Genomic DNA, 140,635 nt, shown 5'->3' with positions numbered 1-140,635 from the left:
AGGAAAGTTCTTCCAAGATCATTAGGGATGTTTTATTTTTTTAGAACTTAAGAGAAATTCTTCCCATATCATCAGGTAATTTCTTCCCAGAATTTAATGGAAGTTATACCCATACCTATAGGAAAGTTCTTTCTAGAACTTCAGAAACGTTTTTCTCAGAACTCCAGTAAAATGTTCCCAGAACTTGAGGGATTTTTTTCTCAAAATTTCATGAAACTTCTTCCCAGAACTTTAGGGAAGTTCTTCCCTGAACTTAAGGGATGTTCTTCCCAGTACTTTAGGGAAGTGCTTCCTAGAACCTCAGAAAATCCCTTCCTACAAGTTCAGGGAACTACTTCCCACAAATCCACGCAAGGGGAAGTTCTTTCCAGAATTTTAGAAAAAATTTTTTTTAATACTCCAGGGAAATTCTTATCAGAACTTTAGGGATGTCCTTCCCAAAGGAAATCCTTCCCAAAACTTCAGGAAAGTTTTTCCCATAACTTCAAAGAAGTTCTTCCCAAAACATTATGGATGTTCTACCCAAAACTTCTGAAAAGTCCTTCTCAGAACTACAGAAAAGTTCTTCCAAGAACTCCAGCGAAGTTTTATCCAGAACTTTAGAGCTGTTCTTCCCAAAACTTGAGGGAAGTTCTATCCAGAACATGAGAGAAGTTCTTCCCAGAACTTCAAAAAACTTCTTCTCAGAATTTCAAAAATGCCCTTCCCAGAGCAACGAGAACTTCAGTAAAGTTCGTCAATAAACATCGGGGATATTTTTCCATGAACTTTAGGAACATTCTTGTCACTTTAAGAAAAAGTCTTCCCATATCTTTAGCGAAGTTCTTCCCAGAACTTTAGGGAAGTTCTATCCAGACATAAAGGGATGTTCTTTCTAGAACTCCAAAAAACTTCTTTTCAGAACTTCAAAAATGCTCTTCCCAGATCTCCAGGGAAGTTCTTTACAGAACTTTAGTGAAGTTCGTCAATAAACATCGGGGAAGTTTTCCATGAACTTTAGGGACATTCTTGCCAAAACTATAGGAAAGTTCTTCCAGGAGCATTAGGGAAGTTTTTAAGAAAAAGTCTTCCCATATCTTAAGAGAAATTCTTCCCAGAGCTTTAGGGAAGTTTTATCCAGACCAATAGGGATGTTCCTTCTAGAACTTCAGAAAAGTTTTTTTCAGAACATCAGAAATGCTTTTCCCAGAGCTCAAAAGAAGGTCTTTCCAGACGTTCAGTAAAGTTCGTCAATAAACATCGGGGAAGTTTTTCCATGAACTTTAGAGACGTTCTTGCCAAAACTATAAGAAAGTTCTTCCAAGAGCATTAGGGGAGTTTTTTTTTCCAAAACTTAAGACAAAGTCTTCCCATATCTTCAGGAAAGTTCTTCCCATAACTTTAGGGAAGTTCTACCCAGACCTATAGGGAACTCCAGAACTTGAGGGATTTTCTTCTTCTTCTTCGCATTTCAAGCTCATTGCATATCCCATATTAGCATATTGCGTGCCCCAACTTAGTGTTCTAGATGCACTTCCACAGTTATTAATTGAGAGCTTTCGATGCTTGTACCATTTTTGCATTGGTATAATTGTGTGGCAAGTCCAACCTAGACCGGACCGGGAATCGAACCCAACCACCTCCAGCATGGTCTTGCTTTGTAGCTGCGCCTTTACCGACTGAGCTAAGGGAGGTCCCTTGAGGGATGTTTTTCTCAAAATTCCATGAAACTTCTTCCCAGAACTTTAGGGAAGTTCTTCCTAGAACCTCAGAAAATCCCTTCCTACAAGTTCAGGGAACTACTTCTCACGATTCCAGGCAAGTTCTCTCCAGAACTTGAGAAGAAGTTCTTCTCAGAACTTAAAGTAAATTCTTCAGGAAGTATTTCCCAGAACTTTAGGAAACTTTTCCCACGACTTCAGGGATGTTCATCCCTGAACTTTAGGGAAGTTCTTCCCAGAACTTAGGGGAAGATCTTCCCAGAACTTTAGGGAAGTTCTTCCCAGTGCTTTAGGGAAGTTCTTCCTAGAACCTCAGAAAATCCCTTCCTACAAGTTCAGGGAACTACTTCCCACAATTCCAGACAAGTTCTTCTCTGAACTTGAGAAGAAGTTCTTCCCAGAACTTAAAGTAAATTCTGCAGATAACTTTAAGCAAGTACTACCCAGAACTTAAGGAAACTTTTTCCACGACTTCAGGGATGTTCTTCCCAGAACTTTAGGGAAGTTCTTCCCAGAACTTTAGGAAAGTTCTTTCCAGAACTTAGGGGAAGTTCCTCCCAGAACTTTAGAAAAGTCCATCTCTGAGCTTGAGGGAATTTCTTCTCAAAAATTTAGGAACGTTTTGCTCAGAACTTCAGAAACCCAAGAAGCAGAAATCTGTGGCAGGATCTTGCAGCAATTTGATTGTGACTAAAATAAGTCACATTCAAGTTACCTCAAACGTTTTGACACAGTTCTTCGCAGAACTTCAGGAAAGTTCATCACAAAATGTCAGAAAAATTCTTCAATTTTAAAGACTGTTCTTCCCAGAGCTTGAGGGAAGTTCTTTCTAGAGCTTGAGGGAAGTTCATCTCAGAACTCCAGGGAACTTCTTCCCAATACTTCAGGGATAAGCTTTTCTGAAGTTCTGGCAAGCTCATCCACAAACTCTAGAAAAAGTTCTGCCATAAACTTCCGAACAGTTCTTCCTATAACTCCAGGGAAGTTCTTTCCAGAACGTTAGGAAGGTTACAAAAATTTAGGAAAAAATATTAAGTTTCTAAAATCCCATGATTTTAAAGAAATTTCCCAATCTTCATTGGAGCAACAAGGACTTAAAAAGTGTTTCCAAAATTACAACAGAGTTTCCACAATAACTGAAAACTTCGATGGAGTTCCAGAACTTCTTAAAACTTGAATAAATTCTTCAACATTTACAGAACTTAAGCAAAAGTTCAGCGAACTTCAAATTTTGTTTTATCAAACTTTTGCAAAGTTTTGAAACATGCAGATATTTTTTAAAGATTTCTTGGAAAATTCTGCAAGCTTCAGGAAAGTTCAGCAAATTTTTGGCAAGTTCGGCAAACATTCTGTGGCACATAAAATGCAAAAATAACCTTAAGAAAGGTTGCCGAAATAGTTCTGAAAACGCCAAAATGAATCGCCGAAATGTTGTAAGGCCTAAAATCGAAAAATGGTCTAGAATCATCAAAATTGGTCTAGAATCATCAAACGACCTAAAAACCGCCATAACTGGCTTAAAATGTCATTTTAAAATTTAAAATGACCTGTATATGCAACAAAGCACAGCGGCGTCCCGAATGGGAATTTAGCAGGAAAGAAGTTCTAGAATTTTGTACGTTTGAACGAATGTACGGTCGAAATGATTGGGAAATACACTTTTACATTCAACTTAAAATGTGACCATTGATACAGCTATTGAAAAAATGGGCATGAGCACCATTGCAGTAAAGGGTAGGTTCCGATAGCTTAAGGCAGTTCCATAGATTTCCGGAAAATTTCTAGAACTTCTGTGAAGATAATATAACCTTCAAGCAGTGCTGCAAAATCTCGACAGTACACGGTGATATTGACAATTCTGCTTTGGTCACTCATTTTAGCTAAGAGTCATAGTCAAGGCAAACCTTGTCAATTGTCAATGACAATGGTGTCAGTGACGAACATGTGCAGATTTGTTTATTAGCTAAATTTGTAACGAAATTAAATAACTTGAGCAAAACAATTACATGGATCCATTTTAGTGAACAAGTATCTACGTCCTGAGCTACTTGGATAACAATAATGTGACACAGAATGTACTAAATTACACTTTTTGTTACCAGGTGAATCTTTGTCATTGACGAAAAAATGAATGAGATTTTGACGAAGGTTTTTTTGAGGATCAAGTCTGTCAGTGACTATGTGACGAACAATTTTGTCAATATCGCGCGAAAGTCTGTCAATGACAATGACAAATCTCAGCACTGCCTTCAAGGCAGCTCTATTGAGTTTAGGAAAATTGCCGGAACTCAACAGAGATTACCAAAACATCAGGGAAGTATTAAGATCTTTACGAAAAATACGTGAACTTCAGGGTAATTCTGAGAAATTCAGCACAGTTCAATGAACATCAGAAAAAATGCGAGAACTTCAGCGAAACTCAAAGAACTTCCGGTAAGTTTCGAGAATCTTAGGACCAACAAAGTCACTTTCAATCGAAAATCGTCAAGCGACAACGAAGCTGTCAAGTGAAAGTCATTCTGTCTTCTCGTCGAGCAGATACCGTTCAACATCAACCGAATCACTTTCGATCAGTTTTCATGCTGTTTTGATACTATATTTTGATGCCTGATGACGACAAGTCGAATGAGCCCCGAATTGAAATGAAGGTGAAAAAAACGAAGGAAGCAGTTTTTGTGTCATTCATGACGTCAATTGAAACAAATCTTTGTTTCACATGAAAGGAGCTGATGAACTTGATGAACGAAACAAGCGATAGCCAAGTTATGTTTGAGAGCAAGAAACACAATGACCTGCTCGAAAATGATTTTGCTCGAAATGAAGCGACAGGACACAGTAATTCCAGAAAAATAGCGGGAACCTTCAAGAGGTTCGGACATTTTCGGGGAAATACCGAGATATTTGAAACAATTCCATCAATTTAAGGGTAATTTCAGGAGGAGAATAGTGAGAGCTTCCGGGAAGTTTCATGAACTTCAGGTAAGATTAGAGAGCTTCACGGCAGTCTTAATTACTTCACGAAAATGTAAGAAACTTTAAAAAAGTTTCGAAAAATTAAAGGAAGTTCCCAGAATTTCCGAGAAGCTTCTTGAATAGACGGCGAGAACATAAGGAAAGTTCTCAGAACTTCTGGAAAAAATGGGACTCTTCTAGGACGCATCAAGAACTTCAAGGCGGTTTCATTTAGCTTCAGGAAAATTTAAGAAACAATTAAAAAGTTCTGAGAAGTTTGGGGGCATTCGGAGAGCTTTTAGGATGTCAAGAAAACTTCGGGATGTCCGAAGAACTTGAGGGAAATTGTAAAAACTTTGAAGAAGCTAGGTTTGGAGAGGTTCCAATAACTTCAGGGATATTTCGAAAATTTTATTAAAGTCCAGACTTTTGGGAAAGTTGAAAGATCTGTAATGGACTTGCTGCGAAAACTTTAGGACAGTTCCAAGAATTTCAATGAATTTTCAGCGAACTCCAGAAATCGACAAAGAAGTTTAGATATATTGTAGGAACTTCATAGAAGTCTTGAGAACGTCACGGAAGATTATAGATTTTACGGAAATGTTCATTCATTTCAGAGCTTCATAGAAGCAGGAACAGCAGAGAAGATCAGAGAACCTCAGGGCAGTTCAATTAAGTTCAATGAAATTACAGGACTTCTGAATGTTCAGAGAAACTCACAGGAAAGCCCCGAAAGCTTTAGCAAAGTTGGGAGAGTTTCAGGAAAATTGCGGAATCTTCAGGGAAGATCCACGAACATCGGGAAAATGCGAGAACATTTATTAAGGAAGTTCCGAAAACTTCCGATAAATTGCAGGTATTGCAGCGATGATCAGAGAACTTCTATGTAGTCAAATAAAAAAGATCACTAGCTTCAACTTTCAAGAAGTTCCAGGATCTTCAGGGAAGTTCAAAGAACTTTTTTAGAAGTTTAACGATTGTTATGTACTCAATCTCTCTTGGGGTAGATCATTGCCCTTACCACAACAGCACAGACGAAAACCTACCTTGTGATCGAGCCACCGACAGCTATGCACTTCACAGCCACCAGCGTATGGATCGAAGAGTCACCGTTGGCTGTACACGCTACAGCCACCAGCGACGGAATGCCTCTCTCAAACGAAGGACCACGACACAACTCGATCAAGCCACCGACAGCTGTGCACCTCACAGCCACCAGTAGTGGGATGATGAGCCACTGACAGCTGTGCACACCACAGCTACCAGCGAACGGACGATGCACCGTTGGCTGCGCACACCACAGCGGACAGCGTAGGAACGATGGGTCGCTGATAACTCTTCAGCCACCAGTCGTTGAGCTGCCAATAGCTGTAACCACTACAGCCACCAGCGCAGTAGACCTCTCTCTCTCTCGAAGGACCACGGCAAAACTGCCGAACACAATGCTCCGATGAGCAGGGAAACAGGAAAGTTCAACTCTTTTAAAAGTGGTGGTTAAGTTAAGTTCACTAGGTGGAACTTATGGAAGATGAATCGATCACCACATGCAACCAGTGGATGAACGAACAGCAACTGGACGAAGCACGAATGCTCGGGAAATCTCCGTTCTCGGACGAAAAGAATGAGACACTGTTCTCAATTCTACCTTTATTTATTCGCTGCTTCCTCTTCAATGGTTAAATGCAGGATACTGAATGAAACATGAAATACAATGATGTTTACTTTTATACTCTTTCATCGGCTGCGTCAGCCAATCAGGATGCGCCATTCGATGACGTCGTTCGTTTTCCTATTGGAAGCGTTCATCGCGTACAACGATTTACTTAAGCTGCAGGTTTCTTTAGCTTGAGGAAAATTCCGTGTACATACTTCGACTTCAGAGCACTGTCATTAACATTAATATAGGGAAAATTATCGAAACATTAATGACGTTCCGAAAACTTCTTGACAATTTAGGGAATTTCGGGGAAGCTCCCTAAAACTGCATTAGTTTTAACTTTCGGAAGCTATGGGAACCTTTACCCTGTAAAGATGACCCTAAATCATGGTCCATCTTGGAAACCGCACTATGCAAATATTCTGTATTGCTGTATCTCAAGATTCTAATTATTTAGTCGGAGTATATCCTGGGCAAAGTTGATCTGGAGTTTAAGGATTGCTGGAAAACATCGATTCGGGATTCGCCCACTAGGCGGTGCCAGTTAGCATGTAAATATTATGAACTGCTGTATCTCAAGATCCTGATTATTTAGACGGGTTATGTCTTCGGAAAACTTGTTCAGGAAGTCAAGGGCTGCTGGTTGATGGACAGATCAGTTCGGAATTCTCCCACTAGGCAGCGCTAGTGAATATACAAATGTTCAGAACTGCTGTATCTCAGGATCCTGATTATTTAGACGGATAATGTCTTGAGAAAACTTGTTCAGGAAGTCACGGGCTGCTAGGTGGTGGACAGATGAATTCGGAATTCTCTTGCTAGGCGGCACTAGTGAGCATGCAAATATTGGAACTGCTGTATCTTTGGATCCAGATTATTTAGACGGGTGATGTCTTCTGCAAAGTTGATCAGGAGGTTAAGGTCTGCTGGGTGGTGGATAAATTAATTCGAAATTCTCCCGCTAGACGGTACTAGTGAGCATGCAAATATTCTGAACTGCTGTATCTCAGAATCCTGATTATTTAGACAGATTATGTGTTGAGAAAACTTGTTCAGGAAGTCAAGGGCTGCTGGTTGGTGGATAGATCTGTTCGAAATTCTCCCACTAGGCAGCGCTAGTGAATATACAAATATTCAGGGCTGCTGTATCTCAGGATCCTGATTATTTCGACGGGTGGTGTGTTCGGTAAAGTTGATCAGTAGGTCAAGAGTTGCTGGATGGTTGACAGATCAATTCGGAATTCTCTCGCTAGGTGGCACTAGTGAGCATGCAAATATTGGAACTACTGTATCTCAGGATAAAGATTATTTAGACGGGTGATATCTTGAGCAAAGTTGATCCGGATATCAAGGGCTGCTAGGTGGTGGACAGATCAATTCGGAAGCCTCCCGCTAAGCGGCGCTAGTGAGCATGCAAATATTCTGTACTGCTGTATCTCAAGATCCTGATTTTTTAGACGGATGATGTCTTCAGAAAAGTTTTTCAGGAAGTAAAGGGCTGTTGGGTAATGGACTGATCAATTCGGAATTCTCCCGCTAGGCGTTGCTAGTGAATATGCAAATATTCTGAACTGCTGTATCTCAGGATCCTGATTATTTAAACGGATGATGTCTTCAGCAAAGTTGATCAGGAGGTCAAGGGCTGCTGGGTGGTGAACAGATCAATTTGGAGTTCTCCCACTAGGCGGTGGTAGTGAGCATGCAAATATTGCAACTATTGTATCTCACGATCTTGATTATTTAGACGGGTAATGTATTTAGCAAAATTGATCAGGAGATCAAGGGGTACTGGGTGAATGACATATCAGTTCAAAATTCTCGCACTAGGCGGTGTTAGTGAGCATGCAAATATTATGTACTGCTGTATCTCAAGATCCTGATTATTTAGACCGGTGATGTCTTCATAAAAGTTGATCAGGATATCAAGGGCTGCAGAGTGGTGGACAGATCAATTCAGAATTCTCCCTCTAGGCGGCGCTAGTGAGCATGCAAATATTCTGTAGAGCTCTATATCAGGATCCTGATTATTTAGACGGATGAAGTCTTCAGAAAAGTTGTTCAGGAAGTAAAGGGCTGTTGGGTAGTGGACAGATAAATTCTGAATTCTCCCGCTAGGCGGCACTAGTGAGCATACAAATATTGCAACTACTGTATCTCAGGATCCAGATTATTTAGATGGGTGATGTCTCCATAAAAGTTGTTCAGGAAGTCAAGGGCTGCTGGGTGGTGGACAGATCAATTCGGAATTCTCCCACTAGACAGCGCTAGTGAGCATGAAAATATTCTGAACTGCTGTATCTCAAAATCCTGATTATTTAGACTGATGATGTCTTCTGCAAAGTTGATCAGGATATCAAAGGCTGCTGGGTGGTGGACAGATAAATTCGGAACCCTCCCGCTAAGCGGCGCTAGTGAGCATGCAAATATTCTGTACTGCTGTATCTCAAGATCCTGATTATTTAGATGGATGATGTCTTCAGAAAAGTTGTTCAGGAAGTAAAGGGCGGCTAGGTGGTGAAAAGATCGATTCGGAATTCTCCCGCTAGGCGGCACTAGTGAGCATGCAAATATTGGAACTACTGTATCTCAGGATTCAGATTATTTAGACGGATGATGTCTTCAGCAATGTTGATCAGGATATCAAGGGCTGCTGGGTGGTGCATAGATCAATTCAGGATTCACCCACTATGCGGCGCTAGTGAGCATGCAAATATTCTGTACTGCTGTATCTCAAGATCATGATTATTTAGACGGGTGATGTGTTCGGTAAAGTTGATCAGTAAGTCAAGGGCTGCTGGATGTGGGAAAGATCAGTTTGGAATTCACCCACTAGGCGCCGCTAGTGAGCATGCAAATATTCTGTACTGCTGTATCTCAATTTCCTGATTATTTAGAAGGGGGATGTCTTCGGCAATGTTGATAGAACTGACACAACTTATGATAATGATGATGACCTCTTAATCCTAAAAAAGGTTTGAGCTGTTCGATTTACCTTTAAGCTAATTAAGTATGACATCTTAACCAGATTATCAAACAAAAACTATCCTACCGTGGCGTATATTATTTCATACGAGCAGTGTGGATCGGGTTGGGTAGTATTCCAGTTTCAGATATTGTATTTTTCGCATTTTTGTAGATCGACATTTGCTAGAAATGGCTCGTTGCATTTTTCGCAAGAAATTGAACTTTTGTGTGTAGATACATTTTTATATACGTGAATATGAATGTTCCGAGTCCAAACCTTTGATTTGATGTTCCACGGATATCTTTACGGTACATACCTGGAAAGGAAAAACGAGAGATAGGAAATTATTCATACTGTGTATTTTTTTTTATTTTTGAAGTGAAAAATGAAAGAGAAATTCTTAAGAAGTGCCATTTTCAGGGCTGGTAGCGTTCAATGCTGTCAAAAATAGTGATTTTAGTGACCATGTTGAAGAAATAAGTGACCAAATAGTGACTTATAGTTGTAAAAAGTGACTAAAAAGTGACCTAAGGATAGAAAATTAGTCGTTCTGATGGCAGACAAAATATGTAAATGTTTGATGTTTTAGACTTATTCAATTAGATTCTCATAAACACCTAAATATGTAAGATAGGAACCTTTAAAGCTAAAGATTCAATAGAAAGTTTATGACTAAACCTACTAATTACTACCTGAAAAAAACCTGGGCAATCACAGGGAAATTTATTTTTTGTGAAAATACCTGAAATGGAAGTCTCAGAGAATCTTATCATTATTCAGGAAATTTTTATAATTTTCTTTCTAAAAATGCATTAAAAAACATTTAATATTCCTAGTAATTTTCATTCACATTGAACTTTATAGATCCAGAATGGATTAATCTTCAGTAACAAATACATTTTAAAAATTCAAAGACTTCAAATGATTTTTTTGTTGGTTCTAGAATATGCATATTTCCCACAATTTTTATAAATTCTGAACTGAAAAGTTAAAATACGTCAAGAAATTTTCAAAAATCTGTAGTCAAATTCCTTGCACAGTTTAAAGACTCATAGAGTTGTATTATTATTTTTGAGTTTTTTTTTTCTTTATCATAGAGATTTTTAGCCATTATTTCTAAGGACCTCATTCCTCGGGAGTTCTGGGGAAAACAATCTATGAGAAAAAACATCAACTGCAATCTGCTTTCATGGTAGTTCTGAGGAATTTTAGACTTCATGTGAAGCCTAAGCCTAAGATAGTATACTCCAAACGAATGTTCATGAGAAATCTGCGTTGAATATGGAATGGACTATTCTGAGGTCTTCGGAACTACTTGAAAGTTCCCAACATATTCATAAAGTTAATTAAATTGCCTTGAAATTCTTTTGTAGTTTGAGAAACTAGCCTGATGCTCGCAATACTTCTCATCATTTTTTAAACTTCTCAAAACTTTTTTGGACTTCCTAAAGGTTCCACAATTTTCCAAACGATCATGAATCTTCACTTTTTTTTTTAATTATGTAATTTCCCTGCTCTGAAGATATCTGTTCTTTCTCGATTTTTTTTTTGTTTAGAGCTTTATTAGAGAGATCAATGTCTTTCTCGAAGTTTTAGAAACTTAAGATTTGCAGCTCTAATGAAGCTTGTTGTACTACAATGAATTTAATTGAACTGTTCTAAAAATGTTTAAGCTTGCACGAACTTCTGAACTTATGTGAAAACCTCAATAACTGCTCTGATTATTGCAAATTTCGGTGCTTGCTAAAAGTTCTCTTTTTTTTTTAATAAATGGAACTTCGTTGATGTTCTCTAATCAACTTAGTTAAACATTCGAATTTTTTAAGATCTTGAAATTTCCATGATATAACACCCTTGAAATACTCTCACATTTTCCGGATGTTCATATAATTTTTATTGCGTTTCAGAAATTTTCTCTGAGCATACCGAAGTTTCTGGAAAGTTTGGAATTTTTTTAAACTGCCTTTTAATTCTCTGATCTGTCTTGATGTTCTCGGAGCTTCCCTAAAACTCTCAACTCTAATGAAGATCTCGGTTCTGCTTGGAATTCTCGTAAACACCTTTAAACTTCCCTGTAATTCTCTGGATTTCTGTGAAGTTCCTGAAATATTTCTGAAGTTTTCATAAATTTTCTGAAGGTCTCTGTACTAAATCTTTCGGAACATGTTATGGGTTCTTGATTTTATTTCATCATGGAACTATCCTGAATTTGTCTAAACTCATGCTTACAGATTTTTAAAGCAATTCAATAGTCTGGGTTAATGTTTCGGGTACTTCCCCTTAAGATCTCTAGAGTTCCCCAAAGATCTCTAGATCTAACTTTTTCAGATCAATAGAACTTCATTAAAGATTCCATATTTTTGTTAGTACGAAACGTCAAGACGTTAAAAATGTTGTGATCTTAGACTTACTGGACATTTAATGGATTTGTTAGTAAAGCTGTTTCTTTAAAACTGATTGTCGTGTCTTAAAAACGTTTGCGTTAAAAACATATTTTTAAAGGATGTCATATATAGCATTCTTATTATAAACCTGGAAATTATCCGCCAAAGTTATGGAAAAACCTGGAAAACTCAGGGAACTTTATTTAGCCAAATGAGTGGACACCCTGTAGAAAGAGAAGAACGATTAAACGTAAAAAAAACAAGGTCGTCAACTTCGAATTGTTCAAAAAATAGAACAAAATGTAGGCTTATTCAGAAGAATGATCAATCTTGGTAATGACTTATTACACGAAAAAGTGACTTTAGTGACTTGACCTTAAAAAATGAGACTTTTGAGTGACTGGCTTGAAAAAAGTGACCAAGTCACTAAAAAGTGACTCGCTACCAGCCCTGCATTTTGAATGGAATAAATCATCTGTATTTTTTCTGTTGCATTTAAAAATTTTGGGGCGTTGGAAAATCATTTATAAAATTTCAAAAACTTCAGAATAATTCAAAGCTTTGAAAATAGCGTCACAGTTACGTTATATTTTCTCCGCTAAATCAATTCATTATCAGCAAAGAAACCGAACAAACTCGCCAAAATTCCAACATGGCTTCCGCAATCCACATTTCCATCGCTTTGCAATGCACATAATAGCCACACAAAACTCAGTGGGGATGATGATGGTTACAGTTGAATCGAAAGAAATTCATTAAACAAAAATTCGCTTCAAACCCGGTCGCTTTTACTTGCGCGATAGTGATAATCAGTAGGTATAGTTGTTTTTCATGATTATTCAGTCAGTAGTTTAATGACAACTGCGGCCAGCAGCAGCAGCAATGTTGCCGCACTTTAGAGCATAGGACTGGACGGGACGACACAATCAGTCACTAGTTAGTCAGTCAGTCAGTCAGTGTGTGTAGAGTTTAGTTAGTCCAAGTCCGAGCCGAGTCGCGAGAGAGCTTCAAACAGTCAAACACCTTTCGGTCGGTTCCGTACTGCTTTTTTGTTTGCCTCATTTGAGCGTTCTTCTTCTTGCATTTTCATCGGGGCGATTCTGCTGGGCAGATAGACCTCGATATGCACATCTCATCATGCTCTCGGCTCAGAGCAGTGATGCCAACATTATAGTTTGTTTTTTGGATGCGTCCAAAAATTGCAAATCAAAAATCGGACAAGGACATTTTGAGAAATCCAGGGTTTTAATATATGTTTGGAATTTTTACTAGAAGTTACTAAAAAAAATCTGAAACCTTGACAGTTCAGAAATTTGCATTCTTGTAAGACAATCAAACTTACACAATGATCCAATTTTGCTAGTTATTTTTGGCAAACTGCTGGCAACCCTGGCACTTCAGAGTCAGTTCAAGGGGGCGCGCAATGAAAATTGCAGCAGCAAATTTTTGTTTCCATTTCTCCTTTCTTCGCTCATCTTCGTCGTCCGTCCGCTTTGACCGAACTCGCTGTACCTACACCTACCTACCTACTTTCCAGTTCCAGTACATTTTCCTTCGCCTTGGTGAGCTTTGCTACTCTTTGCTCACTCACTCTGTGTATGTTGTTCAAGTCGGTCTTTTTTCGCTTCTTCCTTTCATTCTTTTTTTGCTTGCAGTATTATTTTTGTTGTGCGCCTGTTTTCGCCTTACGTCAACATATTTTCTCATTTTTATTTATTACATATGCGCGCGGAGGAGCTTTAATAACACTGCTCATTTCTTCCGTCATCCTCGCCACACCACATCGCTTTCTTCCCATTGCCTTCCGTGGTTGCTTCGGTCGCTGCTGCTGCTGTGACGATTATAAAAGCAGGAATAAACCTGGGTACTGCGGACTCATTGATTGTATTTTGCAAACCAATGGACAATTGTGTTTCGAAAAATTGCTGTTCATTTCTATTTCTGAATGTTTGACTCCCAGTTGACAAGCACATGGAGTGCGTCCGCAGTACCCAGGAATCAACGAAAGATAACAGGCTGCCGGCGCGCGCGGTTGGCAAATGGGGCGGGAAGAGTGGTGAAGAAATGGAGATGGTAAAGGATTTTATGGGTTACCCTGTCTCTCTTGAACGATTTTTTTTTGTTTGCGATGGCACTGACAACGATAGCAGCATACCAACTGGTACATACCTACTGCGAATTCTCCGAATGCTAGTTTAGCTGCTTTCGCTGGACGGTGTTGAAATGAGGGAAGCGAAATTGGCGGATCGTACCGGGGTTGGACTAGCTGAAAGCATGGGAGTTGTATTTTCATAATGCGAAAAATAGGGCATGGTGATTGAATCTTATCGTTCGAAGAATACAATTTTGCTATAGGCATTTGACAATTGTAGAAGTGTTCAAAAACACTAAGCGAAGATTAAAATTAACTCGAGTTTCTCGAACTTTAACTTACTCACGTATTCAGGATTAGCCTGGATTTTCTAAATATTTATATTCACTTGCGAGAACTTATTTTGATACCTCTCACGCCAAAGTCACGAGTTCAATTGTAATCCCCGGACAAGTCACGAATGACCTAAGAGTAAAACAAAATTTCAGTATAGAAAATCGATTCCTATCCATATCCATTTAAAAAAGCTAGCATTTTTGGTAGAATGCACTTTTCTGTTATTGAAGTTTTAAACAATCTCATTTTTACTAAAAAATTTGATGTTTTATTCAGTGTATTGTGACGTAGGATTACGTCTTTCGGCAACAGATTGGGGGTGCAACCAAAAAACCAAAATCGACCGCGTTACGAAAAGTGGTCAGGTTTTGACCACTTATAACTCTGTCAATTGCGGATGGATTTTAATTCCAGGGCTGTTACTAGATTTTCAAAATTTGATCCGCGAAATCCGCGACTTCTCAAAAGAAATCCGCAACTTCAAATGGTATTTCAAGTTTATAGCATATCGTATATTAGCAATAACCAGGTTCTCCAAATCGTCCTCGAGATCAAATGATTTGTTCTACTAGATCAACCAAGACAGGGTTAATGTCTATAGTATAGATTTTCCATTCCTTTTTCCAGCTATGACGAGGGGAAACACCCCTCACCGTCCCTCGTCAACGGATGAGTTTGTTAAAGGGAATGCTCGATCTGAAACGTACTTTCCTCAAAATTGTCCTTTTGCTCGCTTTCTACTTTCAATATACAATTTTCGCACTGCCGTACTATAACGGAACTATCACTTCTATTCTTTCGTCTCCTGATATATCTTATAAAATGATCACTTTAAGTCTGATATTGACGTTAAGCATCTCCAACTATGTACAAAACTCGGTTCGACGCAATGACAAGCGTGGCATCCAAAGTTGGCTATGATCAAAGTAGGCTGGGAATTTACCCGTTCTACAGCATTGGCTGTACTACTTAAACGTTTGGTGAAAGCAGTTTCACCAATGTATACGCATCCAACTGTCGAAGTTGCAGTCCCGTCATCATCAGCAGCAATTTGTATCTCCAATGTCCTGAAGAAACAATAGAAAAGAGCCTAACAACATTTTTAAGCATACCGGAGGAAAGTTTAGTATCCCTTGATATTTCTAAGGCGTTCAACAGGACGTGGACGCCTGGCGTCATCAGGCAGCTCATCGGCTGGGGCCTGAAAGGCCACATCACGCACTTTGTACGGAATTTCCTCCTTGATCGTACCTTCCAGGTGACTGTCGGGAACACTCGATCGGATCCGTTCCCCGAGGAAACTGGAGTTCCCCAGGGATCCGTCATAGCGGTTACGCTATTCCTGGTGGCAATGAACGGGGTGTTCAGCCGACTGCCCAAGAACGTGCACGTAATCGTCTATGCTGATGACATACTCATCGTCGTAACGGGACAAACGACTAAACGGACCAGGAATATTGCCCAAGCAGCTGTCTCCGCCGTCTGCAGGTGGGCGCTTTCTGTTGGTTTCCAGCTCTCCGCTCCAAAGAGTGTACGGTGCCATATCTGCCACTCGTTCCATCTGATTCGGGGACCACCGATCACCATCCAGGACCATCCAATTCCGCTTAAGAAAACAGTACGTGTTCTGGGAGTAGTGCTGGATCGGACTCTAAGTTTCGACCAGCACTTCAGATCGGTGAAAAAAAACTGCCGTAGCCGCATCAACATCGTCAGGACTATCTCCCGCCCGCACCGCTCCAGTAACCGCGAGATCCGCCTTCGTGTCGCCCGGGCTGTTATCGACAGTCGACTATTCTACGGCATTGAAATTACCTGCTTAGCCACCGAGAAGCTGAACCGCATCCTCACTCCGGTATACAATACCTACGTACGCATCGTATCCGGCCTTCTACCTTCCACGCCTGCAGACGCTGCTTGTGCGGAAATCGGAGTCCTCCCTTTCCGCTATCGATCTGCTGCAGCTACTGCTACGAAAGCCGCTGCCCTCGCTGCTAAGACATCCGGGAATGATAGGGTCTTTCTCCTCAATGAGGGGAACAGAGCCCTCCGCACTGCAGCCAACCTTGACCTCCCCCCCGTGGCCAGGGTCCACTAGCATGGAGAGAAAAGTTGGCGATCAAACGTCGTCAAAATAGATAAGCGGATTAAGAGGGGATTCCAAGCCGGAGATAACTCTGTAGCGTTGAGGCGTTCAGTTGCAGAACTTCTTGGGTCGGTCTATCCGGGGCACGTTCATCGCTTTACAGACGGATCGCGATCACGGGCTGGAGTGGGACTCGGAGTGGCAGGACCAAACTCCGCAACAAGTCAAAGTCTACCGGAGGAGTGTTCCGTTTTTTCCGCAGAAGCCGCTGCTATTCTTGATGCAGCCATCACTCCTGCAGATCAACCTATCCTTGTGCTAACGGACTCACACAGCGTCATCCAGGCGCTGGAAGCCGAAGCCCCGAGCCACCCCTGGATACAAGCCATTACACGATATGCCCCGCCCTCAACCGTTTTTACGTGGATTCCCGAGCGCTGCGGTGTTCCTGGAAATGAGGCTGCGGACAGGCTGGCGGGATCCGGTCCATCTGGTCCCCACTTCACCAGGAACGTACCACTCCTAGACGTCAAGCGTTGGATCGCGAATATTATCATGGAAGCCTGGCAGAAGGAATGGTTTCAGTCGCGGACCACTTTCCTGAGAAAGATCAAAGAAACCGTACGACCCTGGCTAGACAGCCACAAGTACAAGGACCAACGGATCATTTCAAGACTCCGGACCGGCCATGCGAGGATTTCCCACAATTTTGGTGGGACACTCTTCCACAAGGTTTGTCCAATCTGCAGCATCCCTGCCTCGGTGGAACATGTGCTGTGTGTCTGCCCAGAGTTTCAGAGGCTACGCGAACAACACCGACTCCCAGAGAACATCAGGGAGCTACTAGGCGACGACCCCTCGACGCTGGCTGCGCTTATTGCTTTCTTGAAGGACGCCCACCTGTACAACCAAATCTAGCACTCTCGTCGTTGGCTGCGCTGTCCGTGTTCTTCCACGTTCCTATTTTCCTGCCGTCGGGGTATCTCTGCCGAACTGGGGCACTGTCTCGTACGGTGGAGCTCTACCTTGTTCGCGCATCCATTCCTCACCACAGTCCCGATGTAACTCCCATTTTACATTAAGTTTTTTTTTTTAAATGTTGTTTCAGAGCCAGTTTTACGTTACGTTAATGTTAGACAGAAACGTTTCCTTATAGGCGGGCCCTAAGCCTGACCTACTATCGAATGTGATGAACTAGCCTACGGCTAAAAGTCACAAAAAAAAGAAAAAAAGGAAAGTTTAGCAAGATTTTGGAGAGTACTGAAAACTGTAGGAAAATTCTGCAAATTTCATGAAAAATGTGGGAATTTCAGAGAAGCCTATGAACTTCAAGGAAGTCTGCAAACTTTACGGAAGTCTATGAACTTCTGGAAATTCTACTGAATTCAGGAATGTCTGGGAACTTCAAACATATTCTGTAAACTTCATTGACATTAGCGTTGAAATCCGACAAACACTGGTAACTTCAGTAAATACTTCTTATCCCAGAAAAATTCTATGAACTTCAAAAAATCTCTAAAAATATCAGGGAAGGCTGGTAACCCCAAAAAAACTGTTAATTTCATAGAAAACTGTGCACTTCCAGAACGTTCTACAAGCATGCGAAAAAAAATTGCGAATTTCAGGAAGTTCTGAAAACAACATAAAGGTTTAGTGAACTTCATGGATATTTTGTGAACTTTAGGAAAATTCTGCGAAGTCGGATTTTTTTTCCTTTATTTACAAGGCTTTCAGTCATTGGCTGGTTCACCTTGGGAACTCCAGAAGGGAGTTCCAAAAGGATCGTAAGAGCTGCTACAGTGTTTGTATAACCATTAACACTATTAACATAAAACACAAATCAGTATAAACATAAATAACATCTTAAAATAAGAACTGGCGCGGTACATCTGCGTTAATTCAGTTGGATTTCCAATTGGATTGCGGTAAGTTGTCATCAGGGTTCAGGGTTGAAACGTATCGTGGTGTATGCCGGTAGTTGGAGCTAGTCATTGAGGGTTGCGTGGGTCGAGTAATTTAAATCACATTGAAGAGTCCGGTTTCCTTCAGGTAGATGAACAGCGTAGCAGTCCGAACGGGATCATCGGAGAGGACATCCCGGATGCTGCCGGAAATGTCGTAGCTTCTCATGGTTCCATCGAATTTCGGGCATATGCAGATGAAGTGCTCTACGGTCTGTGGGATGTGGCAGTGGTCGCATATCCTCCGGAAGGGTCCGTCCGATAAAACGACCTGCTCACGGTGGAGGGGTGGATCCTCCCATCTGCTGGTGTCCCCTTTTATCTTCCGTATAAACAGTATACTTCCGGCGAGCCAGTCCCGGCTCCAGGATTGGTCTACGGTCTTGGTGACCCACTTCTTCAGATCCTGCCCGGGGACCTTCCGGGTATATTTGGTCATACGACGGCCTGATCCGGCGAGATGATCAGCTTCCTCATTCCCTTTTACACAGCAATGTCCAGGCAACCAAATGAATACCGTGTTGGGTGGCGCGTTCTCTTGGATGGCCTGTATCCAGGGGTGCCTGCTGGTTGCGGATTCAAGTACAGTGACTACACTAGCAGAGTCTGTGAAAAGTGCGATTGGCCGTGTTTCCGGGGTAGTAACTGCGATAAAAGCTGCGGCTGCCTCGGCGGAAAAAATAGAGCACTCATCCGGGAGCCTGTGACACTCCTTTAGGTGGTCACCGGAGATGCCGATGCCCACCCTTTTCTGGGCTACGGAGCCGTTCGAGTAACGGATGGCGTATCCAGCGTACTTCCTTCTCTGCAAATCCAATACCGCCTGATTTACCGCAGAGGGATTGGAACCAGCCTTGAACTGCCGGTTTGATGGTGTGGTCGGTCTTAATTGGCGGTTTTTTCCAGTCTCTGGCTCCTACCCCCAATGTGTCTTGCACACAGGGGGGAGAGCTCGGTGGGAGATTTCCCTGAGGAACTTGTTGGCCTCCTTTAGGAGGGAACCTTTCTCGTCTGTACCTGACGTTATCTCATTCAGCCCGATGGCGCGTTTGCATATAGTCCCGGTAATCAGGCGGTCGAAGGGGAGAAATCCGAAGTGCTTGCTGGTAGACTGGTGTAAGCCTTTCCACCAGGCGCGGTTTGGCAAGGTACGTAGCCTCGATGCCGTAGGTCAGCCGCGAGTTTACTATAGCCTTCGCAACATTGAAGCGTGAGGTCCGGTTGGCGTTAGGATGTCGGCCTGCTAGTGTCCTCAAGATGTTTAGGCGCTGTTTGCAGGCACTCTTTACCTCGTTCAGGTGCGTGTTGAATGTAAGAGAGCGGTCGAAATGCACACCAAGTATCCGAAGGGTTTTTCTGAACGGAATTACCTCGTCCTGGATGCTGATCTTCGTGCTGAGAATCCGGTGATTCGACGGACAAATATCTAATATCTGGAATCCCGCGTTTGATGCCAAATTCGAGATGTTGGCCGTGGCTTGAATAATTTTTCTTCGAAGCGCTTTGACAGTCTCCTTAATTGCCATAAGGACGATGTAGTCTGCATACACGAAAATGAAGAATCCGACCGGCTACCTGCGAAGTTGGATAAATTTTAACGAATTTATGAAAATTTTACCTATTTTTCCCGATTAAAACCGAAAATTAAAAACAATTATTAAACTACTTGATCACCTTTTTGCATGAAGACACACGGCATGACAATGAACAATGTGAAAAGCGAATTTGTTATAACCAACAGCGAGAGAACCGAACAAGATACACAAAAACAAACTATAGCAAGTTTGAGTGCAATGAGTGGATTACCGATGAGAAGCAATCGGTTAATTACGTTTACACCAGAACGGGAGCCGCTTCCAGTGGTTTCATTGTATGGCAGATTCGCCAACGGGGGTCAGAGCGCTTCCATTGCAGCAATGGCCGCAAAACACACACTCATCACGAAACGGTTGCTTTCCAAAGTCGACGACGCATCGACTGAAAGCACTGCTGACGAAGAACAATGAGGAGGACCACACAATGGTTGCTGCCGAGTAATCAGACGATCGCGTGACACACATTGAGAGTGGTCTGCTTCTGTCGACAGCCGAGTGAACACTGGTGTAGTGATATTCACTTCTCGGTTCACATTTAAGTTCGAAATGTAGGCTGTCGAGGGCTGTCGATTGCTATACCGGTCGATGCTGGTCACTAGTCTTTCAGCTACAACGCAAATCGAGTATACTACGAACAGGAATGCAAGAACAATTTGGATGGATTGGATTATGCAGTTGTGGCTGTTGGATACGGAAAAGTCAAAGGAAAAGATCACTGGCTAATCAAGAACTCCTGGTCCAACTACTGGGGCAACGATGGATATGTCAAATCATGTCGAAAATCGCATGTAATTTTATGTTGTGGCAACGGCTCGGGAGTGGCAGGATCTGGACTTGTAAGGACCCTTTTTTTCAGCGGCAAATCACCAGCACTCGATCAATTGATCATCTACGAAACCAAACTCACTTGAACAATACCGAACTACTTTTCACGGCACAATCACACGTAATTTGTGTTGCTTCCACTCAACCTAATAAACTTACAATTTTTAAGCCGAATTTCACTGGTTGAGGTACTACGATCGAATTCTCCCGGAACTCCAACCCGATGGCAAAACCGAACGTCTTAGCTTGGGATCCACCTTCTTGACATAATCCATTCCGACGTCGAAAACCTCCAGGAGCTTCTTGCCCGGAATCATCACCTTCAGCAGTTCCTCTTCCAGATGGAGATCGTTTCCGTCGGATGGACCAGCAACGTTCGGACGAAGTGCAGATAGTTCTTGACGCTGAATGCACTGAACTGCAAGCTGTAATTGCCACCCGACTGGATAATCGACGGGTAGCACATGCCCAACTAGTTGGTATCCACACCGGAGCCGTACCTTTTGTCCGTCAGAGCCTGCTCGACACCCTCCGACAGTGTGGCATGTTTTCGATACGTCACCAAACAGGCCTTCTTGATGGTGACAACCTCGGAGTCCTTCTTGGAGCACATGATGTACCCGATTGGGACGCTGATGTCCATCCTGTCGAAGCTCTTGTCCTTGACGAACGCTCGCCACGATTCACAGAACTCTCCCGGAAAGTTGTCCTTGGAGAAGACGCCCAACGTTTTGCCATCCTTGGATCCCTTGATCGCTTCCAGCAGCTTGTCAAAATTGGCCTTGTCTTTGTCATTTTTATCCCGAACTAACAGCTTCACCGATGGAATGCCCTCCTCACCGTCCTTCTCGATCTGCTTCAAGAAGTCGATCTTCTTATTGCTGATCAGGAAAAATCGTATCGGCCAGCTCGTATCGCAACCAGGTCTGGAGCGAGGTGGATTTGCTGTAGATGGTTTCTTCGTCTACGCCGCCCGCCGTCAGAATGCAATCCACCTTCTGCAGCTAATCATCAAAGGAAATCTCTGGTTCCTTCCAGTTGGCGTAGAGGCGTTTTATTCGTCGGTAGAAGGAATCCTTATCGAGCACCATATTCGACATTTTCGGGGCCGTTCAATTATCGCATCTAACGGTTTTCGATGCGGGGACACTTCCGGTTGCTGTCCGTTTTTTTTTCTTTGTTGTGTCCTAGTGAACGGCTGAGACCTCTCACGGTCCATCTCGTCAGCATTCCTCCTTGCTTGCTCTATGAACGGCACTGCCGGCACAATCGGCACAGCTGCGGCACTCTTGCGGCACACTGAGAAAAATGTTGACCCAAGATTGGTGTGCAGAGTTACCTACCCTTGGCATTCCCTAACACAGATTTCAAAATCGAATTCCATCTGGTCGCGCCGAACGGTGCTTCTTCAATCACCGTGTGGTGGTGGTCGTGTTCGGTCGGTCGTCATCATCAGCAGCAGCAGCAGCAGCAGTGCTTTCGGCGTGTGGCGTTGAACATTTTTCTCCAGTACACAACGAAAAGCTGCCCGCAAGCAGCGAGCGTCCATTCACCGAAGAAGGATGAAGAAGCCGCACCGCTACTGATCGGATTCAGTTGCTCGTCGTGAGCCGCTGTGGGCCATCTATGCCAAGCGCGTCTCCCTCGTTCCAAACAACGTACAGCTCGCCAGCCTCATCTGTGTTGAACACCCTAATAGCTCAGCATTTTACTCAACCATCACGACAAAACGATTATAATTTCTAAGAACCGCATTGCAAGGGAGTTCTGGGAGAGAAAAATCTTTGCTTATCAAGTGCAATCTGCTTTCAAGGTAGTTCTGAGGAATTTTAGATTTATTGTGAATTCTGCGATAGTTTTGAGTAGAATTTCAAGAAAACCGTGAATTAAATTCAAAGTAGAATTTAATGAAACCTCATAGGAATTTCTGAGGAGCAGAACTCCTGTGAACTTCAGATGAAAATGAGGATGATTTCATAAAGTTTGTGGGAGAAAACGAAGTCCTTGGAAATTATTGGAGAATACTTAGGGGGTGAGGGGGATAACTCCAGGAGATCGTCAAAGCAATTCGGAAAAGAATTTCAGGAGAGTTTGCCAAGCAAATTATAATTGAAAATTCAAAGAATTAGCTAGGAGAAATGCAACTGAATTTCAGGAGACTTTCAAGGGAAATCAAAAGGAAATCTGAAATGAATTCAATGAAAATTCTGAGATTTTTTCCAAAAGATTTCTTACTGAATAGAATTTTAAGGTAATTCCGAGAAAAATTCAAAGCGAACTTAATTCTGAGCATAGTTCCAACGAACTTTTGGGGAATATTTCAATGCAATTGCGAGAAATATTCTAAGTATATACTGGTGATATTTGTTTTTAGATAATTCAGAGAAGCTTTCCGAGTGGATTTCTAGAATAACTTCATAAGATTCGGGAGAATGCAAAGCGAATGCTGAGGGAACTTCAAGTGATCTTTTAAGAAGAAATCTCCATTGAAAATAGAATGAGCAATTTTGAGCCCAAGCCACATTGCAAGTTTTATAAAGCATTCTACAAGTCTAAATCGTGGTCTACAGAAGGTGCGTTAAAGAGCTCGGCACGGTCGGTGTTGATGTTGGTTCGTTCGCAACTATTTTTGCAAAAAAAAAATAAGTGTTTTCGACCGAAAGTGTATCAAAAGTGCTTCTGAACGTGTTTCGCAGTTGGGTGTGGTGAAATTCGTGCATTCCCGTTTGATTTTCAGTGGAAATTCCGTAGAAGACGACGGGTTTGCTTATGCGAGAGTGACGATTATTGGATCCGTTTCTTTGCACGGGTGTGTTTTTTTTTAAACCAGCGGTATGTAAGTGTGCTTGTGATTTTCATTGCCTACCGGGAGGCCGGTTCACCGTGTTCGGATGTCACGCTTTCGGCGTGTAGTTCTATCGAGAGTTTCGTCACCGTGTGCGAGTTTGAACACGGCCACGGGTTGGTAAATTAGCTGGCGAAAGTACTGACAATGTGTCCGCCGCGAGTTTTGGTGGTGATTCGGTGGCCGACGTTGCCGTGAATCAGCGAGTTTACGGCTTGCAAAAGTGCTCGTCTGCTGGTCTCTCGCCAGCGTCGGAGATTGTGAGCAAGCTGAAGGATGTCTCGCTGGATACGCCCAAGACTGGACGGGCGGTAGCTGGTGGCCGTGAACGGTTCCTGGGGAAAGCACTAGACGCGAACCTCCTCCCAGATGACCATGGCAATGCAAGAAAATTTGTTTTCGTTGAAGCAAGTATTACAACAAAGGTAATTTCTATTAGATATTTTTGCAAACAGTGGCAGATAGCAGACATGAAGCTCAAGTGGAGGTGCTGGGCTAAAGTGTTATATCCTAGACAAATGGTAAGTTACAAATTCGCTGTTGTCGTCGTCGTAGTCGCCGTAGGCTGTACCGTTAGTATATTTAAAAATAACCATCAACCGCTGAAACTATATGAATTATCACGTATTTCTGTTGTTTATTACATACCAAGTGAGGTTTGAGAACGGAATTTCATTTGAATAGCTTGTTTAACCAGGGCTTAAACAATCGTCACGTCGGTCGTAGCTTGTTATGATTGCCTGAACAAAGCGTAAAGAGCAAATCGAAACATTGAACGTCGCGTGATAGTGGAACTTAATGAAGGCCTAAGTACTCTTTCGTAGCTTTTAGTTTTCGGATTTGAAAGATCGTCGGTTGCAGTGGCTTGCTTACTGAGCAGAAAAACGCGGTCCCAGGTCGTTTCATATTAAAAATGTATGGTAAGATCGGTTGTTTATTATATTTTGTAAAACTTTTCGCAATCGTCGGTGCCGGGTTTGAACAGTTATATCAACTTGAGTAACGGTATAATGTGATATGAGATCCTCGGTGGCCTTAGAGCAACCGTTTTTGCAAACTAAGCAGAACAACATGAGTCTAATCTCAAGCCCATCCACATTCAAGATTCGTCAATCGCTTTATTGGTTAACATGACTACATGGTAATAACAGCAACTCGATGATTAAGAAGGAGCTCGCCTGCCTAGTGGCAAACGTTTTTGCTTACTGAGCAGAAAACCGTGGGTTCAATCCCAAGCTCCTTCGCGTTATTGGATCGTTAGGACATCAATTCAGCTTAGCGTTTACCAAAACGAACCCTGCTGCAAACCAAACCCTATTACCCAATATCCTAGTGATTCCTCGTGGAAGTGCAGAGGTGTTCTCGGCTTCCATCAAAGCGAGTGTCACGCCAACACATTCCTACTCATTCCTTTCTTGACCTGCGTTCAGGCGCGGCTGGCGCTGGTATTGCCTAATTCGAGATCAACAGTTTTTACACATTGAGGATGATTGCTAGTCCCAAGCATCGTATATTGGTTATCTGTGTAATTACAACTGGTCTGGCAATAGCAGAGTAGCAACCGTGGGCGGTCAATCATGCTAAATCATGGTGTACAGAACCCTCATAAATCCAAAATTGTTACTTGGGAGGTCTTCTGAACTACTTGAAAGTTTTCAAAATATTTCTGAAGTTAATTGAACTACCTTGAAGTTCTTTTATAGTTTGAGAAACTAGCCTGATGCTCACAATACTTCTTATCAAATTTTTAAACTTTTCCGTACTTCCTAAAGTTTCCCCAATTTTCCTAATGATCATGGATCTTCTCTAAAGTTTTAACAATTCGCTGAAGTTCTCGAAATTTCTCTAAAGTTTTTACAGTTCTCATGAAGCTTTTTGAACTGTTCTAAGTTTAAATGAACTATCCTAAAAATGCTTCTGTGAACTTCTGAACTTACGTGAAGACCTCAATTACTTTCTTAGTATTTTTGAACTTCTCTGAAAATCGGGGAACTTCTTAAAATTTCCCGTAATTTTTTTTAAAACTCCCCCTGAAATTCCCCCTATCTTCGGAGCTTACTAAACTTCATTGAAATGCTCCCGCATTTTGCTAATGCTCATGATAGTTCCTGAAGCTCTCGGATCTTCCCTTAAGTTCCATCGACTTCTATGAAGATCTCGAAATGTTTCTGTAGATCTCTGCACTCCTGTGAAGTTTTCAAAGTTTTTCTTAAATTTCTGGAACATTCTGGAAACATCCGAAATTTTCATGGAACTGCCCTTAAATTATCGACATCAATTCATAACTTCTTCAATAGTCTAGATTTTCCTGATGTTATTAAAACTGCCCAAAAGATTTCTGAATTTCCTTTAACTTCTCTAGACTGCCCTGAATCTCGCATTATGTTCATAAGTACCCGCAATTTTACTGAAGTTAATTGAATTGCCTTGAAGTATCCACAATTTTCACTATGTTTCATAAACTCTATAAACGCTCACGGAATATTGCCTTAAATTACTAATTTTCCCTGAGTTTATCTGGACGACCCTGATTTCCTAAAGTTTTCAAAAATTTGTTTAATGTTCCGGAAAATTTTATGATATGTTTTCATAATTTCCTGACGCTTCAAGTTATCCAATAGTCCTCGAAGTACTCGGAACTTCGTCGAATATCATGAAAAATATCTCAATTTTCTAGAAGTTCACTTGAATTGCCAAGATTTGGGAGGAGGAGATATTACCGGAGGAGTGGATGGAAGGTGTCGTATGCCCAATCTACAAAAAGGGCGACCAGTTGGATTGCTGCAACTACCGCGCGATCACACTGCTGAGCGCCGCCTACAAGGTACACTCCCAAATTCTATGCCGCCGCCTGTCACCATTTGCAAGAGAGTTCGTGGGGCAATACCAGGGCGGGATTCTTGGGTGCCCGCGCTGCCACGGACCAAACTTTTTTCAAATCCGCATACGACACAATCGATCGAGATCAGCTATGGCAGATTATGCACCAGTACGGATTTCCGGATGACGCGATTGGTCAAGGCGACGAGTATCGGGGACACTCTCGAGCCTTGGATGGATTTTCGTGTCTGCTATTCAACATCGCGTTAGAAGGTGTGATCAGAAGAGCAGGGATAGACACGAGTGGCACGATCTTCAGGAAGTCCATCCAGCTTCTTGGCTTCGCCGATGACATCGACTTCATGGTACGGAACTTTGAGACGTAAACGTACATCAGACTGAAGGCTGAAGCTAGGCGGATTGGACTTGCCATCAACGCATCAAAGGCAAAATACATGAAAGGAAGAGGTTCTAGGGAAGACAATGTTAGCCTCACACCCTGAGTTCAGATTGACGGTGACGAAATCGAGGTGATCGATGAGTTCGTGTATTTGGGCTCACTGGTGACCGCCGAAAATGATACCCACAGAAAAATTCAAAGACGCATTATGGCAAGTAATCGTGCCTACTCTGGACTCCGGAGGACGCTCCGGTCGAATAAAATTCGCCGCCGCACGAAGTTGACTGTTTACAAGACGTTGATTAGACCGGTGGATTAGATGGATGACGGAACGTGGAGGAGGCGAATGAACCACGAATTACACCAGCTGCTGGGACAACCATCCATCGTCCACATTGCACAAATTGGGCGACTACGGTGGGCTGGGTACGTCGTAAGAATGCCGCACGACAACCCAGTGAAAATGGTTCTAGAAAGCGACACAACAGGAACAAGAAGAAGGTGAATCGACCAAGTAGAAGGCGACCTGCGGACCCTTCGCAGACCACGAGGCTGACGAAGTGTGACCATGGTTCGAGTAGAGTGTATACGACTTCTTCGGACAGCAGAGGACAACAAGGCCTTAGCCTGATTGGTAAGGTAAGTATATAATTTTACTGCGTTCCAGAAATTGTCCCGTAGCTTTGCTGAAGTTTCCGCAAATTCTCTGAGTTTCTCGAAACAGCTCTAAGGTTTCTGTAATTCCCTTGACATTATTTGAACTGCCCTTTGATTCGCTGATCTGTCTTGATGTTCTCGGAGCTTCCCCGAAGCTCTCAATTCTATTGAAGATCTCGGTTCTGCTTTGAAATAAATAGAATTCTCGTAAAACATCTTTAACCTTCCTTGAAATTCTCTGGACTTCTGTGGAGTTACTGAAATATTTCTGAAGTTTCCATCAATTCTCCGAAGGTCTCTGTTCGGAACATCTCAAGGGTTCTCGATTTTTTTCTGAACACCATGGAACTATCCTGGATTTTTCTAAACTCACGATTGTAGATTTTTAAACTTCTCCAAAAGTCTGGACTAAAGTTACGAGAACTGCCGTTAAGATCTCTGAAATTCTTCAAAGATCTCTAGATCTAGCTATTCTGAGGGGTACTTAGAACTTATTAGAAGTTTCCACAATTTTCCTCAAGTTCTTTCTCTGAAATTCGAGGAACTGCTTAAAAGTGTCTGCAGTTTATCGGAAGCTAATAGAACCGGTATGGAGGTTCTTAAAGCTTTCAGTAAGTTCCCCCTATTTTCAGGATGTAAACTTCCCTTATGTTACCGCAGTTTGATTATGAAGCTTCACTGAAATTCTCAGCATTTCCTTTCATTCCTCAGAATGTCATTGAAGTTCCTACAATTTTCGTGAAGTTAATGGGACTTCACTGAAGATCATAACTACCCTGAATTTTTCTAAACTCACGCTTATAAATCTTTAAACTGATTCTGATTTTATGATTTTGTCGTTTTGTGATTTTTGGATTCAGATTTTCTAATTTTTAGATTTTGTGGTTTTCTAATTTTCTAATTTTAGGATTTTGGTTTTCTGGTTCTCTGACTTTCTGATTTGCTGATTTTCAAATTTTCTGATTTTGTAGTTTTTCGAATTTTCCGAATTTATGATTTTCTCGTTTTCTGATTTTCTTATCTGGTTTTCTAATTTTTCTGATTTTCTGCATTTGTGGTTTTATGATTTCCTGATTTTCTGATTTTCTGATTTTCTAAATTTCGGATTTTTTAATTTTCTGATTTCGTTAATTTGTGCTTGTTTGATTTTCTGATTTTCTGGCTCTCACATTTTCTTATTTTTCTGATTATCTGGTTTTCTAACTTTTCTGATTTCCTTATGTTCTCATTAGAAAATAATATTAGAAAATTAGAAACCCAAAAAAATCAGAAATTGATAAATTCAGAAAATCAGAAAATCAGAAAACAATAATTCTGATTTTATGGTTTTGTCATTTTGTGATTTTTCGGATTCAGATTTTCAAATTTTTAGATTTTGTGATTTTCAAATTTTTATTTTATAATTAAAGCGTCAGAAAATCAGAAATTCAGATAACAATAACTCTTTATCATATTGTTGTTTTTTTTTATTGAAATGGTATAGCTTTCAAATTTTCTAATTATTCTGATTTTCTATTTTTTTTTTGAAATCTTGGTTTTAAATTTACTAATTTTAGGATTTTGGTTTCTGGTTTTCTGGCTTTCAGATTTGCTTATTTTCTAGTTTTCTGATTTTGTTGTTGTATGATTTTCCGATTTTATGATTTTCCGATTTTATGATTTTCTCGTTTTCTGATTTTCTGCTTATCTGGTTTTCTAATTTTTCTGATTTTCTGCATTTGTGGTTTTCTGATTTCCTGCTTTTCAGATTTTCTAAATTTCTGATTCTTTTAATTTTCTGATTTCGTTAATTTGTGATTGTTTGATTTTCTGACTCTCACATTTTCTGATTTTCTGATTATCTGGTTTTCTAACTTTTCTGATTTCCTGATGTTCTCATTAGAAAATAAGAAAATTAGAAAATGAGAAAACCGAAAAAATCAGAAAACGAGAGAGTTAGAAAATCAGAAAATCACAAAAAAGGGAAACTCTGATTTTATGATCTTGTCGTTTTGTAATTTTTTGGATTCAGATTTCAAATTTTTAGGATTTTTCGGTTTTCTTATTTTTTGGTTTTCTGATTTTCAGACTCTCTCAATTTCTTATTTTATGATTTTATGATTATCTGGTTTTCTAATTTTTCTGATTCTCTGGATTCCAGAAAATCAGAAAATTAGAGAGTCAGAAAATCAGAAAATCAGATAACAATAACTCTGAATTTATGATTTTATGATATCACTGAAATTCTTAGCATTTCCTTTCATTCCTCAGAACTTCTCTTAAGTTCCTACAATTGGCGTGAAATTAATGGGACTTCACTGGAGATCTCTAATCTTGAAATAAATCATTAATTTTTTTTCTTCATTCTGGCACTTTGAAAATTTTTTGTATCTTGAATTTATACACGGAATACGAAACTTTGGGACATTGAATATTCTCAGAACCTCTTGAAGGTTCCGGATTGTTTTTTCAGCGCATCATAACGACCCTGAATTTTTCTAAACTCACGCTTATAAATCTTTAAACTGTTCCAAAAAGCCTGGACTAAAGTTACGGAAACTGCCCGTAATCTCCTGAAATGTTCCAAAGATCTCTAGATCTAGCTTTCCTGAAGTACTTAAAACTTCTTAAAAGTTTCCTCAATTTTCCTCAAGTTCTCTTTCTGTCTTGACACCGGTGAAGTTCTCTGAAATTCTACGAACGTCTTAAAATTTTCTGCATTTTGTCGGAATCTAATAAGAACCACTTCCAGTAAGTTTCCCACATTTTCATAATCTTATCTTCCCTTATGTTCCCGCAGTTTGTTTTATCACAGACTAAACATTCTTCACTGAAAACTTCAAGTCATTTGGTATAATAGTTAAAAAGTAACAGCAGTTTATGTTTGTGCCATTTTCCACGAATACACCCTTTAGACACCCTGTAGATAGAGGAAGGCGATTAAACGTCAAAAAGCTCTATAGAAGCACAGCACCTTCGAATTGTTCGAAGTTTAGAACCAAATGGACTGTCAGATCCTAAGTACACACTGCAAGAGGAATGATCAATATTGGAATAAATGCAGCTTTCAAGAAAATAGTGAGCTTGTCTGTCCCGTACGGGATCCCATTGTAGCTCACCACTTCCACGATAAATCATGCCATTGCAGAAGACGTTGGTACAGGCACAGGCATCCAGAATCTGGATTTTGTTCAGATGCAGAAGAAGAACTTCAGCCGCCGGCTTGCGGGAATTCTGCATGAAAACAAAATAGGACTCGGAGGAAAGTCTTCTTAAAGAAGTTTTAAGATCGGCCAGGGAAAGTCCAGAAGGGGACTTTCGGGTCAAGTCTAGAGGACTTCCTCGGCGGGTATTCTGGGTCCAGCCCAGACCATGACTCCCAAGAAATGTTTAGATGAAGCGATCTTCCGGGATAAGTCCCCCGTGGAGTTCACAGGAATTCCAGAGGTGTACCTAGAGGTCTTCCTCTTGGATAAGCTTCCATCCCAACCGTGAACTCCCCACTCATCAAAGGCAAATCTGAGGATACAGTGAGTGTGTGTGTTTGTGTGTCTGTAGAGTGTAAAATCATCGTCATAAGCATAGCAGTAAACGTAAGCGGAAAATGAAGAAGAAAATCAAGAACTAGGTAGTGGAAACAGAAGAAGAAACCGAAAGCTTTTTGGGGTTGGTGGAGGGGGCATCTGGGGCATGGTGGGACGCAGCAAACGCGCACTATTTTGCAAAGTATGTACCTATTTCGATGCTGTTGCTGCATTTCATACGCCAACGAGCACCCGATCCGAGGCCCCGGAGAGGGCGGGCAGAGTGCGGAGCGGTACATACCAGTGAAAACTAGTTTTTTTTTTGCGTTCGTTGGTTGTGTTTGTTGTTGGATTCGTTTTATTAGAGTTTACTCTCTGTGTGCGAAAAACTCGACATGCTTCACTTTCCGCACCACGGCTACAGCCGGGAGTAGTTTGAAAACTTTTGGATAAACCTGTTACCGGAGGTTTTCCAAAATGGAGGAAGTTCTGTGTCGAAAACTGTAGGAAAGCTAACTTCTTACATAAACTGCCCTATTCCGGGCCATGCAGCGCCGGTAAGAGATTCTATTTTCGTTCTGGGAAATGTCAAATTGTGCAATTAATGGTGATTGGTTTTCGGTAGGAAAATCGAACGTAATAAAATTAGATTCGTTACATGGACGTGGAAGCACTGAGAGTTATGACCCAAATCGAAGCAGCAGAAGCGACTGCTGCACAAAGCAAGACGAACGTTCGTTGGTTGGTAGGTTGGTTGGTTGGATGGTGATAAGCGTATTCGCGGAACCCAGCTAGCTGCTTTTGGTCACAAAGTTCACTGATGGAGGAGACTGTTTTAGCTCAACTTCCCACTGAACCACTACTACCATTACAAACATGAACAGCGAAGAACATCACGCGGGGCACGTTCACTTTGGGTGGCTCATCATCTATTTATTTTCCTACGAACAACTCTCGTTCGGCCCATGCCCAGAGTAGATTGTAGGCAACGCAATGGTTAGGAAGGCGGCAATGGAAGGCAGCATTGCGAACAGTCGGTGGACGGAAAATTGAGGTTAGGTTTGTCGCACGATTGGAAGGGAAATGGGAGGCGGGGCGCGGGGGTCCTCCCTGGAATGTCGAAGGTAGCATCAGCATCAGCACCATCATCGAAATCATCATTGCAGCATCTAGCTCTGGTCCCTAGCAACAAACCGATTCGTCGATTTGCACCGTTGTTTTGCAGGTTGGAAATGATTTTCGGTTCGATGGAGGTAGATATGTTCGTAATATATTGAAGACAAAATGGAGGGCTGTGATCGAAATTGATTTTCTATGTGTCGCAAGTAGGAGTTGCGTTTCAGCTGTTGGTCAGCTGAACCGGAACATCCGAAGCCCCACACCAAAATGGGCACCTGAAGTGACTAAAGTTCAATTGAATTAAAGCTATTCGACGACAATAAGTTGTGGAAGGAACAGTGGTTGAAAATTGATGATCTAGTTTAGGGTCCGGATCATCCGGAACTTGTCCAAAATTGGGGACATCAGAATTAAAAAGAAAACTGAAAATCTTTATCATGACGTGCCACATCTGGATGATGTGATATTGTGTTCCAGAACATCCGGAACCAGTTTTGACATGGTAGAACATTTTGGTACTACTTGGTTGTAGTTTTGCTTCAATTGGTAGATGAAATTCAATTCCAAAACGTCCGAAACCTGCTCTAAACTAACCATAGGCGGACAAATGCTGCAAATATTCCTGAAAATGCTCCATAGCGTCAAGTTTTGCACCATTCGACCTATTGCCCAATCGATCTATTGTCTCGCTTTGGATCATACGGCCATCCGTTCATTCTACCTTCTAATTATTCGACCCTTTGTTCATTTGACCACTTGTCACCATTCGACGTTTAGTAATTCTTCTTTTTGTTCCTCTTTGGGCCATTCGACCTTTTGTCCATTAAACCTTTTGTTACCCTTCTCATCATTCGACCGTTTGTCTATTCGACCTTTCGTCCCCCTTCTCATTATTCGACCTTTTTTTACATTTTGTCCTTTCGACCTTTTGTCCTTTCGACCATTTATCCCACAACCGACACCGATTGATCTCTGTAAAAACTGATGTGGCCATTCCGGAACATCTGGACCATGGCCTCTTTGGAGACAATTTTGTTGTAATCCTCAAAATATGCCGGACGACACATCAAACTTCATAAATTTGAAAGATCAAGCCTGATCGCTGTACAAACTGATGTGGCTACCCCGGAGCATCTAAAACAGGTTTTCTTTGTGATTTTTTGGACTCACTTTTACGGATTTCCGGATTTTATGATTTAATTATTTTTTTTAATTTTCTGATTTTCTGAATCCTTGGTTTTCTAGTTTTATAATTTTAGGATTTTTTTCTGTTTTTTTAATTTTCGAATTTGGTATGGTCCATCAATTATGTCACACTTTTAGAGGGAGGGTTTTTTTTTTGGAAACTGTGACGAGCCATACAAAAATAATTTAAGTTCCATACAAAAAATGTGACATATAAGGGATGGGGGGGGACCTTCCGTTTTCGGCATTTGTGGTTTTCAGATTTCCAGATTTTCAGATTTTCTAAATTTCCGATTTTCTGATTTGCGGATTTTCTAATTTTCTGATTTCGTTAATTTGTGATTTTTTGATTTTCTGATTTTCTGATTTTCTCTTTATAAAATAAAAAAATTATAAAATGAGAAGCCCAAAAAAAAACAAAAAACGAGGGAATCAGAAAATCAGAAAACAATAATTTTGATTTTATGATTTTGTCGTTTTGTAATTTTTGGATTCAGATTTTCTGATTTTTAGATTATGTCGTTTTCTAATTTTCAAACTTTAGGATTTTGGTTTTCTGATTCTCTGACTTTCTGATTTGCTGATTTTCAAATTTTCTGATTTTGTAGTTTTGTGATTTTTTGATATTCGGATTTTCCGATTTTATGATTTTTTTGTTTTCTGATTTTCTGCTTATCTGGTTTTCTGATTTTTCTGATTTTCTGCATTTGTGGTTTTCTGATTTCCTAATTTTCAGATTTTCTAAATTTCTGATTTTTTAATTTTCTGATTTCGTTAATTTGGGATTGTTTGATTTTCTGATTTTCTGACTCTCACATTTTCTGATTTTCTGATTATCTGGTTTTCTAACTTTTCTGATTTCCTGATGTTCTCATTAGAAAATAAGAAAACTAGGAAATGAGAAACCCAAAAAATCAGAAAACGAGAGAGTCAGAAAATCATAAAATCAGAAAACAGTAATTCTGATTTTATGATTTTGTCGTTTCGTGATTTTTTGGATTAAGATTTTCTAATTTTTAGACATAGTGGTTTTCTAATTTTTTGGTTTTCTGATTTTCAGACTCTCTCAATTTTTTAAATTTATGATTTTATGATTATCTGGTTTCTAATTTTTCAGATTCTCTGAATTCTAGTAAATCAGATAACAATAACTCTGAATTTATGATTTTATGATATTGTTGTTTTGTTACGTTTTGGATTGAGATGGTCTGACTTTCAATTTTTCTAATTATTCTGATTTTCTATTCTTTTAAAATCCTGGTTTTCAATTTTCAAGTTTTAGAATTTTGGTTTTCTGGTTTGCTGAATTTAAAATTTTCTGATTTTGTGATTTTTTGATTTTCTGATTTTCCTATTTAATGATTTTCGCATTTTCTGATTTTCTGCTTATCTTGTTTTCTAATCTTTCGTATTTTCTGACTGTTTCATATCGAAATAAGAAAATTATAAAACCAGGAAATCAGAAAACTAGAGAGTCAGAAAATAAGAAAAAACAGAAAACAATAACTCTGATTTTATGATTTTGTTGTTTTGTGATTTTTTTTATTAGGATGTTCTGACTTTTAGATTTTCATTTTGCTAAATTTCTGATTACCTGAGGAGATGATGAGAGGGGATAAAAGGTGTTAAAAATCAAAAAAAAGGTCGAATGATGAGAAGGGGAACTAAAGGTTTGATGAGAAAAAAAAAAACAGCGAATGACTCAAAGAGGGAAAAAGGTTTGATTTTCTGATTTTCTTATTTTATGATTTCGTTAATTTGTGATTGTTTGATTTTCTGATTTTCTGACTCTCACATTTTCTGATTTTCTGATTATTTCGTTTTCTAACTTTTCTGATTTCCTGAATATTATAAAATGAAAAAACCAGAATATCAGATAATGCGAGAGTCAGAAAATCAGAAAATCAGAAACTAATAATTCTGATTTTATGATTTTTTGGATACAGATTTTCTAATTTTTTGATTTAGTGGTTTTATAATTTTCAGATTTTTGGAATTCGGAATTCATGGTTTTCAGGTCTTCTAACTTTCTGATTTTCTTGTTTTGTAATTTTTTTTGTTTTCTGATTCTCAGACTCTCTCAATTTCTTATTTTCTGATTATCTGGTTTTATATTTTTTTCTGATGCTCTGAATTCCAGATTTCAGAAGGCTCTGAATTCAAAAAAAAATTTAGAATCAGAAAATCAGATAACAATAACTTTGATTTTAACATAGTTGAAGATGCTAAGTTTCAAATAACATACTAAAAGTGGTCATTTTAAACGATAGATGAGGAGATGAAGGTATAGAGTTGATAGTGCCGTTAGATGACGGCAGTGTGAAAATTGTATATAGAGAGTAGAAAGCGAGCAAGGCCAACTTTTTTGAGAAAGGTACGAGTCGGGTTGATCATCGCTCTTTACAAAACTCCCCAGTAGGAGAGGAAACAATAATTCTGATTTTATGATTTCTTGATTTGGTTGTTTTGTTATTCTTTTTTGGGTAAGGATGTTCTGACTTTTAGATTTTCTAATTTTGCTAATTTTGTGATTTCCTATTTTTTGAAATCCTGGATTATTTTTTTTTTTAATTTTAGGATTTTGGTTTTCTGGTTTTCTTATTTTCTGATTTTGTTGTTTTGTGATTTTTTAGTTTTTGTTTTTTTTTATTTACTGATTTTCGAGTTTTCTGATTATCTGATTTTCAAATTTTTCTGATTTTCCGAACTCCAGATTTTCTGATGGTCTCATATCAAAATAAAAAATAAGAAATTCAGAAAACTATAAAATTAGAAAATGAGAGAGTCAGGAAATCAGAAAATCACAAAACAATAACTCTGATTTATGATTTTGTGTTTATTGATTTTTTTAGATTAGGATGTTCTGACTTTAAGATTTTGTTATTTTGCTAATTTTATGATTTCGTATTTTTTTTAATCATTGTTTTCTTTTTTAGGATTTTGGTTTTCTGATTTTCTAATTCTCTGATTTAGATGTTAAGTGATTTTTTTGATTTTCTTATTTTCCGATTTTCTGATTCTCTCTTTTTCTGATTTTCTGATTATCTGGTAGTCTAACTTTTCTGATTTTCTGACTTTTGGATACCCTCATATAAAAATTTGATATGATAAATAAGAAAAAACTAGAAAACCAGAAAACGAAAGTAAAAAATCAGAAAATCAGAAAACAATCATTCTTAAGTTATGATTTTCTGATTTTGTAGTTTGTGATTTTTTTGGATTTAGATGTGCGTCAGATTTGCTAATTTTGCAATTTTTCTTACGTCCCGATTTTATGAAATCCTGGTTTAAAATTTTCTGATTTTCGAAATGCTGGTTTTCTTATTTTTAATTTTGATTTTCTAGTTTTTTGTTATTTTTTGAATTTCATATTTTCAGATTTTCTAAATCTCCAATTATCTGATTTTGTGATCAAATAAAAAAATCAGAAAATTAGAAAGAATAGAAAACTAGTAAATTAGAAAACAATTATTTATGTATGATTTTGATGTTCTGTGATTTTTTTGAAGTCAGATTCTCTGGTATTCTAATTTTTCAAAAATTCCTATTTGTCAAGTAATTCTGAATTCCTCTAGTGTTAATTTCATAATTATCAGATTTTGGTTTTTATGATTGTCTAATCTGCTGATTAAGGAATTTTTCTTAATTTCTGATTTTTTTTCATTTTGTTATTTCTTTAGTTTCCTGATTTCTGACTCTCAAATTTTCTGATTTTTTGATTTTATGATTATCTTGGTTTCTAGTTTTTCCTGATTTTCTGATTTTTGCAAATCAAAATGGTTTTCAGATTTGCTGTTTTTATAATTTCCTGTTGTTTATGATTTTTTTTTTTGATTTTCTGATTATGTGGTTATCTATTTTTCAACTGATTTTTTTTTTTGATTTCCAGATTATCGGATTTTCTCATATAAAAAATTAGAAAATAAGAAAAATAGATAATGTGACAACGAGAAAATCACATAATTAGGAAATAAGAAAACCATTAAATCAGTACACAATATTTCTGATTTTCTGATTTTATTTTGTGATTTTTTTGGATTCAGATTTTCTGATTTTTATATTTTCTAGTTTTATATTTTTCTAATAAGAAAACTAGAAAATCTGATAATGATACAGTCAGAAATTCAGAAAATCAGAAAACAATAATTCTGATTTTATGATTTTGTTTTCTTTTTGTGGTACTTACTGGATTCAGATTTTCCAATTATTAGATTATTAGATTTTCTCGTCTCTAATTTCCAGATTTTCTGATTTTCTGAATTCGTGGTTATCTAATTTTTTTTTAGAATTTTGATTTTCTGGTTTTTTGTTTTCTGATTTTCTGATTTTCTTGATGCTTTGGTTATTTGGTTAACTGATTGGCTGATTTTCTGATTTCTTATTCATTTTTTTTTTGATTTTGTTGTTTTGAGAATAAATTTCTGATTTTCTCTAATTAGAAAATGAGAGATTCTTTTGACTACCTGGTTGTCGAATTTTTCTGATTTTAAGATTTTCTTATATCAAAATAAAAAAATCAGAAAATTAGCAAAAATAGATAACCAGAAAATCAGAAAACAATAATTCAGATTTTATTATTTTGTTGTTATGTGATTTTCTGATTTTCCGGCTTTTGATTTTTTATAATTTTTCAATTTTTCAATTCTATGATTTTCTGAATTCCTGATTTTCTGGTTTTTTTATTTTCTTATTTTATAATTTGCTGATTTTCTGATTTTCTGGTTTTTGGATGACTGATTTTAAAAATTACAGTTTTTTTTAATTTTATGATTTTCTTATTTTTAAATTTTCGGATGTTGTTGTTTTAAGCTTTTCTGAATTTCTGACTTTCTCATTTTATGATTTTTGGATAATCATGTTTTCTAACTTCTCTAATTTTCTAGTTTCCCTAATTTTCTGTTTTTCTTGTATCAAAATTATAAAATAAGAAAATTAGTTAATTATAAAACCAGAAAATCATAAAACAATAATCCTGATTTTATAATTTTGTTGTTCTGCAATTTTTTGGAGTAAGATTTTCTGGTTTACTTCTTTTGAATTCATGGTTTCCTGTTTAGTTAATCTTCTGAGTTTTCTGATTTTCTGAATCTTAGGATTTCTTATTTTCTTACTATCGGATTTTGGTTTTCTGGTTTTCTAATTTTCTGATTTTATGATTTTCTTGTTTTCTTATTTTCTGATTTTTGGACTACTGATTTTCTAAATTTCTAAATTTCCAAATTTCCTATTTTCTGATTTTATTATTTTAAAATGGATGATTTTGTATTTTTTTGATTTTCTGGTTTTTTTGGTTTTCAGTTTCGCAGATTTTCTAAATTTCCAATTTTCTGGTTTTGCTATTTTTATAATTTCCTGTCGTTTTGTGATTTTTTTGGTTTTCTGATTTTCTGGTTATCATTTTTTTTTATTTGCCTGATTTCCAGGTTTTCTGATTTGTTCATATCAAAATTTGAAAATAAGAAAATTAGAAAATTAGAAAACCAGAAAATCAGAACAAACAATTCTTAATTTATGATTTGGTTTTGTTATTTTTTGGAGTCAGATTTTCTGAATTCTAGATTTTCTGATGGTCTCATATATAAAAAAGATTTTCAGAAAACCATAAAATTAGAAAATGTGAGTCAGAAAATCAGAAAATCAGGAACAATAATTCTAATTTAATGATTTTGTTTTTTTTTCTGATTTTCAGACTTTTAGATATTCAAATTTTCAGATTTTCAGATTTTTAGATTTTCAGATTGATTTTCGGATTTTATGGTTTTGTGAATGAATTTCTGATTTTCTAATTATCTCATTTTCTGATTTTTTGATAATCAGGTTTTCGAATTTTCCTGATTTTCTTACTTCCTGATAATATGATTTTCTTATATCAAAATTAGAAAATAAAAAATTAGAAGATTAGAAAACCAGAAAATCAGAAAATTAGCAAAGTAGATAACCAGAAAATCAGAAAACAATAATTCTGATTTGATGATTTTATATTTTTGTTGTTTTATGGCTTCCTATTTTTTTCTAATTTCACGATTTTTCAATTTTATGACTTTCTGAATTCCTGGTTTTCTGGTTTTCTTATTATCTACTTTTCTAATTTTCTGATTTTATGATTTTCTGCTTTCCTGGTTTTTGGTTTACTGATTTTTAAAATTTGCATTTATTTTAACTTTATGATTTTCCTATTTTCAAATTTTCGGATTTTGTTGTTTAAAGATTTTCTGAATTTCTAACTCTCTCATTTTCTGATTTTTTGATAATCATGTTTTCTAACTTTTCTGATTTTCTGATTTCCTTATTTTCTGTTTTTCTTGTATCGAAATTATAAAACAAGAAAATTCCGAAATTATAAAACAAGAAATATTTGTAAAACCAGAAAATCAGAAAATAATAAAACCACAAAATCATAAAACAATAATGCTGAATGATTTTATAATTTGATAATTTTGTTGTTATGCAATTTTCTGGAGTAAGATTTTCTGGTTTTCCGATCTTCTGAATTCATGGTTTGCTATTTATTTAATCTTCTGATTGTTGATTTCTAGTTTTCTCGTTTCTATGTTCAGGTTTTCTAATTTTTATGATTTTCTGAATCTGAGGATTTCTAATTTTTTTACTATCGAATTTTGGTTTTCTGGTTTTCTGATTTTCTGTGTTTCTGATTTTCTGGTTTTCTTATGTCTGGTTTTTTGGATTACTGATTTTCTAAATTTCCAATTTTCCGTTGTTCCGATTTTCTGATCTTCCTATTTTAAAATGGTCAGATTTTGTTTTTTTTATATTTTCTAATTTTTTGACACTCTTATTTTCTGATTTTCTAAGTATCTGGTTTTATAACTCCTCTGATGTTCTGATTTTTCGATTTCAAAATTATATAATAAGAAAATTGTGATATTTTGGTTTTCTGATTTTCTGAATACCTAGTTTTCTAATTTTTCTGATTTTCTGAGTTCCAGAAAATTAGAAAATTGGGAAACCCGTATTTTTTTTTATTAAGTTTTTTTGATGGTTTGTTTTCAGACTTTCTAATATTTCTGATTTTCAGTTTTTCTGAATCCTAGGCTTTCTATTTTTTTTTTACTATCGGATTTTGTTTTTCTGGTTTGCTGATCATCTGATTTTCTTAGTTTCTGATTATCTGGTTTTCTATTTTTTTCTGGTTTTATGAGTTCCAGATTTTCTCACATCAAAATTAGACAATAAGAAAATTAAGAAAATTAGAAGAATAGAAAATCAGAAAACAAATTAGAGTACAGGACGAAATTAAGAGAACAATATAGAAAACTATGTTGCTAGGTTTTGAAGCATTTGGCGCTTCAAAAGCATGTATAAAATATTTGGCTTTTTAAGGCCAGTTTTATCATTTGGTTTTCTGAGACCATTTTTGCCAATTTTGGCGTTTTGAAAGATATTTTGAGAATTTTTAGACTGCTTTGGCGTTTAATGCTATGTGAAGGTCTTGGCTATTTCTGCGTTTTGTTGTAAGATAAGCCATTTCTTGTGTGTTTCTAATGCCATTTTGGCGACTTAGGAATATTTTATGCTATTTTGGAAGGTTTTCAGGCCATTTTGGCGTTTTTGGGCATCCTAATCCTTGATGACTATTTCGACGTTTTTCATGCCATCATAAGCCACGAATGACACAAAAGTGTTAGAGTGACTATAATTTAAAAAAGCCATGTTGCCATTATATTAAAAAAAATCATTATTTATGGGCCATTATTTGCGGAAAAAGGGCACCTCGCAAATTGGGTAACTCACCGAAATATCTGAGAACGGTATGTTTAAATTTTCTGTTTTGAATTGACCGTTTCAGGTTTACTGTTTGGGACTCCCTTAGCTCAGTCGGTAAAGGAGCAGCTACAAAGTAAGACCATGCTGGAGGTGGTTGGGCTCGATTCCCGGTCCGGTCTAGGAATTTTTCGGGTTGGAAATTTTTTCGACTTCCCTGAGCATAAAGTATGATTGTACTTGCCACACAATTATACTAATGCAAAAATGGTACAGGCATCTCTCAATTATTAATATTGGAAATGCATCGAGAACACTAAGTTGACAGCACACAATTAGCTAATATGCGATAAGCAAGAAGCTTGAAATGTGAAGAAGAATAAAAATGTTTACTGTGGTTTCAGATTTACTTTCCTGTCCGTAGCGACGGGCAAGCTCCTTCTAGGAACTTCTTCTAGGGACTTCTTCTAGCAACTTCTTCTAGGTACTTTTTCTAGGAACTTCTTCTAGGAACTTCTTCTAGGAACTTCTTCTAGGAACTTCTTCTAGGAACTTCTTTTAGGAACTTCTTCTAGGAACTTCTTCTAGGAACTTCTCTAAGAACTTCTTCTAGGAACTTCTTCTAGGAGCTTCTTCTAGCTGCTTCCTCTAGCAGCTTCTTCGAGGGACTTCTTCAAAGAACTTCTTCTAGGAACTTTTTCTAGGAACTTCTTCTAGGAACTTCTTCTAGTAATTTCTTATAAGAGCTTCTTCTAGGAACTTTTTCTAGAAGCTTCTTCTAGGAACTTCTTCTAGGAAATTCTTCTAGGAGCTTCTTCTAGGAGCTTCTTTTAGGAACTACATCTAGGAACTTCTTCTAGGAACTTCTTCTAGGAACTTCTTCTAGTAACTTCTTATAAGAGCTTCTTCTAGGTGGTTCTTCTAGGAACTTTTTCTAGGAACTTTTTCTAGGAACTTTTTCTAGGAACTTTTTCTGGGACCTTCTTCTAGGAACTTCTTCTAGAAACTTCTTCTAGAAACTTCTTCTAGGAACTTCTTCTATGTGCTTCTTCTAAGAGCTTCTTCCAGGAACTTCTTCTGGGAGTTTCTTCTAGGAGCTTCTTTTAGGAACTACTTCTAGAAACTTCTTCTAGGAACTTCATCTAGGAACTTCTTCTAAGAACTTCTTCTAAGAATTTCTTCTAGTAACTCTTATAAGAGCTTCTTCTAGGTGCTTCTTCTAGGAACTTCTTCTAGGAACTACTTCTAGGAACCTCTTCTAGGAACTTAGTATAAGAGCTTCTTCTATGTACTTCTTGTAGGAACTTCTTCTAGGAACTTCTTCTTGTAACTTCTTCTAGTAACTTCTTCTAGGAACTTCTTCTAGGAACTTCGTCTAGGAACTTCGTCTAGGAACTTCTTCTAGGAACTTCGTCTAGGAACTTCTTCTAGGAACTACTTCTAGGAACTACTTCTAGGAACTTCTTATAAGAGCTTCTTCTAGGTGCTTCTTCTAGGAACTTCTTCTAGGAACTTCTTCTAGGAACTTCTTCTAGGAACTTCTTCTAAGAACTTCTTCTAATAACTCTTAAAGAGCTTCTTCTAGGTGCTTCTTCTAAGAACTTCTTCTAGAAACTTCTTCTAGGAACTTCTTCTAGGAACTTCGTGTAGGAACTTCGTCTAGGAACTTCTTCTAGGAACTACTTCTAGGAACTACTTCTAGGAACTACTTCTAGGAACTACTTCTAGGAACTTCTTCTAGGAACTACTTCTAGGAACTTCTTCTAGGCACTTCTTCTAGTAACTTCTTATAAGAGCTTTTTCTAGGTGCTTCTTAAATGAGCTTCTTCTAGGAGCTTCTTCTAGGAGCTTCTTCTAGAAACTTCTTCTAGGAACTTCTTCTAGGAACTACTTCTAGGAACTTCTTCTAGGAACTTCTTATAAGAGCTTCTTCTAGGTGCTTCTTCTAGAAACTTCTTTTAGGAACTTCTTCTAGGAACTTCTTCTAAGAACTTCTTCTAATAACTCTTATAAGAGCTTCTTCTAGGTGCTTCTTCTAAGAACTTCTTCTAGGAACTTCGTCTAGGAACTTCTTCTAGGAGCTTCTTCTAGGAACTACTTCTAGGAACTTCTTCTAGGAACTTCTTCTAGGAACTACTTCTAGGAACTACTTCTAGGAACTACTTCTAGGAACTTCTTCTAGGAACTACTTCTAGGAACTTCTTCTAGGCACTTCTTCTAGTAACTTCTTATAAGAGCTTTTTCTAGGTGCTTCTTAAATGAGCTTCTTCTAGGAGCTTCTTCTAGGAGCTTCTTCTAGAAACTTCTTCTAGGAACTTCTTCTAGGAACTACTTCTAGGAACTACTTCTAGGAACTTCTTATAAGAGCTTCTTCTAGGTGCTTCTTCTAAGAACTTCTTCTAGGAGCTTCTTCTAGGAACTACTTCTAGGAACTTCTTCTAGGAACTTCTTCTAGGAACTTCTTCTAGTAACTTCTTATAAGAGCTTTTTCTAGGTGCTTCTTAAAGGAGCTTCTTCTAGGAGCTTCTTCTAGGAGCTTCTTCTAGGAATTACTTCTAGGAACTTCTTCTAGGAACTTCTTCTAGGAACTTCTTCTAGGAACTTCTTCTAGGAACTTCTTATAAGAGCTTCTTCTAGGTGCTTCTTCTAGGAGCTTCTTCTAGGAACTACTTCTAAGAACTTCTTCTAGTAACTTCTTATAAGGGCTTCTTCTAGGAAGTTTTTCCAGGAACTTTTTCTATGAACATATTCTTGGAACTTCTTCTACAAACTTCTTCTAGGAACTTCTTCTAAGTTCTTCTTCTAAGAGCTTCTTATAAAAGCTTCTTTTAACCTTTAGAAGCTTCGTTGATTTGGCTTCCTTTAAAAGTGTTTTTTAGAAGCTTCCTGTAAAAAAAACACGGTAAGGTCATTTTAAACCGCGTAAATGGAGAAAGTCAAGTTTGCGCTATGCTTGCAATCATAGCTCAGTTATTTATTGACTGGTTTCCCTAAAGTCTGCAGTTTCCAACGCGTATCATTATCAAGTTTAAGGAATTTCTCAAAGAGAATGGCAACCAATGAAAGTTGTTCCACGAAATCCTGGTTCGAGTCTCTCTTCTTCTCAGTCGTTTAATACTTTATGACAATTCCCATTTGCGAAAGCTTCACGGAGCCGTTGGTTGGCTTACAGAAATTTTTATTCGGCCCTCATAAAACGATTGCAGAAAAAACATTCATCTGCATTCATCTCATCTAATTCGATCCACTTTCCAAATCACATCCACGGCAATATCTCATGGGGATGTGGCGATACCAGCCCAGATATCCGCCGTAAGCCTCACGATAGAGCAAGAAACTCGACGACGACGACGAGGAGAAATTACAAATTAATTACTCTTCTTCCGACGCTACTATCGCCTGCCGCAATCGTTCATTGGGGCACCCCTCGTGGCCACCATCGCATTCGGTGGGTCTTGCTCTGCATACACTTATTTTAATCGATCTATCACCAACACAAGTCCGTCCAGCACCGACCGTCGACAAAAGTGCACCAAACACGCGATGGTGGCGCTCCTTCAAGTAGCAGGGATGAAAATTAGCAGCAGCAATGATGCTTTTGGTATTTTCAAACATGGCATCGTCGATACAGTGTGTGGTATGGATGGGCCGAATCCGAATCCGAATGCCATTTATTTCGATCATTAACACGTATATAAACGGCGACAAGTTGCCGCTCGTACATACACGCACATGAACAAGTGCAATAAAATGTCACTTTTGGACGATTGTGTATGGTAATAAATGTGTGGTAAAATCCATAACCTGAAATAGGATGACATTCCAAATGCGAATTAAGACGATTTCAGGGGACTATTTTGGTTCAGCGATTTCCTATTCAATGTAATTTTGTATATTGGATGCTATTTAAAATAAATGGTTGAGAATAAAATTTTAGAAATTCATTGAAATTTAAATTTCTTTGATCATTTTCGTTCCATTCAAAGTGTCAAATTGCTCAACAAAATGATCAAACAAGAAACAAAAAATCCAACACCTGCTGCGATCGTTGCATACAAATCAACGGACCCCACGTAGCTCCCATCCAAGTGAACCGGTACGAAGGAAGAGAGAACAAGAAAAAAACAAAGAAAAAAAAGCGAGAGCGAAAGAGCTGCGGAAGCAAACCACAACAAACCATTTAACAAGCACTCCATTCTGCGGTCATAATCGATGGGGCGACCCCTCGTCCGTCTGCCCGTCCATCACAACCAAAGTAACCAACCAACCGCACCAAAACGAAACACGAAAGATAGTGGCACAAAACCGTGCGGCGACCGCGATCATCATCAACCAGTGATGCCAGACGTACTGATTTTTCCGGAATTATTAAATTTTTAGAAACAAATCGATACAGATTACAGATTTTCGGGAAGAAAATCTACCGATTTATACAGATTAAGTATAAAATAAATAAAATATGAGTAGAACTCAAAATGCAGACGAAAAATGTGGCATCACTGGGCCCGCAACGATTGAAAGAATGGAGGAGGACGAAGCAAACCAGGAGGAAGAAGATCACCCACCCGAAGAATGAGAAATCCATACTGGATCGGAACGGATCGCGGCGACGGCGGCGGCGGCGTTCGAGCGAAGCCAGCACACATCAACGAGCCGAGTGGGGGAGGGGGTGTTGAATAATTTAATGACCTTGAATATAAATGAGCCGATGCTAATCCCGGTGCAAGTATGTGTGAAATCGGTCGGTTTACAACGGCGTTCGCGTACACAAACTAGCGCGCCTGTCGCACTCCCACGAAGAAGAAGAAGAAGAAGAAGAAACCGAACGAAGACGAAAAGAGCACTGAACTTTAAACGAATAGCGGCGCAGCGTGTCGCGATGTACGGAGAAGCCAAAAGAGTGGATGATGAGCTGCGCTCCGTGAGAGCGTCGAGCAGCGAGCGGGCACGATTATTCATTCTTCACTGCGCTTTGCTCAGCTCGCTAAGTGGTTTCTTTTATCTTAATTCGCTTTTGTACTTTACACGCTCGATCGTCGGAGCGATCGTGTAGATCGGGTTGTTTTCGGTTGTTTTTCCTTTCTCTTCGCTTCCTATACAACTTTTTTTTTTTTAGGTAAACATGATTGAAAAATTAATACGGAAAGGTGTAAAATTTACACCAATTAGCAGTGGCACGTTATAAAATGGGAATTTCGGAATAAATTAGCACTGTTTTGCAAATTTTTGTTAAAATTAAAAAAAAAACTAGTTAGGTAATGGCATAATGTTCTAGGCAACGCAAAACCAGCAGAACCGCAATCAACGGGGCATGACAAATGGACGCACGGGAGGAGAATGCTTGCTCTTTTTTTATGAGTTTTACTTTTTTATGACCCGGAATGGTTTTCTGGTGTGGGTTTTTTCTGTGTGTGCTCCATCTTTCTATTGTCTTTCGGAGACCCAGTCAGTGGGTTTATGACGCGAGTAATTTTGCATGATCGTAAATCAATCGGTAAAGTGTTGGTGCGGTGGTGTGCTAGTCGTTCGGCATTGTGGGATGATTTGTGGTTTTACGAAAGATTTTTAATTTTTTGGGGTGAAGAATCATAAAACATTTTGGTATAAATTCTCACGGCAATAAATGATGCCTTCAAGATCAAGTAGGGTAAATGTACGGAACATCACTCGGCCGAGTCATTTCGGAGACATAGACCTAAGAAAGATGTGTTTTGCGGAATTTGATATTGAATGACCGCCCGTATTTGCTACTGCTGTTTGACGGATCAGCACAGAGAACCAGCAGATGGCTTTTTGGGATTGTAGCAGTCATCTGAAATACAGAGGTCGTTAACTTAACCCGAAGACAACAAATTAAGAAGACTGACAACGTTTCCAGAATCCAAACGACAAATACAATGGCGCTGTGCTTGAGTGAAGGTGGAAGCAACGCATAGAGAAATGAGCAAATGCTCAAACCCTTCTTCTGAGGATGTAATGCTTGCTATCAAATTCGTTCGAAGCATTTATCTTTGAGCGGCAGGCAGACATGACTGTTCCTATCTCATAGCGGTCGTATGAGAAAATGGAAGAGTTGCCAGCCTTCTTGATTTGTTGTCTTCGCTAAAACAGAGGTTTTGATTTTTGTGAAAATTTTAACCAACCCGTGGCCCGAAAAAAAAAAATTCAATGCACATTTTGACAGATGAAATGAGAGCTTAATCATGTTTTTCATTTTATGAATTTGCTTGGTTTTCTAATTTTGTTATTTTCTGAATCTCTGCTTTTTTTTGTTTTCTGATTTGCTGTTTTTTAAATTTTCTGATTTCTGATGTTGTAGTTTTGTGATTTTTTGATTTTTTGATCTGCTAATTTCCTGATTATCTGGTTGTCTATTTTCTTTTATGATGTTCTGATTTTTAGATTGTCTGATTTTCTGACATCCAAGTAAGAAAAAAAGAAAATTGAAAATTTAGAAAACCCGAAAATTAGAAATTCAGGAATTTAGAAAACCATAAAATCATAACACAAAAATTCCCATCTTCTAATTTTGTTGTTCTGTTATTTTTTTAAATTCTGATTTTCAGATTTTTAGATAATTATCTAATTTTCATATTTTCAGATTTGCTAAATTTTCAATGTTCTTATTTTCTGATTTGCTGATTTTATATTTTTCTGATCTTGTTATTTTGGGGTTGTTTGGTTTTCTGATTTTCGGTCTATTTTTTTTTATTTTATGATGATCTGGTTTTCTAACTTGTCAGATTTCCTAGATCACAAAATAAAAAAAAAATAGAAAACAAGAAAACCAGAAAATCGGAAAATGAGAGAGTCAGAAAATCAGAATACAATAATTATGATTTTATGATTTTATAATTGTGTTTTGTGATTTTTTTGGATTAGGATTTTCCGATTTTTATATTTTTTTGATTTTCAAAGCTTTAAATTTTATGATTTTCTGAATATTATTCAGATATATTCTGATTTTCTGTTTGTTTGGTTTACTGATCTTCTGATTTTCTGATTTTCTTATGTTCTTATTTTCAGATCTTCTGATTCTGATTTTTCTGATTTTGTTATTTTGTCCTTTTCTGATTTTCTGACTCTCGCAATTTCTGATTTTCCAATCATTTGGTTATCTAGCTTTTCTGATGTTCTGATTTCCAGATGTTTTTCTCATATCAAAATTAGAAAATAAGAAAATTAGAATATAATAAAACCACACCATAACAAAATTAAAAAAAAAATATAGCAAACAAGAAAATCAGCAAATATAATTATAATTTTGTGACTTTGTTGTTTTGTTACTTTTTTTGGACCCAAATTTTCTGATTTCCTGGTTTTCTAATTTTCTAATCTTCGCATTTTGGTTGTCTGGTTTTATGATTTTTTGGTTTTCTGATTTTTTGGTTTTCTGATTTTTCAATTCTCAGGTTTTTAGGTCTACTGATTTTCTGATTGTAAGATTTTCTAAATTTCATATTTTTTGATTATCCAATCTGCTGATTTTTAAATTCTCTATTTTCGTTGTTTTTAAAGACTTTTTGGTTTTCTAATTTTCTGACTATCCCATTTTATGATTTTCTGATTTTCTGATTATCTGAATTCCTGGTTTTCAAATTTTCTTACTTTCAGATTTTGGTTTTCTGGTTTCATGATTGTTTGGTTCTCTTATTACCGATTCTCAGGTTTTTGGTCCTCAGATTTTTGATTTAAAGATTTTTTTAAATTTCATATTTATTGATTACTAGCTGAGTGTGCCCGGTCTTGCTCGGGATTCAATATTAGCTTGAGTTTATGCGCCGATTTAAAAAAAAAACATGCTATAATGTACGTAGCCCCCCCCCCCTATTATCTAAGGGGCTACCCCCTATGATTATCTCCTTATACCCCCACACTCGCCCCCACATGCCTAATTTGGTTCCATTTGCTTGATTAGTTCTCGAGTTATGCAGAAATTTCTGTTTCATTTGTATGGGAGCCCCCCCCTTACAGAAGGGGGAGGGGTCTCGAACCATCATAAGAACCTTCCACGGCCCCAAAAACCCCTGTATACAAATTTTCACGCCAATCGGTTTAGTAGTTTCCGAGTCTATAAGGGTCAGACAGACAGACAGACAGACAGAAATTCATTTTTATATATATAGATCCGATCTGCTGTGTTTCAAATTTTCTGATTTCATTGTTTACGGATTTTTTGGTTTTAAGATTTTCTGACTATCTCTTTTTATGTTATGGTTTCCTGATTTCATCAATTTCGGATTTTCTTAATTTCGGATTTTGGTTTTCTGGTTTTATAATTTTTTGGTTCTCTGATTTTCCAATTGTTAGGTTTCGTGGTTTTCTAATTTCAGAATTTTCTAAATTTCCTATTTTCCGGTTTGATTCTCTGATTCTGTTGTTTTTTGATTTTCCGATCTGCTGATTTTCAAATTTTCTGGTTTTGTTGTTTTATGAATTTTTGCCTTTCTGATTTTTTTACTATCCCAAATGATAAAATCAGAAAACTAAAATCCGAAATAAAAAAAAATCGAAATCCAGGAATACCGAAAATCAGGAAATCATAAAATCATAAAATGGGATAGTCAGAAAATCAGAAAACCAAAAAATCACAAAACAATAAAATCAGATAATTTTAAAATCAGCAGATCGGAAAATCAAAATATATGAAATTTAGAAAATCTTAAAATAAGAAAATCAGAAAATCAGAAAACCAAAAAACTTTAGAATTAGAAAATCAGAGAACCAGAAAATAATAAATCCAGAAAACCAAAATTCAAAGATTAGAAAATGAGAAAACCAGAAATTTTGAAAATCATAAGAATTTCTGGTTTTCTCATTTTCTAATCTTTGAATTTTGGTTTTCTGGATTTATAATTTTCTGGTTATCTGATTTTCTAATTCTAAAGTTTTTTGGTTTTCTGATTTTCTGATTTTCTAAATTTCATATTGTTTGATTTTCCGATCAGCTGATTTTTAAATTATCTGATTTCGTTGTTTACGGATTTTTTGGTTTTCTGATTTTCTGACTATCCCATTTTATGATTTTGGGATTTTCTGATTTTCTGAATTCCTGGTTTTCGAATTTTCTTAATTTCGGATTTTGGTTTTCTGGTTTTATGATTTTTTGAATATATGATTATCCAATTCTCAGGTGGTTTGGTCCTCTGATTTCGGATTTTAAGATTATCTAAATTTCTCATTTTCTGATTTTCCGACCTGCTGATTTTCAAATTCTCTGATTTTGTTGTTTTCAGATTTTTTGACTATCCCATTTTATGATTTTCTGATTTTCTGAATTTCTGGTTTTCTAATTTTCTAATATTTGAATTTTGGTTTTCTGGATTTATAATTTTATGGTTCTTTGATTTTATAATTCTCAGGATTTTTGGTCCTCTGATTTCTGATTTAAAGATTTTTTTAAATTTCATATTTATTGATTTTCCAATCTGCTGATTTTCAAATTCTCTGATTTCGTTGTTTACGGATTTTTTGGTTTTATGATTTTCTGACTGTCCCATTTTATGATTTTATGATTTACTGATTTTCTGAATTCCTGATTTTCGAATTTTCTTAATTTCGGATTTGGTTTTGGTTTTATAATTTTTTGGTTCTCTGATTATTGATTTTAAGCTGATTTTTAAATTCTCTGATTTCGTTGTTCACGGATTTTTTAGTTTTCTGATTTTCAGACTATCCCATTTAAAGATTTTATGATTTCCTGGTTTTCGAATTTTCTTAATTTCGGTTTTTGGTTTTCTGGTTTTATGATTTTTTGATTCTCTTAAATTCTCAGGTTTTTTGGTCCTCTGATTTCGAGTTTTCAGATTATCCAAATTTGACAATTTTTGATTTTCCGATCTGCTGATTTTAAATTTCCCTGATTTTGTTGTTTTCTGATTTTTTGACTATCCCATTTACGATTTTCTGATTTCCTGATTTCCTGATTTTCTGAATTTAGGGTTATCTAATTTTCTAATCTTTGCATTTTGATTTTTTTGTTTTATAATTTTCTGGTTCTCCAATTTTCCAATTCTAAGGTTTTTTTTTTTGGTTTTCTGATTTTCTGATTTTAAGATTTTCTAAATTTCATATATTTTTTTTTATTTTCCGATCTGCTGATTTTTAAATTCTCTGATTTTGTTGTATTCTGATTTTCTGATCTGCTGATTTTCAAATTCTCTGATTCTGTTGTTTTATGATTTTTTGACTTTCTGATTTTCTGGTTTTCTGGTTTTCTAATTTTCTAATCTTTGCATATTGGTTTTCTGGATTTATAAATTTCTGGTTCTCTGATTTTCTAATTCTAAGAATTTTTGGTTTTCTGATTTTCTGATTTTAAGATTTTCTAAATTTCATACTTTTTGATCTTTTGATCTGCTAATTTTTAAATTCTCTGATTTCGTTGTTTATGGATTTTTTAGTTTTCTGATTTTCTGACTATCCCATTTTATGATTTTCTGAATTCCTGGTTTTCGAATTTTCTTAATTTCGGATTTTGGTTTTCTGGTTTTATGATTTTTTGATTCTCTTAAATTCTCAGGTTTTTTGGTCTTCTGATTTCAAATTTTAAAATTATCCAAATTTCACATTTTCTGATTTTCCGATCTGCTGATTTTAAATTTCCCTGATTTTGTTGTTTTCTGATTTTTTGACTATCTCATTTACGATTTTCTGATTTCCTGATTTCCTGATTTTCTGAATTTAGGGTTATCTAATTTTCTAATCATTGTATTTTGATTTTCTTGTTCTTGTTTCTGGTTCTCGAATTTTCCAATTCTATTTTTTTTTGGTTTTCTGATTTTCTGATTTTAAGATTTTCTAAATTTTATATATATTTTTTTTTATTTTCCCGTTCTGCTGATTTTTAAATTCTCTGATTTTGTTATTTTCTGATTTTCTGATCTGCTGATTTTCAAATTCTCTGATTTTGTTGTTTTCTGAATTTTTGACTTTCTGGTTTTTTGACTATATTTAATGATTTTCTGGCTTTATAATTTTCTAATCTTTGCATATTGGTTTTCTGGATTTATAAATTTTTGGTTCTCTGATTTTCTAATTCTAAGATTTTTTTTTGGTTTTCTGATTTTCTGATTTCAAGATTTACTAAATTTTATTTGTTTTTTAATTTTCCGATCTGCCGATTTTTAAATTCTCTGATTTTGTTGTTTACGGATGTTTTGGTTTTCTGATTTTCTGACTATCCCATTTTATGAATGCATGATTTCCTGATTTTCTGAATTCCTGGTTTTAGAATTTTCTTAATTTCGGATTTTGGTTTTCTGGTTTTATGATTTTTTGGTTCTCTGATTTTCCAATTGTCAGGTTTCGTGGTTTTATGATTTTCTGAATTTTCCGATTAGAATTTTCAATATTTCCTATTTTCCGATTTTCCGATCTGCTGATTTTTAAATTCTCTTTTTTTGGTGTTTTCTGATTTAATGACTTTCTCATTTTATGATTTTATGATTTTATGAATTCCAGATTTTCTGATTTTGTCATAAATTATAAAATCAGAAAAGTGAGAAAATCAAAAAAAAAACAATAATTCAGATTTTGTAATTCTATAATATTGGTCTTTTGTGAAATTGATTTGAATTGAATTGTTCTGATTTTTAAATTTTCTGGTTTTCTAAATTTTATAATTTTTTGATTTCCTGGGGACACATTGCGAATCTCGAGACGAAAGACTTTTTGTACGAACGCTTGCATGAAAAAGTTTTTCGTTTCGAGATGCGCAGTGACCCCTGATTTTCTGAATTCCCGGTTTTCCAATTTTGCGATATTATCTGATTTTCTGATTGTCTAAATTTTCGATTTTCTGATTTGCTGATTTTCAAATTTTCAAATTTTTCGATTTCCTGATTTTGTTGTTTTCTGATTTTCTGACTTTCTGACTCTCTCACTTTCTGATTGCCTGATTTGCTGATTGCCTGGTTTTCTAATTTATCAAATTTTCTGATTTCCTTATTTTCTAAATCGTTGAATTCCTGGTTTTTGTAATTTTGCAATATTATGATTTTGATTCTCAGGTTTTTTGGTATTCTAATTTTGATTTTTCCTGAATTTCTGGTTGTGTGGTTTTCTGATTTTAAATTTTTTATATTTTCCCAATTTCCGTTTTTTTGATTGCCTGATTTAAAGATTTGTTGAGTTTCTAATTTTCTATTTCAGATTCTCTTATTTTCAGATGTTCTTATTATGATCTAATTTTTCTGATTTTCTGGTAGAAAATTTGGAAAACAACAAATTAAAAAAATGACAGCCCCAGAAAATAAAAAAAATAAATACAGAAAACAATAATTCTACTTTCATGATATTGTTGTTTTAATATGATTAAGATATTCTGATTTTTAGATTTTATGGATTTCTTATTTTTATAGTTTTCAGATTTCATCAATTTCTAAATTCTTGGTTTTATGATTTTCTGGTCTTTTAATTGTGATATTTTCTGATTTTCTGTAATTTATAGTTTTTAGTTTTTGAGATTGATTTATTTTCTGAATTTACGATTTTCTGATTATCTGACGCTGTAATTTTCTGAATGTTTGACCATCTGGTTTGCTAATTGTTCTGATTTTCCGATTTCCTAATTTTCTAATTTTATCATATTAAAATTAAAAAAAAAACTAAGTTAGATAATTAGAAAACCAGAAAATTAAAAAAATGATAGAGTTAGAAAATCCGAAAACCAGAAAACAATAATTCTGATTTTATGATTTTACGACCTTTTTGTCTGTGTTCAGATTTTTTTACTTTTAATTATCTGATTCTCTATTTTTTCTGATTTTCTAATAATATGATTTTCTGGTTGTGTAATTTTCAGATTTTCTAAATTTTAGATTTTCTGATTATCTGATTTGCTAATTTTCTAATATTCTGATGTTGATGTTTTGTTATTTTTTGGTTTTCCTATTTTTTTATTTTCTGATTTTTTGAATTTTCTGAATTTTCTAATTTCTTTGTTCTGATTTGCTGATCTACAAATTTTAAATTTTTTTGATTTTGTTGTTTTGTGAATTGTTTGTTTTCTGATATTCTGCTGTTCTGATTTTTGACTCTCTTTTTTATGAATATCTGATTTTCTGATTGTCTGATTTTCTGATTGCCTGGTTCTCAATTTTTTTTTTCAAATTTGACTTCCTGATTTTCTTATTTGTTTAAATGCCTGGTTTTCTAATTTTGTCATATGCCGATTTTGATTTTCTGGTTTTCTAGTTTTCTAATTTTAATTTTTCCTTGAATTTCTGGTTGTGTGGTTTTCTGATTTTAAGATTTTAAGATTTTCCAAATTTCCGTTTTCTAATTGTCTGATTTTACGATTTGTTGTTTTTTTTTATTTTCTGAATTTATGACTCTCGTATTTTCGCATTTTCTGATTATCATCTAATTTTTCTGATTTTCTGGATTCCAAATTTTCTGATTTTCTTATAACAAAATTAGAAAATAAGAAAAGTAGAAAATTTGGAAAACGGCAAAGAGACTCCCCCCTAATAACCCCGATCGAGGGGAGGACCTCCGACACTACCGACACAAAAAGAACGAGTGCAGGGACGTCAACCGAGAGGCCAAGGCATCCAGCTGGACCGAGTTACTCAACAGTATCAACTCCAGCCAACCGGCCTCTGAATTGTGGAGGAAAGTCAACGCCCTCAGTGGTAAGAGGAGATATCAGGGGATAGCCCTAGAGATCGCCAATTCAACAACAATCGAGCCTGGCACGGTTGCCGACCAGCTTGGCACATATTGCCAATTGGGATTCTGCCATCAACCAACCTTTCAACCTCAAAGAACTCGCTTTGCCCTCTCCAGAGCTAAAGGGAGCTCCGCCGGCTCAGATGAAGTCGGTTATCCCCTTACCCACAACTTACCCACGGTCGGAAGGATCAAGTTGCTTAAACTCGTGAATAAGGAGTAGCTGAACGACTCCCTTCCCTCACGAGCTGCAGCTCTAAAATTATGCAGAGAATGGTAAACCGTCGCTTCGCTAATTTCTTCACTAGACCACCGACAACACGCCTTTCGACCAGGCCAGGCTTTCCAGGGAAGCTAAGAAAAACACCTACGGAGAATGGTTTATGGAGAAAGTTCCAGAGTAAGACGAACGGTATTTCGGGGGATACATTTGGTAGAAGTTTAATTGAAATTCCTGGAGAAGACGGAAGAAACTTCTTGGAGACGCTGACAGAATCTTTCTCAGGTAGATAGGAAGAAACTTCTGGAGAAAGTCGAAAGTCAGAGGGTCTACGGATCAGCAGAAAAAAGCTTCAAGGAGAAGTTGGGGAAAAATTCCGGAAGAAAGAGATTTCTTGGGGATGTTAGAACAACATTCCCTGAACTTCCTTACATGTTCTAATGATCCTGAGTAATTTTCCTAATTTTTATAAAACATCCCTGAAGACCCAACAATGCCCCTGAAGTTTCCTGAACATTTCTGAACAGCACTTTGGAATATCACATAATTCCTCGGAACTCCTTGAAAGTTCATGTGATTTTCCTAATGGGGCCGTTTGGAAGTTCTCGGCGCTTCCTTGATTATAATGAAACTACCAGAAAACTTTGAAGGTATCCGGACTTTCATGAAGATTTCGGAACTTCTTGCGTGCTCAGCAACAGGAACATCAGCATCTTCCATCTTCCAAAACTTTCGAGAACCTCTCGGTACTTTGCTCATTTTTTTTGGAAACTATCCGAGTTTCTCGGAACTGCTTTAAAGTTTCAGCAATTTACTTTAAATTAATTGATCTGTTCTAATATTCTCAGAGCTTCCTTAAGTTCTTTGAACTCCCCCGGAAAAATGGAACAGTCCTGAAAACCATTAAATTTCCCTGACGTGGTTCATTGGAGCTCTCTAGGTTTTCCTGAAATTCTCTGGTTCTCAAATTATAACAGAATTTCATTAAACTTCTTTAATTCATCGGAACTTAGCCTGAAAGATCTTTAAACTTACCCAAAAGTCTTGACTATTCTGAAGATTCAGAACTAGGCAGCAGGCATTCTACTCCCAAGAAAAATGCTACGCTCGGCTCATTTCAAACTCGCGAGGTTCCATCAAGCCTGATTTTCGGCATCTAAACGTCATTCCTGTGCCGGAAATATCCATATATAATAATATCCACTTCCTGGAGAACTTTTCCGAAGACAGCATCTTCCTAGATTACCAGGATTTCAAGATATATCATATACAGGAAGCTCACATGAGCACTGACTCCGCGTAGTGAAAGAATTCTGAACTAATCAGCTCACCATCGGGATGGCTTTGATCAGCTATAAAACTTTGTCGAAGACATTAGCTTGCTAGGTACTCAGGATATGAAGATATAGCCTGTACAGAAACTTCACATACACACTAGTGCCGCATAGTGAGTGAACTTTGAACTGATTTGTCCACTTTCAGGAAGGACTTGGTCACCAGCGATTTAACAACGCTCCAAGCTTTTCAGGTGAGTGTGACTATTGTCAGCAGCCTCATTTTCTTCGGCAACCTTTCCATTTGAACTGCGTGCTAACCAGCTCTTCTATTATGGGCAACTCGAAATTAGTCGCATTTTGTAGTGTGTATATTTAATTTTAAGAAAAATCTGCCAAAACAGGATTGTTCAGTCGTAAAAATGTAATCAGATTGAAGGTGAAAGACTAAGGAATCGTTTGAATGCATTAGCGCCTGAATGCAAGCTATTAAGGTGTTTTGGCGATAATTTTGGTTCAAGCTAATTTAGAAGGCCATTACGTCAAATTCGGCTTTTAAGCTATTATAGAGCTTTGAAAGCCATTTAAGCGTTTTCAAGACCATTTTGAAAATTCTTGAAGCTAGGATTAGATACATTATCCCTCGCTAACAATACTTTCCCTCAAAAACTAAGCCTTTATTCGATCAGAAAACTCCAGCAAAGCCCACTGCATTCCTTCACGGAGTGTGCAGGAGGTCGTTGGCAACCAACCTGGACCAACAGAGAGAGAGAGAGAGAGAGGGCCAGCGAGCGAGCGAGAAATACCTCCGCACCAGCAGCAGCAGGATGGGACCATCAGGGGACAATGTTGTTTGCTTTGCCATGTGATTCTTAGCCCACTGGACATCAAAAACAATAACAGCATCAACAACAATAGCAACGATGGCTGGTAGCGGAAGCACCGATGATGACGCATATACATATAACTGACCGGGACAACGGTGTTTTCTTTGTTTGGCTTTTGATAAAGCGAAACCCGGAGAGCAAGCAGTTGGGGGGGCGGACGGAGGACACAGCAGGAGTCAGCGGTCTCTTCATCGATTGGATTGGAGCAGCCAGCGCCTACATACACTCTGGAAACGACGGTAATATCTTTCCAGCTATAACCAACCAACCAACCAGCCAACCAACCAACCAACCAACGGAAGGACGGAAAGGTGGATAAATTATCGGAATTTGTTTGGATATTATATAATCATTATCGTCGCATGTATCATTCCGATGAGCTCGGGCCTGAGTCGGTAGTCGAACAGGGAAGGAAGGTGAAACATTAGTGCTATTGCTCATCCGGTCCTCCGGGTTGGATTTGTACAGTTGTCTAATAATTCGAAATCCGGCCTGTGGATAACTAATGCATAACCCGAGCAGCGGCGGTCGGTTTTGAGATTCGAATTTGATTAGTCGTCTGTCACTTGTCACACATTAACACGAAACCGATTGGAATGTCGCATTCCGGTGAAGAAAATCACTCCACCTGTTCGCCAAATTAAGTTGAATAACCGAATTACCGAATTCAAATTGAATAATTTTGACAAGTTCAGGCCCCAAAATGGCGTCCACCGGGTGATAGAAAATGCACCCCAGAAGTGCCATTTCTCGCGAACAAAGCTCACAGTGGAAGTAGTTTTTTTTTCACTATATTCCCCGCCCAATCCCCGTGCCTTTTTTCCTCGCTCCGGGGAGAGAGGGCATGGATCGATGAAAAGCGATGCAACATGCACTTTTCTTCCGTCGTCGACGTCGTCGTCGTCATCGAAATGCTTTCACCAAACCAAACATGTACCACCAAACGGCACAATGCGCTTCCCGGTTATATGTTTCTATATGGATGGCGACGACAACGACGACGACGACGACGACGACGACGAGAGATGGTGGGCATAGAACTTCACTGGAGCTTGCACATGCACTCTATGTACAGGCAGCAGGAAAATTTGTGCTCGTTGGAATGATGGGGAGCTGCTGCATCCTGTTCTGCGCCATCATCCGAACCGGGTAAAGGCCTTGACGCGCGGATATGGCCACCACCGTGGCGCGCGCGTTCGGAAGGCATTCTTGTTATTTTATACAAATATAACGATTGCATTCCCGTCCAGCAACAACGGCTGCTGCCTGGTGGTCTGCGACGGGCTGGGTGATTTTCCCAGCGAACTGTGGCAGTGGGGATATGCCGTTCAGGGTTGACGAGCTTTGTGCGGTGCACAATTTGGATTACGAAAAGGATTCATGCTGGTGGGCATTGGAATCCCACTTAGGGATTCAGTAGAATCCCACCTCGGCAATCAGTAGAATTTACCTCGGAAATCATTAGAATCTCACCTCGGGATTCAGCATAATCCCACTCGGGAATCAGCATAATCCCACTCGGGATTCAGAATAATCCCACTCGGGATTCTGCAAAATTCCACTCGAGTTCAGTAGAATTCCACTCGAGATTCAGAAGAATCCCACTGGAGGTTCAGCGGAATCCCACTCGAGATTCAGCAGAATCCCACTCGAGATTCAGCAGAATCTCACTCGAGTTTCAGCAGAATCTCACTCGAGATTCAACAGAATCCCATTTGAGATTCAGAAGGATCCCACTCGAGATGCAGAAGAATCCTACTCGAGATTCAGCAGAATCTCACTCGATATTCAGCAGAATCCCACTCGAGATTCAGCAGAATCCCACTCGGGATTCAGTAGAATTCCACCTCGAGATTCAGCAGAATTCCACCTCAGGATTCAGCATAATCCCACTCGAGATTCATCAGAATCCCACTCGAGATTCAGCATAATCCCACTCGGGATTCAGCATAATCCCACTCGGGATTCTGCATAATCTCACTCGGGATTCAGCATAATCCCACTCGGAATTCAGCAGAATTCCACTCGAAATTCAGAAGAATCCCACTGGAGGTTCAGCGGAATCCCACTCGAGATTCAGCAGAATCCCACTAGAGGTTCAGAAGGATCCCACTCGGGATTCAGCAGAATCCCACCACCACATTCAGCAGAACCCCACTCGAGATTCAGCATAATCCCGCTCGGGATTCAGCAAAATCCCACTCGGGATTCTGCAAAATCCCACTCGAGATTCAGCAGAATCCCACTCGAGATTCAGAAGAATCCCACTCGAGATTCAGCAGAATCCCAATGGTGGTTCACAAGGATCTCACTTGGGATTCAGCAGTATTCCACTCGAGATTCAGCAGAATCCCACTCGAGATTTAGCAGAATCCCACTCGGGATTCAGCATAATCCCAATCGGGATTCAGCATAATCCCATTCGGGATTCAGCATAATACCACTCAGGATTCAGCATAATCCCACTCGGGATTCAGCAAAACCCCACTCGGGATTCTGCAAAATCCCACTCGAGATTCAGCAGAATCCCACTCGAGATTCAGAAGAATCCCACTCGAGATTCAGCAGAATCCCAATGGTGGTTCACAAGGATCTCACTTGGGATTCAGCAGTATTCCACTCGAGATTCAGCAGAATCCCACTCGAGATTTAGCAGAATCCCACTCGGGATTCAGCGGAATCCCACTCGAGATTCAGCAGAATCCCACTCGAGATTCAACAGAATCCCACTCGGGATTCAGCAGAATTCCACCTCGGGATTCAGCATAATCCCATCTGAGAATCAGAAGAATCCCACTCGAGATTCAGCAGAATCCCACTTGAGATTCAGCAGAATCCCACTCGAGATTCAGCAGAATCCCACTCGAGATTCAGTAGAATCCCACTCAAGATTCAGCAGAATCCCACTCGATATTAAGCAGAATCCCTCTTGAAATTCAGTAGAATCCCAATCGGGATTCAGCAGAATCCCACTCGAGATTCAGCAGAATCCCACTCGAGATTCAGTAGAATCCCACTCGAAATTCAGCAGAATCCCACTCGATATTCAGCAGAATCCCTCTTGAAATTCAGTAGAATCCCAATAGGGATTCAGCAGAATCCCACTTGGCATTCAGCAGGATCCCACTCGGGATTCAGCAGAATCCCACTCGGGATTCAGCAGAATCCCACTCGAGATTCAGTAGAATCCCGATCGGGTTTCAGCATAATCCCACTCGAGATTCAGCAGAATCCCACTCGAGATTCAGCAGAATCCAACTCGAGATACAGTAGAATCCCACTGGGGACTCAGCACAATTCCACTCAGAATTCAGCATAATCCTATTCGAGAATCAGCAGAATCTCAATCGAGAATCAACAGAATCTCAATCGAGAAACAGCAGAATTCCATCTCGGGATTCAGCATAATCCCACTCGGATTTCAGCCTGATCCCACTCAGGATTCAGCATAACCCCACTCGGGATTCAGTAGAATTCCACCTCGGGATTCAGCAGAATTCCACCTCAGGATTCAGCATAATCCCACTCGAGATTCATCAGAATCCCACTCGAGATTCAGCATAATCCCACTCGAGATTCAGCAGAATCCCACTAGAGGTTCAGAAGGATCCCACTCGGGATTCAGCAGAATCCCACCACCACATTTAGCAGAACCCCGCTCGAGATTCAGCATAATCCCGCTCGAGATTCAGCAAAATCCCACTCGGGATTCAGCATAATCCCAATCGGGATTCAGCATAATCGCATTCGGGATTCAGCATAATACCACTCAGGATTCAGCATAATCCCACTCGGGATTCAGCATAACCCCACTCGGGATTCTGCGAAATCCCACTCGAGATTCAGCAGAATCCCACTCGAGATTCAGAAGAATCCCACTCGAGATTCAGAAGAATCCCACTCGAGATTCAGCAGAATCCCAATGGAGGTTCACAAGGATCTCACTTGGGATTCAGCAGTATCCCACTCGAGATTCAGCAGAATCCCTCTCGAGATTCAGCAGAATCCCACTCGGGATTCAGCGGAATCCCACTCGAGATTTAGCAGAATCCCACTCGGGATTTAGCAGAATCCCACTCGGGATTCAGCGGAATCCCACTCGAGATTCAGCAGAATCCCACTCGAGATTCAACAGAATCCCACTCGGGATTCAGCAGAATTCCACCTCGGGATTCAGCAGAATCCCACTAGGGATTAAGCAGAATCCCACTCGACATGCAGTAGAATTCCACTCGGGATTCAGGAGAATTCCACTCGGGATTCAGCAGAATCCCATTAGGGATTAAGCAGAATCCTACTCGAGATTCAGCACAATTCCACTCGGGATTTAGCATAATCCCACTCGAGAATCAGAATAATTCCACTCGAGATTCAGCAGAATCCCAATCGGTATTCAGGAAAATCCCACTCGGAATTCAGCAGAATCCCACTAGAGATTCAGTAGAATCCCACTCGGGATTCAGTAGAATCCCACTCGGGATTCAGCAAAATCCCACAAGGGATTCAGTAGAATCTTACTCGAGATTCAGCGGAATCTCCCTCGAGATTCAGCAGAATCCCACTCGAGATACAGCAGAATACCACTCGGGATTCAGTAGAATTCCACTCGGGATTCAGCAAAATCCCACAAGGGATTCAGCAGAATCCCACTCGAGATTCAGCAGAATCCCACTCGAGATACAGCAGAATACCACTCGGGATTCAGCAGAATCCCACTCGGGATTCAGTATAATCCCACTCGAGATTCAGCAGAATCCCACTCGAGATTCAGCAGAATCCCACTCGAGATTCAGCAGAATCGCACTCGAGATTCAGTAGAATCCCACTCAAGATTCAGCAGAATCCCACCCGAGATTCAGCAGAATCCCACCTCGGGATTCAACAGAATCCCACTCGAGATTCAACAGAATCCCACTCGAAATTCAGCATAATCCCATTCGAGAATCAGCAGAATCTCAATCGAGAATCAACAGAATCTCAATCGAGATACAGCAGAATTCCATCTCGGGATTCAGCATAATCCCACTCGGATTTCAGCAGAATCCAACTCCTGATTCAGCAGAATCCCTCTCGAGATTCTGCAGAATCCATCTCGAGATTCAGCAGAATTCCACGCGGGATTCAGTAGAATCCCAATTCGAGTCCAAAGATCGTTCAACGCAAGACTTCTAGGTTATTCATGTTCGAACTATTTTCACTGCAAATCATGGGCGTTTCCAGAGCACCAAGGTTTAGTCCTGAGGACTTTCAGAATTTATCCATGATTTACGCAAGCAAAATCTAGAAATCTAGCGGAAGTCTACAAGATTTTTAGAGGTAAATGTTATCTCTTTTGGAAGGAATGCTCAGGACTTCCAATTGAAGCCCACAGGACTTGTAGAGAAAGTTCACAACTTCCAAATGGTGCTCAAATGACTTCGAGTGGAAGTTCATAGGGGACTTGTAGGGGAAACCTTCAGGTCTTCCAGAGGATGTCTGCAAAACTAAATAGAGGGAATTTCGGAACACTTTCGAGAAGTTCTGCAAACTTCCGCGAATTTTTCTGTGAACTTCAGAGATGGTTTGCAAACTTTCGGGAATTTCTGCGAACTTTTGGAAGTTTCTGACAACTTCAAAGAATGTCTAAGAATGTCAGGGAAGTTTTACGAAATTAAGACAATTTTTGCGAACTTCAGGACATTTCGGCAATCTTTCGAGAATTTCAGCAAACTTCAAATAATTTCTACAAATTTTAGGGCAGTTTTACGAGCTTCAAGAAAGTTCTATGTGATTAGGAGAATTGCTGTGAATTGCAGAGACGTTCTACGAAATTCTGAGAAGTTCTGCGAGCTTCGAAGAATTTCAACGAATTTCGGGGCATTTCTGCGTATTTCAGGGAAATTCTACAAACTGCAGAGAATTTATGCAAACTTCAGAAAATTTCTGCAAATTTTGTGAACTTCAGAGTGTTCTACATACATTCGGGAATTTCTGCGAACTTTTTTGTAAATTTCTTCAAACTTTAATGAAACTCTATATTTTAGGGAAATTTTTTTCTCTTTTATTTGTTTTCCGTCGATCTTGCTGCTCCTACACCTGGACCCTACCTATCAACCCAGCAACTCATGGACCAGGGACCAACGGCTTTACTATCTCTTCCGAAGGAAAGCGTGATCAGAGATTTTATGCCTCAGAATTTCAGGGAACTTCTACGAAATTAAGATAAGTTCAGCAAACTTCAGGGAATTTCGGAAATCCTTCGAGAAGTTTTGCAAACTGCCGCGAAATTATGCAAACTTCAGTGAAGTTCTGCGACCTGTAGATAAGATCAACGAGATTTAGAAAGTTTCTGCGAGCCTTTTTGTGAACGCGAACTTCAGAGAATTTCTGCAAATTTCATAGGATTTTTGCGGTTTTTGGATGTCCTGTAAATTTTTGGGAATTTATGCGAACTTTAGGAAATTTATTCCAAGAATTTATATGAACCTCAAAAAAATTTCAGAGATTTAGAGAATCTCTGCACACTTTAAATGACTTCTGCATTTTTCAAGAAAGTTTTGCGAACTGCAGAGAAGTATTACGAAATTTAAAAGACTTCAGCGAGCTTCAAGGGGTTTCTGCAAATGTTAAAGAATTTCTGTGAACGTCAGAGATTTTTTGTGAATTTTAGGGAAGTCCTGTGAACTGCAGAAAAGTTCTACGAAATTTTAAGAATTTCTGTGAACGAAGAATATGTGCCAATTTCAAATATTTTTTTAAAACTTCAAGGCGTCATCCACAAATTATGTAACGGATTATGGAGGATGGGATGTCTCATCATCTATAACAGTTTCTTACAATGAGAGGGGGAGGTGGATGCACAGCGGTCCAGAACTGTGAAAGACGGTCAAAACTAGCAGCATTGAAGGAGAGCTGTTCCTCAAAATCTCCAATCACCAGAGGTAAACTTCAGCGTCATCTAACTACCGAAAAACCCTTTGCATCGAAAGCACCGAAACGCTTTTCCGCCTTCCGGAATGAGTAATGTAATTACCCTTCGTTCCGTCCCACCTTGCACCTTCCGGGACCGACACACTTGCCGTCGGTCGTAGCGGAGGAGGACGGAGTCACCAGCCAGAATCATGACCAAATAAGGTTCACAACAAAGGAGCATCACATCATTACGCCACCCCTCCCCCCTCTTCCGCCACTCTCCTTTCCGCTTGCGTGTCGGGATTACGTAATGTTTGTGTTCATTTTCACCATCGTCACACCATATACAACTTACATTTTTTTTTTCGTCCAGGTTCTTTCTTATGTACCAAGAATCGCTTGGGCGTTCTTCTTCGTTGCCTACCTTCTGGAGCGTCGTCATGTGGCGATATCCAGCGATAGGAACCACCATATCATTTGTAACAGATTGTACAACTAGCAGGGATAGAGAGAGAGAGAGAGTGGTTTCCTCTCGGGTAAGGAATTTTCCATCTCCGGGGTTAGTTAGTGTCTTTGTGTCGAAAAATCAAAATTTTCCAACCGAGCCAAAATCGACAACGTTCAAGGAGGGTGAATTGCTACAAAACCGGTGTGTGTTTTTATAGTTGCTACCCGAGAATAGGAGGTGGTTTCCCGTTCCGACACTCTTTTCTAATTATAAATTCATTTTCCATTTGCCGCGGGGTGAAGTACCCCCGCTGCTGCTGTTCCGTCGCCAACCCGAAGGGAGGTTGTTACAGTTATTCGAAATTGTTCGAACCCGCGCGCGTGTTAATAGAACCGACCTGAGGAGGGAGTTTGTTTTTGCCCCTATATCTTGACTGGAAATCAATACTTCCCACGGCATTTTTACGGATTCGGGTGTCCAATAAATATATCCCAAGAAGCGCCTTCGGTGTGTTGGATACGTACCTGAGAAAGAGAAAAGCAAGAAACGCAAATTAGTACACATTGAATCATCGCTTCGGCTGGATGGATGTAGAAGATGAGGAGGATCATCGAAGGGCGAAAGAGTTAAATTTTCGCGTCAGACTGTTTCTTCTTCGCTAGAAAGCATTAATTAAAATTTGGTGACCTACTTCAACCCTCCACGCTCGCTCGGGGTTCAGCTTTCTCCGGACGGACATTGGCATTGGCACCGCCCAGGCAACTTGGTTCTTCCATTACAATTTTCCACATCACCCACCCTTCGGAACTTTTCCCCAAGGACCTCGCAACAACTGCAGCAGGTTTCCCCCTTCCCCATCAACAAAAAAAAGAAGGGAAATTTATTAAAAAGGACCACGTCAACCCACTTGTTCTAGTGCCGCAGCGAGCGAAAGAGAGCTAAAAAAAAAGTCTTCCCAAACCACCCACCCCATACCATCCCAGCACAACCCGCCAACATGATGAAGCAACAGCGGAGAGTGTGGGATGATGAACGGATGGCAGTAGTATGGTGAAACAAAAAAAAAAATGGAAATCGATTTTTCTTTTTTTTTGCACTCTACACAAATACATGCATACCGACTTACTTGACTACCGAACAGCCGGGAGACGACGGGGGACAACAGGGAGTGGGAGGACGGCGGCGACGACGACGACATCGTCGTCGTACACCCTACCATCTACCATATCGCGTTATCGAGAGTTGTTGGGCCGCTGAAAAGACAAACACGGGTGCCTTTGTTGGCGGAAAGCAATGTGTCATACTCGGCTAACAGGTTGTTCTGGAACTGATTTTGAACGACCAGAGTGTTCAAAGTTCTTAAATGCCACCAAGATTGATTGCATTGGACTCAGAGTGAGTGGAACGCTCGCTGTCTGTTGAACCGAACAGCGAACTATTTTCACAAAGGGCTGTTCTAAACCTAGGTGGACCGTTTTTGAGACGTTTGCATAGGCCACCGAGCCCCCCTTGCCACATCACACCACCTATGATCGAGTTGTTGTTGACACCATTCAGACTCGGCACCGACGATGACGACAACCCTCTGGAATTGATCCCACGATTTTCTGTTCTGTACGCACGCTGAATACAGATATAGCTTGTACATGAAGGTCAAGTGCACACTAGCACCGCGTAGTGAGTACATTCTGAACTACTGTCCACCAACCATAAGGCCTTGATCCACCGAACAACTTTGGCTAAGGCAGAAACCTTCTATATGTCCAGGATGACGGGACATTCCATGTTGGAACCAATTAAGCTAAATCCCATATGCTACGTGGACGGTCCGTAGTATGCGCATGTATGGACAAATAGCTGTACATTAGTATGCATAGTGAGCTAGTCCAGAATGTAGCATTCTGTGGGCCTTTATCACCTGAACAACATTCTCGAAGATACCATCTTCTTAAACAGTCAGGATGTTAAGATATTGCAGCATATGCAGGAAGATCAGCACCACGTACTGAGAGAATTCTGAACTAATCTGTATAACATCCGGAAGACCTTGGTCACCTGAAAACTCACTAACTCACCAAATCAATCCATGATAGATGTTCAATGATGCAGATTCATATACAGTGAACTCTCTACAACTCGATATTGAAGGGACCATCGAGTTATAGAATAACAATCCCACCCGAAATCGCTATCACAGTAGCCATGGAATAAATGTTTACTATGGTTCTGTAATTCGATATCAAGCTAGTGGACATCTAGTTGACTGTACTATGACAGCCATTTCATAGCAAAATGATGTAGTGGTTCTCTGAATTTCGTCAAAACTGGTAGTTTTGATCCTTATCGCAAAATGTTAGATCCGTATTTTTTTTTATTTTGTCATTAGGGTGACCATTTCCATGTTAGGGTGGTCCAAAAAATCAATATTTTTTCAAAAATGACTTTTTGAAAAATATCACAACTTTGGAACCGATTTCAAAGATCAAAATATCAAATAAAAGGTACTTTTTCTAAAATATAGAATGATGTAAAAAATTGGGCTTTGATTGTATTTTTTTATGGTTTTATGGTTTGTAGATAGAAGCCACAATATGTTTTTATAATTTTTCCTTGAAAATTTAGGCTTTTTTACACAACATATCAACAAATCAGCCATGCATTTTTTTTTTCGTTTTTGAGTTATCAGTTTTTTGAAGGTATCAAGTTTTGGGGTTTCACTCAATACTCCTATATGACTAGACTACCATACGTCTCCAGCGATTTATAGCGACAGTAACATGGTCACGACCTTTCATTCGATATTTTGATCTTTGAAATCGGCGCATTGGTTAAAAAGTTATGAATTTAAAAAAAAAAAAGTCATTTTTGAAAAATAATTGATTTTTTGGGCCACCCTAACATGGAAATGGTCACCCTAAAGACATCAGGAAAAAATATGATCTAATATTTTGCGATAAGAAAAAAACTACCCATTTTTACGTTTTGCTATGGAATGCCTGATATGGGTGTCAAACTTCAAGATTTTGCAAGCGAATGCCGATGATAGATTTTGCAGGTCCTCAGCGTGCCAAAGTTACACTGAAGCAGGTTCTGCGTTCCCCAGGGGAAGTGACCAATATGGGACATGACCGGTACCATATCAGAATGGGTGTCAAACTTCAAGATTTTGCAAGCCAATGTCAATGGTAGATTTAACAGTTCCTCAACTTGCCATGGTTACCCTGAAGCAGGTTCTGAGTTCCCCGTGGGAAGTGGTCAATTTCGAACATTACCTGTACCATATCAATATGGGTGTCAAACTTCAAGATTTTGCAAGCCAATGCCAATGGTAGCATTTCAATGTCCACAGCTTGCCATGATTACCCTGCCCTAGCAGCACACTTGTCACTGAACAATCGTGGTTACTTGTGTGCAACCCATTCCAGTCACAATCAAGTTGCAGCAACTTATTTCGATGGAAGTGTGCTGCTTGGGTGGAAAAGGTTCTGAATGCCGCGGGGGAAGTGGCCAATTCCGAACATGACCAGAACCATATCAATATGGGTGTCAAACTTCAAGATTTTGCAAACCAATGCCAATGGTAATGTTTTCATGTCCACAGCTTGCCATGGTTACCCTGAAGCAGGTTCTGCGTTCCCCAGGGGAAGTGGACAATTTCAAACATGACCGGTACTATAGCAATATGGATGTCAAACTTCAAGATTTTGCAAATGCCGATGGTAGATTTTGCAAGTCCTCAGCTTGCCATGGTTACCCTGAAGCAAGCTCTGCGTTCCCCGGGGGAAGTGGCCAATTTAGGACATGACCGATACCGTATCAATATGGGTGTCAAACTTCAAGATTTTGCGAGTCAATACCGATGGTAGATTTTTCAAATCCAAGTTTGCCATGGTTACCTTGGAGCAGGTTCTGAATGCTCCGGGGGAAGTGGCCAATATGGGACATGACTGGAACCATATCAATATGGGTGTCAAACTTCAAGATTTTGCGAGTCAATACCGATGGTAGATTTTGCAGGTCCTCAGCTTGCCATGGTTACTCTGGAGCAGGTTCTGCGTTCCCCGGGGGAAGTGACCAATTTCGAACATGACCGGTACCATATCAATATGGGTGTCAAACTTCAAGATTTTGCAAGCCAATGTCAATGGTAGATTTTGCAAGACCTCAGCTTGCCATGGTTACCCTAAAGCAGGTTCTGAGTGCCTCGTGGGAAGTGGCCAATTTCGAACATTATCGGTACCATATCAATATGCGTGTCAAACTTCAAGATTTTGAAAGTCAATGCCAATGGTAGCATTTTCATGTCCTCAGCTTGCCATGATTACTCTGGAGCAGGTTCTGAGTGCCCCGGGGGAAGTGGCCAATTCCGAACATGACCGGTACCATATCAATATGGGTGTCAAACTTCGAAATTTTGCGAGTCACTACCGATGGTAGATTTTTCAAATCCAAGTTTGCCATGGTTACCCTGGAGCAGGTTCTGCTTTCCCCAGGGGAAGTGGCCAATATGGGACATGACCGGTACCATATCAGTATGGGTGTCAAACTTCAAGATTTTGCAAGCCAATGTCAATGGTAGATTTAACAGTTCCTCAACTTGCCATGGTTACCCTGAAGCAGGTTCTGAGTGCCCCGTGGGAAGTGGTCAATTTCGAACATGACCGGTACCATATCAATATGGGTGTCAAACTTCAAGATTTTGCAAGCCAATGCCAATGGTAGCATTTCAATGTCCACAGCTTGCCATGATTACCCTGGAGCAGGTTCTGAATGCCGCGGGGGAAGTGGCCAATTCCGAACATGACCAGAACCATATCAACATGGGTGTCAAACTTCAAGATTTTGCAAGCCAATGCCAATGGTGGATATTGCAGGTCCTCAGCTTGCCATGGTTACCCTGAAGCAGGTTCAGAATGCTCCGGGGGAAGTGGCCAATTTGGAACATGACCGGAACCATATCAATATGGGTGTCAAACTTCAAGATTTTGCAAGCCAATGCCGATGATAGATTTTGCAGGTCCTCAGCGTGCCAAGGTTACACTGAAGCAGGTTCTACGTTCCCCAGGGGAAGTGGCCAATATGGGACATGACCGGTACCATATCAGTATGGGTGTCAAACTTCAAGACTTTGTAAGCCAATGCCAATGGTAGTGTTTTCATGTCCACAGCTTGCCATGGTTACCCTGGAGCATGTTCTGAGTGCCCCGTGGGAAGCGGCCAATTTAGGACATGACCGGTACCATATCAATATGGGTGTCAAACTTCAAGATTTTGCAAGCCAATGCCAATGGTAGCATTTTCATGTCCACAGCTTGCCATGATTACCCTGGAGCAGGTTCTGAGTTCCCCAGGGGAAGTGGCCAATATGGGACATGACTGGAACCATATCAATATGCGTGTTAAACTTCAAGATTTTGCAAGCCAATGCCAATGGTAGCATTTTCATGCTTACAGCTTGCCATGATTACCCTAGAGCAGGTTCTGAGTGCCCCGGGGGAAGTGGCCAATTTAGGACATGACTGGTATGGGGGTCAAACTTCAAGATTTTGTAAACCAATGTCAATGGTAGTGTTTTCATGTCCACAGCTTGCCATGGTTACCCTAGAGCAGGTTCTGAGTACGCCGGGAGAAGTGGACAATTTCGAACATGACCGGTACCATGTTAGTATGAATGGTAATAATATGAAAATTGCGGAAACTTCAGGGAAGACTTCAAAGCTGGTCCATTAGCTTCAGGAAATAGACGGGAGCTTTTTAAAAGTTTTGAGAAACTCAGGGAAGTCTTGAGAACTTTATGAATATTTTAATAATTTAAGGGAAGCATTGGAAACTTCATCAAAGGCTAAACTGAGCCTCGAGAAATTCAGTGTAAATTTTAAAACTGCATTAATTATTTACTTGTAACTTCAGGAAAATAACAGGAATCTTAAATAAGTTCTGGAAATTTTAGAAAAATAAATAGAACTCTAGTGAAATTTAGAAAATTTTAGCAAAACTTGAGGAGCTTCACAGAAGTCCACACAACTGCAGTGAAGTTTAAGAAATTCTAGGGAAAACTTGAAGAGCTTCAGGAATGTTCTAAAATCTTCGAGAACTCCAGAGAAGTTTAATGATGATTATGCGAAATCATTTTAATTGAAGTTCCGTAAACTGCATGGCAGTATCAAGTGCTGCGGAACCATCAGGGAAGATTATGGCAGTTCCATTAATTTCAGGAAAATTAAAATACATAAAGTTTTAGAAGTTCCCAGTTTTTTCAGGAAGTTCAGATAATTTCAGAGAAGTTTGTAAAACATCAGAAAAACTTCAGGAATTTTACAAAAGTTTCAAGAACTTCTAGGAAGTACAGTACCAAAATCATCAGGAGAATCGCAAGAGCTAGAGAGAAATTTTAGAATCATCGGGAAGATCAAAGAACCTCAGAGCAATATTGTTAACTACAGCAAAATTGCAGATATTTTACAGAAGTTTAGAGCTTCAGAAACAGAAGTTTCGCAATAATTCAGAAGTTTTGAAAATTCCACAAAAATGACGGAAGTTTTAGGAAAGATCCATGAACATTAGGAAAATTTTGGAAACTTCAGGGAAGTTGAAGCTGGTCCATTAGCTTCAGGAAATAGGCGGAAGCTCTTTAAAAATTTTGAGAAATTCAGGGAAGTCTCGAGAACTTTAGGAAAGTTTATTCAGCTGCTTTAATAACATGAAAGTATCTAAAACGTCGTGAAAGGCTAGACTGAGCCTCGAGAACTTCAGTGTAAATTTTAAAACTGCATTAATTATTTCCTTATAATTCAGGAAAATAACAGGAACCTTAAAGAAGTTCTGGGAATTTTAAGAAAATACATAGAACTTTAGTGAAATTTAGAATTTTTGAGCAAAACTTGAGGAACTTCACAGAAGTCCACACAACTGCAGTGAAGTTTAGGAATTTCTTGGAAAAACTTGGAGAACTTTAGAAAGTTGGAAGAACTCCAGAGAAGTTTTATGATGGTTGTAAGGAATCATTTCAATTGAAGTTCGGTAAACTTCATGGCAGTTTCAAGTATTCCGGAAACATCGGAGAAGATTTTTGTAGTTTCAATAATTTAAGGAAAATTAAAATACATACAAATTTTTCCAGGAAGTTCAGAGAACTTCAGAGAAGTTTGTGAAACATCAGAAAAACTTCTGGAATTTTACAAAAGTTTAAAAATATTCATGGAAGTACAGTACCATAAACATCATGAAAATCTTAAGAGCTAGAGAGAAATTTTAGGATAATCGGAAAGATCAAAGAACCTCAGAGCAATATTGTTAACTTCAGCAAAATTACAGATATCTTACAGAAGTTTAGAAAGCTTCAGGAACAGAAGTTTCACAATACTCCAGGAAGTTCTGAAAATTACACGAAAATAACGGAAGCTTGGTAACGATCCATGGACACTAGGAAAATTGAGGAAACTTCAGGGAAGACTTCAAAGCTGGTCCACTAGCTTCAGGAAATAGGCGGGAGCTTTTTAAAAATTCTGAGAAATTCAGGGAAGTCTAGAGAACTTTATGAAGGTTAAGTGAACTGTTTCAATAACTTCAGGGAAGCATTGAAAATGTCATGACAACTAGACTCTAGATTCGATATATTAAAAAAAAAATAATCGGAAGCTTCTGCAAATCAAATTTTAAAACTGCATTAATTATTTCTTTTTATCTTCTAGAAAATAACAGGAAGTTCTGGGAAGTATAAAACTTGAAGAACTTAACAGAAGTCCATAAAAAATGCAGTGCAGTTTAGGAAATTCTAGGAAAACTATGAAAGTTCTTACAATTTCGAGAGAATGGTGATTATGCAGAAACATTTAAAATGAATTTCCGTGAACATCATAGCAGGAAACATCAGTGGTGATGATTGTAGTTCCATTAATTTCTGGAAAATTAAGAGACGTACATTTTGCTCGACATTTTGAGAAGTACTACAGAGAAATTCCAAGATCACCAGAGAAGATCAAAGAACCTTAGAGCAATATTATTAACTACACCGAAATTGCAGATATTTTACAGAAGTTTAGAGAGCTTCAGGAAGTTCTGAAAATTTAATTTAGCGAACTTGAAAGAGTTTAAATGAAGTCCCGTGAGCATCAAACTATTCAAAAATTTCAGGAAAATTTCAGGAGCATGTTGGAAGATCACAGGTCATCAAAGCAATTCCATTATCTATAGGAAAATTGTGGGAACTTTTAAGAAATACTGAAGACTTCAGGGAACTCTAGAGAATTTTAGGGAAGTCCAAAGAACTTCAAGAACTTCCAAAAGTTGAAAAAAAAATTAGCGAAAATGTAGAGATCTTTATGAAAGTAAGGTGAAATTGAAGGCATTTCCAAGATCTTCAGGAACATTTTAGAGACCATTTTTGATTGAAAGCTTATCAAACATAAGATTAAAAATCCAAAAATTTTCATTCACTGTGTATTTTTTTCTGAAAAGACAAACTAGTTGCCTCCAACTTAGCCTAAGACATCATTTCGATTAGATGAGCCGTTTTCGTGCTATGATTTATTGTTAAATATCGAATACGCCATTTTGAAAACAAAGTCGGGAGTCAAAATGGCCGAACTTCAGCACAAACTTGGTTAATTACCCCTAGCGAACAATTAGGCGAAGTGTCAAGGAATTCGGAGAGGGAAAACTGACACCGATTCGTCAGTTGGCGTGGAAATGCTCTCCTGGATTAGATCGGCGGAAAGTTCTGAAGAATGTCAGACGAATCTTCTAGAGTAAGCCGGAAGGATTTTCAGAAGCAGTTAGAAGAAACTTCTAGGAGAAGCCGGAATAATCTATCGGAAGAAAGTCAGAAGCCAGATACTGCCAGGTGATACAGGGAAAAATTCTGGGCGATGCCGGGAGCGACTTTGGAAAGAAATCAAGAGAATCTTCCAGGGGAAGTTGGCAGAAAATTCCGGGGGGAAGTCAACAGAATCTACCAAGAGTACACGGAATAATCTTCTGGACGAAGCGACAAAAACTTTCGAAGCAAGTTGGAAAAACTTTGCAGGGGAAACCAGACGGACGAAGGACATAAAAAAAAAGTTCCTGGCAAGTCGGAATTCCAGCTGAAGTTCAACAAGAGTCCGATAAATCTATCTGTTCCATGGATAAAACTATTTTCCGAATACCTGGAATTCCCGGGAAGAGCAATCAGCTGTTTCCGATTCCCTGGTAGCCAAAAAAAAGAAGACTGGAACAAGGAAACTGGACTGAATCCTTGTGCTTGTCAAGTCTCCAAGAATCTGCGGTCAGGGTCCTTTGGAATCCTGATGACCTCAGATTTTATCATGGAAGTTTTCACCGGACTTACCTTTGAAATTAGTTCGATGTGAATGCTGACTTTCAGTAGCAGCTCAGTTCCACCAGTCAACAAAGCATTTTCCTGTGAACAAACCCAGTCAATTCACAAACACAATTTTCGTTAGCAAATTCGCCTCTCACCACAGCTACCAAGTTCCTATCACTGGAAAATCATTCCCGGAGCCCTTCCACTTGGAAAAAGGTAACCGAGTCGAAATTGGAATGTGTCCTTTCTACCCGTCTCCCACTCCATCGGTACTCCGCTGGTTATTTAGGGTAGTCCTGCTCTATCAATCCCGGCAGGCAGGCAGGCCGAGGTCTCGCCGAAAAGTTCGAGAAATTTCGTTCACATAAATACGGGCAACCTGCTCGATGATGGTGGCAGAGTACCGACTGAGTACTACCATTCCTGGGAGCTTTCGCCAGGGTTGGCAAAAGTGCGTACTTCAACCGGAGGCGGCAGCTCCGTAGGCCTCATCCTTTTCCAACTCCGCGCCCGGTTGACGGTGGTGCGGTTGGATCTCCTCGGCCGAATGCGGATGAAAATGTGTAACGGTTTTATGTATATTTCATCTGCAGCATCATCCTCTTCCTCCTCATCCACCACCTGCAGCCAGTGCAGACCGAATAGAGGAAGGAGGTATCCTCGCAGCCAACGGAGAAAGGAATCCCCAGCAGGAGGTTTGAGTGTGTATTTTGTGTTATATATAGATGTGCGGGAGATAGGTAGGTAAGGATTCGGCTTTCGCTGCCGTTTTCGCTGCAGAGCTGTGGGTGGGCGGCGAGAATCGTACATGTGAAAATTTTCATCATTTCCATCTCCGCTCAACCAACCCCTGTGAAAGGCTGCAACAACAACAACAACAACAGGCAGGCATAGCAACAAAAACCGAATGTAGAGAAAATCGCAATATTGATTTTAATCATCTATACTAGCTGCTTCCCTTCGGGAGAGCTGTGCAGGGCTTTGCTGTAGATGGGGATGTATGAATTTGTGTACAGAAGCCGACCGAAGGCGGATCCAACTTCGTTCAAGGACCGATTTAGCGAACCGTAAGTTTAGGTATCCAATCAATTGTCACACACACGAAACTCACACGACTCCCCCCGTTACTTGCCTCATTTTCCTCTGCTCCGGTATCCAAAATTTTGCATCACCCCAAAGACAAAGAAAACTGCCATCGGACCTACTAATTCTCCAGCACTCGACTTTTACTGCACACAAGACGCACACCACCGACCGACACTGTTGTGCATCTTGCCCGATCCCGAGTCCCGATAGTCAACGTTGTCGTCCTGGCCGTCATCAGTCACCCACCGCGGTCGTGTGCCGTCAGGAGGTCAGAACTGTGCGATGGCAAAAAGCGGCACAACAGGGACCAAAATCGGCCAAAGCGCGCGCGAGATTCTGCTAGAAGCTGTTAGCGATGACACATACACTTCCAGCGGAGAGGGAGAGAGAGAGCGAGCGTGGGATTCGAATAAGAATGGCTTGTTGTAAAGTATGATGGGACTTCCGGAAGCACCCACTACAAGCCGAGGTTATCCTAGTCTGATGGGGATGGTGACATGTGCGTGCTGCTAGCGTGCGAGGGTTGAGCGAATGCGACAGGGCTGGTTGTGTTGATGGTGATTCGAGAGATTAGGCTATGGGAATTCTGTATGGCGAGGATTAAGTGGTAATGGTTCCGCAATTGTTTCACATCAGGTTTGAGGTATTCTGCGATGTGCTCATTAGGGTGGGTCAAGTTTGTATGATGGATCACAACCCCTGTTCCTCTCTGTTCTTCCGATGTGTCACATTTGAACCAATTTGGTTATGATTTGGATTTGAGGGAAATGTTGTATGGGAAAATGTATGGGAAATGAAATGAATTAATAGGTTCATTTCATTTCCCATACATTTTCCCATACAACATTTAAAATTCTCCCGCAAATGCAAATCATAACCAAATTGGTTGCTTGCCAAAAAATCAAACATTACTCAAAAATCACCGAATCATGGTAATAGATTGGAAACCCTAATAAACAAATACCATAAACGTACTGTATCCCGGATGGGTAAACTATCTCACAAATGGTTTGGATGATACCCCCAACACGTCGTTAAGCTCTCTTTTATGGTTATTTTTATTAGGGAACACTATGCACAACAAATTTGTCGATCACATGAGAATAATGTGACATGAATTGTTCCACTGGCTTTTCATTCACATAATTAAAAATTTAAATCTTCCGGAATTATAAGTCAATGCATGCAGCATCTATTCGACTAATTTGAAATTTATCTAAAGTAGCTTCTCTCCTGCAATCCGGTAAGTAGCTTCCATCTCAACTGGATTTACATCCAGTTTTTTTTGGCAACCGTGTTTACCTCAGCGTCCCCACAAAGGTCACAGGTTAGGAGATTTTGTTAGTAGGTTGGACTCGTTGGATCAGGATTCGCCTTGATAAGTGATCCTGATGGCTGATAGGTAAATAAAGCGAACTTATCAACTCAGTAATGTACAGTGGCTTTAAGTCAAACCCACGATCTTCTGCTCGGTAAGCAAAAATGGTTGGACTAGACAACCGAGCCCCTTACATTACAACAAACCATCAAGGGTACGTCATATTTTACCGAGAAATCCACTTTTTGTCCGCAGTTTCAGCCAAGAACTATCCCCTTAGCGATTGTCCATGGTTATTTTGCTTAACGACGTGTTCATTGTATCATCCAAACCATTTGTGGAATAGTTCAATCATTTGTGTTATCGTTGAGGTATGGTATTTTTTTAGGGCCCCCTTTCTACCTTGTAATATTTTACATCAAATATTTCAATATGATTTGAATGGTCTGTACATGACTTGTTCATGCTTACGTAAGATATTTCTCAGATACTCACTGCCATGTAAAGAAATATAAGACAATTTCAAACAACTCGTCCTCCCCTAAGTGCAGGCGTGATTATTAAGTGGCACCTTACTTCACTTCAAATTGTTGTAAAACAAGAAGTCGAAAAACAAAAGTCGAATGTAAGTTAGAGGGGCAAATTGTCTAATGGACAAAAGGTCTCTACGGAAAAAAATACCGAATAAAAGCAGAGCTCCGGCGTCGGTGAAAACATATTCTAACTCCTTCTCCGACCCAAACTCGTCTAAAATATATTTGCCGACTTCATCTCCGACTCCATCATGTCCGACTTCATCACCTCCGACTCCATAATCTCCGACTAAATCATCTCCGACTCCATCATCTCATCTCCGACACCATCATCTCCAACTCCATCATCTCCGACTCCATCATCTCCGACTACAACATCTCCGACTACAATATCTCCGACTCCAAAATCTCCGACTCCATCATCTCCGAATGCATAATCTACGACTCCATCATCTCCGACTCCATCATCTCCGACTCTATCATCTCCTACTACAACATCTCGGACTCCAGCATGTCCGACTCCATCATCTAAGAATCCATCATCTTCAACCCCATCATCTCCGACTCCATCATCTCCAACTCCATCATCTCCGATTCCATCATCTCCGACTCCATCATCTCAAACTAAATTATCTCCGACTCCATCATCTCCAGCTTTATCATCTCCGACTCCATCATCTCCGACTCCATCATCTCTGACTCCATCATCTCTGACTCCATCATCTCCGACTCCATCATCTCCTACTCCATCTTGTTCGACTCCATCATCACCGACTCCATCATCTCTGACTCCATCATCTCCGACTCCATCATCTCCGACTACATCATCTCCGGCTGCATCATCTCCGACTCCATCATCTCCGACTACATCATCTCCGACTAAAACATCTCCGATTCAATCATCTCCGACTCCATCATGTACGACTCCATCATCTCCGACTACAACATCTCCGACTCCATTATCTCCGACTCCATCATCTCCGACTCCATCATATCCGACTCCATCATCTCCGACTCCATCATCTCCGACAACATCATCTCCGACTGCATTATCTCCGACTTCATCATCTCTGACTCCATCATCTCCGACTCCATCATATCCTACTCCATCATGTTCGACTCCATCATCTCCGACTACAACATCTCCGAATCCATTATCTCCGACTCCATCATCTCCGACTCCATCATGTTCGACTCCATCATCTCCGACTCCATCATCTCCGACTCTATCATCTCCGACTCCATCATCTCCGACTCCATCATCTCTGACTCCATCATCTCTGATTCCATCATCTCCGACTCCATCATCTCCTACTCCATCATGTTCGACTTCATCATCACCGACTCCATCATCTCTGACTCCATCATCTCCGACTCCATCATCTCTGACTCCATCATCTCCGACTCCATCATCTCCGACTACATCATCTCCGACTACATCATCTCCGACTAAAACATCTCCGACTCCATCATGTACGACTCCATCATCTCCGACTCCATCATTTCCGATTCCATCATCTCCGACTCTATCATCTCCGACTCCATCATCTCTGACTCTATCATCTCCGACTCCATCATCTCCGACTCCATCATCTCCGACTCCATCATCTCTGACTCCATCATCTCCAACTCCATCATCTCCGACTCCATCATCTCCGACTCCATCATCTCCGACTCTATCATCTCCGACTCCATCATCTCCGACTCCATCATCTCCGACTCCATCATCTCCGACTCCATCATCTCCGACTCCATCATCTCCGACTCTATCATCTCCGACTCCATCATCTCTGACTCCATCATCTCTGACTCCATCATCTACGACTCCATCATCTCCGACTCTATCATCTCCGACTCCATCATCTCCGACTCCATCATCTCCGACTCCATCATCTCTGACTCCATCATCTCCAACTCCATCATCTCCGACTCCATCATCTCCGACTCCATCATCTCCGACTCTATCATCTCCGACTCCATCATCTCCGACTCCATCATCTCCGACTCCATCATCTCCGACTCTATCATCTCCGACTCCATCATCTCTGACTCCATCATCTCTGACTCCATCATCTACGACTCCATCATGTTCGACTCCATCATCACCGACTCCATCATCTCTGACTCCATCATCTCCGACTCCATCATCTCCGACTACATCATCTCCGACTGCATTATCTTCGACTCCATCATCTCCGACTACATCATCTCCGACTAAAACATCTCCGACTCCATCATGTACGACTCCATCATCTCCGACTCCATCATCTCCGACTACAACATCTCCGACTCCATTATCTCCGACTCCATCATCTCCGACTCCATCATATCCGACTCCATCATCTCCGACTCCATCATGTTCGATTCCATCATCACCGACTCCATCATCTCCGACTTCATCATCTCCGACTCCATCATCTCCGACTCCATCATCTCCGACTCCAACATCTCAGACTCCATCATCTCCGACTCCATCATCTCTGACTCCATCATCTCCGACTCCATCATGTTCGATTCCATCATCACCGACTTCATCATCTCCGACTCCATCATCTCCGACTCCATCATCTCCGACTCCAACATCTCAGACTCCATCATCTCCGACTCCATCATCTCTGACTCCATCATCTCCGACTACATCATCTCTGACTGCATTATCTCCGAGTCCATCTTCTCCGACTACATCATCTCCGACTCAATCATGTACGACTCCATCATCTCCGACTCCATCATCTCCGACTCCATCATCTCCGACTCCATCATTTCCGACTCCATCATCTCCGACTGCATTATCTCTGACTCCATCATCTCTGACTCCATCATCTCCGACTCCATCATCTCCTACTCCATCATGTTCGACTTCATCATCACCGACTCCATCATCTACGACTCCATCATCTCCGACTCCATCATCTCCTATTACAACATCTCCGACTCCATTATCTCCGACTCCATCATCTCCGACTCCATCATCTCCGACTCTATCATCTCCGACTCCATCATCTCCGACTCCATCATCTCTGACTCCATCATCTCCCACTACATCATCTCTGACTGCATTATCTTCGACTCCATCATCTCCGACTACATCGTCTCCGACTACATCATCTCCGACTACATCATCTCCGACTCAATCATGTACGACTCCATCATCTCCGACTCCATCATTTCCGACTCCATCATCTCCGACTGCATTATCTCTGACTCCATCATCTCCGACTCCATCATCTCCGACTCCATCTCCGGAACTCCATATTTCCAATTGAGAGATTGGATTCATAAACCAAACGTGGTCCGTATCGAAAGTGGTGAATGGTCCAAGAAATTTCGTAATTCGTATTGAAGATGTACAATGAGACAATGACGAAAGCTAGAAAGATTCAAAGCAACCATCGGAGTGGTACTTTCAACTATCAACAATGGCGGAATGTCATGAAGACAATTGAGGTCAACCCAAACACCTCAAACTACGATTCGATCAAACAGTTTGGTGCAACCCACTGTATATGTGAAATTACATTCTGGGGGGATAGCTTCCAGACCTGACCAGTCAGGAAACAACCGAATCGGACCCTTGATCAGAACAACATGGCCAGAATTCAAGCTTGAAAGCTTTATGATCATGGTGGTGACCAAATTCAACGGATGATTTCTTAAACCATGAATCCAAGGTGAATGCCGACTACAAAACACTACTAGGACAAGCCATGACTCCTCAGCTTTATCGCGGTTATAAAGCATTATAGCAGTCTAAATCTTGGTCTACAGAGCCCTCGTAAAACCAAAATTGTTACTTGGGTTCACCCATCCGGGATACAGTTCGTTTACGACCAACTCTGATATTTGTTTATTAGAGAATCATCAATATGGCTCAAAAATGACTTCGGACTGAGACGCGCCAAAATGAATCTCCTAAATGTCGTAGAATCGTCAAAATACCTTCATAAAAGCGCCAAATATGGCATTAGAAGCGCCAAACTGACCTATAATGGCCTTCACTGAGCTTGCAGAAGTTTTCTGGAGTTCTTAAACAAATCTGTTTGTTGCAAAACTTCCAGAAGTTTGATAAAAACATTTCTGAAATTCACAGAACGTTTGCCTTTGTTCTGTAAATGTTTTCGAATTTATTCAAGTTAAAAAAAAATGTAAATGCCGAAGAAGTTGTGACGAGCCCGTTGAGGATCTGGTAATTCCATAGAAGTTTTCAAAATTTGTGGAAGCTCTTGAAATTGAAATTTTTGAAACACTTTTTAAGTCCTTGTTGCTGCAAACTTGGGAAATTTTAGATTTTTTCCTAAAATTATTGGAATTTTCCTAACGTTCTGGGAGGAAATTCCCTGGAGGGATAAACTTTGCTGAAGTTCATGGCAGATCTTTTCTTGAGCTCGTGGATGAACTTGGTCTAACTTCAGAAAAGTTCATCTCTGAAGTATTGAAAAGAAGTTCCCTGAAGTTCTGAGATGAACTCCCCTCATGTTCTGGGAAGAAATGCCCTCAAGTTCGGGGAAGAACTTTCCTCTTATTCTGGGATGAACTTCCCTCAAGTTCTGGGAAGAAAATACCTAAATTTTTCTGAAGTTTTATGAGGAAGCTCTTCGAACAGCACACTTGGTGCAAAACGGTTGAGGCAATTTAAAGTGGCTCCAATATACAATGAAAATGGGCGTCAAAAAACGTCTAACACCACCAAAAAAGCCTAGTTGGCACTATTGCCTAAGAAATCGTCAAAACGGTCGAGCTAACTACTGGCTTTTTGAAACGCCAAAAGCTCTAAAATTCCACGATGAAACAGCTCTAAGAAAGCAAAACACGCAGGTTCCATTAATTTTTGAAATCTGAAGTCTTGCTACTCACCTACGGACGCGACCCAGTTGTAGGACAAAAGATCGAAGGAGAAAAGGTCGAAAGACAAAAGGACAAAGGAACAAAAGGTCTAATTGAACATAAATAGACAAAAGGTCGAAGTGAACAAAAGGTATTCTTCTTCTACTTCTTTTTAATCCCGAAGATTGTTCCCCGTGCGCTTTCACGAATACACACTACATCTCTCGCTCCCGATGCTCTTGGTGTACCTCTTGACTCGCGATCCCCAACCGAGTCCTTCAGAACAAACATTAGAATTTACTTCGGAATGAAGTCGGAAAAATTCGCCAAACTGGCAGCACTGCTGCAATTTCCCTAGAAAACCGAGAAAGGCAGTTTTTTTTTTCTTAAATTGCAGTGACACGCACAGTTACTATTTTGACGTACGTCTGTGATTTCTATATGGGCGTACACTTTGTGAAAACCGAAAATGGAACATGTAACAAAATTATGAAAGATTTTGAACGTTAAAAACTCAGCTGCCCCTGGACCAATTTCAAACATTTTATTACCAATCGATCAGAAATATTTCTACTAATCTGTCAAATTTAAGATTTTATCATTTTTTCGAAATGTCACTATTGAAAATTGCACGAATGTGCAACTCTTGGTATGATAGTTAAAATTATCACCCATTGTTTGCGAAAAGCGATTTCCCTAACACAGATTTCAAAGTTAAATTCCATCCGGTCTCACCAAAAGGTGTTTATCCAATCACCGCGTGGTGAGTGGTGGTGTTCTTCAGTACACAACGAAAGCCTCCCCGCAAGCAACTAGCTATCAAGACTTGGTCTCAACCGCTTATCGGATTCAGATCCATTCACCGTGTGTGATGGTGTCCGGTCGTCGGCATCAGCGCGTGGTGTTCAACATTGTTCTCAAGTACACAACGAAAGGCTGCCTGCAAGCAGCGAGCTGCAACCCACATGAGCGTCCATAGAAGGAGGAAGAAGCCGCACCGCTATTGATGGGAATCAGTAGCTCTTCGTGAGTCGCTAGGGGCCATTTATGCCAAGCGCGTCACCCTCATTCCAAACAACATACTGCTCACCAGCCTCATATATGTTTAACACCCTTATAGCTCAGCATTACTCAACCATCACGAAAAAACGGTTTGGACATTTGTCAAGGCCATCAATCGGTCAGTTCCCATATCAAGAGAGAGCTGGAATTAGGGCGTAACAACTTTTGATGATGTCTTGAAAGTCAAGGCTCGCCCACGCAAATCAACATCTCCATCAGGTAGGGTAAGACTTCCCCTACCCGACGGTTATGTTGGTTTTGCGTGGGCGTGCCTTGAATTCCTAAAAAATATCGAGAGAAGTCATTGTTTACAAAAGCTCTTACGCCTAATTCCAGCTCTATCTAGATATGTTTAAATCTAACATACCATGTTCTTGAAAGCAACATTGTGGGTGCAATTTCAAAAAACAAAGCCGGTCGCGGCATTAAAGTGGTCTGATTTTGATCCAGAGATGATGGAAAATTGCACGACTGCAGTTGCACATTTGCTATGATAATTGAAATTATCACCGATTGCCTGCGAAAAGCGATTTCTCAAACACAGATTTCAAAGTTGAATTCCATACTGTCTCACCAAACGGTGTTTATTCAATCACCGCGTGGTGAATTGTGGTGTTCTCCAGTACACAACGAAAGGCTGCCTACATGCAGCAAACTAAACAATTATTCTCTAAAAAAAAAGGGTACATACCTACAAAAAGTTCAAAAATATAACTTGTTCTACGATTTTTTGTCAGTTTTCAAGTGTCCAAGGCTTCGAAAATTTCAAAAATTTGCATTTTTCAAAAGCTTTTTTTTTATTTTTGTTTTAAAAAATCGGGCAAGGTCATTTTGAGATATTTCTGATTCAAAAATGTGAATCATTGCACATAACAATTACGCAAAATTTCATACAAATCGGTCGGAAGGTCGATTCAAAACTTCATTTATTTTTTGCTATTTTGCCTGGAACTGCTCACTGCTCCCTTCGGCCTTTTGTCCCTTCGCCCTTTAGTCATAGATTCCGCGACCCATACATTAAGAAACGCTGCCATAGACGGTTTCTGTTCTTCTTCTGCAAGAAACCTCTTTCAGAAAGTCCTTAATTTTCAGGAACCAACCGAACACCAACCATCAGGCAGAACTGTCAAGAGACACTCGTCCGAGGAGGCACCCCCGCCCGCCCAAGTCTCTGCTCGTTTACGGTAGGTAGTAAAAAAGCCACAATATAACGGAAGACACACGCTTTCTCTCCGCCATTCCCTGTGTGCTGCTGCCGAACCGGAAGCAGCCTCACGTAAACCGCCTCAGGGGAACGGAAGGAAGGAAGGAAGGACGGAAGGAAGAACTCTGTGTACAGAGCTAGATTCCGTGAGTGCGTTCCCGCCGTTATCCAGCTAGCGAACGAAACCGAATGGCAGAGAGTGAGAGAACGCAAAAAAAAGCAACACGACGAGTGTTGCCGAACCCGAGCTGTACGCACGTGGTTGCGTTCGTTAACGTGCGAAGGCCTTGACATGATGGGAATGGGAACGGATGGACGGACGGACGGACGGCCGACGGAATCGGTTAGCATCCAACAGTCTTCTCATTGATCCTGCGCCGTTGTTGTCGTCGCCGTAAGGATTTCATGGCTTGATAAATGGGAAATACGAGGGAAGGAGCAGCAGATCCAATTTTCAAGTGCATCGGCATTTTTCAACGCCCGACAGGGATGCTTAGGCGAAAGTCGGTCTCTCACTCCGGTGAGAACCCGGTTTTCGTGGGAAACGGCAGCAGGGCTGCCAGTGTGGCGCAATCCTAATGTTTGTTCTGAAGGACTCTTTGGGATCGCGCACTGGTTGCACATCCTTTGACGACGAGTCAAGAGGGACACCACCAAGAGCATCGAGAGCGAGAGATGGAGTGTGTATTTGTGAAAGCGCACGGGGAACAATCTCCGGGACACAAAAAAGAAGAATAAGGGGATCGTTGAGAGTAAATAAATGGACAATTTTTTTCTTCTTCTAGGTTGGCTACTGTCGTCCTCCGTGACCGTGTGTAGACAGAACGGATGGATTCTGGGAAGCAAATGGGGTTGGCGAGGAGGAGGGAGGCATTCCCGTGCACGCGTATCAACTGGGTGGTTCGGAAAATCGATAGAAATGGGTTCGGGGTGTTGAATTTTGGTTGAAGGAATTTGGTGGATTTTTTTCCGCACTGTAATTCGATATGTCATGGCGGAGTAATCCTGCAGAGGGGCAAGAGGAACCGTCAACAGAACGATTTACTCAAACAGGCCATTACTCGAATCAAACAGCAACAAGGGTAAACAATCCATTATGTAATGCGTAATAAGGATCATTTCGGAACGGGGTTGAAAAAACGCAGTTTCCATTCTTTGTTCAAGCGCTCGTTGGTGGGTAGGGAAGGTAAAGGAGCACAGAGATATAGGGGTTGGGGGAATTTCTAAAGACGTAGAAAACAGCGAAACCGTAGGAAAGACAACTTCTCCGGTTATGCTCGTGGATATGCTGTTTTTCCCTAGCTTCAAGATATGGTTGTCCTTGATGTACCTACCCGGAGGGAGAGAGTGGCGATAAAGGCATCGTCGTTTGTCGATATGGTCCTGCATGCTTGTTGAGGAACAAGGCGTTAACTGTTTGCGAGAGGGGTTAACAAGATGGGAGTTTTATGATGCGCAATTTTTAGGTTGTGTTTGGGAATGCATTAATACCTGATGAAAAAAGAAACGCTGTTGAATCGAAATTCGTTTTAAATTTTTCGGGACGAGAAAAATCTAAAAATCGAAAGATAAGCCTTATAAATTTTCAATAAAAAAATAATTTGAAGATATCAAAAATGAATTAGAATTAAATTTTAACTGAATCTGATTGGAATTTGAATGGAATCTGAATAGAATTTGAATAGAATTTGAATTGAATTTGAGAAAAATCTCCTACCGGAATTTTTGTAGTCAGGATTTAAATTATCATGATATCTCAAAGTGAAGAATCGAAAATTTGTCGAAGTCTTTGTTCTTGAAAAATGTTAGATGGCCTGGATATACTTGGAAATCATTAAAAGAACTTCAATGAACAGTATACTTCAAAAGCAAGGTGACCAAATCTTGGTTACAAGTCTGAAGGAGCTCTGGGACAGGTTCATAAGACCCCGAAAAGACAAACCGAGAGAATGCCGTGGACATCCTAATGATGGCAGAGGACTCAGAAGCACTCAAAAGCAATCGTCCAAGGATTCGGACTTGAGTCAAAAACCACTAAACATTTCAGGACTTCGACATATGAATCAACAATCATTGTTCAGAGGACCACCTACGAAGCAGTCTGGACTTGCTTTCTCGCCTCATCTTCAACGGAAGCTGCACTTAAAGCTTTTCATGCCTAACTCCAATGTCCCTTTAGGTTTCATGGACATGTTCCAGATGCCCACTCTGGAAAATTCTGGGATCTTTACTAAAAACTGACCTCAAACCTATACCTAAAGGTCATCAGCCCTGCCTTCAAGGCCGTCGGTAACATCAGAACTTACTGACTGAAAACCTACACAGTCTCGCAGTTATGGCAGTCATTAGCAAATTGATATTTTTCCGCTCTCATGCGCTCTCAATATCACGCGTGATATTGATTTTACAAGCTCCTTTGATATTGCGAGACTATCCACATCGTGTAAAGTAGAAGCAGCTTCCACACATCTGCGTAGAATATCGCACCCATTCAAACACACATGGGCCGAGACCAACGGCTTTATTTCCCTCCCGAAGGAAGCCATGACCAGAGATTTGTATGCCTCAGAAAAATGCCCTCCGACCTCGGCTGGGATTGAACCCAGACCCTTTGAGGTGAGAAAGCAATCACGCTTACCACTACACCACCGGCGCCGGCAAGCTGAGAGAGTTGAATCGACGCAACAATGATTCCGTCCCACCTCATTTCCTTAGAAAGAGAAGGTATAATAATGCTATCTCGTATTTCTCTTGACCGATGGCAGCCACGAAGCGACTGCTGCCAGCCGTTATGGAAGTTTCGGTTGCATTCGCGTGTAAAGCCAAAATCATGAAACTCAATCTCACCGCAGCTTGGATCCCGGAAGGTCACCAGGAGTGGCCATTGTGACCGAGTACCCCAAGAATGACCACCAATGGTCTTGGTTTGCAAAATCATGAAGTTTGATATGTCGCAAGCCAAGTTTCGGTACCGCTCTAAACCTGGTCACTTCTCCCGGATCCCGGAACACCACCAGGAGTGGCCAATGTTCCCGAGTATCCTCAGAATGACCACCATTGGTTTTGTTTTACAAAATCGTGAAGTATGTTATGCCGCAAGCCAGCTTTTGGTACCGTTTAAAATCTGGCCACTATCCCTGGAAGGGTACTTACCCCACAATTACCCACATTAAATCCGGAACAACGAAATTTTTTGAAAAGTCCGCTAATGTTACAAAAACAAGGATAAATTTATGATCTTCTGCAAAAAGGTTGCATCCCATTCGGATAAGATTTCGCAGAGTGACAGGTAAATTAAACTTCAGATTTTAAATATTTTTTTAAATATTCTTCTTCAAAAAGCTTTTGGAAAATTCTATCTTCTGCGAAAATTTTAAGTTGGACACTTAAAAAGTAACAAGTATCATAAAACAACAACTTTTAGTAAAATGTTTGAACATTATTCATTTTTTTAATGAACATTTTCGCGCCATACTAGATTTTGAAAAATTGTTTAAACAATTTTTAATTTTGTTGTTCAATGGTTTATGTTCAAAAGTGTTCATCTTGAAAACTAAAAATTTTCTTAAGTTTTTAAATGATAAATATTCAAAAAATATTAAAGGGGCATTTTTTTTTGTTATTCATGTTTTAACACATTATTTTAATTTTCTACCCAAAATATTTGAACTTGTTTTCCGTGTTTATTTTTCCTGAAAGGAAATTATTTTTTCATAAACCGTTGTCTCAGACGCCATTTCGATTGGAAGTGACGTTTTCAAGTTAAAATTATTTGTTGAAAAATATTTTTATTTTTTTTTCCTTTGGTTTGTTTTTTCCGTCGATCTTGTTTTCCGTGCTGAGCACCAATGCTACCGACGTGCCAGGAAGGCAGCTCCCACACCTGGACCCTACCTATCGACCCATCAACTCATGAACCGGGGACCAACGGCTTTACTTCCCATCCGAAGGAAGGCATGATCAGAGATGTTATGCCTCAGAACATCCCGGCGGCGCCGACTGGGATTAAACCCAGGCCTGCTGGGGTGAGAGGTAATCACGCTTACCACTACACCACCGGCGCCGTTTGTTGAAAAATATAAATTACGCCATTTTGGACAAGTTTTTAGCTCAAATGTAAATGATTGACCATAACAAATAACTATACAATGTTTCATTCAAATCAAAGTCTGATAAATTCTTCATTTGGACTGCAACTACTCTGCAAGTAAAAACGATCGCTACTAGGCCACCGAGCTCCATTCGTCACAATCAGGGTAGTTAACGTTTTTTTTTTCCTTGATTTGTTTTCCGTCGATCTTGTTTTCCGTGCTGAGCACCAATGCTACCGACGCCAGGAAGGCAGCTCCCACACCTGGACCCTACCTATCGACCCATCAACTCATGAGCCGGGGACCAACGGCTTTACTTCCCTTCCGAAGGAAGGCGTGATCAGAGATGTTATGCCTCAGAACATCCCGGCGGCGCCGACTGGGATTGAACCCAGGCCTGCTGGGGTGAGAGGTAATCACGCTTACCACTACACCACCGGCACCGCTGGGGTAGTTAACGTTGCATCTACGTTAACGATGCAATCGTTAGCGTTAACCAAAATCAACGTTAACGTTGATTCAACATTAACTACCCTGATTGTGATGGAAGGAGCTCGGTGGCCTAGTAGCGACCGTTAACGTTATTGATAGCATCGGTTATGTTGATTCAAAAATCGATTTCCGGTTTGAGATAATTTCTCGGAGGCCCTACAATATGAGTATCTACGGAACGAGCTAGACGAGTAGAAGCCGAAGATCGTAATGCGGTGCAGTTTTGATATCCAAGTTGGTGGGCCTCATTCCAAGATGGCAGCTTCCATTTTGTAAAAATGCCCTCACAATATGGGTATCTACGGAAAGGGCTCGGCGAGTAGAAGTCTGGAATCGATATCTGGTGCTATTTTGATATCCAAGCTGGCAAACCGGAATCCAAGATGGTGACTTCCGGATTGCAAACATGCCTCGGAAACCTTACAGAACGGATATCCAAAGGAACGAGCTCCAAGATGGCGACTTCCGTTTTGTTAAAATGCCTCAAAGACCTTACAATATGGATATCTACGGAACGAGCTCGACGAGTAGAAGTCAAAAATCGACCTTCGGTGCAATTTTGAGATCCGAGTTGGCGAACCGGAATCCAATATGGTGACTTCCGATTTGTGAGAATTCCTCGAAGACCCTACAATATGAGTATCGTCGGAACGAGCTAGACGAGTAGAAGTCGATGATCGTAATGCGGTGTAGTTTTGATATCTAAGATGATGGACCTTATTCCAAAATAGAATCTTCCATGTTGTGAAAATGACCTTACAATATGGGTATCTACGGAAAGGGCTCGACGAGTAGAAGTCTAAAATCGATATCTGGTGCAATTTTGAGATCCAAGCTGGCGACCGGAATCCAACATAGTGAATTCCGGTTTGTGAAAAAACCATCTGACTTCCGGATTGCAAACATGCCTCGGAGACCTTACAATACGAATATCCAAGAGACGAGCTCAACGAGTAGAAGTCAAAGATCTATATCGAGTGCAATTTTGAGATCTAAGATGATAAATCCCAATCCAAGATGGCGACTTCCGTTTTGTGAAAATGCCTCAAAGACCTTACAATATGGATATCTACGGAACGGGCTCGACAAGTAGACAAAAATCGATATTCGGTGCAATTTTTAGGTCTAAGTTGGCGAACCGGAATCCAATATGGTGACTTCCGGTTTGTGAGAATTCCTCGAAGACCCTACAATATGAGTATCTTCGGAACGAGCTAGACGAGTAGAAGTCGAAGATCGTTATGCGGTGCAGTTTTGATATCCAAGATGGTGGACCGGAATCCAAGATGGTGACTTCCGGATTGCAAAAATGCCTCGGAGACCTTACAATACGGATATCCAAGGGACGAACTCAACGAGTAGAAGTCAAAGGTCGATATCCAGTGCAATTTTGAGATCCAAGATGACGGACCTCAATCCAAGATGGCGACTTCCAACTACAATATGGGTATCTATGGCGATCTCGAAGTACAAGTCTAAAATCGATATCTGCTTCAAAATCCAAGATGGCGGACCGGATTCTAATATATCGATTTCCGGTATGTGCAAATGCCTCGGAGTCCTTACAATATCGGTATGTACGGAATAAGCTCGACGAGTAGAAGTCACAAATCAATATCCGGTGCAATTTTGAGATCCAAGTTGGCGAACCGGAATCCAATATGGCCACTTCCGGTTTGTGAGAACTCCTCGAAGACCCTACAATATGAGTATCTTCGGAACGAGCTAGACGAGTAGAAGTCGAAGATCGTTATGCGGTGCAGTTTTGATAGGAAAGCTTCAGGTATGTACTGAGGACTTCAGGTAAATTTCAAGAAATTAAAGACAGTTCCATTAATTTCAGGCAAATAGCGGGAACTTCAAAGAAGTTCCAAAAATTAAAGGATAGTCAAAAGAACTTCAGGGAAGTTTAGGGAAACAAAGAAACATTTGGAAAGCTTCACTGAAGATCCAAGAAACTCACGGAGATCTTTAGAGTAGTTCCATTAATTTTAGGCAACTCCAGGAGAATAGCGATATAACTTCGATATAGCTTCAGGGTTGTCCCATTAACTACATAGGAGCATTGGGGATGAAAGGAAATACCTAGAGTTTCAGGAAAGTTTCATAATCAAACTGCGGCAACATTGGGCAAGTTCCCAAAACGTTTGTAATATTATGGAACCTTCAGGAAAGCATCGGGAACTTCATGGCAGTCCAAGAAGCTTCAGGAAAACTGCAGCAACTTTTAACAAGTTTTAAGAACTTCAGGGGAGCCTCAGTTCGATTGAAGCTATTCGGTCGATGAATCCAGGTAGGCACTCATCTTATTTCCTTTCAAAGGTAAGGGAGCAAATGAGTGTGCTGGTCGAAAGATCATATATGATTACCTTTGTATGGGTCCCCTCACATTGCTCAATCCCAGGCAATGAGAAGGCGAACTCTCTCGCAAAGGTTCACTCGATGACTTATTTTCATTTAGTGCTTCACAGTACCCTTTCGAGTTGGCAAACCGATTGGGACACTGGAAATCTTGGACGATGGTTACATTCAATTATTCCTAATGTTTCTTCAAGAGCGTGGTTTAAAGGCTTGGGCTTAAGTCGTGGCTTCAATCGCGTGATGAGTAGACTTATGCCCAACCACTACTCGCTAGATGCGCATCTCAATAGAATAAACCCCGTGGACAGCAACATCCTTCGGTGTGGAAACGGTTACGATGACATCGATCACGCAGTTTGGCAATGTACGGATAATGACGCCACCAGAGAGCGACTTTTGAATACCCTCGAGGCCCAAGGAAGACAACCCTATATCCCTATCAGAGACGTGTTGGGTACCCGCGATCTCTGCTATATGCAGTCGATTTAAGTGTTTCTGCAAATATCTAGAAGAAATTTAATTCGTTTGTCTTTTGTATCTCTTAACTAGTTTTTGTTTGTCTTGTCCCCCGTCTCGATGAGTCTCATCGTCGCCCACCGGTCACCATAGCCGGTCGAACTCCAGGCGAATCTAGAACACACTACCGTTCATACTGGCGACATCGCTCTGATGAGACAACGAAACCGTACCCCCAAGCTCCTCCCCTTTTCCTATCCTTCGACAATGTACCCCTCTTACCTCCGGTAAGCCGCGAGTATTCGGCCCAACTCCTACTAGACATAGAATTAAGTGAATTTTGTTACAAACAAAGAACAATGAATTATCGGCTCCGTAAAGCTAACGCGATTGAGCCTTACAAATAAACGAACTAGATAAAAGCACTTTAGAGGTATCCAGAGAATTTTAGGGTAGTCAAGAGAGCTCAAATAGAGAGAACTTGAGGACAATTTGTCCAACTTTAGAAAAGTTCCAAGTACTTCCGAGAAGCTAGGTCTAGACATCATAAGGGATGTTCAAAGATCTTAAAGGTAGTTTCAATGATTTCAGGGAAGTTTCGCGAACTTCATGAAAGCCTACATCTGTATGGGTTGGTTCCAATAAATTTCGGGTACTCTCAAGAAGTCCCAGGAATTTCAAGAAAGTCAAAACGAACCTAAGAAAACATGAGTAATATTTTGGAAACTTCACCGACGTCCAGAGATCGTCAAGTAAGTTCATAAGGTCTTCAGGACAGTTCCCAAGAACTTCAGGAGAATTGAGAGAACTTCAGGAGAGCTCCGAGAACATCAGGACAGACCAGATGGTCAGTTCAATTAACTTGAAAGAAATTGCTAGAGCATTGAAGAAGTTCCGAGATACTCAGGGAGTGTACGAAACCTTACAGATACAAAAGTACGGTGATTTTCATGATGGTTTCATTAAATTCAAAAAATGGCGGGATTTAATAATTCAATAACTTCAAAAGATGGAATAGATTTCAGAACTTCAAGGCAGTTCCATTAATTTCATGAAAATTGCGACATATTTTAAGAAGTTCCGAAATCTTCAAGGAAGGTCCGAGATCTTCAAAGGAGATTAGAGATTTTGAGATAGCGTCATTATATTTAGGGGTATTTCGAGTACTTCGGTGATAGGCAGAGCAATTCACATTAGTCCCATTGACTTCAAGAAAATTTCTGGAATTTTCAATGAGGAAATACAAGCAACTTCAGGGAATTGCCAAAAACCTCAGGAAATCTAGAGAAGTTCAGGCAAAATAAGATATTTTAGGGGAAGTTCTGCGAGCTTCAAAAAAGCTTTTAAAACTTCCGGAAAATCACGGGAAATTCAAGTATAATACGTTTTTTTTTTTAAATCTGTGAAATTCAGTTCCAATAACATCAGGCAAACATGTTAAACATCTGGAAGGTGTAGAAGTTTGGGGCAGTTTTAACAATCTGATGAGACAACGGTACCCCATCTCCATTCTCCTCCCCTGATCCTTCCTTTAAAACTCTATGACCTCGAGTCAAACTCGAGTAATCGGTTCAGCCCTAATAGAATTAAGTTATTCTTGGGCAGTTCCACGTCAAATGACGAATCGAAAAAACTCGACCTTCTCCGATTTTTGTGAAATTTTGCATAATTGTGTGTTATGTGAAATTATTCACATTTTTACAAAAATTCGGCCATTTTGGATGTAGTAATTTTTTTTCAAAATGGGCCTGTAATTTTTCAATAAATTGTATCACGAAAACGTCACTTCTGATCAAAAAGACGTCTGAGGCAAAGCTGTAGAGAAAATAAAGTCTTTCTGGGAAATTTTAGTAGTTCCAAGAGCTTCAGGAAAATTGCTAAGAATCAAAAACTACAAGGGACAGCCCTATGGGGTTGTACGCAATGGTGACGTAGGACTAGGTGGTCTTATATAATAAATCTTAATTGCAGCAGGAGCTTGTGTTTTGTGTAGGAATAGACATTTGATCCGTGTTCTCTCTGTGTATACTCTTTAGTAGATGGCCCACAGCGACTCACGAAGAGCTACTGATTCCGATCAATAGCGGTGTGGCTTTCTATGGATGCTCATGTGGGCTGCAGTTCGCTGCTTGCAGGCAGCCTTTTGTTGTGTACTGGAGAACAATATTGAACGCCACACGCCGAAAGCACTGCTGATGCCGCCGACCAGACACCAACACGCACGGTGATTGAACTGAATCCTATCAGCGGTTGAGGGCAGCCTTTATAGCTAGCTGCTTGCGGGGAACCTTTCGTTGTGTACTGAAGAACACCACCACTCACCACGCGGTGATTGAATAAACACTGTTTGGTGAGACCGGATGGAATTCAACTTTGAAATCTTTGTTAGGGAAATCACTTTTCGCAGGCAATCGGTGATAAATTTTATTATCATAGCAACAGTTGCACATTCAATAGTTATATTTAAAAAAAAATGGTGATGTCTTAAATTCAACAGATGCGTAGAAATATTTCTGATCGATTGCTGATAAAATTATTCAAATTGGTTTAGGGGAAGCTGAGTTATTAACGTTCAAAATCTTTCATAATTTTGTTACTTGTTCCATTTTCGGTTTTCACAAAGTGTACCCCCATATAGAAATCATAGACGTAGTTCTACGTGAAAAAAAAATCTTCCGAGTACTTCAGGAAAGATCAGAAACGCTCAGGGAAGTTATATTTACTTCAGGGATTTTGCCAAAAAAAAAATAATAAAGAAAATCCGACAACTTCTGGGAAATTGTTATAACTTCAAGCACTTCCTAGAGTTTCAGAAAAATTTCAGGAGCTTCAGAGAAGATCCACGTTCAATAGAAAAAATTAAGAAAACTTTAGGGAAGTCCAGAGGAGTTCATGAGAATATAAATATTTAAAGGGAAGTTTCGAAAACGTTGAAAGAACTTCAAGGCAGTTCCAACTCCAGGAACATTTTTGGAGCTTTAGAAATAAGCAATGAAAACATCAGGGAAGTGCACAGAGTTCAGGGCAGGCCAAAGAAATTCGATAAAGTCCGCAAAAAGTCACGAACGTTTAAAGATTTTAAGTAAAATTATGTGAACTTCAGGGCTGTTCTGAGAACTTCAGGAGAATTCCGGGATCTTCAGGGATATTCTATGAACATCTGGAAAATTTCAGGTACCTATGGCATTTGCCTTAACTTTTAATAATATCTGACTGTAGCAAATAACAGTCACCTGAATACTGGTATCTGTTGGAGATACCTCTCGCTTCAATAAATATTTCCTATTGCTCTGTAATGCTGCAAAGAGTTTCGTTAGTAACGCTGGTAGATCACCTTTTCGTGGTACGTTACTGGTATAATATCCACCTCCTCGAACTCTGCCCCTCGGCACTTCTTGTTGATGGTTAGGAGCCTCGGTTTTGTGATTGTAAACAAGGAAAGGTTCGGACCAGGATTCTGCTGCATGTTCAAATATCAGTATCTTGTTTGTTTTTGTCACTAAGTAGATCTATTTTGATTGGAGTTGCTTCATCGTAAAGCTAAGTCTACCTTTTTATTCTTTTACTTTTATAATTTGCATTATATTTATATAGCATATGAATTACTAAATGCTGGGTACGGGAGGGTCCACCAGGACACCCGACTGAAGCGAATTGGATGAGGAGAGTGGAAATTCCAACTCCCTGTCTTTAACATTTCGTGAATAGAGGGCGAGCGCTTCTCCCCACTCATTGGGGCAGCCTCCTGTTGAAGACATTTTTCTAAATTTTTCATTTCCTTTAAAGACCCTAGACTAGTGGGTCGCGACCCATCGCTTGAGAAACGCTGGTTCAGAGCAACACCATCCCTGATTTTAGGTGTGCGTTGTTTTGGAAAATTCCATTCCTCTGATGTACAAAAAATGGAGCAAAACGTCGTTCCAGAAATGGAGTGTTTCCGCCATAGATTAAAGTGAATTCTGCATTTCAGATTTTCGGTCTGCTTTTCTCCATCGAATTGAACGAAATGGCAAAGGCTCACCGTCAATTTTGAATGTTTCATCCAAGTGGCAGTGGCCCTTTTCCTGCGGATCAATGTTAAACTTTACCACCGAGGAGGGGACCACCCAAAATGGCGGCGGCCATTTTTCCTCGAAAGTCGAAACTTTTATTCGTTCAAGTTGTTTGGGTTTGCATTTTGCAATCTTACCACGTCGACAGAAAACCGTGGCGGAGAACTGTAGACCACCTTTTCCCACTACCGCGCCCTCTTCTTCCAACACCTCACTCCTCTAGAGCAACTAAAGTTGGGCTGGGGGCGAAGGTGGGCGCAGCAGACCCCCCTCTCCCCTCCCCTCTCGGAAAGCCAACTCTGCCACACTCTGGCCAATGTGTTTCATGTTTGTGCCTTTTCCTTTTTCCATTCCCTAGCGCGAATGTGAAGCGAAGAAATCAAAATAACTAATAGCAAATGAAGGAGAATCTATTTACTGGTTACAAGAGCGAAAAGTGTTCCACCAATGATGATGATGATGATGATGATGATGGCGACCCTGTCGCGCTCATACTAGCCGTTGCCTCCCCCTGGAACCCGGACTTGGTGACCCGTAAAATTACGAAACTGGCCACGACCAACCACCGACCGACCGACGGCTGGCAAAGGTGAAAAAATGGTTCGTTTTCTTTTTGCCATGCTTTTCATGAACCTGCGGCCAGCTCTAGATCTTCCCAATAATGGTGAATGGCATAAGCTACGGAGTATTTTCACCGCACTCGTACATAGCCAATTTGCTTATTTTTCGCTTCATTGTGACCACCGCGGTAAAAGGTTAGGCTCTTACAACCACTCTCGTCAAACGACGCAACAGCGGCATCATCATCGGCCATCGTGCAGTGCAAGTTAATTAGGTTTGAAAAAGTTCAAAATGCCACACTCTCTTTCGATAGTTTCACATCGCCGTCGTCGTCGTCGTCGTCGTCGTCCGTCGTGCCCTGTAATCGATGTTTGCTATACGTACGACGATCCTCGCTGAACCTCCCCCCGTCTCCGCCGTCCCTTCTCCATCCTTTGTCATATTACTTCGGTTCGTTTCTCGGAATGCCATCGAAAACGGTTTCCCAACAATCGGGTGTCACTCGACCCGACCTTCTATAATGGCTGACTACGCAATGAACTCGGCTGCTGGTGCTGCTGCAGATGGCAAATCGAGAAACCAGTTTCGATGAAATCAATGAAAAATATTCGAAGAATGTGATCGTAATCGAACTCATGGATCGGGCACAATCTGGAACTGAGATCGTGCGGTAAAGTGAGAAGGAGATTCGGCGAAATGGCACATTCAATTTACGCAAAGAAATTGTGAAGCTCAAATTTGATTCAAATTCATTTGGTAACTATCCCAAATAATAATTGTGGTTTTATGAGGGTTCTGTAGACCATTACTTCTTCGTTGTCTTGTACTCATACTCGACGCCTAGTAGCACGCTTGTCGATTGTGGAAGCTTCTATACGACATATTTTAGGCATAAACAAGTTTCAGCAAACTTTTTGCGACCGTCACAAAGAGGTGTTAGGTTTTTAAAGCTTATAACTTTGTCATTTATCGATGAAATTAAAATCTAAATTCACCTTTCGATAGGACATACCTCTACGAATCACAGGAGGATGTATCCCATTTTGTATTCCTACTACGTATAGGATGCCAGGACGGAGGCATGGCCACGCTTGTTGTGCATTCTGCGCTGTTTGAACTAAGAATATTTTCTAATCTTAAGTCGAAGAACTTCTAGGGAAAGTCCAAAGAACTTCCAGGATCACTCGAGAGGAGGTTAACAGTAAGTGCATAGATGAAAGGTCTTCACGGGTAAGTACACTAGTCTTCATCCACAAACATAAAATACTAAAATACAAGAGGGTAGCCAGAAGCATAAGGTCCAGTCTCCGGGCGTTTAGTACAACGGCAGTAAATGTCAACGGCACATCCAGAAGACTTCTGGTGTCTATTTAGAGAAGTTCAATAAACCGACCAGATGACTACTAGGACAGTTTCAAATGCCTACAATCCATAGTGTGAAGTAGTAACAACTGAACTGTTCATACGTCTTCAAAGACGAATCCAAGGGATTTCAGAAGCCCTAAATCTAGGACAACTGCAGAGGTCATCAACAGCAATTCCTAGAAAGCTGTAGAGACAGTTTAGAGAGTTTTTTTTTTCAGAAGAACAGTATGGAGAAACTTCTAGGGAAAGTTCGAAGACCTTCCAGAATCACTGGAGAGGAGTTCAAATATTAGGTGAAGGGTCTTCCGAAGGAAGTACACTGGTTCTCATCCCCATGTTTAAAGGACAGAAAGATAAGTCCAAAGACCTTGGAGGGTAACCGAAAGTATTCAAACCAAGAGGATTGTAAGGTCCAGAGAGCTTCTAGTAACGGCGACCGTTCTCAACGTCAAATCCAGAGGACTTCCACTGCCAATCTAGAGACGTTCAAGAGATCGACCAGAGGAGCTCATAGGCCATTCCGGATGACTACTGGCGTAGCTCCAAATGCCTGTAAGCGACAGTTTGAAGGTAAGTAGCTGAACTGTTCAGAAGTCTTCACAGACAAGCCTGACAGACCCAAGGGTTCATGAAAGGAGTTCAAAACTAAGTGCACCGGCCACAAATATGAAGGATATCTAGGTCATCTAGATTTGATCCAACGGAAGGCAAGTTCAATGGTCTTCAAGGTCGCAATCGCAGGCCATCAAGCAGTAGGGTAGGTTTGCTGGTCTTCCGGAGGCAAATAGATCGTTGCGCTAGTTGCGCGCTAGACGATCGCAGATCCTCATGAAACAATCTAGAGAATATAAACACAATACCTGGAGAGTTTTGACCGGGAAATTTCAGAGGATCCATGATACTTGAAGTCTCTTATTTATTGGAGACCTCAAGGATCCAGAATTGATCCACAAGAAAGTAGGGCAAGGAAGACTTTACAGGTTTAGAGCAGTTTAGGACTCAGTCCAGTGAACGTTTGCGAGGTCTTCGAAGTGAAGTAGGACCTGCCGAAAAACCTTTAAAGAACCATGAGGCACAAAATTAAAGAAAAAGTCGTAGTTGAACGAATTACGTCGATCACGACTTAATATTATTGTCAGTCATGTTGGAATTTAGGATTGAAAAGTTCTTGAAAACTGGAACTATGTATTGAAAGCTCGTCTAGTCAAATGTTTAATCGTCCAATAAATTCTCAGTACATAACATGAACTTGGATGGTCATTTTGCGATCGTTTTGAGTCCACTTTGGATATGGTTTCAGGCTTCTAGATCGCAAGTTAGCTTCACCTTCAAAATTACGCAAAAAGGTCAAACCGGCCAGTCTCGTTCACGCCCCAACGGTCCAACGCACAACTCCTTTCGATTTCCAAAGAGCGTGGGCCGTGGCAAATAAAATCAAATTCACACAACAACCATATTTAGCACTCGCATTCAATACCACCATCCCCGGGGCTCATCCCCGCTTTTGTGTTCCAGTTTGTCTCATCAATTCAATGCTGACACAATATGGATGATGACAAATGGAAGTCGCTAATTGTCGCCAACAACGGGAGGAGGCTGACTACACTTCAAACAAATCGAAAAATGGCCTATTTGCTCATCATTAGCACCCTGCTCAATCGAAGAGTCGTTAGATGGGAGGCCCTCGTTTGCGTAACATTTCTGCGCGGAGGATGGGACCTCCTGCTCCTCCTGCTCCAGGCTTTCCATTTAGCACCAAGGTGCAAACTGGCGAACCCGTTCCGTCCGGCTCACGCCGCACGCGAACCGCCCCGGATTTCGTGTACTTCTTCATGGTCAGTTGGCAGTCCCTGGGCGCGAGCGCGCGGTAAACCGGTCATTCAGGAAACTCTCACTGAAGTTTATTGCTGCTGCTGCTGCTGCAAGTCTCGACACAGATACCACCGGGGCGAAAGAGAGACACCGGATTCCCTGTCGCCTGTAGTCACACCGGGTGCCGGTGCCGATCTGAGGAAAAGTTGTCCCTACGCGGTCGGGGGGGGGGGATGATTTGCGGGTTGGCACCGCAAAGTTCAAGTTCAAATTTGTGGTTTTCTTGTTTTCTGGTTTCCGATCCGGTCCGGGCGAACAAAGGAAGATGAGAAATGGATGATAAGTTGCTGAGAGAGTTGTCAAAAGAGGCAGCGTGAATCGTGGTTTGTGCGGTCAACGGGAGGCTATTTTTGTCCCAAACGAATTTCACGCGAGTCTTATCGGCTCGGGCGAGTTTTGATTGTGGGGTCTCAAAACGAGGAACGTAATGAGAGCACAGTGACCCCGCGCCAGAACAGTTATTTGGTTGGTGGATGTGGGAATTTGAACCCATCGGGGGTCATGGGAAGTGGAATAACTCTACGGAATTATTTCAATTTTGACTCAGCTGTGAACTTGAAACTAGGATTGTTTTTCAATGGAAAATGTGATGCGATTTTGGTGCAGGTCGAGTCTGACTGTCTGATTACTTACATTACTATGGTCCCATAGGTTATATTTTAAAGTTCCAAAATTTGATCAACAGTTCTTGTTCTAAATTTGGAAATTACAAAAGTTTGCATTTCTCAAAGCTTTTTTTTTAACTTCAAAAATCTGGCAAGGATATTTTAAGATATTTTAGTTCCAAAATTTTCGTTGAATTTTTGTTTAAAATGAATAAAAATATGTTTATTTTTCCCAGAAAGACATTATTTTTCTCTAGAACTTTGTCTCAGACGTCATTTCGATCAGAAATGCCGTTTCCGTGCTACATTTTTTTGAAAAAAAATCAAGAACGCCATTTTGAAAATTTTACAAGATCCAAAATGGCCAACTTTTAGTAGCGTATAACAAACAATTACGCAATTATTACACAGGTCAATTCAAAAATTCATTATTTTGTCGCTACTTTCCCTGGAACTACTCTTTATTAATTTTGGAAATTCTACGAGCTTGCTTTGAATTTCGATTAGAGATCCTAACCTTGATAAGCCAAACCCTTAACCACTGTTCCATGCCAATTGGTGAGAACTTTCCTAAGGTTGTCGAAAAAGACTTCTCTAGAGTTCCCACAATATTCCAGATATTCATTGATCGGACTAAAAAGTTCCCGTAATTTTCTTTACATTCTTGGAACTTCCCCGAACTTCATGTAACTTCTGAAAAGATTTATATGCTTTTGAGAATTTGTATCGACCTTTCGATGCTCTCTGAATTTTCTTAAAAAAAATCAACTTCCCTGAAGTTCTCTGAACTTCCCAAAAATTATCTGGACTTTCAGAAATTCCTTGGACATCCCTGAATTCCACAGAACTTCTTAAAAGTTTCCATGATTTTCCAGAGGTTAATATTTAGAACTACCTTGAAGTACTTTGATCATCCCTTCCAACTATTCAAGCTGGCGCTTCAAGTTGGAACTTCTCTTGGTTCGGGAAGATCTGTGGCGTAACGTGTTACCAGGTAAAAAACCGGAGGCGGAAGCAGTTGCCGCAAGTGCCAAAGCCAGGGCGACCATCGGACTGCTCATCGAGGACAACTAGCACGCGTTGATCGGTTTGTCGAAGACAGCGAAGGAAGCATGGATGTCACGCCAGAGCCACCATCAGAAGGTGAGCCTCACGTCAAAGGTCTCGTTGCTGAAGCGAATCTGCGACACGCGTTATACGGAAGGAAATGACGTTTCACTATGGAAGAACTGTTCAGTAGCCTTGCGAATGCCGGACACAAATTGGAGGAAAATCTCATTAATGAAATATATTTTAAGTGAAAGTTAAAGTATTTTCGAGGTATTTTTGTGTATTTCAATTCAGGTATTTTAGTTTTAAAGTGTACACATCAACGTATTTTGATGTGTTAATTTGGTGTATTTTTTAGTGTGTTTTTACAATTCAGCAGAAGTATGAAGTTGATCGGTCCTTGAACTTAACTCAACTATAACATAACGTTAACTTAACTTTAAGATAAATTTATTTTACCTCTAACAGAATTATAACATAACCTTATGTTTAACATAACTTTCACTTAACTTTAAACTTACTTTAACTTAACTTTAACATAAATTTAACAAACCTTTAACTTAACTCTAACATTACTTGAACTTTATTTTAACATACTTTTATCTTAATTTAAACTTTCACTTAATTTTAGCTTAACTTTAGCATAACTTTAACTTTAACATAACTTTAACTTTAACAGAACTTTAACTTTAACATTACTTTAGTATTGAATTAACTAAAATTAACATTATCATTACTTTACCTTAACTTTAACTTTATAATAACATTAATTTTAACAAAACTTATACTTTAGTTTGAATAAACTTTGACTAAACATAATTTTAACTAAACATTAACTTAAATTTTACTTAACTCAATTTTTACTTAACTTGAACATAGCTTTAACTCAACTTTAATTTTAAACTAATTATAACTTGACATTATCAAAATTTTAACTTAACTTTAACATTAACAAAAAAATAATTTAAATTTAACTTTAACATAAGTTATACCTAAATTTGAATAAACTTCAAATTAACGTAATTTTAACTTACCGTTAACTTAACATTAACTTAAATTTTACTTAACTTTAACTTAACGTTAACTTAACTTCAACATAACTTTAACTTACTTTCAACTTAACTTTATCGTAAACATAAGTTTAATTTAACTTATGTTTACTTAAATATAGCTTTAACGTACCCTTAACTTTACTGTGACATAAGTTAAACTTAATTATAACTTAACTTTAACTTTAACATAACTTTAACTTTAAAATAATTTTTGTATTGAAATAATTATAACTTAACATTATCATAACTTTAACTTAACTTTAACTTCATAATAGCTTTAATTTTAACATAACTTAAACTTTAGTTTGAATAAACTTTAAATTAACATAATTTTAACTAAACATTAACTTAAATTTTACATAATTTTAACTCAATTTTGACTTAACTTGAACATAACTTTAACATAATATTAATTTTAAATTAATTATCATAACTTTAACTTAACTTTAACAAAAATTTAATTTAAATTTAACTTTAACGTAACTTAAACCTAAATTTGAATAAACTTCTACTTGACATAATTGTAACTTACCGTTAACTTAGATTTTACTCAACTTTAACTTAACGTTAATTTAACTTTATCTTAAACATAATTTTAACTTAACTTTATCTTAACTTAAACACAACTTTAACTTACCTTTAACTTAACTTAAACATAACCTTAACTTAACTTTAACTTAACTTTAACGTAGCTTAAACTAAATTTTAACTTTTGTTTTAACATAAGTTTAACTTAAACATAACTTTAACTTAACTTGAACTTTATTTTAACATATTCTTATCTTTATTTTAACTTTCACTTAATTTTAGCTTAACTTTAGCATAACTTTAACTTTAACATAACTTAAACTTTTACTTAACTTTTACTTTAACATAACTTAAACTTTAACATAACTTTACTATTGAATTAATTATAACTTAACATTATCATAACTTTAACTTAACTTTAATTTTATAATAACTTTAATTTGAACATAAATTATACTAAAGTTTGAATAAACTTTAACTTAACATAATTTTAACTAAACATTAACTTAAATTTTACTTAATTTTGACTCTACTTGAACATAACTTTAACACAACTTTAATTTTAAATTAATTATAACTTGACATTATCATAAATTTAACTAAACTTTAACTTTAACAAAAATTTAATTTAAATTTAACTTTAACATAACTTATACCTAAATTTGAATAAACTTCTACTTGACATAATTTTAACGTACCGTTAACTTAACATTAACTTAAATTTTACTTAACTTTATCTTAACGTTAACTTAACTTCAACATAACTTTAAGTAACCGTTAATTTAACTTTATCTTAAACATAACTTTAACTTAACTTTATCTTAACTTTAACATAACTTTAGCTTACCTTTAACTTAACTTTAACATAAATTTAACATAAGTTAAACTTAATTATAACTTAACTTTAACTTTAACATAACTTTAACTTAACTTAAACTTTATTTTCACATACTCTTATCTTAATTTTAACTTTCACTTGATTTTAGCTTAACTTTAACTTCAACATAACATTAACTTCAACTTGAATTAATTATAACTTAACATTATCATAACTTTAACTTAGCTTTAAAATTATATTAGCTTTAATTTTAACAAAACTTATACTTTAGTTTGAATAAACTTTAACTTAACGTAATTTTAACTAAATATTAACTTAAATATTACTTTATTTTAACTCAAATTTAACATAACTTTGATTTTAAATGTATTAAAACTTACATTATCATAACTTTAACTTAAGTTTAACTTTATCATAACTTTAACTTAACTTTAACTTTAACAAAAATTTAATTTAAACTTAAATTTAACATAACTTCTACCTAAATTTGAATAAACTTCTACTTGACATAATTTTAACTTACCGTTAACTTAACATTAACTTAAATTTTACTTAACTTTAACTTAACGTTAACGTAAGTTTATCTTAAACATAACTTTTACTTAACTCTATCTTAACTTAAACATAACTTTAACCTAACTTAAACATAACCTTAACTTAACTCTAACTTAACTTTAACGTAACTTTAACTAAATTTTAACTTTTCCTTTAATATAAGTTTATCTTACGATTAACATAACAATAACTTAACGACCACAAGAAAGGCTGCAAACATGAGTGGCAGGCAGGAAATTCGATCACAGAAATCTCAATGCGGTAACCCGAATGGAGAAGGACAACTTGGTCAGCGGATTGAAGATCAACGAATGCGGAGTTAACGAGACTTGCGAGTGTTGCTGCAAGGGTAAAAGCTCCCGTACCCCCTTTCCCAAGGAATCGAAATCGAGCTCGAAGGCGCCGTTGGACAGTGGATGTACCATCGGTAAGTGATATCCGATTCTTCATGACCATTATCGACAACACTCTCGAATCCCTTTGAATCTCGAAGGGGGTTAGGGCAAGGTGATGGACTTTCGTGTCTGCTATTCAACATCGCGTTAGAAGGTGTGATCAGAAGAGCAGGGATAGACACGAGTGGCACGATCTTCAGGAAGTCCATCCAGCTTCTTGGCTTCGCCGATGACATCGACTTCATGGCACGGAACTTTGAGACGATGGCGGAAACATACATCAGACTTGAAGTTGAAGCTAGGCGGATTGGAATTGCCATCAACGCATCAAAGATAAAATACATGAAAGGAAGAGGTTCTAGGGAAGACATTGTTAGCCTCCCACCCCGAGTTCAGATTGACGGTGACGAAATTTGAGGTGGTCGATGAGTTCGTGTATTTGGGCTCACTGGTGAACGCCGAAATTCAAAGACGCATTATGGCAGGGAATCGTGCCTACTTTGGACTCCGGAGGACGCTCTTAACGAAGAACGAAGTTGACTGTCTACAAGACGCTGATTAGACCGATGGTCCTCTACAGCTACGAGACCTGGACTATGCTCTTGGAGGACCAACGCACCCTTGGTGTTTTCGAACGGAAGGTGTTGCGTACCATCTACGGTGGAGTGCAAATGGATGACGGAACGTGGAAGAGGCGAATGAATCACGGATTGCACCAGCTGATGGGAGAACCATCCATCGTCCACATTGCAAAAATTGGGCGACTACGGTGGGCTGGACACGTCGTAAGAATGCCGCACGGTGGTGTAAAAATGGTTCTAGAAAGCGACCCAACAAGATCAAGAAGAAAAGGCGCGCAGCGGGCAAGGTGGATCGACCAAGTTGAAGGCGACATGCGGACCCTTCGCAGACTACGAGGCTGGCCGATTACATCGACAAGATTGTGGAGCGGTTTGGGCACGAACACGCCAAACCGTCCAAGATTAAAGTCGACCCAGCTTAAGTAAAGCCAAAGGAGCAGGAAGAACTGCTTACCAATGAATCATACCATAGCTTGGTAGGTAGTTTGGTGTACGACGGCGTCAACACGCGGCCAGACATCTGCATTGCTGGGAAGAAAGGTTTCCAAACCAACAAACCACGACTGAACGGAGGCGAAACGGATGCTGAAGACTTTTCTGTAGGGATTTCTGGGATCCATAAATGAAGGCTTGGAATGTTTTGTCGACGCAGACTGGGCTGGAGATGAAGGAGACCGAAAATCCAGCTCTGGTTTCCTGATCAAATTCGGTGGAGGGCTGCGAAGTTGGGGCACCCACAAGTAGTCTTGCGTTATACTTTTTTCAACAGAAGCCGAGTTTGTGGCCTTGGCTCAGGGATGCCAGGAGCTGTTATGGATGCGAAAGCTAATAAAGGATATCAACGAGGAACCAGCATATTAAACCGTTGTGTAGGAGGACAACCAATCCTGCATCAGGATGGTCGAGTCCGATCGCATGGAAAGCATGCACGTAGCATGCGTTTAACAGAGATCTACGTCTACAAGGGATTATCGGTTTGCGGTATCTAACAACCGCTCAGATGACAAAGCCATTGGACCGGGTGAAGCTGGAAAGACATCGAAATGCGATTGGCGTCCAAGGAAATCTGGAAGGCAATCGTTGACTCTGTTGAGTGCAGATTCAAACTGCATACAACGAAGCAACCTAGAACAAGTATCCATTCAATTATAGCAAGCATCACCACTCACCACGCGGTGATTGAATAAACGCCGTTTGGTGAGACCGGATGGAATTCAACTTTGAAATCTGTGTTAGGGAAATCGTTTTTCTCAGGCAATCGGTGATTATTTTAATTATCATAGCAACAGTTGCGCATTCGTGCAATTTTCAAGAGTGACATGATTAAGTTTTTAATTAAACAGATGCGTTGAAATATATCTAATCGATTGGTGATAAAATTACGGCAATTGGTCCAGGGGTAGCTGAGTCATTAACGTTCAAAATCTTTCATAATTTTGTTACATGTTCCATTTTCGGTTTTCACAAAGTGTTAGAAATCATTTAGAAATCACAGACATAGTCCTACGTCAAAATTGCGTCACCAAAACGTGTGTGCAAATTCAAACATTGACCTGACCGGTAAGCTTGGGTCCATGCGATGGTTTGGAGATTTGATTGCTGTGTCAATATTTTTCATAAATGTAAATGCATTATACCGTAAAGACTCGAAATCCAGACACTTGGGCCAAAAATCCGGACAGTTTTGACCAGTTCCAGGCCAAATAGGATAACATAATTCAAAATTTGACTCTAAATTCTCCGATTTGGATGAAACTTTGCATAAATGTGTGCTATGGGCAATCATTCACATTTTTACAAAAAAAAATCGGCCATTTCGGATCTTGTTATTTTTTTTTTCAAAATGGCGTCTATGATATTTTTCAATAAATTGTAGCACGAAAACGTCATTTCTGATCGAAATGACGTTTGGGACAAAGTTATTGTGAAAAGTGAAGTCATTCTAGAAAAAATATAATTTTGAGTAAAGATTCAAAAAAAGTGTTAAAAACTAAAATATTTCAAAAAGTATATCTTTAATATTAATTATTTATTTATTTAAAAAAATCTCATGAAAAATTAAAACTTTTGGAGCATTTAAACTATGGACACGAAATAAACTAACCTACGGCTAAAAATCTCAAAATATTATCAAAAATTGTGAAACATCAACTTTTTTGGTCATATTTTTAAAGTTCTGGTTAACAAGTTAACAAGCAATTCAAATATTGTATAATGTGAAAAAAATATACAAAAATGAGGATCATCAAAAAGTTCAAAAATTTTACCGAAATTTTTTGAACAACGATTTTTAGCAATTTTGAAATGTTCATGGTTTAATATATTCCAAAAGTTTGCAGTTTTAACGAGTTTTTTTTTAAGATATAAAAATTGAAGATACAAATTTTAGAGATATTTGAATATTTAACAATTTTTTAGAATGTTTACTTAAAATTACTAAACAAAAATACCATGTTTATTTTCGATAAGAATTGAGGTTTTCGTACTACAATTTATTGAAAAATGACAAAGACGCCATTTTGAAAAAAATACAACATCCAAAATGGCAAAATTTTTGTAAAAATGTGAATCGTTGCCGTTAACACACAATTGTGCAATTTTTTTTTATGAAAATCGGTGATGTCGAGTTTTTCAGATTCACCGTGGAACTGCTCGTTTAAAAGTTGATTGTCGTAGGCAAAATAGCACGTAAATTTTATCATAGTCAGTTATACCGTTCTGAATCATCAAACATATTTATTCTGTTGCAAAGTAAACGTAATATTGAATATTGAATAATAAATTAAGTCTAGATAGAGCTGAAATTAGGGCGTAACAGCTTTTGCAAACAATGAGTTCTCTCGATGATTTCTAGGAATTCACGGCACGCCTACGCAAACCAACATGACCGTCGGGTAGGGGAAGTCTTACCCTACCTGTTGGTGATGTTGATTTGCGTAGGCGAGCCTTGACTTTCAAGACATCATCGAAAGAACTCATTGTTTACAAAAGCTGTTACGCCCTAATTCCAGCTCTGTCTAGAAATTTCCATTAATTCGCCCGATATTCGGTGCATTACCGTAATTCCCATATCCATACCTCTTTTCAACCTCCTTCGGCTATTATGGCCCAGCCGAAACTCCACGTCTCCTTTCAATTTATTTACTGTTGACTCAGTTCGTATCTAATGATGCTACATACCTGTAATGAGAGAAGAAAATGAGAAACAATTAGTTTGATTAAAAATGCCGAAAGATCAGTTTTACTACCAGTGTTGGGAAAATATCACAAAACCAAATCTCACCAACGCCCAAGATCACGCTTGACAAAAATCAACAAGCAAACAACTGCGGTTGATTTTGCAAGCTGTGATATCGCAGCTCGGAATATCAAGCTAACAAAACTCACCAGCTGCAAATCTCAACAAACTGTGGCGAGATTGAGTTTCATGATTTTTGCTTTACACCCGAATGCAACCGAAACTTCTATAACGGCTGGCAGCAGTCACTTCGTCTCTGCCATCGGTGAAGAGTAAAAAGAGGTAGCAAACTATACCTTCTCTTTCTAAGAAAACCGATGTGCAACGGAATCATTTTTGTGTCGAGTCAACTCTCAGCTTGATTTTTGCACGTTGTGAATAGTCTCGCAATATCAAAGGAGCTTGTAAAATCAAAATCAAGCATGCTATTTTGTTCCAATATCACGCGTGATATTACGAGCGCATGAGAGCGGAAAAATATCAATTGATTTCTGATTTTGCCAACACTGTTTACTACGATTCTGAACTGATTATTGAAGACTAATTTGGGAGCTCAGGTTAAAGTAATGAAAATGAAGTTTAATATGACACTACCTGACACCTGGTTTACAAATGTCATCGGACATTCCCCCATCCGGTAGCCCATGTCCATTCTAAATCTCACAAACCTCTTCAAAGCCACGATAAAACCAACATTGTTTCTTGGGCTGGGCAACATTATTTAACACTAGTCGTGACATTAGGTTAAATCAATACAAAAAGCAACAATATTGCACACTGACGATACCTGGTGAGAGAATAAGGAACTGAGCTGTCCACAATCCGGTAGACCATAAGCATTTGGATTTCTTCAAAACTGAAACCTTCTATCAACTCGGGATCTCTCAAGCTGAGTTTTTAGTTAGTAAATTTTCTTTATTGAAAAGGCGTAAAGAGTAAGACTTTCCAGAGCCGCCTGATATGAGAATTTTGAACAGGACTTTCTACCATCCCATCTGAACATCTTTACCGAAGACAGTAATCTTCTATCTAGTCGGGATGTCGATTTAATTCGACATTAAAAGAAAGTAAATTGATGAACGGAATCTGAACTGAAAAGTCCAATAATGCAACCTTCAACCAATGAACAAGAAACCGAAAAGTAGGCCAGAGTTGCTGCGACCTATCACAATCACGATCGTCAAGCAGCTGATGGTAGTAACGCCAGGTATATTCCTATCAATGTGCTTGTCGAAGCACTCTCCATGGCCATCCATCAAGTTGACGAAAGAAGTAAAAAGCAACTGGTGAATGTCGTCTTCGGTGGTGATCCATCACCAATCTGGTCATTCCCGACATTCACGACACTCATCTGTGCTCGTTTTGAAGCAGTTGCTGCTTTGCTTGCTTATGTGAGTGTGTTGGTGAGTGAGCCCAACAGTTTCCGTTTAATTTTGCCAGCTATGTTTGTAACTCACACAGTCGCACGCGTGCCGAGACGAACTTGGAATGCGTTAGGCATTGTTTTCATTTTCTTCTGTCGTTTCGCTTTATCTCATCATCGTACTGCAGAAGTCTTCACTGTTTTCGTTGTGATTTACATCATCGGCAGCGAGTGCGCCTGTGAGCAGCGACCATTACTGATGATTCTTGTTTGCCATGGCTCTACCTCTCGCTGCGTGACCAAACGATATTCAAGTGATTCGTTGACAAGTGTCGAGTCAGTGTCATGATATTTTGCATCACTGATGTAGGCAAACTAATAATGCTTTGGTAGTTGACAAAACAAACGGGTTTTTTCAAGCCTAGAAACTTTGTTTTTCTCAATCCCGAGATCCTGAGAATTTGGCTGCAGTCCCAGATTTCCTTCTCTTGACACTTGCCTCGGAATGTCGCAGGATCTCGGAAACAGGAAAATTCTAACAACAAACCATTTCCCAACTCAGAGTAGGGGAAACGGCTCGTCATTTTGACAATGCAGTTTGGCTATTATTGGTATCACTTTAACACTCCGAACACGATGCCTCCGGTAAAATATATAACGGCAAACTTGCAATGTTTGAAAATTTAAAGCACAGCCATTTAATTGACGAATTTCAAATCTATTGGCGCCAATTAACAACTGCAGACTTTAAGATTCATTTGGTATCAATAGAATTAAAATCGATCGATAAATTTCTGAGCAATGATTTTTCAAACATTGCCAATTTACCGTTACACATTTTACCGAAGGCAATCGGAGTGTTAATAAAGTTAAAAAATAGGCTATTAATTTTGATCTATTTTTCAAAATGGCGTGTTCAATATTATGGCAGGATCCATGTTACTGTTACAGGTGGTTAGTTGTTAGTTGGATTTCTACCCAGCTATTTGGAAAATAGGATTGAATTTTGTAGAATAGCCTTACCTTAATGAGCATGATTGACCGTCCGTGGATGCAACTCCGTTATAGCCAAATCAACTGTAATTACACAGAGAACCAATAGACGTTGCTTGGGACTAGTTAGCCTCAATGTGTAAATACCGGTGATCTAAAACTAGGCAATACTAGCGCCGGCCACGTCCACATGCTGGTCAAGAAAGGAATGGGTAGGAATATGTTGACGTAGTGAAAGCCGAGAACACCTCTGCACCTCCACGAGCAATCACTGCTGGGATCTTGGATAAAAGGGTTGGGATTGCAGCAGGATTCGTTTTGGTAAACGATATGCTGAATTGATGTCCTAAATATTCAATAGCGCGAAGAAGCGTGGCATTGAACCCACGGTCTGCTACTCAGTAAGCAAAATCGGTCGCCACTAGGCAACCGAGCTCCTTAACAATTGCGACCAAGTTTCCGTTGAACTTGTTGCTATCCCGACGGCGACCTCACCAACGACGACGACGACAACAACTGCTCTTGAGAAGGATTTGATATGGATTTCCGATTAACACGTCTTTCCAGAAACTCAAATATTACTTTAAATTATATTTTAAGTATAACTCTATGATGTAAAGGAGCTTGGGATTGAACCCATGATTTTCTGCTCAGTAAGCAAAATCGGTATCAACAACGCCACCGAGCTCCTTATTTCACAAACAAAATACGACTATGTTCCTGTTCAACTTGCTTTAGATATTCGATCAACACGTCTTTCCTAAAACTCGAATAGCATTTCTTTTACGAACTCGTTCCTCCAACCGTATTTCAATATGCTATATCTTATATTAAAAATAAATTCGATTCACACTGAAATTCTATAATGTGAAGGAGATTGAGATTGAACCCATAATTTTCTGCTCAATAAGCAAAATCGGTCGCCACTAGGCCACCGAGCTCCTTATATCACAAAAAATTACGACCAAGGTTCCTAGATTTCGGTCCCAGCGGCGACCTCACAGGCGACAACAACAACTGCTTTTGAGAAGTATTTGGTATGCATTTCCGATCAACACGTCTTAAACAGACTATCTTTGATTCAGGAAGCAAAAGTGGCAGCCATCAAGCTAGCCAGGTCCTTAATTAATTTTTTGAGTCGTTATTTGGTAAAGATCAAGGAACCAAAAATATCTCCAAATGATAAAACGACCAGCGACGAACGAACCGAATGATAATGCTGTGGCAGAAGTGGTAAGCAATAATTATATAATCTTCTTCCTTTTTCGACGTAGGACTACGTCTGCGATTTCTATATGGGGGAACACTTTGTGAAAACAGAAAATGGAACATGTAACAAAATTATGAATGATTTTGAACGTTAATAACTCAGCTGCCCCTGGACCAATTTTAATAACTTTATCACCAATCGATCGGAAATATTTCTAAGCATCTGTTAAATTTAAGACTTTGGCATTTTTCAAAATGTCACTATTGAAAATTGAACAAATATGCAACTGTTGGTTTGATAGTTAAAATTATCACCGATTGCCTGCGAAAAGCGATTTCTCTAGCACAAATTTCAAAGTTGAGTTGCATCCATTCTCACCAAACGGTGTTTATTCAATCCCCATGTGGTGAGTGGTGGTGTTCTCCAGTACACAACGAAAGGCTGCCTGCAAGCAACGAGCTGCAGCCCCATGAGCATCCATAGAAGGAGGAAGAAGCCGCACCGCTATTGATCGGAATCAGTAGCTCATCGTGAGTCGCTGTGGGCCATCTATGTCAAGCGCGTCATACTAAGATTTATTAATAATAAGACCACGTACCATTGCGTACAACCCATAGGACTGACCCTTGTAGTTTTTTTTTTTTTTGGTTTTGGGATAAGCATATTAACTAGAAATTTTAAATTTGAACTAGTTTTGAACTTAAAAGCTTTAATACATCAAGATATTTTCAAGAATTTGGAGTCAAATTTACTGCACAGTTTTATTATATAATGGAAAAAAAAAACTTTCAGAAAAACATCAAATACAATCTGCTTTCACGGTAGTTCTGAGGAATTTTAGATTTCATGTGTAGCCTGATAGTTTTGAGTAGAATTTCAAGAAACCCTGCATTGAATTCAAGTAAATTTCAATGAAAACTCTTAGGAATTTCCAAGGAACGCAACTCCTATGGACTTCAGAGGAAATTCCAAGGCCATTCTGAGGATAATTTCATAAAGTTTGTGGGAGAAAACGAAGCACTTGGATTTTTTTTTGAAAATACTAAAAAGAGGATTACAATTAAATCTGAGAATAACTCCAAAAGATCTACAAAGGAAATTCGGAGAATAAATTCAGAACAGTTTGCCACACAAATTATGAGACGGAATCCTATAAGAAGATAAATGCCAATGAATTCTTAGGAAATGAGTGAGATTCAAAAGGAAATCTGAAATGAATTCAACTAACATTCGAATAATCTTCCTTATTGTGAAGAATTTCAATGTATTTCCGAGGAAAACTAAAATAAAATTGAATTCGGAGGATAGCTTCAACGAAATTTTGAGGAATATTTCAATGGAAATCTCCGTTGAATGTGGAATTGACTATTCTGAGGTCTCCAAGTAGTTCCTAATTTTGTCCTGAAGTTAATGAAACTGCCTTGAAGGTCTTTTGTAGTTTGAGAAACTAGCCTGATGCTTGCAATACTTCTCATCAAATTCCTAAACTTCCCTGAGCTTTATAGGACTTCCTAAATTTCTTCAATTTTTCTAACGATTATTAATCTTAATATAAAGGTTTAACAATTCACTGAAGTTCTCTAAACTTTTTTAACATGTATGTGACCTCTTTAATGTTAACGGAACTGCTATTAGGTTCTCTATTCTTTTCCGAAATTCTCAAAGCTTCCCTAAAATGTTTGCAGTTCTCACGAAGTTTGTTGTACTGCGCTGAATTTAATTGAACCGTCCTCAAAATGTTAGAGCTTCAGTGAACTTCTGCTTTAAATTTCTCACTAATTTTATGAAACTAAACTGACCTCCCCCTGAAATTCCTCCACTTTTCGGAGCTTACTAAACTTCTTTCAAATGGTCCACCATTTTGCTAATGTTCATAAAAATTCCTGAAGTTCGTGGATTTCTATGAAGTCCTCGAAATGTTTCTGAAGACCACAGTCCTTCTGTGAAGTTTTCGAAGTTTTTTCTAAATTTCTGGAACTTTTGCGCTTCCGAAATTTTCATGGAATTAGAACGAAATAATTAATATAGTTGTTTGATTTTCACTGAAGTCTCAAGATTTTTGGGAAGTTCATAAAAGTTCCCTTGACATTAATTTCCTGGTTTTATTAAAACTGCCTAAAAGATTACTGATTTTTTTTAAGTTCTCTAGACTGCCCTGAATTCTTCAGTATTTTTTAACAACCCGCAACTTTACTGGAAGTAATTGATTTGCCTTGAAGTTGCGGCAATTTTCCTTAAGTATTATAACCAACGCTCACTACTTTTCCCTGAACTTATCTATGCTTTACCTGAAGTTCATAATTCCCTGACGCTTCTGACGTTTTTGGATTAATCATAGAATTCTGGAAATACGCCACAATTCCACGGAACTCCTTGTAAGTCGCTGCAAATTTGCTGAAGTTAATGGGATTATTCTGAAGCTATCTTACCGTTCTCGAAGTACTCGGAACTTCGCTTAATATCATGAAACTATCTAAAAATATCTAAATTTATTAGAAGTCCTCTGGAATTCCTAGTTTTTTTTTTAATTAATGGAATTTCGTTGATGTTCGGGACATAGCTAAATTTTCGCATTTTTTAAGTTCTTGAAATCTCCATAATATAACATCCTTAAAATACTCTCACGTTTTCCTGGATGTTCATATAATTTTTACCACGTTCCAGACATTCTCTCGGAGCTTTGCTGAAGATTCCGGAAATGCCCTGAGTTCCTCGAAACTTCTTTAAGGTTTCTACAATTCCTTGAAATTATTTGAACTGCCCTTTGATTCTCTGATCTGTCTTGATGGTCTCGAAACTTCCCCGAAACAAATAAGGTAGTGGAATTAAATGGAAACTACTAATCCTTCTCTCTCTCTCTCTCTCTCTCTCTCATTATACAGGTATTCCACTAAGATGCCCACATTCATCAGGATTCCCTAAAGCTCTCAATTCTAATGAAGATCTCGGTTCTGCTTGGAAATAAATGGAATTCCCGTAAACACCTTTAAATTTCCCTGAAATTCTCTGGACTTCAGTGAAGTTCCTGAAATATTTCTGAAGTTTTCATAAATTCTCTGAAGGTTTCTGTACTTTCCTGAAATTCTCGGAACATCTTAAGGGTTCTCGATTTTCTTTTTCAGCACATCATGGAACTATCCTGATTTTTTTTTTCTAAATTTACGATTATAGATCTTTAAACTGCTCCAAAAAAACTGGACTAAAGTTACGGGAACTGCTCTTAGAATCTGAAATTCCCTAAAGATTTCTAGATCTAGGTGCTTAGAACTCCTTAAAAAAATGCACAATCCCCTTAAGTTTTCCTAAAATTCTCAATTTTGCTTGACATCTGTGAAGTTCTCTGAAATTCTAGGAACTTCATAAAAGCTGAAATTTTTCGGATGTTAAAAGAACCGCTTTGAGGGTCTTAAAGCTTCCAGTAAGTTCCCCTTATTTTCAGCGTGTTAACTTCCTTTATGTGCCCGCAGTTTGTTTATAGAACTTCACTGAAATTCCCAGCATTTCTTTTCATTCCTCAGAACTCCAATTGTTGTGAAATTAATGTCCTGAAGAACTTCAAATGAATTCCCAGAGAGTGTTGACTTGAATAAGAAATCTAAACAAGGAGAGAACTGCAAGTGAGTTATTAAGAGAAATTCAAAACGAATTCTGATGTGAAAAAATTCTGGAAATAATTTCTGAACCATCTTGCCCCTTAAATGCTACCAGTAGGCCTGGCCGTTGTGGTATGTGCGGGGCATCTTCGATGTGTAACATATTTCAAAAAGGGGAAATGGCTCTAACGCTGGCCTATGGATCTAATTGGGCCCATCGCATCGAAAAATCTGCCAATTATCAATTTTATCTAGATGAACGCGTCATTGGGTCATTGGTACTAATGGATATTTTTGGTCGCTATTGAAAATTTAGTCGATTGCTGAATTTATGTATGGGCCCTAATTAGGGACATTTAGCTAAGAACAATTATGGATGCATATCAGGATGCTTTCAAGAACTGGCTGTGTTGGTATCCTTCTTCTTCTCTTTGCACTCCAACCATATTGCTTATCGTATATTAGCTTATTGCGTGCTCTCAACTTAGTATTCTAAATGCACCTCCACAGCTGTTAATTGAGAACTTTCGATGCCTGTACCATTGTTGCATTAGTATAGTTGTGTGGCAAGTACAATCATACTCTATGCCCAGGGAAGTCGAGAAAATTTCCAACCCGAAAAATCCCAGACCGGACCGGGAATTGAACCCAGCCGCCTCCAGCATGGTCTTGCTTTGTCGCTGCATCCTTACCAACTGAGCTAAGCGAGGCCCCATGGCTGTATTGGTGTTTGATTAGATTAGATTGGATTAGATTAAGCATCTTTATCATTCTGAACTGGCAATCATACTTCAAAACGTTTTGCTTTTAAAATTTGAAAAACTGGATGACTTCTCAAAATCACTGGAAGATTTCAAACTGTTTGACTGGATGCGTCCAAAAAAATACTTGAAGAATTCAGTTTAAACTGGCATGTTGGCATCACTGCCCAATGACATCCCAAATTATGTAGGGTGTTTGTTGATGTTTATTTTACATCTAATAAAAATTATTGTACCTCATCCCGATAACGGCGACGAGCTAATACCACTCCAAAACGGAAAGATTTTAATGGCGTCGTTTGGCATGGAAAGGTGGCACCCGGTAAGCCAGATATGAGCGAAAATTTGCAGCTGTGCAGCCATGTTTGATTTTACATTTTGCCTTTGCTCGATGTGCCCCATTTCCCTTCTCCCCTTCCCCCCCCCCCCTCACTCATGTAGTAAAACCAACCTCCAAGTTCCAGCTCTGCGCCATTGAGAAACTTCTCGATCTCGAACAAAACTGTTGGATGGTTTGCTGGTTGGTTGGTTCAATCTCGATTCTCTCTATAGAGTCTATAGCAGCAGCAGCAGCAGCAGCAGAACTACGGTTGATGATGTGGCGCATAGTTCAAAACGATACGGCGGAGAAGAAAAAAAAAGTGCAACCAACAAACAGAATCTCATCTACCCATAGTATATCGCCGACGTCTCGTATGTATGCCGAAGCACTCTCGAAATGGGGCCTCTGAAAAGCAACAACAGCAGCAGCAGTGAGTTTTCCCTGGGCCTCTACGAGGCCCAGTCCGACGACGGTCACTGACCCCCGCCGTCACACACCACTACTCGAAATGGGTATTTTTTAGCCAGACTTCTCATTTGCAATAAATCATAGATAACTTAGCTTGAGCTTTATAGTGAAATACAATTTGGACAGACCCAAACGGGCAACCATAAACCGCCACCACTCAAGGCAAAAACTCGTAACCCCGCACAGGGTGTTGGTGTTCGAGTGTGTGCGGTAAATGTGGCACGATTTGCTGAAGAAGACACCCTATTTGGTTGAATTTAGCTGACGAAAACCGGCAGTAAAATAAGAAGAACAAGATGAGGCAATGGGGCATTGGAAAGGGGGTGGGGATGTGGTGCGGGGCCAACACACTCTCGGCAGCAGTAAACTCTCACCTTTCGCCACGCGAGGCCACCGAGGACCGAATCATCATTGCTCAAGCTCATAGGTACATACCGACCGCACTCAGTCCCAGTACTGCATACCATCACAGACCGGTTCAAAAGGTCTAGAGCTCACAAATGTGTGTGCTTCATTGTCTAAATCCATCTGTTCTTTTCAGAATACTTTAGAGCATCACCAACTTGGTCTATTGAAGTATTTAAGGTTTATTAGCAGTTGAAATATGGATTTTTACGATACGCGATTTCAACTGAACAGAAAATTGACTTGCACTCTGAACTGTTCTGAGGTTCGCAAATTTTTTTGAAGGTTCTCAGAAGTCCTCTAAAGTTTCTTTGCTTTACAGAGGATTTATTAAGCAGCTCTGAGGTTCCCTGAACTTCTCTTAGGTTCTCTTAAGTCCTCCAAGGTTTCTTAGATAGTGAAGATTAACAAAGCTGTTCTAAGAGTCCCTGATTTTTTTCAGAAGTTCTCTTGACATTTTTGAAGCACTCTGGACCGAAGGTCTCTGAGATATCCTAAATTTCTTAGTTCAAACTTTTCTGAAGTTCTCTGAACTTCTGTGAAGTAGTATGAACTCCACAGAGGTCCACTGAATTTCTATGAAGTTTCTTCTTTCTTTCCTCTGTCCTAATGTTTTCTAACGGTTTCTGTTTTTATTTAGGAAACTGTACTGAAGTTCTCAGAACTACCCAGAAGTTGCTAGAGTCTTTGAACTTCTGTAAAGTTCCTGCAATTTTTCTAAACGCAATGGAACTGCCCTAATCTTCACAGAAGTTCTAGATATTTTTCTGAAATCTATTTCAACTTCCCTAAAGCTCTCCAGACGATCTTGAAATTCTCGGAACTACTTTGAAGTTTTCGGATCTTCTTTGACGTTCTTGAATCTTTTATGAAACACTCAAAATTTCTAATTTTTTACAATAATTTTCCTGAATTCAATAGAACTACCAGAAAGTTCTCGAAACTTACCCATGTTTATGATGGTCATGGAACTGCCCTGAAGCTCTCAAAACTGCCCCGATGTTCACGGAACTTGAGATATCAAAAAATCTTTGAAGTTTTGTCTGTGAACTTTTTCTTCGTTATCTACAGAGGTCCACTGAATTTCTATGAAGTTTTTTCGAGTTACCATAGTTTTTCTGAAGTCCTCTAAGATTCTGAAGTTTTATACTGTTCTCTGACGGTTTCTGATTTTATTTAGGGACCTGTACTGAAATTCTCAGAATTACCCAGAAGTTCACGTAACTTGCCCTGAGATCTTCAAGCTTCCCTGAAGTTTTGGAAACTTCTGTAAAGTTCCTGCAATATTCCTAAACTCAATGGAACTGCCTTAAAGGTCCACAATCTTCACAGAAGTTCTACATTTTTTTTTAATCTTTGGACCTGCACAGAAGCTATTGGAAGGTCATTTAACTTCCCTGAAGCTCTCCAAACGATCTTGCAATTCTTGGAACTAGTCTGTAGTTTTCGGATCTTCTTTGACGTTCTTGGATCTTTTATAAAACAATTAAAACTTCTTAATTGTTTCCTATAATTTTCCTGAATTCAATAGAGCTATCAGAAAGTTTTCGAAGCTTTCCCAATGTTTATGACGGTCATGGAACTGCCCTGAAGCTCTCAAAACTGCCCCGATGTTCATATCTAAAATTCTTTGAAGTTTTCTGAACTTTCTATGAATTTCTATGAAGTTTCTTCTGAAGTCCTCTGTCCTAATGTTCTCTGACGGTTTCTGTTTTTATCTAAGGAACTGTACTGAGGTTCTGAGAACTCCCCAGAAGTTGCCTTGAGATCTTTAAGCTTAACTGAAGTTTCGGAAACTTCTCAATGGAGCTGCCCTTATCTTCACAGAAGTTCTAGATATTTTTCTGAAATCTATTGACCTGTCATTTACCTTCCCTGAAGCTCTCCAGCCAATCTTGAATTCTTGGAACTACTCTGAAGTTTTCGGATCTTCTTCGACGTTCTTGAATCTTTTATAAAACACTCAAAACTTCTTAATTGCTTCCAATAATTTTCCGGCATTCAATAGAACTACCAGAAAGTTCTCGAAACTTCCCCAATGTTTATGATGGTCATGGAACTGCCCTGAAGCTCTCAAAACTGCCCCAATGTTCACGCAACTTGAAATATCAAAAAAATCTTTGAAGTTTTCTGAACTTTTTCTTCTTTGTCCACAGAGGTCCACTGAATTTCTATGAAGTTTCTTCGAGTAACCACTGTTTTTTTTCTGAAGTCCTCTAAGATTATGAAGTTTTATAATGTTCTCTGACGGGTTTCTGTTTTTATTTAGGGAACTGTACTGAAATTCTCAAAATTATCCAGAAGTTGACGTAACTTGCCTTGAGATCTTCAAGCTTCTCTGCAGTTTTGGAAACTTCTGTAAAGTTCCTGCAATTTTCCTAAACTCAATGAAACTGCCCTTGAAGGTCCCTAATCTTGATTTATTTTTTTTGAAATCTATGGGCCAACACTGAAGCTATTGGAAATTACCCTTTAAGGTTATTTAACTTCCCTGAAGCTCTCGAGACGATCTTGAAATTTTTGGAACTACTCTGAAGTTCTCAAATCTACTTTGATGTTCTTGAATGTTTTATAAAACACTTTTTTTTCCCTTGATTTGTTTTCCGTGGATCTTGTTTTCCGTGCTGAGCACCAATGCTACCAACGCCAGGGAGGCAGCTCCAACACCTGGACCGTACCTATCGACCCATCAAGTCATTAACTGGGACCAACGGTTTAACTTCCCTAACGTGATCAGAAATGTTATGCCTCAGAACATCCCGGCGGCGCCGACTGGGATTGAACCCAGGCCTGCTGGGGTGAGAGGTAATCACGCTTACCACAACACCACCGGTTACCACAGTTTTTCTGAAGTCCTGAGTTCCTGAAATTTTTCGAAACTCAATGGAACTGCCCTTGAAGATCCCTAATCTTCACTGAAGTTCATAGGCATTTTTTTGAAATCTTTGGACCTGCACTGAAGCTATTGGAACTAACCATGTAAGGTCATTTAATTTCCGTGAAGCTCTCCAAACGATCTTGAAATTCTTGGAACTACTCTGAAGTCTTCGGATCTTCTTAAAATTTTCTAGAATCTTTTATAAAACACTCAAAACTTCTTAATTTTCCAGAATTCAATTGAACTACCAGAAAGTTCTCGAAACTTTCCCGATGTTTATGCCGGTCATGGAACTGCCCTGAAGCTCTCAAAACGGCTCCGATATTCACGTAACTTTCATTGAAATATGTTTTCTGAACTTTTTCTTCTTTGTCCACAAAGGTCCACTGAATTTCTAAGAAGTTTCTTCGAGTTACCACAGCTCTTCTGAAGTCCTCTAAGCTTCTTAAGTTTTCGAATGTTATCTGACGGTTTCTGTTTTTATTTTCTGGTCTAATTGCCTCTGGAGAGTTGTTCCGAGGTTGTTCTAAACCTCTCTGAGTTTTTCTGTGAAGTCAACTGTGAACCTTCATACACTTTGCACCAAAAATACTGATCTTTCTTGAAAATCAGGCCCTTCTCCAAAGCTCACTAACAAGGTGTTGAGTTTTTTTTTTGGTTTTTTGGAAATAATCTGAGGTTTCTAAAATTCCCTGTATACTCTTTGGGTCTGACGGCGACGGGAAAATTGGCGCTAGTAACGCCTTCGCCTTCGGCCCGCTTGAGTTCGCCTTCGGCCCGTAAATGTGCTCTGACTGCAAGCTTCGCAACGCCCAAGTAACAATTTTGGTTTTATCGCGGTTTTATAGCATTCTACAAGTCTAAATCATGGTCTACAGAACCCTCATAAAACCAAAATTGTAACTTGGGCGGGTCTGCGCGAAGGACTCCTGACGCCATCCTAATGTTTGCTTGTCTGATTCGTCCGTTCGGTTCCTCACTCCTTCATCGATCAGGAAAGCAGCGTCTCCTATTTCGATGGGTTTCGGATTCTCAAAATGCTTTGACCTTCGAGTAATGTTCGGGAGATATTCCCTAATCCACAGCGAAGCATTTCCCATTTAGCCGTTGGAGACTTCGTTGTTTGCTTCAACCCATCCGAACTAAGCAGAATGAAATCGTTCGGCGTAAGCGCTTCCTGGTCTGACGTCTCTAGCGGCATTTACATTAATAGTCTCGAGTTGACCATGGACTCTGCTTCACAAAAAAAAACGGTTTGGAAGATTTCCTCTGATGGTGTTCGTAGAGATTGATGGATTTCATAGCCGTGGCAGGCAGGTGGGAAGAAGTTCAACTTGGTGTTAGCGTTTGTAAAGCTTTCTGACAACTCCTGATACTCCAACGAAGTTGGTGCCATTGTCGGTGAATATTCGAGCTGGTGCTCCTCGACGAGCGATGAACCGCCGTAGTTCTAGCTAGCACAATTCTGCCGACAGAGATGCTGCGACCTCCAGAAGTACCGCTCTAATGGTCAGATATGTATACAGGACGGCCCACCGCTTCACCAGACTTCGACCAATCTTGATACGGTCCGAAATAATCTATGCCGACGAGCGAAAACGGGTGGACAAACGAGGTCACACGTTCTACCGGGAGCGGAGCCATGCGAGGAACCTTTGGTTGAGCCTTGTACACGCGGCACCATTGACATCTTCTTGCAACGTTCTGAACTTCCGTGCGCTGATTCGAGACTTGACACTTAAGCCTGATCTCATTGACAACGGTATCTCCGTTTCGATGACCGTACGTACCCTGTGGAACCAATCGATGAGTAGCTCGGTGGTACGATGATTCTTCGGCAAGATCACTCGATTCTTCGCGTTGTACGTAGCGTCTTCTCAACGCTAGCCCAAGCACCATCACTTCTGTCTGGAGTTTTCTTCAAAGTAGTAATCTCATCTGCATATGCATTTGCCACTTCACCTACGAATCCACGACATCTTCCCACAAAACGGTAAACGTACGCAGTAGTACGCAATAGACGTTCCCATTCCAAGAATCGACTGCAACCGATGAAGCTCGGGGCAAAGATTTCCCTATGGACGTGAACTGCAGGGAATTCTTCAGGTATCTCGATGAAATTCACCGGCGCAAATCAGGAACTCGGCGATACCTTCTTGCGTCTGACCTTATCCACGACGGCACGGTATGTCCAGATATACCTTTTCTGGATTTCTATCGAATTGTTGTCGACAATAGTCAGTCGACTGCCTAACAACGCTGCTTGCAGTTCTAATCGCGGAACCGATAGTGGCTTAAACCTTCGTCTTCGACGCTACCAGCACGCTCCGTGGTTGTCCGCGGTCGATTACGCGGAAGTAAGCTACGCAAGCCAAAGCGGACAGGTTCGCGTCCATAAATGTATGGAGCTCCAATGTTTACCAGGAAAATAGCAACGGGGAATTCGTACTAGATCCAGTGCGCTGAAAATGTTTGCAAAACTTCTCCAGCTTTCTTCGACGCTCTCCGGAATTACGTCGTCCCATGCGACTCCACATCTCCAAAGATCCTGGATCACTGTTTTTCCATCGATGAGAACGTGAGATATGAGGCCAAGCGGATCGTGTAAGCTCATGCTGAATCGCAAAATCTTCCTCTTCGTTGGCACTGAATCTCCCGCGTAGATCCTCCGACAAAGACAGGCGCTATTCCCAGCACACGTTCAACCTTGTTCACCTTGTCGTTGCTGAATTCCGTACGATGAACATTATTTTGCTCCCCGATACCTTGCAGCACACCTTCGCTGAGTTTGACATCCGACCAAGTAGTCATCCACTTAATTATTTTTCTACTATAGCCACTGCTGCATCCGGAAACTCAAGCTCGAAGTTATTTGCGTTTAGGTTCGGTTCTTTATGTATTGAGCCTTTGTTCACCTTCATGTCGACGCAAAAGTAGCCGCCTCCGGAGCTGTTGATGTATCAGAAGAACTGTTGATACATCTCACGTACGTCTTCAACGGCCACTACTTCCCGTTGTCGAAATCGAGACAGCACTTTCGGAAGTGGAGTTAGCAGATCCGGCCCCTTCAATAGCATTCTTTGAAGGATACGCCGTTTACCTTGGCAGTTGCGTCCCAAATCAGTCGAACTTTTCCAGGTTTCCGAGGATTGATCACCACCCCCAATGGCAGTAACCAAATTCGCTTAGGGTCGGCGTCTTCGATCTCCTGCTACGACGCCCAGTGAGCGTAGCCTTTCTTCTGGTAATCTTCGATTTGCCCCTCCAAATTCGATTTCAAACGACGATGAAGATAAGCTAATCTCCTTTCCGTTATAGCGTAGCTAGGATAAAACTGGACCTTGTCACTGCGCCATAGTAATCCCGTTTCATAGCGGCCGTCCTCCCGTCGTAATGTTGTTTTCTCCAGGATCTTCTTCTCCCTTGGCGTACGTGGTACCGAAATACCAAGACTTTCCTCAGCAAAGAAATCTTCTACCAGTTCATGGAGACCCTTAAGTTCCTCGCATTCGCAGATATGAAACGACGTTGCGTCATTGATTTTAGCAGAATCACCGATGCTCCCTAACTCCTCGATTGGTTCCTGTGACCTCCCTTTCTCTCCATTTTGAGCGGAATCGAGAGCCCACCACAATACGAACGTTTTCCAGGGCAAATCTTGTACTACCAGACGTTCGCTGTCCAAGTCAAGCACAAGGGCTGGACCTCTCCATCGATGTTCAACTGGTCGGCGATGTCTTCATCCATCATCGTCAAGGATAAACCCTCATCAAGGAAAGCAAAAGTTTCGGATCCCGAATGCGAAGACTGATTGGATTTTGGCTGACCCGGATGCAACATCGTATTATGACCCTTAAAACAACCCCCTACTACTTCATAGACCCGGGCTGATTTACATGGCCACCTACCGTGTGCTACCAAGCATCGTTGATGCGTTTGGACTGCTTTCCAACGATCCCCAAGCTTCAATGACTTAAATTTACCGCAATCCCTGATTGTTGTTGTTTATTAATTTATTTTATAAGGCTCAATCGAATTAACTTGTCAGAGCCGAGGATTCCTGTTCACTATACAATGCATCTTAAAACTATACTCAAAAGGTACAACACAGTAAACACTTTATCTTCCGCTATCCAATAAGCCTCCTCCATCAGAACGGGATCCGCTTCCAGTGGTTTCATTGTATGGCACGCAGGGCCCCACAAAGTCACTGTCAATCGAAAATCATCTAGTGGCGATAAAGCTGTAAACCATCACCTTCAATTGAAACCCATTCTGTCCCATTCTCTTCAAGCAGATCCCCGTCAACATCAACAGAATCACTTTCGATCAGTTTTCATGCTGTTTGTTTTGGCTTGACTCGTGGTTCATTTCTTTGTTCATTGTCAAATGAACTTACTTTTGCATTTAAGCGAAGCTGTTCGATCCAAATTTGCGCAGTTATTATGACTTTTGTTGATTGTTTACTCGGTTCATTTAAGCGTATGCGCATAGATCTGTGCAGGTGGATGTCAAATTTATCATTGTCGGGTGGTTTGTTTACCCATCAATATGGGTATTTTTTTTAATCGGGGTGACGTCTAGAGATCGAAAATTGATATGTGATACCATTTTGAAGTTCAAGCTGGCGGCTTCCAGTTTAACAAAAAGTGGAAAATACCGTCAAATACCAATCAATAAAGGTATTTTTGGAATCGGGATGATGTCTAGAGGATGAAAATCGATATCCGATGCCATTTTGAAATCGAAGATGGCGGCTTCCGACTTAATAAAAAGTAGAAATACAGTCAAATACACATCACTATTGATATTTTTGTAATCAGTATGAAGTCTACTGATCGAAAATTGATATGTAACACCATTTAGAAATCCAAGATGGCGGCTTCCGATTTCAGAACAAATGGGAAATATTGTCCAATACCCATCAATATAGGTATTTTTGGAATCGAGATGGCATCTAGACTGTCTAGAGGTCGGAAATCGATATCCGACGCCATTTTGAAATCCAAGTCGGCGACCTACGATTTGCGGAAAAGTGTCAAATACCCTAAAATATGGTTATTTTCAGAATGGGGATGAGGCGTAGATGCCGAAAATTTATGTCACGCCGTGTTTAAATCCAAGATGGCTGTTTTGGTTCAGAGAAACTGTGAAATACTGTCAAATATTGATCAATGTGGGTTTTTTTTAAATCTAGAAGCCAGAAATCGATGTCCGAGGCCATCTTGAAATTCAAGATGGTGGCTTCCGATTTTAGAAGAAGTTTCAAATGGCCTGATAAATGGCATCGAATATCGATTTTCAGTATCTACGCGTCGTGGGAATCGGAAAGGTTTCTGTTCCGAAAAATACCCTGATATTAGGGTATTTGACCCTTTTTATGAAACCTGATGGTCGCCATATTGGATTCCAAAATGGCATCGGATATCGATTTTCGGCATCTACACGTTGTCCCCGTTCCGAAAATACCCTTATTGTAGGGTATTTGACGCTTTCTGAACCCTGATGGCTGCCATTTTGGATTCGGATTCCAACATGGCGTCCGATATCGATTTTCGGCACCTTCGCGTCGTCTCCGTTCCGAAGATACCCATATTGTAGGGTATTTGAGACTTTTTCTGAAACCCGATGGCCGCCATCTTGGACTCCAGAATGACCTCGTTAATTTAATTTTCGTTTAACACAAAATAATATATTATTACTACATATAAACCGGATGCCATCCCTATCGGCAGCCGATATTGTGCGGATACTAAATTTTGATGCTTGACGACGCGATGCGTGACAAGTCGAATGAGCCCGAATTGAAGTGAAAGTGGGAAAAAACGAAGGAAGCAGTTTTCGAGTCATTCATTGCGTCAATTGAAACAAGTCTTTGTTTCAAATGAAATGAACTGAAGCACTTGACGAACGAAACAAGCGATAGTCAAGTCATGTTTGAAAGGAGGAATGTTCATCGTGACTCGATAACAAGAAACACAATGATTTACACGAAACTGATATTGCTCGAAATGAAGCGATTCTGCGGAGAGTTCATTTTCTTGTCTTTGTTTCGAAAATGCATAGCCCTGTATGGTAGTATCGCCAACCGGGGGCAGAGCGCATCTATTGTAGCATTGGACGTAAAACATGGTCATCACTCACACACTTCTTCACCGCTTCTGCTGACCTTTTCGCTGAATTTTTACGAAGTGTTTTCGAACCCGATCAAACTCCTCCACCGCAGCAATACATTGATCAGCTACCAAGATACGACATTCACCTGCAGCAGCTCATCTTCAGTCAAGACGCTATTCTCAAAGCCCTTAGGCCCGGACCGTATTCCACCGTCTTTCGTCAAGAACTGTGCAGCATCGTTGGCCACTCCCGTTAATTCTATTTTCAATCGCTTAAGGATGGCGTTTTTCCGGATTTCTGGAAGCTCGCCTCAATTACACCAATCTTCAAGTCCGGTAACATGCACAAGGTGGAAAATTACCGACCTATCTCGATCCTGAACTGCTTGACCAAAGTTCTCGAAAGTCTTCTGCATGAGAAGTTGTATACAACTGTTCAACCCATAATCTCAGAGTTTCAGCATGGATTCATGAAAAAGCGCTCGACAGTCTCTAACTTGATGACTTACACGAACACTCTTATAGGTAGCATCGAGAAGCGTCAGCAAGTGGACTCCGTTTACATCGACTTCTCTAAGGCTTTTGACAAAGTCCCTCACGACCTAGCCATTGCCTTTTAACCCCTTTCCGATGCCAATTACCAATGCATGAAATTATGCCCGGAAAGGGACCGGATCGGGACTCGAACCCACCGCCTCCGGCTTGGTAATGCCATACCTTCAATGACTAAGCTATGAGACCCCTCCGTACGTTTTAATAGTGAGATTTACCTCCATCGATTACAAAAAAAAAATGCAAACGAATGCTTGCAAATGTGCAATGAAATCATGCATTTTGCTTTTGTGTGTAAGTAATATCGGTCTACTTTTGTGTTTTTTCTATAAAACTGTCCCAATTCGGTACCACATTCAAGTCGTTCAAACAAGGCCTTTCCTGGCCCCGGCAGACAGTGGACGGTGGTAGTAAGTCGAGTCAATTCCGTTCCTTTCATTACAAAGTTAAAAGTCAATAAAATCGAACAACATTCCACTTCGTCCTCGCCGCTCGTGGACGGTCGCGCGGATGAAATGCCATTAAAAGTAGAGAAAACGAACACAACATCATCGACGAATCGATGATGATGGTGATGATGATGATGATGGGGCGTATGTTGTAAGGGTAGGTATATATTTAAGTGTGTGATTATTATTAGTTATCGGTGTTGTTTGTTCCGCCCGTTAGCTGCGGGTAGTTGCGCAAATATCAACAACAACAACAACACCAATAGGCGAGAGACCATTAACGTTGTCAATAACAGGGTGTAAACAAATCACTTAGGTATCCCCTCGCTTTTGTTTCTCAAGTGATCTTTCTATCGAGTTCGAGGTGAGCTAAACATTGATCATTTTCAACACGAAACCATAAACTTATCCATCGATCTGCCTGTCATTGAACTAGATTTGCGGCAATTTTCACTTCCTTTCAGTTAGCTTTGTTTGCCAAAGTTATATATCTACGCAAAACTCCAGCGTACGTCATTCGAGCGCATTTTGTACCGTTTTTTTTTTCTTTTCTTCATAGAGTAGTTACGTACATTCGCTGCCAATTTTATATCTGTGTGTATAGGTTGCCATTGGTCTAGAGTCTTAGATATAGAGATAGAGAGAGAGAGAGAGAGGGAGCCCGGGCGCAATTGGAATGTGATATTTCATGCCAATTAGGGATGTCGTTTTTTAAACTATTAATCGATTAAGAATTAATCGATAACTTTTTCGTTCTAATCGATTTTTGTGGTTCGATGGCGATCGAATTAATCGCAATGAAATTTCTTAATTATTTTTTTTATGTTTTGCATAACTGTTGATTAACAGGAGCACCGAATCTATGACAAAAGATCGAATGGACAAAAAGTAGAAGAGACAAAAGGTCGAATTGAACATAGATGGACAAAAGATCGATCTTTTGTCCATTAGACATGTAATCCCCCTTCTCATCATTCTACCCTTTGTCCATTCGACATTTTGTCTCCCTTCTCATCATTCGACCTTTTGTCTTTTCGACCTTTTGTCCTTTCGACCGTTTGTCCTTTCAACGTTTTGTCGTTCGACCTTTTGTCATACAATCATTATTTCCCAAATAATACCGTCTGAGAGTCCCAGCAAAGCCACAATGCGAATCACAGAGCACTTTGAGAAGAGCGCTGATGTAGGAAAAATTATCATCAAGATCCAGATTGAAGAGTTATCTAGATCTTGATGATTCAAGAAATCCGATGACAGCATCGAAGCAGTGTGAGTTTAGAGCAGAGAACTTCAGAAGCAAATTCAGAGATATTCGAGAGCAAATTCGAGGCAATTCGATTAGAGTCCAAGAAGCCTTTGAGGGCTATGGGACCATGTACAAATGACGTAGCATTTTAGGGGGTACATTTGACCAAAAGTGCTTGTTGTACGATTTTTGTCAGTTTCTAAAGGGTGTCCCACATCAAATTGCATCATGGAAAAAAGCGCTTTAGAAAATTACCCATTGGGTATTTTGTCTTGAAAATTGAAAATTGATAGAAGTAGTTTAGAGTGTATTGTTTACACTGTATTTTTATCGCTGTCAGTTGTTCGAAAGTTGAAAAAATGGCGTCACCCGAAAAGCAACGTCGCGAATTAATTTTGCACAAGCACCTGGAAAATCCTCAACTCTCTCAACGTTACTACAAAACTCTGAGCATCGAACGGAAGGAGAAATGCGGTCAGAATGGATGTTCTATTTGTGATCAGGATCACAAGCGTGTTGTGAAAGCGTTTAAGCGGAATTCCAATGCTTCGGTCAGGAATGTGGCCATAAAGTTGAATCTTTCCAAGTCTTTCGTTCAGACCGGGCCAAGGACCGGGAGGGACAGCATACGTACGAAGTGCAGAAGGCTCCAAATCGTGTCGAACGGCTGATACTGCCGAAGCCTCATTGTCTCCGGCAGCTTCCGGGGCTGCTGTTCTTCACCGCCCAGCACAAGTTTGATGTTCCAGAGAACGTAAGGAAGCAGAAACTTTCAAATTTTGCCAAGAAATACATGATTTGGAAAGCGATCTGCTCATGTGGCAAACGGAGTGCGCCGTTCGTGACTACCGAGACTGTAAACGGGGAGATCTACCTCAAGGAGTGCCTACAGAAGCGTCTGCTTCCTCTGCTGAAGCAACACGAGTCCCCTACGATCTTATGGCCGGATCTAGCTTCGTGCCACTATTCAAATGTTGTCCTGGAGTGGTACGAAGCCAACGGAGCCACTTTCGTACCCAAGGACATGAACCCGCCCAACGCACCGTGACTAAGGCCCATCGAAAAATACAGAGCTATTATGAAGCAGGCACTACGGAAGCATCCCAAGGAGGTCAAATCTTAGGAAGACATGAAGAAAAAGTGGGTTTCCGTACAGAAGAAGCTGCAGCCAGATGTTGTACAGCACCTAATGAGTGGAGTTAAGCGTAAGGTGCGAGCGTGCGGTTATGGTATTGAAGGATGATTTTAGTTCAATTTTTGAAAGCATAGGTGGACGTAAATCAAATGAATATAGTAAGTTAAATAAATGCTGTTCTTATTTATATTGAATGCTAGCTGTAGCAATATTGTCTGTTGAAAATAGATAATATTTAAGTATTACAATGCTTTATTTTTTATATAATTATAAGTAAGATATGAAGGTCCCAACAGCTCAAGAGCATCTTCCAGCTGGAGTAAGCATTGAATGTGATTCCTGTGTTCGATCGGCTTCGATTCAGTTGCGCCCTCCGCTCCGCTCCTGCAGGTCGTGATACACGTCGTTATCGTTGATCCGGGTTATCGAACACCGATCCCGTCTGCAGTGTCTCTAGGAAACTGTCCATGACACCTTCCCGCGTCCAAACGGCATCATTGTAGAGCAGCTTTCGTTGCTACCGTTTCCTGCATCTCCTGCTAGGAATGTTCCTCGGCCTCCAGTGTTTGGCGTCTATACGAAAGCGGCTCAGAAAACTTCTTTCTGTGCACAATTATGTGGCGAACAATCATCTGCACTGCACTGTGGTGTAATTATCTTAAATTAAAACCATATTAATTAATTTAATGTAAACCGGAGTATAAACTAATCTAAAACTTAACCATCGTTGAAGATTACAGCCTACAGAAACTCAAAATTCAATTTGAAAAATTAAAGTTACGTGCTTCTCAACATGTCTGTCAGATACTTAGCTGTTGACTTTTTGCATTTTCAATCACATTTTTCATACACCAACAGTTCATTAGGAAAATGAATGATTTTCGAAATGGGCCTTCGATGATACATTTATCTCTCAGATTTGAGATTATGTTCGTTTGGTTTGGTACATTCCAGAAACAATCTTTAATTCATACAAGTTTAATGTCCGTTATCATCTACTTTAAAAATGATTTTCACTTTATGCTAGGCATCCGCTTCACTTGTTGCTGGTTTCATTCGAAAACAAGAAATTGGCATTTGTTAACACACCGTATGACGAATCATTCGATATATGGCAGGTCTTTTCTTACAGTGTAGGTCACTCAGTCACCCGGTTGCAAGCTTCTCGATATCCTTCTGCAGACACACGTCTTGCCACGACTCCGAAAGTTAGTCGATCCATGACAGGCAGTCGGGATTGGATTCCAACGACCGTGATCACCAGTTGAATCCAGTGGCACCACCAATCCGGAAGGCACTTCTAGCACTTTCTGCCGTCGAATTTATCGGCAAACACTTTTTCGTCGGTTTCAACTGATCGCTTTCTTTTATGCACTCGCTAAAGCACGATGGTCGATGGGCGAATGAACAATGGGATGATGTTTGCCTCTTCCTGGTACTACAGCCGTAGCCGTCTGTGCTGTTGCTCGCGTGAATGGATGTGTGAGAGCGGTTTGCCACGTAGCGATTTGAAGCGATACTTTGTGAATAGGCCTTTCGTGATTCTTGTCGTTCGGGTGCGAGGCATTATACCGACGTATCGAAAGTGCACTGAGACAAATTCTGTTTTGGTTTTCGCATATTCTTGTTTGCGTTACAATCAATTTATATCTATATATACTGACCAAACTAACTTGATTGTAACAGTGGTCAAACCATTGGAACTCAGAAAAATGTTGGGGAGAATTTAAAAGGAATGGTAAATTGTTAATTTCAAAGAAATTTTGACCAGAATTCCAAAATAATTTTTGAGATAAAATCTGAATAAATTCAGAGATGAATTCCAAGAAAATTTATGTGAATAAGAAAGGAAGTTGTGAAATGATTCTGAGGAGACTTCATGCGAATCGTGAGGAGAATAGCAGGTGAATTTTAAGGAGAATTTCAAGAGAATTTTGTCAAGTATTATGAGCAGAATTTAAAATGTGTTCTGAGGATAATATTGAAGCGAAAAATGCCAGATCATTTATAAATGGGGCACTTCATTTTGGCGATAGCGGTGCTCCCTGTGGTTGGATATGCAAGCTTTTGACAGTGTTTTGCGGTTTGTAAACAGTTTTGCTCGGTATATTTTTTCGAAGTTTGAAATTACCGGCGCCGGTGGTGTAGTGGTAAGCGTGACTGCTTTCTAACACCCCGATGGGTCTGGGTTCAATCCCAGCCGAGGTCGGTGGGATTTTTCTGAGGCATAAAAATCTCTGGTCACGTTTTCCTTCGGAAGGGAAGTAAAGCCGTTTGTCCCGGCCCATGTGTGTTTGAATGGGTGCGATATCCTACGCAGGTGTGGAAGCTGCAATGGATGGCAATCGATGTCCGTCGGTGATTGGCACTAGATTGCGGAACAGAGACCGACGTTAAATAAAGGAAAGAAGAAGAGAAGAAGAAGAAGTTTGAAATTAACGTTGTTTGAAATTAAGATATTCATCATGCAGGAGGAGAAAAGACAAATAATTGCACGCAGTTACCTACAAAATCTATCCGCGTCATCGAGAACTGACAAAACTGCTGGATTACCGTAAAAGTACTGTTACGCGAGTGATTAAAAAGAACAAGGAAACTCTCCCACCTACCCGCAAAGTGCAAACCAAGCCTCGCAGTTATCGTGAACTGCGGTTGAAGGCCATTCGGAAAATCAAGGCTGATCCCAATTGCTCGGATTATGATTTGGCGAAAAAACTGAATGCGGTCAGCTGTACTGTGCGGCGAATCCGTCTCCTAGAAGGCTAAAAAATGTTACCGAGCAAGTAAACAACCCAACCGAAGCCTCCAACAACAAACAGTGGCCAGAACCCGGGACCGTAAGCTGTACGATCAGGTGCTGACGAAACTCAATGAAAGTGTCTTGATCGACGATGAAACCTATGCGAAAGCAAATTCTGCAAGATTCAAGTTTGTTTTCGCGAATAAGAAGCTGGGTACATTATCAAAGAGCTTTGGGGGTGATTTGGCTGGCAGCAAGCCGAACGAACGTTCAATTAAAATTAACTCTTAAGCAACAATAATTTATGGTGGTCCTGAAAACAACCGTTTTGTCGTGATGGTTGAGTAATGCTGAGCTATTAGGGTGTTCAACACGGATGAGGATGGCGAGCTGTATGTTGTTTGGAACGAGGAGGGTGGCACGCTTGGCATAGATGGCCCACAGCGGCTCACGACGAGCAACTGAATCCGATCAGTAGTGGTGCGGCTTCTTCCTCCTGAATCGGCTAAATCGAGGGCTCTTGTGGGCAGCCTTGATGGCTAGCTGCTGCTTGCGGGCAGCCTTTCGTTGTATGCTGGAGAAAAACCACTTACGGATGGAATTAGATTTTTAAATCTGTGATAATTGTGATAAATCTGTGATAATTATGATCACCATTGTGAAATTTTCAATAGTGACCTATTGAAAATTTATGAAGTGTTCGTTTTAGCAGATTCGTAGAAAAATTTCCAATCGATTGGTTTGTTTAGAATTAAATTCCATCCGCTATTTACAGAGTTATAAGTGGTACCTGCCCACTTTTCGTAACTCGGCCGATTTTGAAATTGTTGTCGAAATATGTTGCCGAAAGACGTAATCCTATGTCAAAAAAAAATCATCAAGATCCAGATAAGTCACAAGAAAGGTGGATTCAAGAATTCCGACGACAGCATCGAAGGAGTGTGAGTTCAGAGCAGAGATCTTCAGAAGCAAATCCAGAGATATTTTTTTTATGGTATCAAGTTGACAGCTTAGTTTTCAAAACTTGACCCATGTGAGTAAATTTTGCTTGTATCTGTCGACAATATTACTACAGAAGGACTAGCCTATGTTGGTAGCTTATGAGCAATGGTTCTTGTGTATTGTTTCAGGCTAGTTTTGGAAAAAAAATCTGTGACGTGAGTGCGTATTGAAGATGCAAAAAATACATCCCCGTAGTAATCCGATTGAATCAGTATTGAATTGTGGAACCCGTAAGCTCCGTAGACTACGTTAAATCCGACAGGCGCGAATAGTTTAAAATGCACTTGATGAAATAGAATAAACGTATTAACGAGTCAAAGCATAGCGAATGAGTAAACCTGTTTAAGTAAAAAATATCTAAACTAAGTGAGTTCCGGAAACCGGGCGCGTTCCAACCGCCACGCGAAACAGCAGAAATTATCTCAACACCACTTGGCACTGATGAAATCTGCAAATAGTAGACGGAATACGCGTATCTGTCAAAAGATAAGCAATTATAATGGAATTTAAAGGAAATAAATCAACACACTCAAAGCTCTTCATAAAGGGATTCCGTTCAGAGGTTCGACAAATTTTAAAGATTGAGCAGAAATCACTTAAAGAGTGCCACCAAAATAAACGTGATAGCCTGTGTTGGCAAGTTGATTAATTATGGTTTCCTCCCTAAATATTCTACTAATTATACTACAGAGAATCTAAGAACTCGCGTCCGTACCGACTAAATTCCAAAAAAAAAAAAAAAAACTACATAAGCCAACATGTTGCTGAATGAAGCACCAAAAACGGATTACGTGGATCGATAGGCAAAGTCGCCTATACACATCTACGGGATAGAATCTCTTTCCAGCAACATGATCGCACAACTGGTCAAAAAGACGAGCCCCTAAGCAGGAAGATGCCCCAATGAGTGGGGAGAAGAGCCCACCCTTTATCCACGAAATGTCATCAACAGGGAGTTGGCATTCCCATTCTCCCCGTCTAAATCGCTTCAATCGGGTGCTCTGATGATCCCTCCCAAAAACCAGCATTGTTTGTTTGTTATATATTGAACTTGATCAAGCTTAATAACCTCTGGTTGTCATCAGCAAATTGATAGGCAATTTGCCTTGGGACAGTTAAGAACCTCCTTGCAACAACTTGATCAGTCACTTGGTCAGAAAACGCGCCATCCAACAGGAAGATGCCCCAATTAATGGGGAGAAGAGCCCACCCTTTATCCACAAAATGTTAGCAACAGGGAGTTGCCATCTTTACTTTCCCCATACAAATCGCTTCAATTGGGTGCCCGGATGGTCTCTCCTCATCCCGAATTTCATCTAGTTATGATTACTGTAAACAATACTTACATTTCAATGAAGCTGATGTTACCTATTCTAGCTTTTATGTGATACAAATCATCACATAACCCAACCATGAATCGTAGACCAGGTCCATTATCCATCTTCTTCTTCTTCAGGCTCGCTCACCACCCGGAATGAACGCTCGGTGCGCATGAACGTTAGTAATATCAAATAGTGTTATATGCAAACGAAAAGGACGTACTGGACTGGAAATGCTTTATGGGTAATTATTCAAAATTATTGATAACATTCAACATTTTTCAAAAAATCATGTATTGGAAACGTCTCCTCCAATTAAAATGACGTTCAACACTAGGATTTAGGAAAATAGACACCTTTCCAGAGAAAAAAAAATAAACACTGTTAAAAATCACAAAGTTTAGTTGTGGAAAATTGTTGTGAACTTCTTTAGAGCAGTTCCACGCCAAACGAATCGGAAGATTTGCTTAATTGTCTGTTTTGGGCAATCATTTACATTTTGCAAAAATTCGGCCATTCGGCCATATTTTCAAACTGGCGTCATTGTAATTTTTCAACTTTGTCTCAGACGTCATTTGGATCAGAAGTGACGGTTTCGAGCTATAATTTATTGAAAAATGTCAGACGCTATTTTTTTAACTAATTGTGAAGGCTCAATCACGTTAGCTTTACGAAGCCGATAATGTATTCTTCATAGGTTTTTAACAAAATTAACTTATTTCTATGTCTAGTAGGAGTTGGGTCGAATACTCACGGTTTTCCCGAGGTTATATGGGTACATTGTCGAAGGATAGGATCACAGGAAGAGCTTGGAGGTGAGCTTTCGTTGTCTGAACAGAGCGTTGTCGCCAGTATGAACGGTAGTGCTGTTCTAGATGCGTCTGGAGTTCGACCGGCTATGGTGACCGGTGGGCAATCATGAGACTCATCGAGATCTCTGACGCCATTTTGAATAAGATTACAAGATCCAAAATGGCTGATGAATGATTGCCCATAACCAACAATTATGCAAAGTTTCATGCAAATTGGAGACGGTTGAGTCAAAAATTATTTATTATTTGAATAATTACTGTTCACTCTGCCGCCTTGGAAGAATATCTGAAAGACATTATATAGTTTTTTGAACACTAGGAGATCTTCTCAAAAATACCCGATTAAATTTTGAATAGGTCCTATGTCCTTTTGTCGATCAAAAAATCGATTAACTCGAATCACTTTATAATGATACTCAAATTGACACACACTCTGGTCCAGAGTCTCTGGAACTCAATGCGACATACACTCTATGTCGACTAGATCAAAGTAGGCTACGCTTCGTGTATTTGAAAAACCAGAACTCGTAGGAGAATCATTCACATTTTGAACCAATTCGGCCATTTTGGATCTTGTAACTTTTTTCAATATGTCGTCTTTGTCATTTTGCAATAAATTGTAAGACGCAAATGTCACTTCTGATCGAAATGGCGTCTGTGACAAAGTTTTAGATAAAAACAAAGTCTTTCTAGGAAAAATATTACTTTTCTCAACAACTTCGACTCATACGTCATTTTGATGGGAATAATAATCGCACAAGACAGCTCTTGAACAACTTAATTAAAAAAAAATGCGATTTTGATAATAATCGATAAAATAGTCGACATCTAGTCATCGATTATGTCGATCAGCAAGCATAACATTTATCGATTATAAATTAATCAAATATCGTTTAATCGATTAATCGCAATCATTGATTTTTTTTTGCGACATCCCACACCCATTTCCATCGGAGCAACTCGGCGGCGCACACGTTCGTCCAACTTTCCCATCCGATGCGCCTCGCTGTCCCGTTCCCGACAAACCCCCGCACTGGTGGATTTTAAAAACTGTTACTAAATCAAAACAACAGTTAGTTGATCTCTTCCTCCTTCCGTTCCGATCCCTCGTCCGTCAGTCCGTCCGCCCAAGCCGAGCAGCCAGCAAAGCAAAACTCGGCACGACGACAACGAACTGATGGATGGCAAAAAATGTAGTTCATTAAAACATGGCGGTGGCGCGGCCGCTGGCTGGCTGACTGTTTGAATGATCTAAAATGCGAAAATATAGCGCCGCATTCTCACTTCACTATACACAACAAATCACGATCCAAACGAACGAAACGTCAGTTTCTATTTTCATACACTTCCACACACCACACACAAGCACACGGTGCAGCAATCGATGGTGATGGCGGCGGTGGCTGCGGCGCCGATGACCTCCGTTTGAGAGTGCGATTATGAATAGATGATCTTTGCGTGAAATGTGATGCGAAGTCCGTATCAGCTTTCAGTGGATTTAGAAAACAAAAAAATGTGTCATCGAGTTCGTTGAGATCGATTAGCTCGGGGAGTGTCACTGCTGCACTGTGTCTGCTTGGGTGCAACCCAATGGAACCGGGTGACAAAGTGGCAACAGTGCGTTCAAGATAGCGCAAAGCTTGACCTTACCGACCGTCCACCGACCACCACGACGGCGGTAATTGACGGTAGAGGAAAGTGTTGCCGCGAGGCACTGATGAAAATAGTACTGATTATAGTTGAGCTGAAAAAGTCGAGCAGCTCTGCATCGGTTCTTATACTTTTAGCGGTGTCATCACCCGTTGAGTGTCACCCATTCACTCGTGTATACTGGCCAAGCAATATTGCAAGTTTTATCGGGGTTTTAAAGAGTTCTACCAGTCTAAATCATGGTCTACAGAATCGTCATACAACCAAAATTGTTACCTGGCTGAACACCTCCAATGGTGAAAGATTTCCATCCAATTCGGCTGCATGTTTTTGCCTTAATCTGGGCCCAGGTCCAACTCCTGTCAAACTACTCAAGTCTTGATTTCTTTGCTGAGGTCCTGGGTCTACCTCTTTTGACCCTTTTCTACATATTCTGTTTCCAACTTCCTCTTACATTCTGGATATCGGTTCCTGATGCCGACATCGACGATGGAGCTCGGCATTCGAGATCCAGTTGTGAGTTCACCAAGCACGAATTGTATACCGCAGGCATCGGTTAATGACGACCTGAGAGTTCACGTAGGAATTGAAAATTTAACATTTCGTAAACAGCTGTGCTGTGCAAAGACAGTCCTAGCGCCCTGATTGATGCACCTAAGTCGCTCTTGGTCCCGCCATATGACGCTATCTGACTGCCAAGGTATTGGAACCTTTCCGACTCGATTCATTGCTTGTCCAGCTACCGTTAACGTGGAAGGTTTGTTTCCGAGGTGACATCCATCCGATTTCTGCTTGTTGACACTAATGATTAGATCCACAGCAGAGAAGTTTTCGGCAAGGTTGTTGAGCTAATAGAACCACATCATCAACCAAATCGAACTCTTTGAGATCCTCTATCAGGATATCTATAATTGCATACCAGTCCCACAAGGAAAAAGGAGGCATTGAGAAAATGGCCGCTAAAGCGGCGAATTGCAATGCCAATATTGATAAAATCATAGTAAATGTGCTGCTTACTTCTTGTAGTAAAAGTAAGTGAAAATTGTGGCAGTTCAAAAATCAGAACTGTAACATGAAATATGAACGATTGAATTTCAGGACTAATATGCCATTATATTGCTTGATATTACAAACTAACTTGATGTTGTTGTCACATTTTTCAGGATCAAAGTTCGTCATTTTATTTACAAAATTTCCTTTAAGTTTACATTACTTTCCTGAAGTTTGCTGTCTTCTCTGAAGTTCCAGAAATTTTAATAAAATTTGCAGAGTTTTCCCAAAGTTCACTGAACTTTTCTGAAATTCTCAGAATTTTCCTGGAGTTCGAAAAACTTTCGCCAAAATCGAAAATCTTTCCTAAAATTTGCCAAACTTTTCTAAAATCGCAAAAAAAATCATAATTTTTCAATACTATCCAGAAGTCTGCTATATATTTTTTTTGAAATTTACAGAGCTTTTTTTTAAAGTCTGCAGTTGTTCCCTTAAGTACGCTAAACTTGCCCAAAGTTCCTTATTGTATTCTGAAATATGTAGAATTTTCTTGTACTTCACAGAACTTTCCTGTAATTTTCGGAACTTCCCTAATGTTCGTAGAATTTTTCTGGAAGTCTCCGTATTTTTTTGTAAATTTGCAAAACTTTCCAAAAATTAACCGAGCTTTCTAGAAATTTACTAAATTTCGCTGAGTAGTACTTTTATAATGTTTACAGGCTTCTATGGAACACATATTCTTTTTTTTTTGCATTTCACAAAATTTTCCTGCAGCAATCTCAGACTTTACTGAAGTTTAAAGACTTCCCTGAATCTCGAAGAATTGTTTTTAAAGTTCGTAGACTTCCTTAAAGTTCAAAGAATCTCCTGAAATTAAACATACTTTTTACAGAAAGTTTGCAGAACTTTTCAAAAATTATCTGCACGTTCCAGAAGCTTGCAGAGTTTTCCTGGAGTTCTTAAAAAAATCAGTTCGTTTCAAATTTTCCAAGAAGGTCGTTAAATAATGTCTGAAATCCACAAAATTTTTGCTTGTACAAAAAATGTGTAAATGTTTAAGAATTTATTCAAATAACAAAAAGTTCTGTAAATGCCGAACAAGTTGTGACGAGACTGAGGTTTATGAAATTCTCTAAAATTACGGAGATCTTAGAAGTATAAGGATTTATCCTAAAATTATTGGAACATTCCTAAAGTTCTGGGATAACACTCTCCTCAAATTCTTGGAAGAACTTCCCTAAAGTTCTGAGAAGAACTTCCCTAAAGTTCTGAGAAGAACTTCCCTCAAGTTCTGGGATAAACTTTCCTCAAGTTCTGGGATGAGGTTCCCTTAAGTTCTGGGAAGAACTCCCCTTAAGTTCTGGAAAGAACATCCCTGAAGTCGATGGAAAATTTTCCTGAAGTTCTAGGAATAGCTTCCATGAAGTTCTTTGAAGAATTTCTTTACTGTTCGGGAAAGAACTTCTCTGGAATTGTGGGAAGCAGTTTCCTGAACTTCTGGCAAGGACTTTTCTGAGGCTTTGAGCAGAACTTCCCTGAAGTACTGGGAAAAAACATCCCTTAAGACCTCTTCCTTGAATTTCCCTAAAGTTCTGGGAAGAAGTTCTATTAAGTTTTGAGAAAAACTTCCCTCAAGTTTTGGGAAGATTTTACTGGAGTTAGGGGAAGAACTTTTCTAAAAATCTGAGAAAAACTTTCCTTAAGTTCTAGAAAGAACTTTCCTATAGATCTGGGCAGAGCTTCCCTAAAGTTCTGGGAAGAAGTTTTCTAAAGATATGGGAATCTTAACTTCTAAAAAGAAAACTTCCCTAACGCTCTTGGAAGAATTTTCCTATAGTTTCTGAAAGAACGCCCCTAAAGTTCATGGAAAAATTTTCCTGAAGTTTTTGGACAAAATTCTGGGAAGAACTTCCCTTTCTGAAGTTCTAAGAAGAAACTTTTTGAAGTTCTGGGAAGAGCTTCTCTCAAGTTCTGAGTAGAACTTCCCTCAAATTTTTGGGAAAAACATCGCTGAAATTTTGGATAAAACTTCCCTTGAGATATGGGAAGAACTTGTCTGAAGTTTAGGGCAGAACATGTCTTAGGTTCTGGGAAGAACTTCATTGAAGTTTTTTAATAAACTTCCTTGATATTCTGGGAAGAACTCCCCTAAAGTTTTGGAAAGAACATCCCTGAAGTCGATGGCAAATTTTCCGGAAGTTCTAGGAATAGCTTCCGTACAGTTCTTTGAAGAATATCTTTAATGTTCGGGAAAGAACTTCCCTGGAATTGTGGGAAGCAGTTTCCTGAACTTCTGACAAGGACTTTTCTGAGGTTCTGGGAAGAACTTACCTAAAGTACTGGGGAAAAACATCCCTTAAGTCCTCTTCCCTGAATTTCCTGAAAGTTCTGGGAAGAAGTTCCCTCAAGTTTTGGGAAGATTTTACTGGAGTTCTGGGTGGAACTTTTTAAAAATCTGAGAAAAACTTTTCTGAAGTTCAAGAAAGAACTTTCCTATAAATCTGGACAGAGCTTCCCTAAAGTTCTCAGAAGAACTTTCCTGAAAATATGGGAATCTTAAGTTCTAAATAAAAACTTCCCTAAAGCTCTTAGAAGAACTTTCCTATAGTTTCGAAAAGAAAGTCCCTACAGTTCATGGAAAAAATTTCCTGAAGTTTTTGAACGAAGCTCTGGGAAGAACTTCCCTTAAGGGAAGAGCTTTTCTGAAGTTTTGAGAACAACTATTTTGAAGTTCTGGGAAGAACTTCTCTCAAATTCTGGATAGAACTTCCCTCAAATTTTTGGGAAGGAAGAACATCTTTGAAATTCTTGATAAAACTTTCCTTGAGATATGGGAAGAACTTTTCTGAAGTTTAGGGAAGCACATCTCTTAGGTTCTGGGAAGAACTTCATTGAAGTTTTAGAACGAACTTCCTTGATATTCTGGGAAGAACTCCCCTAAAGTTCTGGAAAGAACATCCCTGAGGTAGATGGAAAATTTTCCTGAAGTTCTAGGAATAGCTTCCGTACA

At 39.6% G+C, this 140,635-nt stretch overlaps 1 protein-coding gene across 1 annotated transcript; it reads right to left on the bottom strand.

The window, feature by feature from the left end:
- Nucleotides 1-20,875: 20,875 nt before the first annotated feature.
- Nucleotides 20,876-68,298, bottom strand: LOC135707113 (FACT complex subunit spt16-like). The gene is made up of 3 exons (XM_065228844.1): nt 68,198-68,298; nt 21,054-21,479; nt 20,876-20,978 (listed from the first exon to the last, which is right to left on the bottom strand). The coding sequence occupies exons 1-3, from the start codon at nt 68,296-68,298 to the stop codon at nt 20,876-20,878; spliced, it is 630 nt and encodes a 209-aa protein (XP_065084916.1).
- Between the last annotated feature and the right edge of the window lie 72,337 nt (nt 68,299-140,635).

The sequence above is a fragment of the Ochlerotatus camptorhynchus genome, unplaced genomic scaffold (assembly GCF_037179485.1).
Source record: "Ochlerotatus camptorhynchus isolate MF236.1 unplaced genomic scaffold, CSIRO-AGI_Acam_v1.1 ptg000304l, whole genome shotgun sequence".
Lineage (NCBI taxonomy): Eukaryota > Metazoa > Arthropoda > Insecta > Diptera > Culicidae > Ochlerotatus > Ochlerotatus camptorhynchus.
The sequence above is the reverse complement of the archived record's forward strand: the minus strand, read 5'-3'. Positions and strand labels throughout refer to the sequence as shown.

Coding starts and splice junctions, on each gene's coding strand:
- LOC135707113 (XM_065228844.1), bottom strand. CDS start 68,298: ATGGTACCGGTCATGTTCGAAATTGGTCACTTCCCCCGGGGAACGCAG. Junction 21,480..68,197: donor ACCTGCAAAATCTACCATCG/GTATTGACTCGC, acceptor ACCTCGCTCCAG/ACCTGGTTGCGATACGAGCT. Junction 20,979..21,053: donor CAGGCTCTGACGGACAAAAG/GTACGGCTCCGG, acceptor TGGCAATTACAG/CTTGCAGTTCAGTGCATTCA.